Source organism: Pollicipes pollicipes, unplaced genomic scaffold, assembly GCF_011947565.3.
Source record: "Pollicipes pollicipes isolate AB1234 unplaced genomic scaffold, Ppol_2.1 Scaffold_4295;HRSCAF=5057_pilon_pilon_pilon, whole genome shotgun sequence".
NCBI classification, from domain to species: domain Eukaryota; kingdom Metazoa; phylum Arthropoda; class Thecostraca; order Pollicipedomorpha; family Pollicipedidae; genus Pollicipes; species Pollicipes pollicipes.
This window is the reverse complement of record NW_023596461.1, coordinates 12,118,422-12,237,626: the sequence shown is the minus strand read 5'-3', so window position 1 is coordinate 12,237,626 and position 119,205 is coordinate 12,118,422. Positions and strand designations below refer to the sequence as shown.

General features: G+C 49.3%; 7 protein-coding genes across 16 annotated transcripts; 3 read left to right on the top strand and 4 right to left on the bottom strand.

The window, feature by feature from the left end:
• Positions 1–4,513: 4,513 nt before the first annotated feature.
• Positions 4,514–5,979, bottom strand: LOC119097166 (cell wall protein DAN4-like). The gene is made up of 2 exons (XM_037220225.1): positions 5,034–5,979; positions 4,514–4,769 (listed from the first exon to the last, which is right to left on the bottom strand). Exons 1-2 carry the CDS (start codon positions 5,792–5,794, stop codon positions 4,514–4,516), a joined length of 1,017 nt encoding a protein of 338 aa, XP_037076120.1. The 5' UTR covers positions 5,795–5,979.
• A 24,351-nt stretch (positions 5,980–30,330) lies between these two features.
• On the bottom strand, positions 30,331–39,668 carry LOC119096807 (longitudinals lacking protein-like). 2 transcript variants are annotated; one of them, XM_037219751.1, is made up of 4 exons: positions 39,569–39,668; positions 34,429–34,523; positions 31,447–31,643; positions 30,331–31,125 (listed from the first exon to the last, which is right to left on the bottom strand). In XM_037219751.1, exons 3-4 carry the CDS (start codon positions 31,627–31,629, stop codon positions 30,946–30,948), a joined length of 363 nt encoding a protein of 120 aa, XP_037075646.1. In that variant the 5' UTR covers positions 31,630–31,643; positions 34,429–34,523; positions 39,569–39,668; the 3' UTR covers positions 30,331–30,945. The 2 variants fall into 2 exon arrangements, with proteins under 2 accessions (XP_037075646.1, XP_037075647.1); XM_037219752.1 differs by lacking the exon at positions 34,429–34,523 and having other exon boundaries at positions 39,569–39,662.
• An 11,038-nt stretch (positions 39,669–50,706) lies between these two features.
• Pex14 (peroxisomal biogenesis factor 14) lies at positions 50,707–58,095 on the bottom strand. Of its 6 annotated transcripts, none has more exons than XM_037219682.1 (5): positions 57,991–58,095; positions 55,671–55,900; positions 55,183–55,305; positions 53,688–53,944; positions 50,707–51,468 (listed from the first exon to the last, which is right to left on the bottom strand). In XM_037219682.1, the coding sequence occupies exons 2-5, from the start codon at positions 55,878–55,880 to the stop codon at positions 51,291–51,293; spliced, it is 768 nt and encodes a 255-aa protein (XP_037075577.1). In that variant the 5' UTR covers positions 55,881–55,900; positions 57,991–58,095; the 3' UTR covers positions 50,707–51,290. The 6 variants fall into 6 exon arrangements, with proteins under 6 accessions (XP_037075577.1, XP_037075581.1, XP_037075576.1 ...); XM_037219686.1 differs by having other exon boundaries at positions 58,031–58,065; XM_037219681.1 differs by having other exon boundaries at positions 57,897–58,064.
• Positions 58,096–58,129: 34 nt separating this feature from the next.
• Scox (Synthesis of cytochrome c oxidase) lies at positions 58,130–62,785 on the top strand. Of its 4 annotated transcripts, XM_037219676.1 has the most exons (8): positions 58,150–58,221; positions 58,619–59,107; positions 59,551–59,692; positions 60,026–60,176; positions 60,511–60,708; positions 61,114–61,250; positions 61,596–61,667; positions 62,054–62,785. In XM_037219676.1, the coding sequence occupies exons 2-8, from the start codon at positions 59,052–59,054 to the stop codon at positions 62,201–62,203; spliced, it is 906 nt and encodes a 301-aa protein (XP_037075571.1). In that variant the 5' UTR covers positions 58,150–58,221; positions 58,619–59,051; the 3' UTR covers positions 62,204–62,785. The 4 variants fall into 4 exon arrangements, with proteins under 4 accessions (XP_037075572.1, XP_037075571.1, XP_037075574.1 ...); XM_037219677.1 differs by lacking the exon at positions 58,619–59,107 and having other exon boundaries at positions 58,130–58,221; XM_037219679.1 differs by lacking the exon at positions 58,619–59,107 and having other exon boundaries at positions 58,161–58,187.
• Positions 62,786–66,803: 4,018 nt separating this feature from the next.
• LOC119097165 (sphingomyelin phosphodiesterase 5) lies at positions 66,804–76,299 on the top strand. Its single transcript, XM_037220224.1, has 8 exons — positions 66,804–67,655; positions 68,179–68,291; positions 68,571–68,663; positions 71,245–71,362; positions 75,097–75,186; positions 75,493–75,611; positions 75,963–75,996; positions 76,292–76,299. The coding sequence occupies exons 1-8, from the start codon at positions 66,971–66,973 to the stop codon at positions 76,297–76,299; spliced, it is 1,260 nt and encodes a 419-aa protein (XP_037076119.1). The 5' UTR covers positions 66,804–66,970.
• Positions 76,300–88,504: 12,205 nt separating this feature from the next.
• On the top strand, positions 88,505–98,556 carry LOC119097641 (F-box only protein 21-like). The gene is made up of 11 exons (XM_037220681.1): positions 88,505–88,819; positions 91,026–91,295; positions 91,948–92,142; positions 92,649–92,880; positions 93,371–93,519; positions 94,183–94,318; positions 94,626–94,817; positions 95,247–95,384; positions 95,902–96,033; positions 96,656–96,761; positions 97,179–98,556. Exons 1-11 carry the CDS (start codon positions 88,602–88,604, stop codon positions 97,523–97,525), a joined length of 2,115 nt encoding a protein of 704 aa, XP_037076576.1. The 5' UTR covers positions 88,505–88,601; the 3' UTR covers positions 97,526–98,556.
• A 5,949-nt stretch (positions 98,557–104,505) lies between these two features.
• On the bottom strand, positions 104,506–115,109 carry LOC119097164 (F-box only protein 21). Its single transcript, XM_037220223.1, has 11 exons — positions 114,807–115,109; positions 111,646–111,915; positions 111,045–111,239; positions 110,351–110,582; positions 109,605–109,753; positions 108,753–108,888; positions 107,399–107,590; positions 106,591–106,728; positions 105,681–105,812; positions 105,255–105,360; positions 104,506–104,624 (listed from the first exon to the last, which is right to left on the bottom strand). Exons 1-11 carry the CDS (start codon positions 115,022–115,024, stop codon positions 104,506–104,508), a joined length of 1,887 nt encoding a protein of 628 aa, XP_037076118.1. The 5' UTR covers positions 115,025–115,109.
• Between the last annotated feature and the right edge of the window lie 4,096 nt (positions 115,110–119,205).

The window sequence follows — 119,205 nt, the reverse complement described above, 5'->3', positions numbered from 1 at the left end:
CGCGGGAGGTGTCGGGCATCATCATTTTGTGCGGTCTTGGTGAACGAAACCAGGTTCCGGTATTCGACGTAAGATCCATGTGGTGCGCTTTTTGACGTAATGGCCCATGCATGGCTTCGGGAACAAGGAGTGTAACATGTGCGACCGTCAAGGGATGCCATGAAAACTTCCGGCAGTTTGCCGCAAGGCGGGCTTCTGCCTGCAACGTGGCATAAGCGATAGGCGTGTTCGAAGCGCCTAGTGTTGTTTTGGTGACCATTGTTAAACGCTTAAAGTTATCGGTGCAGACCCGTGGAGTCGATCGCCTGTTTTTCGAAATCGTTTCATTGAATATTCACGTCGAAGTCGGCATATTTAAGAGATTCTTCCGAACATAGTGGTAAGTAAATTGGTTACATTTCTGGGTGCTAATATTCGATCGGTTTGTTTTAATTCTCCGATAGCGCGTCGTGGCATAGTATCACAGCGAACGCAGCTCATTGCAGCCTAAAGAATATGCAACATCGTTGAATAATGCCAAAATACTTGGCATTAACACAAGGCTTTGGCAGAGTAAACAAGACATATGAATTGTGCAGTTCAAACATGCAGAATGCAGCCGTAGCAGAAAATGCTCCAGTAACCACGGTACGAACGCGGTGTTCCAGCAGGTTGACATGCTCCGAGAGCTGTACCGAACTAAAACTGACATCGCGGTTTGTACTTGCCCTGTTCCTTTGACCAGTGAAAGTGTTATTAGAGGCCTTTAAAAGTGATATAATGTCTATCTCTCACTTTTTGCGTTATGCATGCTCACACTTGGGCTACATGGGTTGGTGGGGTGGCGGGGGCAAACCCACCACTGGGCGGGCCAAACTGAGCTGGAGGGGGACGGGGCAGCGGTTCACCCAAAATAATACTACTCGACACCCGTGCGTGAAGAGGTGTCGAGTTCATACCGAAGGACATCATTCTGAGCTGTAATGAAGCAGGCATACCATCACATGTACGTGTAGGTAATGACAACGTTGATTATGCCACTGTTCATATCACCGTTTACGGTTCATATCACAGTGCACCATTCATACATTCATATCACCGTGCACCGTTCAGATCACCGTGCACCGTTCAGATCACCGTGCACCCTTCTCCAAACGCTGCCTGAGATCGGCGTTTTGACCAAAACTAACTGATATCAAACGTTCTCAAAAAAATTTCCGTGCATGATGGAATATGTCGAGTTTTACACTAGACATGTATTCTCCTGCCACCATGATGAAGCGCCCTGTGGCGTCGACCAAGCGCGGCAGCTGTGTACGACGGGGATGTCGGCACCTCTTGAACCGCTCCTATCTGACTGAGTGGTGCTGTACGTGTGTATGGGCGTGGAGTTGTGGGTGTGGGTGCGGGAGCAGGTGTGGGTGAGAGTGCGGGTGTGGGTGCGGATTTGGGTGCTGGTGTGGATGTGGGTTCCGGTGTGAGCTTCATTGGGAATGCTATGGTCTGGTCTTATCACTTCCGAAATAATGGCCACGCCATGCCCTATACACAACCAGTGGCTTGTCACTAATACCTTGGGTCTAGCAGGATTGCGAGCGACTTGGGGTTTGCCTGGCATCCGCCACAGTAGTGCGATAAGCTGGCTGGATAATGTTACGTGGCCTTACCTTCATTCTGCAAGTACAGGGCAAGTGAGGGTCGGTTGGCCCTAAAGATTAGAAAGGACTGGGGCTTGTCACATCCGTGTATGCAATATCGGGCCGTGACAAAGAGTCTAGAACTGCATGCGATTTTCATTTCAAATCAGTTCTTTCATAAGCCTAGCTTCTGCAATCTGACTAAAAAATTTAGTTGGAAAATGTGTTCGGCCGTTTCTGATAACGCATTTCCTCGAAAGTGATGACGAAATATGTTATTATGGTGATTTCGGCCCCTGAGCACCGATTCATGCGCACAACATAAACGCAACATAGAGGGAGCCAAGTGTACTGAGAAGGCGACCCGCGCATAGAACCGCAAACAACCACAAAATAACGCTGAAAAAATAGGCTAAAGTAAATGTTCATCTTTACCTGTATTTAGAGACAGATTTAAGCTTCTTCCCATTTGGTTCTGGTTGCTTGCATCCACTACCCCAGAGTTTGGTGCCAATGTGAGTGCAAGCGAATTACATACGTTATGGTAGCTGTCTATGGCCATAAAATATGGCAACTTTTGTTGCTGGAGTGCCGTGTAGCTTGTCTGGGAAGCAAATCATCTCAAAAGAATGCAATGTACAAGAACTATGAGAATTAACGATGCAAAAACAAACTATAATCTATTATTTGTATTCTGCTTCTCCGATGTCACACCCCCAACATGTTCTGCAGGTGACAGACTTGCGATATGATGCTTGTAGAACAGAGCTACCCCAATCGTGTTAGCACAGGTGGCACTTAGTTTTCACACCAGTTCTGGATGCGTGCGCATTTCATTGCTGGAAACACATCCTCTAACAGTTCGTAAAGCTCCCAACACTAGGCCACCTGGAACTCACAGAGACCGGCTTATCAATTCTCACAGATTAGTGCCGTCACTGGCTGCCACGATCACATTCTGCTGATGACACCGAACACTGAGTGATTGGTCGACAGCAACTGTGCAGTGCATGACACGAGCGGTGTGAAACGAAGTGGACACGTCTTGAAAACAGGGCGCTAGTGCGCGTCAGTGCCTCCTGTTATGCTCCATATTACTAAGATTCGACATAAAAAACTCGAGACGGGTAGACGAGACCAAATTTGACGTGGTAACGCAGGATCTTGATTACGCTGATTACATAGAACTAGTATTCAATAAATGAGTCTCATGCAGCGCCTTCAGGATCGTGCCATGGTGTCACTGAACGATTTTTGACACCATTTGAACATAGAAGCAACAAATTGAAATGCAAAGTGGCGAAATCTGTCAGCTCTTTCCCGCTACCGGCGAGAGGAAGGCACAAGTTGGCGTCTTGTTGCGCAGCCCGAGTTTTCTCTGCCGCGCCTGGTGTGCCGCTGCCCGCGGCCCAAAAAGCCTCACCTTACCCGTGGCGCTCGAACCGCAACCGACAGCTGCCATCGGGGTCAGCCAACAGGTCATTATCACAGCAACCGGGGTCAGCCGACGGGGACTTTCTCACGGGCTTGGTACGCAGTTTCGTGCGTGAGAGCCACCATCCCTTCCAAAGCTTGGGGACAGCCGTCTACACCGCCGTCTACACCGACGAACGCCGTCTACACCGCCCGCGGCAAGGTGGCGCGTTTGTGTGGTCCGCTCAATGCCTGGCGGCATGAAGAGGCAATGTTTGCCAACATGCCACAGTGTCACAGCCCGGCCGGCGACCAGCCCAGTTGCTGAAGCTCCGGTGAGGCTCGCACCCCAGCGGCGACAAGTCCGCGCACAGGTGGCACCAACAGCGGCTGCTCCACCGGCGATGTGGGTTCGGGGCGAATTGCTCGGCGCCGCCGCCGACTGCACTCACTAGCACTCGGTGTAATTGTCGTCGCTGCGGCTGACCCCGGCGTCGGCATGCTCGCGGATGGGCGCGAACGGCTCTGTCTGCCCGGCAGCCGTCGGGAGGAGAGAGAAGCGCCAACGCTGGAAGTCGCGCACCACGCCGCCCCACACACGGCTCCAGGTGTTGACGAGTCGCGCGCGCGGGATGAACCGCGGCACTGGCTCGTCGCGCAGGGCCGGCTCCGAGGCGCGGTGTCGCAGCACTACCTCGTCGTTAATCACGTCGTGAAGCACTGGCTCGTTCAGCGCCGGCTGCGGGCCCCGCCGTTGCAACGCCGGCTCGCCGGGCCGGCTCGGCCGCTGCCGCAGCTCGACGTCGTCGTCCAGCGACGGCTCATAGCCGGCGTTGTGGCGTCCGGCGGAAGAGGTGCGACGGTGGTGCGCGCCTCTGCTGGCGCCGGCTGGCCGCCGCACGGCGCGGTGCGCCACGACTGCCGCCCCGACCAACAACGTCACGGCCAGCAAGCAGCTGACCACGATCAGGATGATCATAAATGGCGAGCTGAGTTGCACGCCGTCTGAAGGGCCGCTCGGATTGACCACGTTGTCGATGATGTCCTCAGCCGGGGTGATGTGATTTTGCGCCTGACTAACAAGAGACTGCAAGTTCTCCTTCTCGTCTTCAGTCAGATTCAACATGTCGTTTCTCGCACAGTACACGGCATTATTCAATTCACCATTGCTCAACTTCAGAGCTTGGAGAGTGTTCTCGTCAAATATCTTGGACGAAACCATTCCTAATGCCACAACTGACTCAACCAGAATTTGTGTCATATTGTTCTGCACTTGTGTGCAAATCGGATTGCTTGATGGAATAATCGGAGACTGCCGCGCAGCCTGAGCTCCTGAATTGCGCAATTCCATCGCAGCATAGTTCTTGCCATTGCTGGTCGATGTGCCGCCAAGCGATCCCTCGGCCGGTGTTGTGTCCGTCGTTGTGGTGTCGGTAGATGTGGCCGTCGATGTGGTGACCGTCGATGTCACAGTTGGTGTGGTGTCAGTCGGTGTTGTGTCCGTCGTTGTGGTGTCGGTAGATGTGGCTGTCGGTGTGGTGACCGTCGATGGTCGCAGTTGGTGTGGTGTCAGTCGGTGTTGTGTCCGTCGTTGTGGTGTCGGTAGATGTGGCTGTCGGTGTGGTGACCGTCGATGTCACGGTTGGTGTGGTGTCAGTCGGTGTTGTATCCGTCATTGTGGTGTCGGTAGATGTGGCCGTCAGTGTGGTGACCGTCGATGTCACGGTTGGTGTGGTGTCAGTCGGTGTTGTGTCCGTCATTGTGGTGTCGGTAGATGTGGCCGTCGGTGTGGTGACCGACGATGTCACGGTTGGTGTGGTGTCAGTCGGTGTTGTGTCCGTCGTTGTGGTGTCGGTAGATGTGGCTGTCGGTGTGGTGACCGATGTCACGGTTGGTGTGGTGTCAGTCGGTGTTGTGTCCGTCGTTGTGGTGTCGGTAGATGTGGCCGTCGATGTGGTGACTGTCGATGTCACAGTTGGTGTGGTGTCAGTTGGTGTTGTGTCCGTCGTTGTGGTGTCGGTAGATGTGGCTGTCGGTGTGGTGACCGTCGATGTCACGGTTGGTGTGGTGTCAGTCGGTGTTGTATCCGTCATTGTGGTGTCGGTAGATGTGGCCGTCGGTGTGGTGACCGTCGATGTCACTGTTGGTGTGGTGTCAGTCGGTGTTGTGTCCGTCGTTGTGGTGTCGGTAGATGTGGCCGTCGATGTGGTGACCGTCGATGTCACAGTTGGTGTGGTGTCAGTCGGTGTTGTGTCCGTCGTTGTGGTGTCGGTAGATGTGGCCGTCGGTGTGGTGACCGTCGATGTCACGGTTGGTGTGGTGTCAGTCGGAGTTGTGTCCGTCATTGTGGTGTCGGTAGATGTGGCCGTCGGTGTGGTGACCGACGATGTCACGGTTGGTGTGGTGTCAGTCGGAGTTGTGTCCGTCATTGTGGTGTCGGTAGATGTGGCCGTCGGTGTGGTGACCGACGATGTCACGGTTGGTGTGGTGTCAGTCGGTGTTGTGTCCGTCGTTGTGGTGTCGGTAGATGTGGCCGTCGGTGTGGTGACCGTCGATGTCGCAGTTGGTGTGGTGTCAGTCGGTGTTGTGTCCGTCGTTGTGGTGTCGGTAGATGTGGCTGTCGGTGTGGTGAGCGTCGATGTCACGGTTGGTGTGGTGTCAGTCGGTGTTGTGTCCGTCGTTGTGGTGTCGGTAGATGTGGCTGTCGGTGTGGTGACCGTCGATGTCACGGTTGGTGTGGTGTCAGTCGGTGTTGTATCCGTCATTGTGGTGTCGGTAGATGTGGCCGTCGGTGTGGTGACCGTCGATGTCACGGTTGGTGTGGTGTCAGTCGGTGTTGTGTCCGTCGTTGTGGTGTCGGTAGATGTGGCCGTCGATGTGGTGACCGTCGATGTCACAGTTGGTGTGGTGTCAGTCGGTGTTGTGTCCGTCGTTGTGGTGTCGGTAGATGTGGCCCGTCGGTGTGGTGACCGTCGATGTCACGGTTGGTGTGGTGTCAGTCGGTGTTGTGTCCGTCATTGTGGTGTCGGTAGATGTGGCCGTCGGTGTGGTGACCGACGATGTCACGGTTGGTGTGGTGTCAGTCGGTGTTGTGTCCGTCGTTGTGTCCGTAGATGTGGCCGTCGGTGTGGTGACCGTCGATGTCGCAGTTGGTGTCGTGTCAGTCGGTGTTGTGTCCGTCGTTGTGGTTTCGGTAGATGTGGCCGGTCGGTGTGGTGACCGTCGATGTCGCAGTTGGTGTGGTGTCAGTCGGTGTTGTGTCCGTCGTTGTGGTGTCGGTAGATGTGGCTGTCGGTGTGGTGGTGACCGTCGATGTCACGGTTGGTGTGGTGTCAGTCGGTGTTGTGTCCGTCGTTGTGGTGTCGGTAGATGTGGCTGTCGGTGTGGTGACCGTCGATGTCACGGTTGGTGTGGTGTCGGTCGGTGTTGTGTCCGTCGGAGTGGTGTCGGTCGGTGTGGTGTCGGTCGGTGTGGTGGCGGTGGAAGTAGTTGTGGCGGGTGCAACTGTTGTGATCTTGTCCAACGCCTTTGAGAGATCATCCATATGCTGTTTCATTGCATGCACTTGTGCTTGAATTTCTAGAATGATATCAGATGCTCCCAGTTTTTGCTGCGATGCCTTGGACTTCAAGGATGCCCCGTTGGCTGCAAAAGAGACAAATTCATGTTGCTCGGCGTGGTAGTGGTATCAGACCATTTTGCCGCATCCGTGGCCTTAGGAAAGTTATTTTTGTAGCCCGGTGGGTGATGATGACCGTGAAGAATGATGTCCTCCGCAATTTTCTCCATGCGTGTAATGCTTGAAACAATCTGACAGTGTCAGTGATATCCAGCGCATGGGTGCATGTGGATGATTACTAGCTGTCTTAGAACTAGCTGAGAGTTGGTTGCAATGGAAGGAAAAGGGGCCTGATCTTCGCCCCTACCGTCTCAGATTGGAGGAAATGATTTTCTGGTGTTTTTTCCATTGACTTCGGTCAATTAGTCTTTAGTTGGAGCCAATTAATGTGTGATCGCGCGAGTGTTGGAGTCTCCAATGTTCTCCGTGTACGGATTTGGCGCCAGGTTTCCATGTTCTAAACATGCAGATGATTTTCATCAGGGGTTCTGTTGTGGTGTCCACGCCAGGTTCTCTATGTCTGTGAACCGTGTACATCTTGCATATGTGTCAATTGAAGGTATTGCGCGTATTGAAGTATCAAAAAACACGCTGCAGGTAGGACCAAGACGTGCCATCAACGACGGAGAGATATGCCGTCACGCACGCACGCACGCGCGCAAAAGTACACACACACACACACACACACACACACACACACACACACACACACACACACACACACACACACACACACACACACACACACACACACACGCACACACACACACATACACACACACACGCGCACACACACACACACACACACACACACACGCACACACACACACACACACACACACACACACACACACACACACACACACACACACACACACACACACACACACACACACACGCACGCACGCACGCACGCACGCTTCACGCACGCATGCACGCACGCATGCACGCACGCACGCACGCACGCACGCACGCAGCCGGGGACAGCGTTCAGCCCGTTGTCAACTGACAGTTGTCAGCCGAGGACAGCGGGCAGCCGGGTATAGCGATCAGCCGCGGACAGTGGTCAGCCGGAGACAACGGTCAGTCGAGGACAGCAGTCAGCCGAGGACAGTTGTCAGCCGAGGACAGTTGTCAACTGAGGACAGCGGGCAGCCGGAGACAACGGTCAGCTGAAAACAGTTGTAAGCCGAGGACAGCGGGCAGCCCGAGACAGCGGTCAGTCAAGGACAGTCGACGCGCCCGAAAACACCAATGAACAGTCGAGGACAGTGGTCAGCCGAGAACAGTTGCCAGCCGAGGACAGCGGTCAGTCGAGGACAGCAGTCAGCTGAGGACAGTTGTCAACCGAGGACAGCGGGCAGCCGGAGACAGCGGTCAGCCGAGAACAGTTGTCAGCCGAGGACAGCGGGCAGCCGGAGACAGCGGTCAGCCGAGAACAGTTGTCAGCCGAGGACAGCGGGCAGCCGGAGACAGCGGGCAGTCGAGGACAGCGGTCATTTGAGGACAGTTGTCAGCCGAGGATAGCGGGCAGCCGGAGACAGCGGTCAGCCGAGAACAGTTGTCAGCCGAGGACAGCTGGCAGCTGGAGACAGCGGTCAGTCGAGGACAGTTATCAGCCGAGGATAGCGGGCAGCCGGAGACAGCGGCCAGCCTAGAACAGTTGTCAGCCGAGGACAGCGGGCAGCCGGATACAGCGGCCAGCCGAGAACAGTTGTCAGCCGAGGACAGCGGGCAGCCGGAGGCAGCGGTCAGTCGAGGACAGCGGGCAGACGGAGACAGCGTCAGTCGAGGACAGCGGTCAGCCGAAGACAGTCGTCAACAGAGGATAGCGGGCAGCCGGAGACAGCAGTCAGCCGAGAACAGTTGTCAGCCGAGGACAGCGGGCAGCCGGAGGCAGCGGTCAGTCGAGGACAGCGGTCAGCCGAGGACAGTTGTCAAACCGAGGACAGCGGGCAGCCGGAGACAGCGGTCAGCTGAAAACAGTTGTAAGCCGAGGACAGCGGGCAGCCCGGGACAGCGGTCAGTCAAGGACAGTCGACGCGCCCGAAAACACCAATGAACAGTCGAGGACAGTGGTCAGCCGAGAACAGTTGCCAGCCGAGGACAGAGGGCAGCCGGAGGGGAGCGGTCAGCCGGAGACAGCGGCCAGCCGAGGGCGCCGGGCAGCTGAGGACAGCAGGCAATTCTGGCGTTGAAAACGAAATACGACATTTGACAAGATACTCTGAGTGTTAGGAGAAACAGTTATGAGTGTTTCTTATATGTATCAGAGTGAAAATAGGATTATGTCTTGCTTCAATTAGATATGCTTCATTTATGTTCTCGGTAACAAAACATGTTTTCCAACAGGAGTGCACAATTTTGTATCCTTTAAAACTCAAAACTTAGTTCTTGAGCCATTTAGTCTTCTCCGACGATGAAATAGTATCTCGAAACGTTAGAATGTAAGAAGCGATGAATATATCAGTACTTTTGTGCGAGTCATCTTTGATCTAAGCGATGATGTCATGTCAAAGACCCGGAAACTAGAACGATGCGTCAAAAAGCTTGTCGATGCTAAGTCAGCAGTTACTTTTAATCAAACATATATATATATATATATATATATATATATATATATATACATATGTATAGGAATATAAGCGCAACTGCCGCTTCTCGTCGTTTATCTCGATGAATCCAGAATGAGTCACCCAGGCGAATGGAGTAGACAGTTGCAGAGGACGGGCAGCTCCAGAAGGCGGGCAGCCGCGGACAGCGGGCAGCCGAGGATCGGTTTCAGCTGAGGACAGCAGTCAGCCGGGGACAGCGGTCAGCCAAGGACAGCGGTAAGCCGAGGACAGCGGGCAGCCAAGGACAGCTGTCAGCTTAGGACAGCGGTCAGCCGAGGACAGCGAGCAGCCAAGGACAACTGTCAGCTTAGGACAGCGGTCAGCCGAGGACAGCGAGCAGCCGAGGACGGCGGACAGCCGAAGACAGCGGGCAGGCGAGGACAGCGGGCAGCCACAGCGGGCAGACAGCGCTGCTCGACGCGCCCGACAGCCCCGCTTGGCCTCAGCAGTTGCCCTGGTCACCCACCTGACGGCGTGGCGAGGAGATAGATCAAAGTCAGAGCCACCCGGCGGCGGCGCGCCTCGCGCATGGCAGCCGCGGCCTGACCTAGCATGACCCGGCGCGACTGGGTGGCGTTGGCAGAAGCAGCGGACTGCGGCCCGTCCGACGTACACCGCGTCGGCTACTCGTTATCGGCGTGGGGTGGCAGCGGCGGCGGCGGCGGCGGCGGCGGTGTATCGTGACCAGCACGCGCCCGAGGGGGATACTTGAGAGCTTTTATCTGCCACCGGGCTGAACATAGCTGCTGGCGATCTAAAACTGTAGGTCTTGCATCGGTTGCACGGTTTTGGACCTGTCATTTGATTGTTTTGGCTATACACCGATGTAATTTGTGTGAATTCAGCTCTGGTGACGCGCTGGTTATGGTATCGTTGCGTTTCCCATCCGTCCATATATATTTTGTCTTCGCCATTATATACAGCCGCTTTAGATATTGGTATCAATGTTCGAACAAAGAGGAACTTTGTTTTCCTATATCGACGCCTTCACTGATGTGCTCTCAATTACGGACTGCAGGCCTGCTGCTGGGGCATCCTTGGATGAGTCTCCAGTGTTGCGAAAACCAGCGCACCGACGTTCTTTGCCATTTTGTGGATGCTACCATTGTCATTGCCGCCCTCCTAACACGTGGCGTCGGGATGTGACCTGCGCAGGCGAACAGTGAAGAACCCGCCAACAATCTCCGCAAGCAAGACTTTCAGCTGGAGCTGATCCACGGAAACAATGACCAGGTGAGGCCACGCCGCGGACTCACCGATCCCTTCGGCGACGTCGTCGCTGCTTTGGACAGCCTGTAACGTTATGAAGCTCCTGATGGTGACATGACCCACATTCGGGGAACGGCTGTTTGTGTTCGTGTTAAAGAATAACGACCTCCATAGGAGCTTTAATTGGTGGCTACAGTTATGGCCCGGACCACTTCAACAATCTGGCAATGTTCCTCTTCACCACCACCTGACTGCCGGTGTGGTGTCATGGTGCTGGTGCGGTGACTCCGGGTGACATCACCATCTGCCTGCTGGTGTGGTGTCATGGTGCTGGTGCGTTCACCCAGGTGACGTCACCACCTGCCTTTTGGTGATGGCGGCCCAGGCGGTACGGTGCTCAGTCATCACGGTCTGGGACCGAGAGGCCGCCACCCGCGCCGCTCTGGCATGACCTAATGTGCCTCGAAATGGCCTGGGCTGAGCTCAACTAACCTGACCCAAGCTGACAGACCTGACCTGACCTGGACTAACCTGGCCGCATCCGACCTTGGCTTAGCTGAGCTGAGCTAAGCTGAGCTGAATGAACGGGACGGGTGCTCACTCTGGAGGTACCGACGCGAAACTCACTCCGAAAGCATACTGACTCCTCGCAGGTTGGGGCCCATGACCTTCAGGACTAGCCTTGGCTCTTGTTTATAGCCACAGCGTGGCAGGGGTGGGAAAAGTGCCTTTTCTGTCACCAACGGAACCGTTTTAATTGTCACCTGGAGCCGAATCTTTCATCAACCGTTACCATATAACTATAAATGCAATACACCACAAAACGAATACAAGTTAATGCAATGCGGCATAATCATGAAATTGTGTTGTTTCGGGAGTTCATTTACACTCAAGTACCATTTGTTGGCCATCAAGCACTGAACGATGGTAGAGACTCAATTAACAAAACTATCACATAAACGCATACTGAACATAACCAGCTTGTAAGCGTGTAGTTTCCTATTCAGATAGGGGGGAGGGGGGGGGATCGTGCCTCCTGACCATGGATGTAATTGCCTATTTTCATTCATCATTTTAAGCATTATTCTTTATTGATCGCAATTCCATCGTTTAGCCCCCCAAACCAATGTCGAGAAATTACCCCTCATCCCAACTGTGAGAAGAAAGTGCGTCAAATCTGTGAAGAAAACTTTTTTGAGTGCATTTTGGAGGCAGATTCAGTCATTTTTCCCTTTCCCACCCCCTCCCCACCTTCTCCCCCCTCCATCCCTCAATCCTACGTATATAGCAAAACCGCACCCTGTAGCCCTATATTTACCGACAACATGGTTCTACAAGCGCCTGACATCATCTCGGGTTTTGTGACGTCATCGTACAATCAGTTGAGCGCGCAGGCGACCCTCACTATCTTTGCACCATTACCGGTGCAGAACTCACTTCCTTACATGATCCCAATCATTTAGAACCACACGCAATACTGGTATCAACAGATGCAAGCGACATTTTTGAACTCCTCTACCACCTTCATTCAGATTTACATGCAATATAATGAAAATGAAAAGCGTTCTATCTCACGCCTGTCCACCGATCAGCATGCTGAGTCAGAGGTGCAACGGGCAATGCGACAGGTATAAAATGGTGATGCTCAGTCTCTTATCGCAAAGCCGCTGTTACTGTCAGCAGCTAAAAACCCCGGATGAATCTTTGACATGCGTCGCTCCAACGTCCTCCGTTTAACTCTGGAGCAACAGCTCAGGTATCCACAAACAACCATCTTCCTAGTTTGGCGGGGCCATTTAACGCTATTGCATTAAAAATCTGACGGTTAGCTAAGTTCTTCTAGCCAGCCAGCTTCTCACGACATAAACACGACTAGCATCAGCCCACAACCTTGCACCGAATCCAACGCACCACCGCGTGGCGCGTGCCCGAGCCCATTTGTCGTGACACGAGGCTCCAAAACGCCACGCAGCAAACTGATCACGTTCGTCGCAAGATGCCGCGGCCAACCATGATCCCTACGACTAGTAATTAGCCTAGTTATTTGGTATTTTGTACCGTTAAGTGGGTGAAATAAATTTTGGCCGAAAAAATATGTGAAAAGCCATGATCTGAGGGGCGTTGGAAAAGCACCGTGTCATTGCTGATTTGTGACGTCAGCACTTATATAGTATAGGTTGTAGTATATTTTTGGCGCCTGCTTAGAGCTCCATTGATTAAAGCCGCCGTGTTTGGCAGCATCTTATGGTTCAATTTGCTCATACAGCGAAACCTCGACGTTTCGACATGTGTTCTACACATGCTCACGCTGCAAGTGTTAACGAGCACAGACCAACAGTGAGCTTTGAGTTCAGTTTGGTTGGGATAGTAAGTTGTAGCATGGTCTGGTCTATTGACATTCGGTCGCATTTGTGCAATTTTGGCACCAATTGGTTCGCAAGTGTCCGTTTTCGTCACCGATCATATCCTGTAAACCAGATGCCTTTTCACCCCAGCGGCGTGGCTCCGCTTGGCGGGAGACTTGATTCGCTTGAACTCGAAGGGAGTGTTAGATGGAGTGAGTGAGATTCCTGTGGTGAAAGATGCAGGCAAGTAAGCGCACGCCTTGCTTGAAAACAAGTTTGTGGTGGTACTTTTGATGGCTCCAGGGTGTTGCAGTGCAGCAAGAGGCACTTTACAGCTTCCCCGTGTGTTTGGGGCAATGCCCCCGACTTGCAAGTCCTTACCTCTCTTTCTGCCGCTGGTTCCCCAGAAGCGTCGTGTTCATGTCATCTGCAGCAAAGTTTTCAGCGCCAAGATGACCTGCTCGTTGAGTCAGGTTCGGTCCTGGCACCATTCTACCAGGGTAGCAAGAATTTGGCCAAAAAGACGTCGACTTATGCTATATTTTCATCGAAGGGAAGCTTGATTTGGCTGTCCTGGCTCTAGATCTGGCCGTTGCAAGCTTGTAGGAGGTGGTCGGTAAATTGGTCTATTGATTTGTCGCTGCTGAGTGCACGCATGCTAGTAGTTGGATGCTTGTCGAAAATGTGTTCGTTGCTACTCGTCACACTGTAATGTATGTAGCACCGCGGATAAACAGTCGCGTAAGAACGTCTTTTTGAAGCATTCCTCACCCTGTCTTTGTTGGCTCCACTTAAGAACATATAAGTATGCTTTGATGAGGTTCAACTGGATGTTATATCCTTTTTTCCATCCGTTTTCTCGCAGCTGGCAGATACCTAATTGATTGACACGCAGCAACGGCTGTTCTTCGTTGGATTTGAATGACGTTATTATGACGTCATGAATGTCTATATGACCTTGAAACAGTCTCCCCGGGATAATCCCCATATCTTCACGGGCGTGTTGGAGAGGTTTGGGCGTTAAGAAGGAAAGGGCTGCGAGCTGCACCGAATGATCTTCAACATACATGTTTCAGTTCGAAACCCCATACAGATGCGGAGCATTCCATGTGGGTTTCAAATGGCGCGGAAGTGGCCATCTATAACGCTAACCCAGTCAAGTTCACTTGCGCCTTGGCGCGCATGTTGGTTTAATCTTGACCAAAGGATAACGTCAACTTTCCTTTTACCGCGCTAATTAAGAACATGGAAAATTCTCCCTTGGCAAATGGCAAGGGGGGGGGCGTTTACCCCTTGCATCTCTGGTGGTTCTACTGCCACTGGGCGTCTCCGTAAGGCTGATGTTCGCAGGTTCTGCGCGACCAGAAAAGGAACGCTATGAGCTTGAAAAGGAGGAGGAAATTAATAAAAGGGTCTGTTCATGTTACGTGAATGATGTATTACGACACAGTGAACTTAAAACAACATGCTCTTAAGTTGTACACTTCCATGCGTAGTATGGGTTAAGAACCCAAGCTAGACCGATGGGGACATTTGTGACCCCCATAGAAATAGTCAGTGCAATGTGACAATGGAACAATGCAATGCCCACGAAATGTTCAATATCATTTCCTTAGACACGTAGGCAAAATATATCTGGCGAGTCCTCAAGGGTGTGGTCGTTGTAGTCTTAGTAGCATCATACTAGGATTTGGAGTAATGTGAACCTACTGGTGCGAGGAAATTTTACGATGGTGTAAATCGGGAATACGGCCAATTAGTGAAAACCTGTGCGAAGAACAAATTTTGTCTTGCGAGAAGGGGGTTATCATAGGGGATACTGTCCCCACTTATCCGACGATAGAAGGGCACGCGTCCCCGTCCCCCACCCCACCCCACCCCCGTCCCCCGATGACGCCGGCTCTGTGTGTGAGCATATTGACTCTGATGCGTGAGCGTAACTCGTTCAACTGTATTGGACTAGCAAGCAGATGTGGATCCGGCGCAGAGAAAGCTGAGGTCGAGCCATCACCTCCTTACGCATCTTTCACTCACTCACTGACGCTAGCACGGTGCGTTGTAGATGAAGGCGGTGCAGGCTGGATCAACGATGGATTAGACGGTGAGCATCTACTCTAGGACAAATCCGTCCGAAAGAGGACGCCACCTGTCATATGTCTTATCAACGTTCACCGTGCAACGAGTCAAGTAGTGCTGCATATGGTAAAATTGCACAGTTGTATCTTATCTGATCGGCTAACCTCGACACGATGCGAAAAGCATGCGGTATTTGCCCGCGGCCGCGTCAGGTGCAGACGCCACACAGCGTTTGTATTCTGATAGTGACATCCTGATTATCATTGCTCAACCACTTCCAACAACCGCCGTACGCCACGGCCGCTCCGCCGAAGGTTCAGCACCATGCGAGGTGATTTAATGAAAGGCTCTATTCTACTTTTCATGGCCATCCTCCTGCTCAAATCCACGTTAACAGCCGCCCATCTGCGAGTGCCCAGGTCAGCCAGAGCCCAAGGGCCAGGGACAGCAATGTGACGTGTTGTCGACAATGGACGGTGGCGGAAGCCCGATGCATTTCTAATATGCATATATTGCCTCTTTTAGATGCCTCATAACGCAGGAAGTGATGACACTTTAGTCATGCCATAGACCCAGATTCGTGCTGATCCCTGTAGCTCCGAACAGGTCAGCTACACCCATGAAACTTGTGCCGGCGGAACGTCCCGTGACGGCGACGATTGTGGCTAGCCTCCGGCAATATGATACGGCACCAGAGGCAAAGAGGCTTGTCAACTTTTCCCGTCGGACTTTGACGATAAGGTGTGGCTCGCGCTTCCTCGAACTGACTTGATCCTTGTTCGCGGAGTGTAACCGTCTGCAGCAAGGCTTATCGGAGGCGAGCTGACACAGCACCACCGTTGCTCACCAGCAATGAACGCTCTATAACATGAGTCCATGTCGACGGCCTGGCCGGTCTGGGGTGGACATGGCGGCCAGCGAAGGGCCGGCCGGTCTGGGGCGGACATACGGCTCGTGAAGGGCCGGTCGGTCTGGGGCGGACATACGGCTAGTGAAGGGCCGGCCGGTCTGGGGTGGACATGGTGGCCAGCGAAGGGCCGGCCGGTCTGGGGCGGACATACGGCTCGTGAAGGGCCGGTCGGTCTGGGGCGGACATACGGAAATGGCGGAAATTACAATGATTGGAAAAGTAAACAATTAATGCATGGTAATATACAACTTATCACAAACGTGGCATACAATTCAGAAGCACGTTACATGAAATACATGATTGGATAGTCACGCTTTGTACACTGGTACGTTGTTGCTATTTTGTTTTATCGTAAAACACTCGGTAAGGTTCAGTTATAAAGACCGCTGAAAGGCACAGCAAAGTGCACCGAAATGCATGCATGCGTAACTAGACGCGGGGGGATTTTTTTCGATGAAACAAGAACAGTTATGTCTTACAGCTGCAACACGTTTCTGAAATAGTATTTGCTCTCTTCTACTTAATGATATAAAGCCCTTTTACTACGGGCACTAGAAGCCTCGATACCGTACTAAATCCAAAATTACAGAAACTGTATGGCATTTATATCATGTCGGTGCCGATCTCTTGCGGTTGAAAAAGGCAGCTGGTTGTGGTCTTGTTCATGATGGGCTTGATGTCACGGATAGAAGCAGTCGCTCGACCATGCCCCAGACGGTACCTTCAGAACGACGTCATAAGCAAAGTGAGTGTCAATGCAGTCTGAATCAACAGCCTTGACATCCTTGGCTGACATCCTTCCATGATGTCCTTGGTTAACGTCCTCACTTGACGTCCTTGGTTAACGTCTTTCCTTGACTCCTTGGTTGACATCCTTCCTTGAGGTCCTTGTCTCACGTCCTTCCTAGATGTCCTTGGTTGACATCCTTCCTGAACTACGCCCCTTCACTTCTATCGCACGAGGGGGCCCTTCTTCGATCCAAAGCTGGTACCCAGCCGTTGTTCCTTTCGCGCAGTCAAAGAACCGATGCACGTTTTATTCGACTGGCTGAATGGGGCGGACTTCATCTCTTCTTCTCCTCTCTTAGCCCTCCCCGCAAACACCTGACCAGAGGCGCTCGGTGTGTTCTGAAACTCTGTTAAATCCAGAGAAGTGACTTTTATAGCCTGTTCTACCCTAGCCCATTACACGTTTGTTCTTTTTTCTTCTTCTTATTTGGCTTTTTGCTCTGCCTTTTTTATTTTTGACCATGACCCATTTGACGTTTTGCCCATTTGACTTTTTGCTTTTTATTTCATCGTCTTGACTTTCATTTCTTTGGACTTTTTGGCTATTTCACTTTGTGAATGCTTGGTCTTTTACATTCAATTGTTTCCGTTTTGACTTTTTGCCATTTGACTTTTTGACCTCTTGACTTTCCGACTTTTTGCCTCGTTGACATAAGACTTTTATCCTGCTTGACTTTTTGCCATCTGACTTTTTCGTCGTTTGACTTTTTGTCCTTTGACTTTTGTCTTAGGCTTTTGTCTTTTACCCATCAATGCCGTCATCAGAGAGGGGTACTGCACTGGCCTCTGAAAACTGAAGAACAGTTCGAACGAAAATACGCAATGGCTTTCTTGGCATTCGCCTATAAGTAATTTCATCTTACCGTTGTAATGTGGCCAACACGTTACCGGCGGCCTCTGGCCACGGTTGTCAATGCACCGTCGTAACGCACAAAAGGTCATTTGGTCCGGTCGGCGATTTATTTTGGCGACTGATTATCTCCCCATGCCGACATTGTTGGGGCATAGCTGCAATCATCTCCCACGCAAAAAAAAAATCTGGTTGACTTCAGTGTCTTTAGACAAGGCTGGATCGCCGGCACCAGCTGCATACGCCATTTGGGCATTGAACGTCAGACATCAATGACGTCATCAAAGAAAGCTACTGCACTGGCACCCGATGGCTGAAGAACAGCGCCTACATAATGGTTACCTTGGCGTGCGCGTAGAAGTAGTTTTGCCCGGCACCGTGACCTGACCAACATGCTAGCGGCTGGCTCTGGGCACATAAGGCAATGCACCGTTATAATGCGGAAAAAGTCATGTCGTCTGAAAGGCGACTTATCCTGTCTTCTGATAGTACTACCACAGCGACCTTGTTTGAGCGTGGTCGCATCCACCGTGCACGCACAAAGATTGCCTTCCGTAACCCTAGAAATAGCCGGCTCGCCAGCGCTGAGCGCTTACGCCTTTTGGTCAACTACCGGCAAATATCAATGACATCAAAGACAACTGCTGCCCTGGCAGCTGACGGCTGTGGTGAACAGCGCTAACGAATGTACAGTGTGGTTGTCTTGGCGTGCGCCCATAAGTCATTTTGCCCAGTCACCGTAATCTGGCTGTCACACTAACGGCCAGTGTCTTTGGGAGAGCATGACCAGAAGCTAATATAAATCGCCGATCGAACGACGTGACCTTTTTGCATTATGACAATACATCGCCGGCTGTGGCCAGAGCTGACCGGTAGGGTGATGGCCAGGGTGCAGGACAAAAAATGAAAAGCTGAGAAGTCTAAAAGACAAAAAGTCAAATGGGATAAAGTGAAATGACAAATAGCCAAACAGGATAAATGTCGAGTGCCAAAAAGGCAAAGGCCAAAAAGTCAACAGGACAAAAAGTCGAATGGCAAAAAGCCAAAAAGTGGAAATCAAACGCAAGAAGCCAAACAGGCAAAACATACAAATGAATTGAAGTTAAACGGCAAAAGTCGACAGGAAAACAAGCCAAATAAACAAGTCAGATCCAGAGAAGTCAAAAGATAAAAGGCAAATGTCAAAAGTCGAAATACAAAAGATCAATAAAAGGCTTCCCATTTGTCTGTCATTTCCCTTGAAACCTTCAGCACTATTATCCAAAACGGAAAAAGACGAGTCTAAGAAATCCCAGTCAAAATGCGCGGGGTGTCCGGGAACCCTGAAGCAAGCAAGCTAGCCAAACTCTCGGCCATTGTGCGGTGAATTTTCCGCTCAAATCCCGGAAACCCCATTACCTCTGCACAGCCACGCAGGCTGCTTCCCTCATTGACGTTCAGGCTGGGCCCCCAATATGTCAGCGTGGCCTCTTGCACACCTGCAGGAACCATTTCGTTGACGGTGTAGTCAGTGGCGGCGTAGCAGGGAGGGAGAAAGGGGGCAGTTAGCCAACCCCATAATTGAGCTAGTAGATTCAAATAAGTGTGTCTGGCCCTTTCCGCATTAAATCGTAAATTTTACTGAAGCAACTTCACCTTAGATGTCTACTTACAGAGTCCATGGGAAACCACGTATCTAAACCCATCTCAGTATCTGTTCATACAATTGTAAAAGCCTTATCACTTTATCAGAGAGCTTGATAAAGCCAGCCGAACACCTTTAACAGTGCCTGCTGCTTTTTACGACTTAAACTTGTTAAGGTCACAAAAGCTGCTGCTAACAAGCAACAACGTGCGTTTACAGATTTCTGAAGGCACCTTGTGCCCCCAGCTGTTTTTTTTTCTTTCAGTGGTCTCAGTAACCCAACAAATGGGATTACCTAAGTCTTTCCAGAACCGGAAATGACCGAGCAACGTGACATACACTTTTCCAAGTCAGAAAGCTGTGGTACAATTCTGAGAAGTTGGAAAGAGAATGCTGATAACGTTGCTGTGCGGGTGTTCTTGTTTTTTCCCGCCAGAACTCAAGAGAAACACGGGAGAGCCTCGCCCAGGAGAGTTCTCTACGAGACTGCATTTTGTCTAGAAGACCCGAAACCGCCTGAATGGTTCTTCACTAGCTCAAAATCCGCGGCGCCGCTCGTGAGGTCTTTTATGGCCATAGTTTTCTATGGTTGAAGGGACCTGAAACAGATAAGCTAAGCGACATCACATCGCGAATAATCATCGTGAGTTAAGACACTTACCCAGGATTCTGGTTTCTAATTCAGTTGGGGGAGAGGGCTCCAGCCCTCCCCCTCCCACTTCGGTTTCAGTCCCCAAACTTTGGGAAGAAAGTAGGCTAAAGATGGGGAAAAGCCGGCGGCTATGCATTGGGGAAGAATGAGTCATTGTTAACTGCTGAGCCCCCCAACCATTTGAGTCATTGTGAACACGCGCCTGGTTGGCCTGGTACATACCCTTCGCTCGGGTGTGGCGGTGGGTGGGTGGGGTCCATTTGACACCCATGGGATCTCGGGAACTAAGAAAACTAGAGACACCAAAGTTACAGGGTGTGTTGATCTGCACGTGAACTCACTTAGGTCCAAGTTTGGGATTTCTGGATTGTGACCTTCAGGTCAAATAAGGGCAAACAAGGTCAAATTCCAGATCGGTTTCCAAAGTGCCCCAGAACCTAGATAACTGTTTCTAAGCAAAAGGTCACATGATCATTTAAGGTAGTGACTGTGTTCTGGTTGAAGGTTATGGTTGAAGGTTATGGTTATGTGCATGCTGCTCCACCTCCTCCGCTTGATCACTCGTCTGCCCGATAGATCAGCGGTGTCAGTGAGGCATCCGCGCGTGGGTGAGGTCGATTGCTGCTTTTTCGTGTATGTTCTGTTTTGTATCGTTGTCCTCCCTTTACTCAAGTTTTTTTTCCTTTTTTCTCTTGCCTCGCTGTTCAGTAGATTCGTGGTCTAGCTCCACTCAGCGCACGCGCTGCACGGTTTCCCTCAGCGAGCGCGTATATTGCCCGTCTTCTACCTTCCTCTCCGTTTCGCTAGGTCTGGATTGTCCTCTGACCGAGCGATGTACGGGGTTCATGTTTGGTTGGCGAAGGCCCATCTCGTCGGAGAGGGATCCGATACGGACGCCGGAGGCTCGGTGTGGGGGAGAACGGCGTCGAATTTTCCGAACCGGATAGAATCCCGGGATGTTGGCTAGAGGTCGAAGGGAGACCGCCTGCCGGGGCGTTGAGGCATAGCGGTGAGGTGCGCCGAGCCCGCTACATCTCGAGTGATCGCCCGCAGTTCTGCGAGACCAGGGAAGGTGACTCGCGGGGCGTCGCCCGGGACCGCGTTCGGAAGGAGACACGGATGCCATCTGTCAGCCGACATGGGCAATCGCGGCAGAGGGCAGCACCCGGCGGTGGGCGATGGCGGCGCGGGCACCCGCGACCCGCCGGCAGATGGCAGCATCTTGCGGCGTGGATGGACGGAGCGGTCCAGTGCTCGCGGCCCGCCGGCTAGTGAGCAGCCCGGCGTGGCTACGACGAAGACGAGGAGCCAGACGACCGTAGCCCTGCTTTTACGCAGATAAGCGTTCGTGGGTAGCGCGGCTCACGACATAGTTTCGCTCTGTCTTCGGAGACGGCTGACTCGTTTTATTGTTTCCCACTTGACCCCAGGCGTGACGGCATAAAAAGGCATTGGTCATGATGTGACCCAGGACCCGTGGGGGCCGCCCGGGACGCTTGATTGTGCAGGGCGGTAGCGGAGTCTATCCGTGGTGTCTCCGCCTTGGGAGAGGACAGGAGTCAGCCTGCTCTCTTCCGACGTGGTGGACGCCGGGCCTTATGAGCGATTGGTGACGGGATGCATCAGAACGGATAGAGATACCACCATCGACGCTCATAGGGAGGGCGACGAGGAACCAAGTTGCCCGACGGGCCGGTCAGGCCGAATCTCCAGAACGTGCCGGCCTAGGGGGCCGTAAGGCGTGGACGCAAGTCTCGCCGGGCGTTCGTTGTCTGCCAAGGGGCTCCACCGTCCTATAGAGCGCGCTGTCTACCACCAGGCCTCTGAGGGGCGTGCCGTGGGGCGGTGCCTTGCAAAGCCTGCTCCGGTGGGCGGGAGACGAGGGCGCAGAAGTGCCGCAAGCGACGCCTCCGTGCTGGACGAGGCGCTGCCTAAGGCGTATGCGCAGCAGCGGGAAGCTGCGAGCGGTGGGCGTGACCGTGCGGATGGTGGGCCGCCCACCGTGGACGGAACGCGGGGAGCGTCGTCAAAACAGGGAGCCGTCACCCTGGAGGTCAGGCGGGGGAACGAGTCGCCGTTCAGCTCCGGACACCCGCTGTCGGCCCATCAGCTGCGTCGGTGCCAAGCTGGCAAATTAACGTGATGCACTTTAAACAAGGCTTAAACGTGACTATATGGCAAGATCGAAATGTGATAGATTAATTTGACTTAACCCAACGAGGACCCACGCCCACGAGCCAATTATAATGCCAAGGCGCAGGAAGTAAGGGGGGGGGGGGCCACCCGTCTGCGAGCCAAGGATGAATGGGATGATGTGGGCGCCAGCGGATGTGAATGCTTGGAGTGAGTGTGGTGGGGCGTTGAGTGCACGGTGTCTGCGAGGATTAGTTAGGGCCGGGGAGACTCCCAGGGCCATTATCCAGTGGGCTCTTGTCAAGATAATTCGCCAGTGCGTGGGACCCTTGCCAGTTGGGCATATGAGTCTGCATGCGGTTCCGTTTTTGTCCCATTTAAATATCATCGCAAGCTTAAGGTTGGAGGTGGGGTGCCGTGGCTAAAGGCGCACAGGCATGGGCGGGGAGACAGCCGTTCATGGTTCTTGACCGGACCCACCATCCTGCCAATGCCCCGGTCACCCGCCTCATCCTAGCTCTGTGGCCCACATAAGCGTGCGTTGATGTCGGGTGTACCGGAGCCACAACTTGCCGAGTCGTGTGTTAACATCATCTGGCTCGTATGCTGACCAATGGGCTCCTCATTATAAATTCGCTCTTGTGGGGAGCCATCACAGCGGCAGCCGGCGGCGCACAACATCCAGCGGCGGCCAGGCAGCCGCGCACGACGCCCCCCGCAGACCCCCCCCCCCCCCCCCCCCCCCTGCACACACTTATTTAATTGCAAAACTCAGAGCAGCCTTGATTGATGATTGATTGATTTGATTGGTTTTGATTGATTTGATGATTGATTTGACTATGATTTCGTTCGGGATGACGTTCAAAAGATCAAACAAGGTCACTAAATTAAATGAACAATTGACCTTTTGCTTACAAACAGTTATATGGGCTCTGGGGGCATCTTGGAGACCAATCTGGAATTTGACCTTGTTTGACTTTATTTGACCTAAAGGTCATGACCTAGAAATCTCAAAATTTGACCTAAGTGAGTTCACGTACAGGTCAATACACCTTGTAAATTTGGTGTCTCTAGCTTTCTTAGTTCCCGAGATCTCACGGGGGCCAAATGGACCCCACCCCTACCCTCACCCGAGCGAAGGGTATGTAGCCGGCCGCCCAGGCGCGTGTTAACAATGGCTCAAATGGTTGAGGAGCTCAGGAGTAAACAATGACTCATTCTTCCCCAAAACATAGCCGCTGGCTTTTCCCCATCTTTAGCCCACTTTCTTCCCAAAGTTTGGGGGACTGAAACCGAAGTGGGAGAGGGGGAGGACTGAAGCCCTCTCCTCCAACTGAATTAGAAACCAGAACCCTGGGTAAGTGTCTTAACTCACGATGATTGTTTGCGAAGTGATGACTTGTAGGAAATGAATGAAGAACTACACCCCTGGGTAAGTGCCTTAACTCGCGATGATTATTCGCGATGTGATGTCGCTTAGCTTATCTGTTTCAGGTCCCTTCAACCATAGAAAACTATGGTCATAAAAGACCTCACGAGCGGCGCCGCGGATTTTGAGCTAGTGAAGAACCATTCAGGCGGTTTCGGGTCTTCTAAACAAAATGCAGTCTCATCGTAGAGAACTCTCCTGGGCGAGGCTCTCCCGTGGGTCTCTTGAGCTTTGGCGGGGAAAAAACAAGAACACCCGCACAGCAACGTTATCATCACTGTCTTTCCAACTCCTCAGAATTGCACCACAGCTTTCTGATTTGGAAAAGTGTATGTCACGTTGCTCGGTCATTTCCGGTTCTGGAAAGACATAGGTAATCCCATTTGTTGGGTTACTGAGACCACTGAAAGAAACAAAACAAAAAACAGCTGGGGGCACAAGGTGCCTTCAGAAATTTGTAAACGCACGTTGTTGCTTGTTAGCAGCAGCTTTTGTGATCTAACAGGTTTAAGTCTTAAAATGCAGCACGCACTGTTAAAGGTGTTCGGCTGGTTTTAGCAAGCTCTGTGATAAAGTGATAAAGCTTTTACAATTGTATGAACAGATACTGAGATGGGTTTAGGTGCGTGGTTTTCCATGGACTCTGTAAGTAGACATCTTAGGTGAAGGCGCTTCAGTACAATTCACGATTTGATGAGCAAAGGACCAGAAACAGTTATTTGAATCTACTAGCTCAATTATGGGGCTGGGTAACTGCCCCTTTCTCCCTCCCTGCTGCGCCGCCACCGACTACACCGTCAATGAAATGGTTCCTGCAGGTGTGCAAGAGGCCACGCTGACATATTGGGGGCCCAGCCTGAACGTAAATGAGGCGAGCAGCCTTCGTGGCTGTGCAGATGTAATGGAGTTCCTGGGATTTGAACGGAAAATTCGCCGCACAATGGCCGAGAGTTTGGCTAGCTTGCTTGCTTCAGGGCTCCCGGGCACCTCGCTCATTTTGACTGGGATTTCTTAGATTCGTCTTTTTTCGTTTTTGATAACAGTGCTGAAGGTTTCAAGGGAAATGGCAGACAAATGGGAAGCCTTTTATTGACGCAATCGTGATCCCTTTTGGCTTTTACCACTGTGATCTTACACCGTTGATCTTTTGTATTTCGACTTTTCACATTTGGTTTTTGTCTTTTGACTTCTTTGGATCTGACTTGTTTATTTGGCTTGTTTTCCTGTCGACTTTTGCCGTTTAACTTCAATTCATTTGTATGTTTTGCCTGTTTCGCTTGTTGCGTTCGACTTCAACTTTTTAGCTTTTTGCCATTCGACTTCTTGTCCTGTTGACTTTTTGGCCTTTGCCTTTTTGGCACTCGACCTTTATCCTGTTTGGCTATTTGTCATTTCACTTTATCCCATTTGACTTTTTGTCCTTTAGACTTCTTAGCTTTTCATTTTCTGTCCCGCACCCTGGCCATCACCCTACCGGTCAGCTCTGGCCACAGCCGGCGATGTATTGTCATAATGCAAAAAGGTCACGTCGTTCGATCGGCGATTTATATTAGCTTCTGGTCATGCTCTCCCAAAGACACTGGCCGTTAGTGTGACAGCCAGATTACGGTGACTGGGCAAAATGACTTATGGGCGCACGCCAAGACAACCACACTGTACATTCGTTAGCACTGTTCACCTCAGCCATCAGCTGCCAGTGCAGCAGTTGTCTTTGATGTCATTGATATTTGCCGGTAGTTGACCAAAAGGCGTAAGCGCTCAGCGCTGGCGAGCCGGCTATTTCTAGGGTTACGGAAGGCAATCTTTGTGCGTGCACGGTGGATGCGACCACGCTCAAACAAGGTCGTTGTGGTAGTACTATCAGAAGCCAGGATAAGTCACCTTTCAGACGACATAACTACTTCCGTATTATGACGGTGCATTGCCCAACGCGCTCAAAGCCAGCCGGTAGCGTGTTGGTCAGGTTACGGTGCCGGGCAAAACTACATCTACGCGCACGCCAAGAAAACCAGTGTGTATTTTCGTAAGCACTTTTCTTCAGCTATCAGGTGCCAGTGCAATAACTTTCTTTGATGACGTTATTGTCTGACGTTCAATGCCCCAATGGCGTATGCAGCTGGTGCCGGCGATCCAGCCTTGTCTAAAGATACTGAAGTGAATCTGAAATACTTTTTTTGCGTGGGCGGTGATTGCAGCTATGCCCCAACAATGTCTGTATGGGGAGATAATCAGTCGCCAAAATAAATCGCCGACCGGACCAAATGACCTTTTGTGCGTTACGACGGTGCATTGACAACTGTGGCCAGAGGCCGCCGGTAACGTGTTGGCCACATTACGACGGTAAGACGAAATTACTTATAGGCGAATGCCAAGAAAGCCATTGCGTGTTTTCGTTCGCACTGTTCTTCAGTTTTCAGGGACCAGTGCAGCACCTCTCTCTGATGACGTCATTGATGGGTACAGGACAAAAGCCTAAGACAAAAGTCAAAGGACAAAAAGTCAAACGACGAAAAAGTCAGATGGCAAAAAGTCAAGCAGGATAAAAGTCGGATGTCAACGAGGCAAAAAGTCAGAAAGTCAAGAGGTCAAAAAGTCAAAACGGAAAAAACTGAGTGTAAAAGACCAAGCAGCCACAAAGTCAAATAGCCAAAAGGTCCAAAGTAATGCAAGTGAAAACGATAAAATAAAAAGCAAAAAGTCAAATGGGCAAAACGTCAAATGGATGAAGGTCAAAAATAAAAAAGGCAGAGCAAAAAGCCAAATAAGAAGAAGAAAAAAGAATAAACGTGTAATGGGCTACGGTAGAACAAGCTATTAAAAGTCACTTCTCTGGATTTAACAGAGTTTCAAAACACACCGAGCGCCTCTGGCCAGGTGTTTGCGGGAGGGCTAAGAGGGGAGGAGAAGAGGAGATGAAGTCCGCCCCATTCAGCCAGTCGAATAAAACATTGATCGGTTCTTTGACTGCGCGAAAGGAACAACGGCTGGGTACCAGCTTTGGATCGAAGAATGGCCCCTCGCGCGCCAGAAGTGAAGGAGCGTAGTTTCTAAAGTCGGGGGACTGCAGTCCAAGTTGAGTGGAGGCTGAATCCCCCTTCCTCAACTAAATTGGAAACTGCACCCCTGGGTAAGTGTCTTAACTCACAATGATTTTTCGCGACGTGATGTGTTGTAGCAGCTGAATAGGAAACCACTCCCCTGACGAAATGTCTGAACTCACGACGATTTTTCGCGACGTGACGTCTTTTAGTTTATTTTATTTAGATCCTTCAACAAGAGAAAACCAAGACCATAAAAGGGCATTTTTCCGACAAGCGGTGCCACGGATTTTGGGCTGGAAGTAACTGGTGGCTTTGGGCCCTCTAGACAAAATGGGGTCTACTCGCAGAGGAATGTCATGGTTGAGGCCTTCTAATTGGTTTCCTGAGCTTTGGCGGAAAGAAGACAAGGGAACCCACACAACCTTATTATCATTCTCTGTTCTAGCACCTTAGATATATGCCATGCCTTTGTAATTTGGAGGAAGTGGTATGCCACATCCCTCGGTTATTTCGGACTGTGGAGGAGGGGGAGGGGGGGGGGGACTAGGTAACACCATTTATTGGGTTACTAAGACCATTGAAAGAAGCAAAAGCAATTTAAGACATAGAGTGCTTACTAAAACTTGTAAACGCTTCCTTGTTGGTTGTTAGGCAGCCACTTTTGTGCTTGAGCAGGTTTAAGCCGTAAAAACCAACAGTTTCTGTTAAAAGTGTTCGGCTGGTTGTTAGTTACTGTGTGACTAAATTTTGCATCAAGTTGTTCGACAAAGTTAGAGTATTCGCACTTGTTTAAGTAAATATTGGCAAGAAATCAGTGACGTAGCTTTCCATGGCCTCTGTAGGCAGCCACATTTAGCGCAGAGGCCTCAGTGTGTTTTAAGGTAAGCCTCTAAATATTTGAGTCGTCTGGCTCACGCCGGTCTTGATTCTTGGAGAGAGACGAGTCCATTGGTGTGCCAACTCCTAAGTATCTGGCGTGCATTTTGCAAAACTGATTAACGATAAACCTTGTCTGACCTATTGATTAGTCATAAGTATCTTCAATAACGGAGCTCCTATTCCCACGCATTCCGTGAGAAACAGTGTTAATCCGTCTTGCTTACCTCATTGGCCATTGGGGGAAAGGGCTGTGAAAAAAGTGTGAAGTGTGGGAAGTGTGGGAAGTGTAGGACAAGTGGAAAGGCTATTATTTATGCCATCTTTATCCCTTTTGGCTTTCATCCCTGCAATATTGTACATTTGACCTTTATTTGACTACAGCTCACTTTTATGTTTAACTTTCTAGCATTTGCCTTTTTGCTATTTGACTTGTGTCCTGTCTTCTTTTGCTATTTGGCTTTTATCCATTTGACTTTTATTCCTTTTAACTTTTTGCCTGTTTGACTTTTTGCATTTTAATCTTATATTTTTGGCTTTTGCCGTTTGACTTTTTGTCCTTTTGAGTTTTTGGCTTTTGCATTTTTTTGCATTTGCTGTTTGTCCTGTTTGACTTTTTGCCATCTGACTTTATCTCATTTGAATTTTTGTCCTTTGACTTCTTGTTTTTTTTACTTTTTGTCCGGGTACCGGTCTTGTGGGACTTTCCGAGCCACTCATACACGGCTTCTGACATCTCGGGACTCATTGCCGATACAGGAGATGCTGTTAAATACCATGGGCCACCCACCGACATCCTCATCGTCTCAGGGCCCTCGACCAATGTGAATCGCGGGCCCGGCCTTACTTATGCTTGAGAAATGAGCCCCCAGGGTTCAAACCGACGCGAAGCCAATTGTTTTTGGTGGTTTCTGGACGACATAGACGCCCGCATTGTCTCAGGGGTTCTCAGTCGGTGCAAGAGGACCCTCGGGCTGTTATGGAAGGCTACGGCCCTACGGGGCGGGATTCTTGATGTGACCTACGGAACCATGTGGAGACCACTGCACTGGAACCACTACAGCGTGATGTGACCACTTCAGACGTGACCGACAGCCCTTCAGGGCCTCCTGCCCCCCAGTCAGGCTATCGATCGTCGGTTTCGGTGCCCTGGGCACCTCTTCGGGCTTCATTGAGGACTGCCCTTTGTGAACTCTGGGTCCCTTGCCAACACAAGACTCCATGTTAGGCACTGTGGGCCCTGGCAGATGCAGGACCCTCTACCAGTGTAAAGCACTGGCCCCGACTTTACCGCTGCTTGGGAAGTAGGCCCCCAACCTCATACCAACACGGAGCTGGCTGTGCGGTACTGGTGAAGCCTGACCCCCATATAGGCCCTCATCGACTCAGGGTGTCCCCGATCGGCGCAAAGGACCCTTTGACTGTCATCTGGGGGCTCGTTCCCACAGGCCGGGGCCCGGAAGAAAAGTCGGCCAGCCCTCCGTGCCCCAAGGCCATCCTGTCGGGCCCTTGATCGTCGGTCCCGGTGGACTCTCTAGGGTCTCTTCGGGTCTCCTCGAGGACTGCCTCTGGCCAACTCGGGGCCCGTTACCAAGCCAGGGCCGCTGACAAACGCCGGTGCCTCAACCCTCATTAGGTCCTTATCGACCCAGGGCCCCACATCGGCGCAAAGGGCCCCCTGGCTGTAATTAAAGTGCTCCTTCTGCGGATCGGGGCCCCGAATACGCCCTCCGGCCGGCCTTTCGGGCCCTTAATTGTCGGTTCCAAGGGGTCCTTTGGCCTCCTCGAAACCAAAGGGGAGACATAGGGGGCATGTGCACAGGAGGTACATGCCCTTGTACCCCCCCCCCCCCTCCCCATCCCTTTCTGCCTGCGCCGCTGTAAGTCCAATTGGGCAGATAGAAATCAGCGGTGGTCTGGCCACCTGGGCAAGTGGATAAATGCGGTGGTTTATTATGCCCCACTACTAAAGGCCCAGGTATGAGAGACTGGTGTTTTAGTTAAATTTGACCTTACCAAAGGTCGCCGCCGCGCGCTCGATTCCCTCTCTACTTACGATGTGATAGGCGTGTGTTAGGAGCATACCTACCTCGGCTCGCTTGGCGAGTGAACTCAAACCAGCGGCCCGGCATGTAGGGCCGGCATCACCGGCGAAGCACGTCCCCAACGATCTGGAAATTTAGTATAAAACCTGTGACGCTGTAATGTAAAGATGGACCCGAAGTACCATTTCCCAAAGACGTCAGGCCACGCTGCCGTCCTGGTCAGCAAGGTCACACTTGAACTGTATTGCAATGCTAGTATGGGAAATGATCGTACACGAAATGCCGTGTGACAAGATATTGTGAGACCCCGTGCAGTCAAGACAAAGCGCAATATTGCCGTTCTTTATTGCCGTAATTGCCGTTCTTTAACCAAAATGCATCGGTTTGTGACAGCTCCGCAGCCGTCAACCTTTTCAGGGTGGCTGGGCGAGTCCGGCAGCGCCCCTCCTCCTCCTCCTCCTCCGGCGACAGGTGTGACTCCCGCGCCACTCGCAGCACTCTGACAAGCCCGCCGCCACAGATACCTGATGGCGGACAGGTGCTCGCGACTGAGGGTCGGGACCAGAGCGTATCACCGCCTTCCGAGCACAGCGTCACGGAAGCAAGCCCGGAATACCTCCTTCGTGCCCCAGCACATCACGGAATCATGCAGTACCGCCACGCTGCCCCAGCACGTCGTTGTTGTATTGGGATCAGAGTACCGCACCGCTGGCCCAGCGCAGCGCCACGACAAAGCTGGTCACCACGCTGCAGACGGCCGCTGCCGCCTCAGTTGCGGTTGACGTGTACTGGCGCATTCGGAGCGCGCTGGGGCATTCCGGCATGCCATGGGAAGCCGTGTCCGCTCTTCGGCAGGGCTGCCGCTTCTACGACGGGATGCGTCCACGTGACGAGAGGGAACCTCGGCCCAGGACCCGTCCCCGAGGACGTCCCGTCAGGATGGGGGGGGGGGGGGGGGGGCAGAGAGCGCTCGCGCGCAGCAGAGCGTCAGGTGAAAGCCAACCCGGTACCTGTCGTTGACGTCTGCTTAGTTCGCAACGTAAGGCAGAGGGCTAGTTACTGCACGGCATACGATCAGCTTTATGGCATAGACTGCGAGTGAACGTGTATTACAAACGAACTAAAAACATTGACATTTATTCATATCACCTCACAACAAACGCCGGATGAAAACCACTGCGCCAACCGAAGAAAGCTAAATATGACCTAACGCAAGGTGGACGCGTATAAAAAATCCAGGAGACACGATGACAAAATAGCATGAGGCACGATCGAAATGTGACATTAACAATCGCACAACCGATGAGACAATATCATACACCGTCCTCCAGCGCACCACGCCCGATTCCACCCGCACCAACAACTGACGCCACTCCGCGCCAGCACTGTCCCTCCCCTCCCGGCTCCTCGTCGCCTACGACGCTGCGCAGGCGCCGGCACGTCCGTCCGCGAGCGGCGGCCTCTCACATGCTCGCCGGCACGCGCGGCACCTCACTGCTGACGGCGCGGGCACCTCTCACTGCTCTCGCCGCGGTCTCTCACCGCTCCACGACGTGGCGGGCGAGGCCCCGCCGACGTCCCACGCGCCGGGTCGTCCCGCCGCCGCCCCGGCAGCGCGGCTATCACGTCCGGCGGGCGGCCCGCAACCGCCGCGTCTCTCAGCTGCCAGCCTCGGCGACCGACCGGCCGCTCCGCCGGCCGCCTCACATCTTGTTGACGTCGATCAGTCCCTTGACCTTGAGCTTCTCGGCCGTCTTGAGCAGGTCGGGCAGCTGATCCTGGCCCACGTTCACCTCGCCGGCGTACATGAACTCGAGGATCGCCTGCAGATGGCCGAACGGCACGTCCTTGAGGATGATGATCGGATGCTTCGACGGGTTCTCCTGCGGATGACAGGCGGCCTTACGGCACCGTCGACGGCACCCGGTGATCGCGGTAGTGCCGACGGACTGATGTTCAAACTGATGCTGGGATATGCAACATCGCACCACTTTGCGGCCTTCTGTGCCAACAAACCTCGAGGGACAATTGCAAGCGGACCAGAACGATGCAACGCGCCGGAATTTCATTCAAAAATGGAAATGGCACGCCAGCTTTGTAGGATACAATTAGCTAGCAGCGCACCTTCCCAAGATACACACAAAGATGTGCTCACAGTATATTGCATCTCACACATACCTCGGCCCAATGGGGCACACTCTCACCTCTAGCAGCGTCTTGAAATACGGTGAACAGGCAGAGAGTACCATCTTGTGCGCCTTACACGTCTGACCTTCGCAGGCCAGCGTTACGTCCAGGAAATTTTTCTCGCTGCGCAGGTGTTTAAAGGAAGAGACCATGTTCGACTGAAAGTCGTTCCATCGCAAGCAGTACTGCTGGCCCGCCATTTTGAAGCACCAATCTGACAACATGATTAAGAGGGTGGTAATTGCATCAGCAGAGTGGAATGACCAAAGCAGTTCTGAGATTAAGGTTGATACAAGCGAGGTCTCGTTTCAGGTCTTGGTCTTGAATTCAGAGGTCTCGAGTTCCGGAGTAGCGGGATTATGTGTCAAGGGTTCTTCTAATAACAAGTACCCTTACCATATCTGGTCACATGGGTTGAACAACGTTATCAAGCAAGTATTGTCTTTATTGATAACAGATGAATGGCTTACGAGTCCTGCAACACAATCCGCGGGAAGTTACCTCGAACCTGCCAGGCAGTCCGGGGTTAAAATCGATTAAAGCTAGAAGGCCTGGCTCAGTGAAGGGATCGGATGAGTGGCACTGAACCCCGCGCCTTATCTGCTCTTTTCATGGCATGGCTTTTTCTTGGATGATAGCAGCTCTAACGCTTAAAGGATGGCACACAAAGTCCTCATGACACCGTGCAGTACCAATAGAGCAATCCATGGACAGTCTACTTCCACCTGCTACCCAAGACGTTGGTAAGCAGAGGCTGGTGAAAATAAAAAGCGGTGTCGCAAGCATACTGCGTCCCAACTTGGGCTCCCATTGTAACGGTCCTCAAAATCTGGCTTACTATACCAACGCATATAATGACGTACTTAATGCTCAATGCCATAAACACGCAGTAAATCTTCCAAATTCGAGCATTTGTGAATAAAACAATGCCACTTTGAGGCAGGAGAGCGGATCTGGTGGCTTCTTTGTGTCTTGGTTGCCTCAGGGTGATAAAAGACGAGGAGAGAGAGCGAGAGAGAGAGAGAGAGAGAGAGCGAGAGCGAGAGAGAGAGAGAGAGAGAGAGAGAGAGAGAGAGAGAGAGAGAGAGAGAGAGAGAGAGAGAGAGAGAGAGAGAGAGAGAGAGAGAGAGAGAGAGAGAGTGAGAGAGAGAGAGAAGAGAGAGAGAGAGATAGAGAGAGAAGAGAGAGAGGAGAGGAGAGAGAGAGAGAGAGAGAGAGGAGAGGAGAGAGAGAGAGAGAGAGAGAGAGAGCTGACTGAGAAATAAATAACTTGAAATGTATGTACAGTGCATTTTTCTAACACCATCTGTTTCGTCGGAGCCTTAACTATGCCTGGCTTCCGTAACGCGATTCGGTATTTCCTTTACAAACTCGCCTTCAGCGCCTTACCACCTGCCACCTGCATCAGACTGCTCTGAGGTCGCAAGGTGATTTCCTACTTTTTTATTGGCTTAGCTGAACATCGTGACATGTCGTACCTGCTTCTCATTGGTAAACTATCGCAAAATTTCTAGACCATGTGACCATGAATCATTTCCGACGCGCGTGGCATATAAGCCGTACCATTGGTGGCCATGTATGCTCTTTCCCTCTCACTGGGCCCGAAGAAATAGAACCGCTGTTGGTTGTGTCGGTAAACGTTGTGGTGTGAGTGTTTCCGTGTGTTACTGATCAGAAAATAGAGGCTGTGTTTGACAAGATCTCTCTTTGGCGGACTCACGAGAAAGACTGGCACGGGCGAGGTCTTCACAAGCATAACTTTCACGCACGCAGTCAGAAATCTGCTGCACTGGCTCATGGTGATTACACTGGCATTACACTTACTACACTGGCAGCTGTGATTAACTGCCTTCATGTTACAATGGGACTTTATGGGCTATGCCACCAACAAACGCAAATGGCCATGCCCATATAAGCGACATAGGATACGGACACTCCTCTCTGAGCGAGGTCGAAGGAAATTCCCATGTCAAAAGAACTTCTGAGTGAGGGTGAGTAGAGTGTAATGACTTCTTCAAAACTTGATGTCAGCAGGTGTTGGAGTTGAGTCCAATTCCAGTAAATTGATCACTTGATTGAGATGAGTCAACGCCAGTGACTCAGCTCACCAGTTGACTCACCCAGGGGTAGCGCCACCAAATGTTCACACGGGGGAGGCGGTGGCAAATCCATCACGGCACTTGAATACAAAGGGGCTAGGAAATCATGGGTTTAACGACTGGCTCTCGTAAATGATCCTTGCCATGCAAATTACTCATGTGTCTGAAGTTGCGCTAATGTAAGGCATGAGGGCGCTGCGACCAGAGATGGGCCGACGACAAAGACACGGGCACGCAAAAACCACCGATGGGGCAACGACTGACACCACAGCTTCCTGTAACTTTAACATTAGCCCTATGGGCATGGACTGAAAAAAATGGTCATCATATCTTAGCCCTCTCGACGTGGGCGTCGCTCCATGCCGACCGAAAAACACCATCGCAGTGTCGCAGCTTCTTCTCAACACGTTGGATATTATCTTCCACACCAGTTGAATAATGCATAACTCTATAAGCGTATGTAGGCATGGTGGCAGGTCTCACAGGGTGATATTTCATGCATTTTTACCCCGCAGCTACACTTTCCCCGACGCCCGATTTCAAACGTATAAAACGTATCCAAGACTTAACATACCCAAAATTAACGTACGAAACTGTTAGCCTGACCAAGAACATCAGGTACCAACAGGACACTACTTTATGACAGACTAAACTGATACTTATAGTATCATGCTGGTTCATCCCAGCGTTCTTTCTTTGCTTATGCGCATTAAGGTGGTTCAGAAGAGCATTGGGGCTCATGTCTCCCGAAAGCAAAAAAGGTGACGCCCCTGTGTCAGGGTCATGATAATAAATCATGTTAGACGACTTCCGGCACGGTTCTGGCGAGTCGTGGCTCACATTACCGTGAACGGACAGGGGGAGAGGGGACAGTACGCCAAGGACCTAGATGTGTAGTACCGTTGATAAATGGGAAAGCGCGATTCCCCTTGCCGCTCTGGTAGCGCTGCACCTGGGCGTCTCTGTACGGCTGGTGTACGCAGCTTCTGCGCGACCTGGAATCAGAATTATATAATACGAGTTTAAACGAAAGAAAAGAATGAGCGAAATCGGGTCTCTTTCAGATCAAATGAGTAGCATTATGTAAGTTGTTACGTGCATTCGCGAGGACCATTGCATATGTAGATAAAACAGTAGTAACAGCCTTATTGCTCGTAGAAAAAAAAACAGGAGAATGGGCAGCCAGATGCGTTGATATTTCAGCAACATACTTTTATCAATATGAATATCAGTAGTGAATTCAAAATTGCCTGCCGATGCCACCAGATTTCTGAATTCTCTTTTCTTTTATTTATTTTTATTTTTTAAAGAGACACAATTTTTTTAAGTCACCAACACGCAGGGGACTCACCCAGAAGCAATCGCTAGCCATCTCTATGACACAGTGCATGTCTAACCAAGCATTCAAGAGTACGCGAAAATGACGTACACATGGGGACGAATTAAAGTGACACGAGGTATCACGCATGGCGTTTGATACAAACATGCACGCGATTTCAAATAAACAGGCATCACGCATCACGCATCAACTACACATTTAAACGATTTCAATTAAACAGGCATCGCGCATCACGCGTCAGGCACGACTCACACCTGTAAACAATTTTAAGCTGGGACGCATCACTCATCGAGGCGCTTACCGCATCCATATATTCGGCAATGATAAGCCCTGAACGTTGAGGTCTGGTCGCTGACTTTGTATACGAATAGATTCACTTATTTTTCTGTCTGGATTGTCCTGTGCTCTGTAATGACTTTTAGTTCAAGGAGGGGTGCAGGGTCCATACCTCCCTGGATTTCAGCCTGCGCGTGTTTCGCCAAAAACTAGCCACCCACAGGGCGGGGCTAGCCAACCAAAACCCGTTTTTATATCTCAAACAAATAGAGCGCATGGATATCCGGACATAGATTAAGCCCCTCCCATATTTTTCACACCGCTTACACTTAATTTTGTGAACCAGTTTTTTGCGAGCGAACCCCTTGAAACACAGCCTTGCATAAATTATATATATTGCCCCTAGGCACTTGGACTTCTAGATACACGATCTCACCAGCCTTTTTAAGCTTTTTGTTATTCTTTCAAGCTCTTGGTACGTGTCGTTTCGAGTTCCTGACGATATGCTTGATTTTCCAAAGCAAATGTTCATTTATGTAATGTAGTGCTAAGAATCCGTCGTCCGAAAGGACGTGTCTCCCACCACCCATCCCACCAGCGCTCTCCATTGTTTTTTTTTTTATCTCTTCCAACATTCTACCTAATGGTCGCGGAGAATATCTGTTGCCCAACAATAAAGCAAATATTTTCATTGCACGTTTCCTTAACTTTTCAATACTAGATCAGTTGTTTAGAGCCCTATGGAACATGCTAGGAATTATGATATGCTTAGTGGAGGTTGGATGTGCAGATTCACAGTGCAGAATTATACCAGAGTTGGTGGGCTCGATAAAGAGCTCCGTTTCTAACGTTGTGCGGTTGTTCCTTCTCTCCACCGTCACTTGCGCATACAAATACGGGACCCCCTCTCCGTTCCCTGCATGCTCCACCGCACTGGCTAAATTTCGACGCTGATTGTTCATGAACTCTAAAAATTATTCAAGGAAACGCTGTCCGTGCGTCCATGCTCCAGCATAGCCATCGATATATCTAGTTAAATAGAAGTTGGTTTTACGGGGCTGGCGGCCAGGGCCTCCGCTTCAAATTGGTCTAAAAACATTATCGCCAGGGAAGGAGCGCATCGGTTCCTCATTGCTATGGCAAATTTCTGAAATAGTAGTCATGTTCTAGGATCAGCAGGCAATTTTGAATTTACTACTGATATTCGTTCCGATACGGCCATGTTGCCGAAGTATCCACGCATCTATCCTTCCAGTCTCCTGGCTTTTCTACTAGAAATAAGGATATAACTACCGTCTTATGTATATGCATAATGTTCCCCCCAAATGCGCTTAACAACTTACGTAATTTTGAACCGAACAGTAGCCGCCAGAAAGTGCTAGCTAAAACTCTCAAGCAACCAGAAAATCCAGCTAAAACTCTGCTACGCATTCCATTCTTAATTGCCTGCTGGCGGAAAAGCTTTACTCCGCCGTTGCTTGAAGTTGTACTGAGGTCTCTGGAGCATTATTTCTCCATTAATGCTGAGGTGTTAACTCATTCTGCTAACTTTGCTAGAGTTTGATTTAGCGAGGCAATCAGGGACATCTTTCGGAAAAGTTATATTTAAAACGACAACGCTCGCGTTTATTTGAATCAATCTCATGTTGTTTGGAGTACAAAGGGCACACTTACATATGGGCGACGTGTGCACGACTTTTCCACATAATTATTCGCTCCCCGCTCCGCTCCCGCTCCCGCTCCCGCTCCCGCTCCCGCTCCCGCTCCCGCTCCCGCTCCCGCTCCCGCTCCCGCTCCCGCTCCCGCTCCCGCTCCCGCTCCCGCTCCCGCTCCCGCTCCCGCTCCCGCTCCCGCTCCCGCTCCCGCTCCGCTCCCGCTCCCGCTCCCGCTCCCGCTCCCGCTCCCGCTCCCGCTCCCGCTCCCGCTCCCGCTCCCGCTCCCGCTCCCTCTCTCTCTCTCTCTCTCTCTCTCTCTCTCTCTCTCTCTCTCTCTCTCTCTCTCTCTCTCTCTCTCTCTCTCTCTCTCTCTCTCTCTCTCCTTAACGTAACGGAGCTCGACTTGCATCCAACTGAGTAGGAAACTGAAACACTACTGTAATACATTCCCTCGCTTTGCCTCGGAGACGGATGTTGAAGTTGGGCATCATTATCCTATTTGTTTGGCTCGATCGTCGAAACCTGGTTTCGGTAATCGACGCACAGTCCATTGTGTGATTATGTGACTTCAGACAGGCCGCCCAGTCTGGTGCACACGTAGCACGCGTGCATGTATGTGTTGATAGCAGGACTGTAACGATAGACTCATCGCTCTCGGGTTAATCCTCACGCATTGGGAGGCGGCACATCGGCTGAATTGCTCACGTCCAGCAGGGGACCTCCCTTTAGGTTAAGTCTCAGACCGACTAAAACGACGCAAACATGGCACGTGTGCAGGCATGCGACACACGGAAACGTGTGTTGACCATGTTATCGCATTCACAGTGAAGATGCCACTGTACAAGCGGCCTGGACGGCCGGCGGGCGGACGGTCGAAAATTGTGAAGTCCAACGAGGGCCTTCCAGCAAATTAGGCGCAAGACAACCAAAACTTTTACAAACGTAGCACAAGTACACCTGCCGTCGCGTACCTGAACTGTAACGACCGTCGCATTGGTTTCGGTTCCATTCTCACGCATTAGGAGGCGCCGCTTTGCTTGGATTGCTCAAAGTTCAGTAAGAGACACTCCACAGTAAGGTAGGACACAGTGAGGATACCGTAAGGGACGCTCCAAGACCGATATGGGACTCCCTGCAGGCGAGGAGCCAAAACACCCAAAACGGCACAAACATGGCATGTGTGCACGCATGTGACAAATGGAGACATGTGTCAACTCTTCTATCGCCTTGGGGATTGAAGATGTCATTGCAGAAGCAGTCCCAATGGCTGGTGGCCTGCCAAAAATTGCTACGTGCAACAAGGGACCTCCTGGTGAGTTACATGCAAGACCTCTCAATCTGGTGCAAACATAGTATGCACACATGTATGCTTAAACAGCAGGGCTGCAAAGACCATCTCATTGCTTTCAGGTCCATTCTCACAAATCAGGAGGTGCCACTTTGGCTAGATTGCTCCAAGTCCATTCAAGGAGCTCCCTGTAGGATGGATGCAACACCGGCCAAAGTGGCACAAATGTGGCATGTGCAATATGGAGGCAGGTATCAGCCACTGACATCTTTAGTGACTGAGAAATTTGTTCAACCCAAACAAACAGTGCAAACCATGTTCTCCCTGAATTTGACCAAATTTCTCCCAAAAGTTAGGGGATGAGCCAGGCTTATTCCTATCCAAATGAAAATGAAACTATGCTCCTGGTCCCAAATTAAGCATATATAGGTCGTTGGAAGCCCAGGTGGGTATCGCATCGCCTCAGCATCTGTCCCTTATGTGAGACCAATTGTACCTTGGGTGGCAGGGGTAGCTGCACCAACTACTATGTCCTACATGTACATTTTTATGTTATAGTGACTTGCATGACACTCCAATCATAAATTTTTCATGTGCTCTGGGAAATTATGCACAAAGTGCACATAATTCCAAGCATCAGTCCCTATCAAGCTTGAGACTCACAGGTTTAAAATAGAATTGTCAAAATAAACATTTTTTCTATTACTTCCACATCTTTAAAAAGTACAGCAGGTGTGAGCATACTCTTAGGAAAGAAGCACTTACCTAGGAAGCTCAAAAACTTAAGAATTGCAAGCAGCCAGTCTCCAATGGTCATTGGCAATCACTGAGGCATGCTGGTGCATGGCATTCAGTCAACTACTGCTAAAAATGTCCTACATCACTGGTTGTGTACAGTGTAAATTCATCTGAGATTTTGTTCTCACTGCAAGCCATGATTTAAGAACTTTTTTATCTTGCTGCCCCCCCCCCCCCCTAAGAGCCAAAACCAAATTTCAGATATGCCACATGATACAACCAGGATTTATTTAAGTTCACCCACAAGAATACATTTGGCAGTAGATATTTCACATTTCTAAAATGCTACTACACTCTAACATATTTAAATTATATTGAGTTTTATGCCTGCCTGGTTTCCAGCGCATTTGGATGTGTGCAGCTTACACGCAATGTTTTGATCAGCACAGCCGCTTAAAATGAGTGCCCAATGCACTGCTAACCGCAGGTCATCACATCATACAGAAAGAAACTGATTCTTAACGCCAAATATTTCATAGACCGGTATTTTCTTCGTACACCTCAAGCCACTGGCCCTCAAACAACCTAAGGAATTCAAGATGGACGAAATTGGCGCAGTTAGCAACGCTCCACGGATACAAAAGACCTAATTCAAATACTTATAATTACAAGGTTCACTGTGGAGGACGCATCCGTTAAACTATGGGTATAAACGGGTTTTTACCAAGCACCGAGCGTACCCACCTGACCTGCACCACAGCAACCGTCCCTTGTCGGGTGCCAGACGACCCCCAGCCAATGTCGCCGTGTGTATCTCAAATAGTCAACGCGAATATTTGGGCGACGGTAAAAGGGTCTGGCGAAAAGGACGGTAAAAGGCTGGAGAAATATCGCACCGAGATATTTTCAGAAAAGCCGCGAATGTTGGCAGCCACCGCATGCCCCAATGCTGTCTCTCGGGCTTCGAAAATGTGAGCGCGATGCCTAGAAAAACCGTGGGCGCGATCACGGTCGTTGTAGAACGGGTTTGAAGGGTACTGCTGCTATCCGGCCTCGGAAAATGCTAAAGGAATTCCGTTATCCCGAGCGCGCGATCAAGGCCATGAATGTCACTTGCCGAATCAAAACGTTGAACTGAGAATTCAAGACAAGTTATTGGTGCTCCATAATTCCGGTATGTTCTCCGTTGGGCTGCGGAACGGTTTAAGACCGGCGGGGTCGAGACCCCGCGACCAGGGACACCGAACCCGCCTAATGCTGGGTCGAGAAGCGTGCGTGCCGCCCAACCCGTCAGAAGGATGTGGTGGATGGACACCAACCAATACGCCACCAACACAACTCGGCGCCAAGCGACTCTGCACAGTCTGAGAACACGCGTTGACAAAAATCGGTTACTAGGTCACTAATCCGTCATTCACCAAAGAGCAAGAGTTTGCCACCCAGCCCCAGTTTACCGCGTTGACTATAGGTTAGACGTATATCTGACCTCACCTTCAGGCTTGTGCATTGAAATATGAATGTTGCCAAACATCTTTGAGACCTTACACATTTATTCAATATGTATATATATATATATATATATATATATATATATATATATATATATATATGTGTGTGTGTGTGTGTGTGTGTGTGTGTGTGTATACGCAAGTTTTGATATACGCAAGGTCAAATGTACATTTGATCAGAAGTACAGAGGCACCTTTCCGCTGCCCAAGCGGAAAACTACCGCCAAGTAAATGGTGTCGCAATGGAGACACCGCTCGGATGCCTGTTTGTAAATGTGTACATTTGCTGGCTAGAGGACCGTGTCCTAAAATCCTTAACAGTACAATTTTATAGTAAGTTTATATAGTAATTATATTAAATCGTAATTATATAAATATATTATAATTATATAAATATATTATATAGTAATTATATTAAAATAAAAATATAAATATAGAATTATAGTAAATCCTTAACAACAGTAACTGTGCATGTACCGCAGATATGCCGATGATATATTTGCTGATGTCAGAGACGAGGTCCATCTCCACCAACTGCAGGCCACCTTGCAGCGGCAATCGTCATTGCGATTCACAGCTGACCTGAGTGTCGACAGCCATCGAACTTTTTTGACATCGACATGGATGCGATCAGCGGATCTTTCGTCGCAACAGTGCACCGTTAAACCACTGATGCTGGTAAATGTATGAACGTGACTAGCGAATGCCCAGAGCGTTACCGCAAGGCCGTCATTCGTGCGCTTGTACGACATGCCCCAAAATATTGCTCCAGCTGGTCCACCACGCACCACGAGCTTGAACGGTGTAAGCAATTACTCGTTAATAATGGCTGTTCGAACAGAGCCATTGACGAAGAGATTAAGTCCACCTTAAATCGACGAAACCAGAAACCTAAAACCAGAAACCAGAAACCACTCGACAAGAAACCGGCCGATAAACTTTGCTCTCGAAATCAGATGTCTCCATGACATAAGATAGATGGAACAGTATTGTCTAACATGACCAAGAAAAATATCCCACCGACTGACGAAAACACTGATATAACACTTACCATCTATTCCAAGAGAAGAACAACTAGCAGCCCTTTAATGAAAAACAGCCTGGTAGCGAGCCAAAACCGACTAAAGCGCACCACTGTAGTTTATGAGTTTAAATGTCCTTATGGAGACTGCCGGCTTCGCAATTCTACCTACATTGGTATGACCACAACAGCCCTATCACGACGCATGACTACGTACCTGCAGGAGGGAGCGCCAGACCAACATATGCCCAAAACCCACAACCAAAAACTCCTTTGCTCTGACCTGACTGAAAACACACGGATTCTAACAACATGTCCGAACAAACGCCGTCTGCAAGTTCATGAAGCCATCCTGATCAGAGTGAAAAATGCCTGACATAAACAAACAACTTAGGTCATGCATTACTTTCGACCTGCTCACGCACCCAATGACAGCAGGGTGTTCGATGCCTTTACCCTTCCATGGTCTGAAACGGGCTGGAAAAGTGATATGCGTCTGTTTGTATGTGTTTTGTAAGTTTTATATTCGGCTGCGTAACCAGTTAACTGATGGTTCACCAATGATTATGTCTCGTAGAGCACGCCCCTTTTTTGCCACATTCAAATGTTTTCCGTCCAACCGTCGTACATTGCTTTGAGAATAGGAATGAGTGTCCTTGAACCATTAGCTAGTTCAAACTAATATATATGACCACAGGCGAGTTGATTTCTAACTAAGCGAAACAGCCAAAGATTTATTTTGAGCAATCGAACGAACTCACAAGAAACTGATTACATGTACATTTACCCCTGCCAGCTGCCCTAAAAAAACTTGTATTAATGAAAGCATGCTATTTAAGTACACGAACATATATATATATATATATATATATATATATATATATATATATATATATATATATATATATATATATATATATATATATATGTTTGAAGTGTGCAGACACTTGCCACAAGCATATCAATATCTCAGACGCTTACCACGGTATGGCTCTTAGTCAAAATGTTGAATTAAACACGGGTGTTGATTTTTTTTGTAAGGGCCTTGCCCCCATCTTAGCTTGTCCCCCATGTTGACCTGGCCCCCGAAACTTTTGGATCGAATGCTGCAAAAAGCGTAGATAAAAGATGGCTATCGCACAATGACTGTCTGCGTGGTCTATCTTTCTCCTTTGGTCTTACTGCGTAGTGTCTGCATGGAAGATGCAGCGGCATTTCCTCCAGTAATGGATAACTTGAATAGTGGAGATCAAGGCTTTTTATAGATGACGTGTATTTTTTGCCCGTCCAAACATAACCTCGGACGCTCATTTCCGCAAACTTAACATGATACTCACGCCACTGATTCACTTGTCTCATGGAAACTTTTATGCCAAACGTCATTTTGTCAGCTGTCCATGAAAGGCTCCGAACCGAACATTATGTTTCACTTGAAATCCAATTTCCTGTACTGTCTGGTTTTATTAGGATGAAGGAAAAAGGCGGGTAACAGAGTGCTATTTTTCAGCTACATGCTATATGTTGTATGCTCTCAGCTATATAGTCTAGCTATAACATGAGTATACAATACATACAACAGAGAACAAAAAATTTGCTGGGACAGATTTTGAATCGAGTTCCTTGCTGAAAATAATAACTTGCTTACACTCCGAATAACATCTCATCATTGTAACAAGGACGTAACAGACCCATTCTGCCTCGGTCTCCTATCAAAAAAGCACAAAAAGACTTCCACTGTGCCGTGCAGTTGCATGACTCTCGGCGCCCTGTGACTAGGCTGACGCTGTCAAGTCAGCAGCCAAATGGCCCTCTCCGGCGAGCCATGCACGAACGCTTGTTTAGCAAGGCGAGTCCCCCACCATGCGTTTCGCCACATCACGAATGTGGTCAGCATAACTTCAGCTGATCTCAGCCCTACCAAATTTGGGCTTCGGCAATGCCGATTAGTGTTTGTTCGCAGCAACACAGTTCTTTGCGAGCATTTTCCGCGCTGTCGGCAAAGGGCTCGTAGAAAGGCAAAGCCTGTTAGCCGTCACATCACTAACTTGTTTTCCCAACCATATCACCTGTGACCTAGAAATTAGTCATAAACAGCTGAACCGGAATAAACGCATGTCACCGTTAATAATAACGTTTGTTTGTTGTTATTTATATTTACACCTGCATTTGCCCTATACTCTTTGTGGCAAAAATACAGGAAATTATCGTTTCATCTGGAATCATGTGGTTATTACATTTTGAAATTTGTAGCTGCATTCTTTTACGATTCCTAGCAAATTCAAAGCTTTGGGTTTAAACGAAGCTTTCAGACCGCAAAGCAGATGCGCATCGCCGTGCGAAGAAAAAAAAGTTATTTAATAATGTGCAATCGTACATATTTTAGTGAGACCTATTTCGTAGGATGATCTGTTACTTCACTGATGCTGAGAGAGAGAGAGAGAGAGAGAGAGAGAGAGAGAGAGAAAGAGAGAGAGAGAGAGAGAGAGAGAGAGAGAGAGAAGAGAGAGAGAAGTATAGAGAGATAGAGAGATAGAGAGAGAGAGATAGGGAGAAGAGAGAGAGAGAGAGAGAGAGAGAGAGAGAGAGAGAGAGAGAGAGGAGCGAGAGAGAGAGAGAGAGAGAGAGAGAGGGAGGGAGGGAGGGAGGGAGGGAGAGAGAGCCCACTTTAACTTAAAGTGTCTCACAAAATATGTCATGCATCGATTTCATGAGCATTTACGCACGCCTCATTTAACACACGCACAGATGGCCGTTTCATTGTGACGCGCACGGAAGGGGAAGGGGTCAGTTTGACTCCTGAGATAAAAAGCAGGAGAACCAGAAACCCTAAATTCAAACGTAAAGAAAGGCCTATATCAACTCACTTGTGTCAAATTTTGAGACATGAGCTCCAGATCGGTATCCTAAGCACCTCCAGACCTTCTTAGGCAACCGCTGTAAACCCCAGATACCTGTTCTAAGCCAAATCTCACTCGTGTTCATTTCAGGTCACACCGGTCAAAAAAGTTCATATGGGTCATTTTACGTCAGTGACCTCTTGTGGCCTGCAATAAGTCTAGATAAGACGTCTGTTGACGTCCCTGTAAATCAAGAGATTCGAAATGGGCATCAAAAACTACCCCTCAAAGTACATTATTCAGCGAAAAAGCAGTTTGGTTTTGCTCTCAGTTGGACCTTTACGCTGACCCAAGTTCGTTGGAATTGGTCATAATCCTAACCTCAAATGGATAAGTGTCTAAGAACGTATTTCAGAGATGTATCGCTTCGAGGAGGTGGAGGCACCAAAACTTCTGGGAAGCACAACAATGTTGTGCCTTCCAACCCGAACAAAATCCTGGAGCAGTTCCTTAGGCAAGGTGCAACAAAACCTTTATTTCGAGGCACTATAACCTTTACCTTAAAGGGTGGTTTCTGTGCGGTACACAATGACAAAGTTTCTGACTAGCCCGTTCTTCGACGTTCGGCAAAGTGGCACCAGTATATTTTTCCTTTTGGGGAGTCATAACTTTTATTTTCCAGATACGCCTTACTCCAGGGAGCACCTCAGGGTGTCACAAAATGCTCAATTTTAATAGACATTGAACTTCGGGGAAATTGAACTACTTGCGGCGCTCCATTAACGAAATCATAGATCGGCCCATTCGGCGGGGAACACCAAAACATTTATTTCACAGCACCAAAACGTTTATTTACTACGTGAAACAAGCCCAAGTGGGCCATTGCAAGCGTAACGAAACCTTCATTTTAAGGGACATCACGTATCGCGCTTTCTTTGCCTTCCATCCTGGCCAAATTCTGGATCGAATCCTTCCGCACAAGGGCATCACAGGGGCTACTACAGATCTGTTTTTCGGAGCATCATAAATATCATTTAAGGAGGTACCCAATTCCAGGGATATCACAATGGGTCCCAAAACATTTAATTTCAAGAAACAACTAAGTTCAGGGACACCACAATGTTCGTACCTCCTCATGGGGGACATCCTGGATCAGTCCATTCGGCGATGGATCATCAAAACTTTGGTTTGGGGCACCACATTTATTTGTGGTAGGCACCAATCTAAAACGAGTCATTGCAGGAGCCCCAACATCTTTAATTTCGAAGGACACCAAAATCAGTGGGTACCCAACTTCCGTGCCTGCCATCATGACGATACGCTAAGTAGGATCTCTCGTCGTAAAGATACCCGACACGTTCATTTCGCGCATCACGATCTGTATTTTGGGAGATACCTGTTTCTGGGGAGGCGCCACGAAGGCCTTCTAAGTTTTTAATTTCAAGTGGTGTCAAACTCCAGGGGGCACAGAAATTCCTCCATGTGTTACATTTTTACGAGGGGACCGATGGCGCTACTATCGGTGGGACAGGAGAGCACTCGTAACCTATCTTAGGTCTCTACGTCCTGAGGTTCCGAAGAGCCCTTTGGGCCCGAGGGAGCGACGATCAAGGGTCCGATCGAAGGGCCCAAAGGGCAAACCGGGGGGATGAAGAGACATCAGCCAGTTGGCAACACCGAACACTCCGGCCCGCGCCGGCCTGGGCCCCTTGGGCCTCTTTCCCAAGTCGGGCAGGGCTGGGCCTGCAAGTGTTAATACGGAAGATCGTTCATGGGTCTGGTTCCTGTGCTGATCAGGGGCTCACAGTGCCCAACAAGTGGCTCCGTGTCGGCAATAGGTCAAAGTCGGCCATGCGCACATTCGCTGAATAGGGACAGGAGCGGGGTGTCGAGCGTCAAAAGGCCTCTTGCGTTGGTCAGGGCCCTCTTGACAATGACAGGAGATATGAGAAATGATGATGCAACGATTTGTACTCACAATCAGCCAGTGACCTGTGCCGGTCAGAGGGCGCGGGACCGAACGAGGGGCCCTCCGCACCGTTTCAACCAGGAGGCAGGCGTCGATCAGTCGAATTGGTGCCTCTGTGCCAATTAGGCATTGGACTCCCTGTGCCGGTTATGGATCCTCTCGCGTCAGTGACGTGTCTCTGGGTTGATCCTGTGTCAGATGCCCAGGTCTGAGGGCCTGTCGCATCAGGGATGGAACTGGTGCATGATGTACCCCTCTGAAGTCCCCCGGATTGGCCGGAGCACCCTGGTCCCCGTATCGCCAGAACAGCAGTTTCTAGGTACCCCGGGCTGGGACCAAAGGGCCCTTCAGCTCCTCACCAGGAGGGTTCACGTAGACGATTTCGAGGCAGATTCTCAAAACGGAATAAGCAGTTACAGTACCACCAGCAACTAAGATTATGCCATCTCGTCATGAGTCTGTGGTACTGCTGTACATGCTAAAACAAAATGAAAATGCGTAGGCGGCAAATGCGTGCGAAATACGCACGCATTGCATATTGCGTGTTGTGTATGCTACGCGTAACAAGACATACTTCTTTTGCGAGTTATCACTGTTTTATGCTACAAATATCTTAAATTTGGAGTGGAAGACGACTTACGTTCCGGGTACGCATTACACCTAATATTATTTTTAAAATATGGCACTGATGTTTATGCATCGCCCGTGTCATATTCCTTAACAAAAATGCAAGAAATTTGCGTACCCCTTGAAAGCACTGACAACATGTAGCACAATATTTGGAGGTTTTCTTGTTAAGAACACAAACCACGCTACTCACATTCCAGGGAACTGACCGCATGATTTACTTCGAGAAAGAATACCGCGTCAAAAGTCTACGAATTGCAATAGCTTCGCCGCTTTCGGCTACCACCACCAGCATTTCAATAGTCACTTCATGACGTCACTAGATTGGCATTACGAATTAGATAATGTGTACAAGTTATTGCTTTTAGGTTTACTCAGTCACCGTAGGGTTTGACTACCCGCGGTGTCCGCCCTTCCTGCCAGGATGAGAGATAGGTGTCGCCATATAGTTCCAGAAGTGTCATGAAGTCCCGATGACGCACAAATATTCACTGTGAGGTAAGCGACTTGCAAAATGCAGTCTTTCGCGTGTTTCGCTTTGCGTAAGTTATTAGGTATTATTTTAAGTAAGTGCCTTTCTTTTACACTAAACTGTAAGTCCCTACAAAATCTTACATTATCTTTACTTCAAAGAACTGACAGGAGCATCGGGAGCCAGACTCCGCATTATGAAGGCCAAACAAAATATACTGTGGGCCAGCCAAATATTGGGCTGGGGAGGGGGCAGCCCAACATTGAGCGGCCCAGTCCAACATTGGGGGTCATGGTAAGTCAACATTGGAGGGCCACGCCCCCCCCCCATTCAAAGAGATACAAAGCTCCACCCCTGACAGGTGGTCATGTCTCGGCTAGTAGCCCCTAGTCGACCACGGACTTTGTTTGAGGAGGATCAGATCAAGGGCTCGATCGGACTCGAACCCGCCCCTCCCCCCCCCCCTCACCCGTCATGTCACGATCTGAGCTGTCAGTCGGACTTCTACTAGGTTCCTCTTATTAAGGTTCTCCATTCCCATTAAACAGGGCTTGACACGGAACGAAACAGTCGGCTCATGTCCGTCTGAGCTCTTGAGGCCCGTTTCCCGATTCGGCCAGGAATGCAGTTTGAAGGGTCCGAAAAGAGGCCGAATGGTCTCTTGAGATCAAAGATCAACGGCCCGGTTAGAAGACTAAACGGCCCAAAGGGCTGTGGCTGTGGGTCACATTAAGGACCCCACCCGTAGGGCCGTGATCTCAAATATCATTTAGAGACCCTCTTGCACCGATTGGGAAACTCTGAGGGAGCGTATTCCTCTGTTTCGACCAGAGATCACCAGCACCAAACGGCCGGCCCCGTGTCGGTCTGAGCTCTGGGGGCCCATTTCCCAAGTAGGGACACGGCCGGGCCCGCAATTTGCATTGGTCAGGACTCTTGTGACAATGCGGGGCTCCTAGGAAGATGTGCTCAATAGGGACGGGGACGAGACCCTGAATGACAGGCGCCTCTTGTGTTGGTCGGGGCCCTCTAATAATGAAAGGGAATGTGACAGGTTATGGTGATTGTCACATTGAGGCAATGGAAGAGTCCTTTGCCAGTCAGGGTCCCAGTAGCGAACGTTTGGCCCTCCAGCCCAACTCCAATATGGGCCCTTTACGCCGAAGTGGGGTACATGTGCCAATTATTGGACCATCTGCGGCGATCAGAAATGTTGTTGCGTCAATGAGGGTTCCTGTGTCGATCCAGGGTCAACTGCGGTCTGCGCGGGTCAGAAGGCCTCCCGCGTCAGGGAGGAGACCAATGTGATATGATGTATCCCTCCAACGGCCTCCAGATCGGCCAGGTGATCCCGTCCCATGTCGCCAGAATAGCAGCCAAAAGACATCCCGAGGTGCAACGGAACGACCCTTCAGGCCTTAACCAGAACCAGTAGTGTACTCACTGGTATTCTTATCAAGGGGGGGGGCATCCCCGGCAAGAAACAAGGGGCCTAATCAATGTTAAGAAGAGTGGATCGAAATGAGTTCGAAAACGAAGAGGCCATCCCATGTTTACCCAATAACGTTTATCCTTTTGCAGAATCGACCAGAGAAACAAATTATCAAAAGGTTTGAGACTGCGCGCCCGCAATAGCCGAAGCAAGGATAGGGATAGCCTAGGTTGCAGTTTCCGTAAAACCGAACGGCGCTTGTCACTGCAAATACCAGCAGGCGGCGGGTGCAGTGCGCTGGAGAGCGAACGTCGTGGAATAATACTCCCGAATGTCTTAAAAAATAATCCGTAACCATAGAGGTCCTACCTTTACTCATCTAGTTGTACCGCCACGTTCCAACAGCGCTTTTTGGTGCTGTTAAGGCGGCCGTTCAATTAGCGATCTAAAAAACGCGCAGATGAAATATATGCCTGGCTACCTCCTCCTATGTACGGTTTGGTGTCGTACAGCGTACAAGTGCTTCTGCCCAATGTATCATCATCTTAATCCGCCCGGCGACCACAACTGTGTTAGCCGCCAAACTGGCGCCGAGCGGCCTAGGGAGACTGCAACGCCTGGCGTCAAGATTTTTTGTTGCAAGATTTGCGAGCGCGCGTGCTTTTTTGCGCGCGCGTTACGTAATTGGTATCACTAACCAATTCTAGCCGAATGTTGAACATGTCAAGACAAGCATGGCTTGGCCATGATAAAACAAATCGTTGACCCATTTCGATCTACGTTCGCAGAGTTCTTAATATCCGTGTACAGCCCAGGCAAGATTCTAACGAAGCTTCTGAGTTTTATCGGTTTAGAAAACTCCACTGGACGATTGTGAAACGAGAGGTACTGATCACTGATTTCGTGCAGTTGTTAAACGCATGATTTCTTCCGTTGATCGACTATAAGATTCAAACAGAATTGATCTTGCGGTAGCTTTTGGGTTCTATTCCAGTTATGCCAGGTAAAAATGAAAACAAAAAACACGATCTCGAAAAAATGCATTATATTCGGGTTTTGTTTTGTTTCGGGGGGGCTTCTCACTATCTGGGGGCCCTTTGTGAACCCTGAGCCCCTCCCTTGCCAAGGCCCTGGCCGCGCACCTGTTCTGAGATATAGGGGCCCGTCGGTTGGGGGGGGGGCCTTCGTTAAGTCTTTGCTCTCCCCCGACTAGAAGTTGGATAGGCCGCCCCTGGATTCCGGATCAAGGACCGAAGCCTGGCGTAGTCCTGGCTGTTTCATTGCGCTCAAGACTGCGGAATCCTCGCACAGGTCAAGCGCACTGTGTCCAGTGATCCATCCCTTTCGACGCGTACGACGGCTTTTCGATGAGCAGTCGCACCACGCGTCGACATATGTCGAATGACACCGACACACGTTCCTGTTACCGGCATACGTGAAGCTGTTCCCCGACATACATCGGAGAACAGCTTCACCAAACTCCCACTTGTTTGCGTGCTGTGCCCACTGTCCTCGCTGCTGCCAAGCCTGCGCCCAGTGGTTCGTCGCGGATGGGCTACCCTGGCGGTCTGCCTGCCAGATGAGACTGTGACGTGAGGGACTCACTGATGTCTGTGCTGGTCCGACTGGGCTGCAACGGGCGTCGGTGTCATTCTCCCACGCAGCACCGCCCGATTATCATTCAGTTTGCCCCGAGCTAATCTCTGACAGCATTGCCATCAGAAGATAAACCTTGATCTAATCCAAACAAAATACTTTGCTTACCTAATACAGGATGCCTGCCCAAGACTAATTGTGTAAGAGTACTGCCTGCCGGCCTCGGAGAGCAAATCCGAGTGCCTTGGCTTTCAGTTTGGGCTTCGGTAGGCTGCCTCCCGCTCAGACACTGCATAGGTAACAAGCAGAATCGATCTGATGTTCAAATAATGGACAGGTATCTCAGGGTGACCGTTTTGTTCATCTGTGCGCCCCCCCCCCCCCCCCCCCCCTCCCCGCCGACGCTTCAGCTGAGTTCGTTAGTTTTGCCTACAAGTCGCTTCTAAAAAAATCGTATTCATCACCCCACGCGACCAGTATCCTTCTTCCGATCGATTACAAACACATGCTTGTACCCAGCAGCATGCAGTTTCTTCTCATTAAACAAGCAAAATACGGAGTAGCAGCCATCATTAAAAATGCAATATTCAGGCTGTACATCTACATCCACTTCCAGAAATGCTACAGCCGACTGAACTCCCCAAAAAACACACATTATGATTAATTTACCCGACTTAAATTGACTTTAACATGCCCAAGGAATGCCACCCCTCCCCCATACGCACCCATCTCCATGGTGTGGTTTACTTTCCACTGAACTGTCCATTGAACGTTGTTTAAGATACCAGGTACCAACTGACCTCACAAGATAACCTCCAACCCACCAGCATCTGGTGATGCCACAAACCTAACACAATCAGAACAAAGAGTGACGAGTTGCCCTCGCCCCCACAGTACGTCTCCGGTCCCACAACGGAGAACGGCCTTGCCACAACGGCCTTGCCAACAACGGCCTTGCCAACGCCAATCGTGACCAGCTTAAGCTCAAGTACTGAACGCCAACACTAGCTATCACTGTGCTGATCCGAGTTGTCGCTGTTGTTGCCGCTCACGATGACGATCTCGCCCGAGCTGGAGCTGTCCGCCTTGCCCTTGTCGACGGCTTCGGGCGGCGGCGTCTTGACCATCTGCCAGGCGGGGATGGACGGCGCGGGGGGCGACGGCGCCGCAGGAAACTGCTGTCTGCAATGGCGGTCTCCCATCAGTGCTCCGCGAAGCGAGGCTCGAGAAAGGAGACTGAAACGTCGTCATTTTAGTCTTCTACAAACACCGTCACAGCCAAGATCAGCTGCCAAGATCCCCAGCAGCCATATTCTTTAAAAACATGAGCACGCCACCACCACAAGATGCAGTACACAAAGTCGCCAAGTGGCCAAACGCGCGCACGCACGCACGCACGCACGCACGCGCATGCACGCACGCACCTGCCCGGCCGCCCGCCCCGCCCGCATATCTTAGAAACAAAAAACTCGACATCAGGCGTTGCAGCCTCCTCAGGCCGCACAGCGTCGGCCCGGTGGCTTACGCTTGGCCGTGGCCAACAGGTGGACGAAAATAGCGATTCATCTGAAAGAAGCGCATTTGAACGCTTTTGAATCGTGTAATGAGATATATTCCGGGCGTATATTTCGCCTCCGTGGTTTTTAGATTAATGACAATAACGTATTGATCTTAACGACACCGCGAAGTGGTGCTAAAATGTGGTTGTAGAACTGGAAGAGAAAAGGTAAAATTTATATTTGCCATGCTGCTGCCGGAAATAAATAAGGGACCTCATTAGTGCCAAATGGAATGGGTCGAACAGTTCGACCCATTCCATTTGGCACTAATGAGGTCCCTTATTTATTTCCGGTAAAGGGGCCGCTTGAGTACAACACCACGGGACACACTGTCATTGCCGGGCAAGAGCTGAAGGGCCAATCTATCCCACCGCGGTGTGTTTTCTGGCCGTCACTCTAGCGACACGGGGCGGCATCCCCTGGCCGATCCGGAGGCCCTCAGGGGATACACCATATCACATTGGTCCGCTCCCTGAGGCGAAAGGCCTCCTGCCCAGCGCGGTTGACCCCGAATCGACGCATAAACCGTCATTAACGCAACGACATTTCTGCGTACCGCAGATGGTCAAATTGTTGGCATACAGACTTCAGTTGGGCTTAACGGGCCCATGCTGAAAAAGGGCTGGAGGGCCCAGTGTTCGGGAGTGGAGGCCCTGACTGGCACCGGACTCTTCCATTGCCTCAATGTGAGCACTCATCATGAGTTCTTGTTTCCTTCAATTATCAAAGGGCCCCGACCAGCGGAGACCCTCTGCCATTCGAGCTCCCGTCCCCGTCCCTGCTGGACAAATCTTCCCCTGACCGATTCGAGGCCCCTGGTTGACACAGAGCGTCCTGTTAGGCACTGTGGGCCCCTGAACGATACAGGAGCCCGACAGATGGCAATCGCGGGCCTGGCCTTGTCCCTCCCGGCATGCTAACATATAGGGTCAGGCCAGAGCACGGGATCCATCGATGCAAAGTGGAATAATCCCAGACCAGTGTACATGAATTAATGCCCCTGTATGATCAAGAGTGCCCGCGCAGGTTAACAGAGGGTTCTGACAAATGAAGCGTCCTCAGCACATAAGCTCGAAGGGAAAGAGTTCCTCCAAGCGAAGGGAAAGAACCCGATACCAATTTGGAGGGCCCCTGAGTAACCGAACGTATCCCGGCATATGGAGCCCCGACAGCAGCGGGGGGCGGAAGAGCCCGCCTGCCTCGCGGACGCAGCGGTTCCGGCCGAGGCTGCGCCGCCCCCCCCCCCCCCTTTCCCACCCCCCAACGTCTCTGGCCGAGGCGCCGCCCGGAGCGCCTGCGCCCAGTTCGCCGGTGAGCCCCGGGGCGCGCCCAGACCGGCCGCGGCCGCCAGGCGTCTAGGTGAGCTATAGTAACCATGCTCTACTGTACGCATCACGTGATCATCAGTGGAATGACAGGTTGACTGTGCCATCTGTTGACAAAAGAGGGAAACAGCGGCAGGGGGCAAAAATGCTTCTGCAGTGTCATCTAGCGGCAGGAACCCAAACTGACCTGAGTGTCTGGGACACCAGACATGATGAACGCTAGATTTCACAACTCTGGAATTTGCGACTCTGGACGCTGCGCGCCCGGGCCTTGTAAACGCCCCTACTGGGCATGGAATTGGACGCATGTTGGACGTTATGAACGCAGGCCGTTGGACGTTATGAACGATATGAGCGCAGGCCGCTGCAATCTTGGGCGTTTTGATGGTCACACACACGCGCATACACGCGCACGTGCACATACACACACACACACGGAACACACAACCGGCGGAGGACACAAGGCCCACCTGAGTGAGGGGGGGGGGGCGGGGTTGCAGCCATCGTCGCATCCCACCTGTTGAGCAGCAGACCCTTGACGGAGGTGATCTCGGTGCGCAGCTGCGTCAGTTCGCGGCGCAGCTGGGCAGTGTCGTCGGCCGGCCGGCCCAGCTGAAGCAGCGTCCGCTGCTGTTCGGCGACCTGGCTCTGAATCACCTGCAGCGAGGCGGCCAGCGAGCGCACCGACTCGTCCAGGCTGCTCTGCAGCGCGGCCAGCCGCTGTTCGCCGGACCGGGGCCGCCGCCCGCCAGTCAGCCACGGCAGCACGTACGTCTGCCGGCCGACATAAGGCTGTCAGTCATGGCAGCACGTGCGTCTGCCGACTGGAATGAGGCGGCCCGCCACGACAGCACGCACGTCCCCAGCCGAGAAAATACAGGTGACAGCGTGGACCAAAGTTGGCTATCGCGCACCCTTCTGCTTAAGACACCGGACTCCGCAGCCAGACACGCCAACGCGCCAAGAAAATACACTCAGCAGAGGGGGAATGCGTGTTCGAGGGCATACAAAACGGCCAGCCACAGAAGATAACACGTCCAGCCACAGTGCATGACATGACGACCCAGAGTAGATAACATGGCCAGCCACAGAAAATAAACAGCAAACCGCAGTAGATAACGCAGCGACCCACTGTGCACAACATAGCCACAGTAGATAACATGGCATGGCATGGCATGGATAACATGGTCGGCCACAGCAGCTAACACAGCCAGCCTAAGTGGAGAACATGACCAGCCACATTAGACAACATGGCCAATCACAGCAGATAACACGTCCAGCCACAGAAGACAGCATGCCCAGCCACAGTGGACAACACGGCCGGACAAGTGAACGAAGGCCGAGTTTATACCGTCAGCCACGAAATAATACAACACAGTCAGGCAGCACACCGGTACTGCGTGCGGATGCACAACATGCCAACACAGCGCGATGATCCACTCCCCAATCCTGCGTGAACGCTACGAGACGTGTCGCGAATACAAACTTAAAGGGAATGTTTCACATATCCACGTCCATATTCAAGTACGCATCAGATACGTTGAAATAAGCTCACTTATACATGTTGTCATACTTTTAGGGATAAAAGACTACTCTAGACAACATAATTTCTCTCTTTCTCTCTTAAGTAAACATGTCCCTCGATACGTCGTTGTTTGATTACGTCATCGTACCTTACACGACATTGATTGAGAGCCAATGGACGGCCGTCATGCCTGGAATTGTGTTACCAACGCCAGAAACGAACAGCTCGACCATTATATTCTCTCGGCTTTAATCGCCGTATGACTTATGGAATGGCAGGATTTGAATGATGTTGTCATGGCGTCATCAACGCTCAGACGACTTTAAATTAGTCTCCCCGAACTGCTCTGCCCCCTTTAGGTTCCAAGGGGCTCTTCGGGCCCCTCGGAACCTAAAGGGGGCACATACCCCTTGTGCCTTCCCTGCCTGCACTACTGCTCTGAAGAGATGTGGCAGCACATCCTGGTCATTGTCGGGGAAGAGTTCACCTTCACAATGTAATATATGATGTAGCCTCCCCCGAAGAATACCACGATGACGTGGCAGACTGCCTGCAGCGGTCCAATAAAGCGGGAGCTCTGCCTGGTGCTAAGAAAGGCACACGTCTGGGTCTGTGGAAAACACAAGCTCAAGTAAATCACAGATTTTGAGCACATAATGTCATTCATCTTGCAAACTTTGGGAATTTCTTTGACAAACTGGCATGCACACAGACAACATGAAAACATGTGTGAAGAATAGGGAGAGAAACCACAGTGAGAGATCACCTGCACTTAGTGGACAAACAAAGTTTTCAGACTGATTGTAATGCTTGTAAGTTAAGATAAATTTAGATAGTTTGATGTCTTTATTGTTGGTGTAGCACATGTGATCTCAGACTAGAATCACTCAAGACCAATTAATGGAGGATGGAGTGAATGGCAGATCGGAAAGTGTTATCAATAGTTTCCATTCAAGTTTCTGTTTGAACATGTACCTGTTCCACACTGTAGGCGACAGATGCGCTCCTGAGGAAGGCTTCATTAATCTCTTCATCATTAAGTCCCTTTTGCTTCAGGAATATTATCTTCTGCTCATCACTGCTGCCTGCTACCTTTGGATTTCCAAGAAACCTCACAGCTGCTGTGATCATGTGCTCTCGTGGAGCAGTAGAAAGGGGAGAGCTTTGATCTTGTAAGTCACCCATGAAAGTGACACAAGTCTTATCTGTAAAAACAAATAATGGTCTGGTTAATTTATAGTATTTACTGCATCAGAGCTTATGATGCCAAACCCAACCAGCCCAACTTGTTAGAAACATATGTTCTGCAAACTCAGATACTTGGAAAGTCCAAAAACCAAACAGCTTTTGTTTTACCAAGTGCTAAGGCCCTCAGTATTGTTTCTTTGGTGATGTGTGCAGGTAGCCATTCATTTATTACCTGACTCAAGGATCTCTAGAGGCCATGGTCACCTTCTACATAATACAAGAAAATCAGTTAATATTAAAAGCACTCATGGTTTTCAAACATGAAGCACAGTCTACATGTTCTATACCACAAATGTCATCTGAAAGAGGGCAATTTTGGCTGGCTACACTACCCCATTGAGACTAAATGTCCACTGGCTACATAGCATCATTCTGAGCCATGGGATGGAGCCCATGGGCAAGGGCAGAGCACATAAGGACATTTGAACACTGTCAGGAGAGAGCTGCAAGTGTTCATTGATGTTCAATTAGATATCCTAACAACCTGATCTCACATTAAAATTCTGTATTAAAACCATGGTATTTAATGAGGAGAGTAAACTATGACTAATGTCTTCCTCCTAGCAGTTTGCATCTTAATGCAATGCCCTCACATGTAAAAGGAGTTATGTATCCAAAATGATGATGATCAGAATTTGAGATATTGCAGCATGTTCAGTGGTCATGCAGTGTCATGTGCTTCAAATGCAACAAAAAACATGTCAACAAGGCACTCAAATGTTTGTGTACATAAGCATGAAATTCTGAATGTTAACAAGTTAGCATAACAGATATAGATACATGAAAACATCAGACTACCAAAGAGCCACAAATACCCATCTGCATTGACCTACCATAGGTTCAGCACCCATCCTTGACACTAACCTCACTAGCTGACCTGCCCCAACTTAGCTGTAAATGAGATCCTTATACCAATAGGACTGGTCCAAATGATTTATAAATGTTGCCAGAGAGGGTCTTCCTACCACTTTGTTTGGCAGTCCATTCCAATGATTTACTACTTTTTGACTGTATGATATCTGCCTCCTCATAATTTTACTGCTACCTTTTGCTAAGCACAATTGTTTTCCTCAACCCTCAGCCTGATTTCCAGTGCCCATTGTAGATCAATATTGTCTACCCCTTTCAAAATCTTGAAAACCTGTGTCAGATCCCCTCTAAGTCTATGATATTTTAGTGAATACAAGCATAAGGCCTTGCGCATATCCCTATCTTTTAAGTTGGCAATCATATTTATCATCCTAGTTCCTGTCTGCTGTACTCTTCCAGCCTATCTATGTATTTTTTGAAGCATGAGGACCAAATCTGTATAAAATACTCGAGATGTTGCCTGACTATCAAAGTACAACTTTTTGACAGCATTCCTTCTCCTATAATGGACATTCCTGCTACTAAACCTACACATTTGAAATACCTTGCCATTAGCAGCCTCAAATTGCCTTTCAGTCTTAAAATCCTTGGAAATTATGACTGTAAAGTCCTTTTTAACTTTGATCTGGTTCAACTCCCAGCCTCTCATTATATAGCTAATACTCCCACTACCAAAAGTACCCGCATACATCAACTTACCTCCATCATATTTCAATAATGTCTGCTACTGAGTCCCGGTTCACTTGTTTCTCAAGTCAAGCCTCACCTGGTATGCGTTTTTTGTCATCCCACCACTTAAAATGTCAAAAATAAGCACCTCATCCCCTAGTCCTATGTCAATATTATTCACAACACTAAGGAGCAAAGGGCCCAATACCAACCCCTACGAAACCCCACTATTCCTTATCTCCCACCGAGACTTACTTTCAATGAGCACTAGCCTTTGTTTACTGTACTGTGGCGAAGCCCTTACCCATCCAAGATTTTTTCACTCAATGCCATGCAATTGTACGTCATATAAGAGATGCTGATGTAGCGCTCCATGCTCCATGAGCTGCCGAAGATTTCCCCAACAAGACCTACCAGGAAGGAAACCGCGCCGACGATTTTTCAGCTGACCCCTATCGAAGTTTGACTGAATGCTAGCCTTAATGAATTTCTCTAAGTTTTTACATACCAGCAAGGTAAAACTGACAGGCCAGTGGTTGCTGACTTGCCGATTTTTTATTCCCGAGGACGTGTTGATGGTCGGAGAAGAAGCAGGGGTTGCAGTTTTAGCGCAGAGAAGACAAATATCGGCGCTGCCGCTAAAAAAGATCCGTACATGTTTGCGCCATATAGCCTTGGGTGCATTGCATCACGATTATTCCGCAGGTGGCAGGGAAGTCGGACGTACTCCGGGGATTCGGTAATGGTGTTGAGTTTTGCACATCTCCTTGCCCTGGCTGCCTGATGACGGGCGTGGCTGTTTGTCACTTCAGCAGCATTACAGCCCTTGCCATCAGAAGACGACGCCAGTTTTAATCGCGTTCCATGAATTTTCCGGGAAGTTACATAAGCTTCAACATTGTAAGCGGTGCTTGAAACCTCCTTATGTCTCTTAACATTTTTACTGAGAAGCAAGGTGCTTCAGGGGTATGACTGGGTCAAAAGAAAATTGTGTCACTCCAAGACAAACTTGTTGAACTCTTGTGTACATTCATGGCTGTGCTGTGTTGGCATTGTTCCCTGTGCTGTTCCATCGCCTGTTGAACCTTTTTCTTAGTCACGTGCCTGGGATGTTCTGACACCCAGCTGGTTTTCAGGCTATAGCATTGGTTTATGACTTATCACTTTTTGTACCAACAAGAGAACTGGAGGAATAATAACATTCACAATGGGCAGGGTACCAGGTGCAAACTTGTAAAGTAGAGAAAGCATGCAGTGAAAAACCAGGGGTACATCAACACCCATACAAAAGCAAGGAAAAGACTGACACTGATAACTATGGCACTTCTACATAGAAGGCCTAACCATCAGCAGCAATAATAATGACCTGTAACAGCTGTTGTCAAACACACTTCATTCCAGCTAGTCCTGGATGAAATGTATGAGACCTTACATGTTTGGGTAGATTTGGGTCCTCACACAGGAGAAAATATCTCTCTCCAAACCCTAAGCCCCTGCTTTTTTATACTGCCAACTGGACATGTGGTGGTGATGCACCCTTGGATATATGGCTTTTTCTGAGTGTCAGTTATGTGGGTGCCCTTAGCTGCCTTCCTGACCAGCTTCCATGTCCATCAGCTAAGCAGGTGTGATCCTAGGTTGTGTTTTATTGTGTCATTTTGATTCTACATTTTACAACATGCTCAACTGCTGAGGATATATGATACCACCTGTCCCTCACCCTGGCAAGAAGGCCAATGTCCCAGGTTGTGTCTGTGCTCCTCTGGAATCAATAACTGGAATGTGCTGCTAAAATATGCCATCTGCTCTCCAGCCACCATTGTGCTAAAAATGGCCAGTACGTTTATGTGCCACTCGCCAAGCTTTCTGGTGGATGCACCAACATCATACACATAATTATGGACCACATGCTAGACTGATGCCACAGGACTAAATATGTTTCAAGTATTCAAATGTACATGGTCTTGTGGTTATGGAGAGTTCATACAAGGGAATACAGTGGATCTAAGGGTGTATTTTCATTTGACAAAGCAAAGCTGGACCAACATCTGCATTGGTTCCTTTTCAGCCATAGTTTTGTTAAGTACCACTTAACAGGAAAGATGAGCAGCTTCCACATATCTCGGGGCCTGCTGGTGGCCTTCAAGCAGACAGTTAAGACTTCAAGCGGCTTAGCTCCACCCAGACTTCAACAGTCCGTCCTGACACCCGTAAGGAAAGCCTCACTGCTTAAAAAGCCATAAGGGCTCTTGCTTATGACAGGGTAATATGACATACAGTTTTAGGGTAAGTTGTGTGTGCTGCCTTGGTCTTTAATACACTGCTTGTGCTACTCTAAGCAAGTTGTGAATCTGTGTTCTGTGTAGCCTGTGGTATGAGTATGCTCACCTTCTCCTAGTTTGGGTATGATCAAGTATAATGGAAATCTAAGCAAGTCATATTTTATGAAGCATGGGTTTACATTTGCCTGCTTTATCTCCCCTCCAAACTCACAGTAAATGCTGTTTCTGACAAGGGTTACACATCATGTGCACCACTTGCAGCGATGCATCCAGCGGCGGTGGGCCAATACGCGGCCCAAGGACCCGCGCCGCAGCAAGGAGCCCATGTCCTGGAAGACCCTGGCCGGCACTGCTGTCTTGGGCTCTGGGCTGCTCGGCTTCATGTACTACCTGAAGCGAAAGAAGGAATTTGGTGAGCCATGATGTTGTGAGGTGTTTTGTTCATTGCAATTAGCCGGATTCGCAGCATCCCTCAGTGGTTGCCGTTGGCGCATCAAACCTCCGTAAAATGCTTCAGCCTGAGTCACAAAATGTTGTCTTCTGTTTGTTGTTATTTTGTTTGTTTTTTAAATGTTGTTTTTTCCTTATTGTGATTCATACCTGACGTATCTCCGCCGCGTGGCTGCTCCTATCCCTGTCGGCCAGTGTCCGACCAAGCCAGTCCGCGCATGCCACGGCGCCCTCCCCGGGCGGACCTTGTGCCTCGTACAGCAGTGGTATGCCTTTCACGATCCCTATTCTGGCAGCCATTGACCAGGAGCGCCGCCGAGCGGTCGGCAAAGCGTCGCTGGGTGGCCGCTTCGAGCTGGTCGACCAGAACGGACGGCCGTGCACCAGCGACGACTTGCTGGGCCAGTGGTTGCTGCTGTACTTCGGCTTCACGCATTGTCCCGACATCTGTCCGGACGAGCTGGAGAAGATGGCCGCCGCCGTCGACGTCGTTGGTGAGTAGACTGGCCGCGGCCGTCGGCGGCGCGCGTGCGGTCCCGCCGCAGAGAGGCGGGATGGTGCCCTGAGATGTGCTGGGATTAGGGGACAGCAAGGGTGGTAAGTGCAGTGCACGGCATCTGCCGTGGGCTGAAGGCTCCTCAGCGTGGGCTGAAAACCGAGACAAAGGTAGTCTCACGTAGTCTGGTTTCATTGATATTGCATTGTTTTATTTTAGCCAGTGAATTATGTGTCCGGCAGTGCAGCGCTGTGTTCTAGAGCAGAATGTGTGTGTGTGGGGGGGGGGGGGGGGGGGGGGCACACGCCTTTCTTATTCCACTGTATCGATTCCACGCACTATCAGCTCCTTCGCACCACCGCGGCATCATCCCGGCGGAGGTCAGTGACGATGCCCTTTGCAGCGGGCACGCCCAACATGCCGCGCGTGCAGCCCGTCTTCATCACAGTCGATCCGCTGCGGGATGGCGTGGAGGCCGTGCGGAAGTACGTCAAGGAGTTCCACCCGCAGCTGCTGGGCCTCACCGGCACGGTGGAGCAGGTACGGCCGGCGTCCGTCCGGGCCGGGACGAGTCGCCGCCGGCGCTGCCGGGTGTAGGCGAGGGGGGGGGGGGGGCTGGTAGATGTGCTTGCCGATGTTCACTGCTGCATCCGCCGGCGGCGAAGCGGTTCACGTCTTGGCCGCGTCGTGTTTGTTTTTGTGTTGTGTGGTATACGCTGACGTATCAGGTCACTTGTTGATATAGTTGTCGTAGTGGGTTATTGCAGCAGATCCGTCTTAGATGGTCCGCAGATCTGCAGTATGTGGGTCTATATGCATGTGGGTCCATGCACCAATGTGGCCTTTGTACCTTCAATGACCATTTGCCATTATCTCATGTTCCAGGTTAAGCAGGCGTGCAAGGCGTATAGAGTTTACTTCAGCGAGGGGCCCAAAGACGACGACAATGATTATATTGTGAGTGAGATTGGTTCAGTTACGTCGTCTTTCCAGCAGTGCACTCCGATAGGCGCCTAAGAAAGTTATACAAATATCAGCTGTGAACTGAGCATTATAAAAGCCTGTTTTTGTGCGCGATTCGGGCGTAACTGATTTTGTACACGTTGTAACTGTCGTTATTGTTGGTTTATAATATTGTCACATGGTTTCAGTCAGAGTGAATGGGTGCCTATTGTACTGGCTTTTACTGCCTATGTCCTTACGCCCACGCATCCGCCCTCAATACGAAGACATACGTCCTATTGCGTCCTTCCCTGGAGTCAGAGTCCTCGCCATTGCCGAACCAATCGTTGCTCGATTCTGGCGTATTCAGAGCACAGACTGGCGCCGAACTGTGCCGCCAGGTGGACCACACGATCATCATGTACCTGATCGACCCCGAGGGACAATTCGTCGACTACTACGGTCAGACCAAGACGGCCGACGAGGTGGCCGCCAGCGTACTGGTCAACATGGCCAAGTACAACAAGCTGAAGAAGGGCTCCTTCTGGTAGCCACAGGTGTAAAGTGTAGTGCGTGTGTGTGTATGTGTGTGTGTGACTCGCTCTGCGCGGAGCCATCCCGCGAGTTGGGGTTATCACGTGACTTTCCTTTTTATCACTCAGGTGTATTTTGCGGAGGCCAGATGGCTTGATTGTTGTCGGTCCCTGCTCGACAGGAAATGTGATATATACGTCCTGCGCGTGTCCGCGGAGCTTTGCGTCGCCAGTTGTGCACGTTTCGTTTCCGGTACGATTCCTGTACAGTTGGGCAGAGACATGACAATACAGGTGACCTCCTGGACGAGATAATTGCATCGGCTTAGCCCTTACGATGGGTTTATATCACCGGTATCCCCCTTCTGGGTTCTCGTTCGGACCTTTCGGTTGATGTGGATGCTCTTCGGCCAACATCGCGCCAACTCAAGTTTAGTCTGTAGCGATTTGTGGATCCACGGAGTCCGCACGTCGTCACCCAGCGCCGGAGCAACAAACGACGACTCTGTCTGGAGCCACTGCTGCCGGATGCTGGAACGCAGAGACCGGCTCTGTTGCCAACAGCATGTGATTCCCAGAAATACACGAAACTAAAGATCCTTTCGGGAAATCATGTCCGTGATGTTTCAAAAGAGAACGACAGCAGAAACAAATGATGAGAAATTTTAATGGTAATACCTTTCAGTGTAGAAAGGCACCCGTGAATTACAGCACTACAAATCTGGTGGAAGATGAAAAGGTATGTTGAAACCTTATGTGCGTTTTAACGCGAAGGTTAAGTTACGCAAGCACGTAGCCAACATTTTCCTCGGAGGTACGCAGATATCAAATTTTCTCACTTAAAACCCTGCGAAGTTGGGATCAAATTCCTGCGAAATAGCGCAGTATGTAGTGTTAACATCATGGCTCTGGGAGACGGGGAGGGAGAGGGTACGGCCCCGTTGGCATTTTTGGGCCTGCATCCCTGATGCTACCTAACAGTAAATGACGCACGCGTATGCAAGGCGATATACATCAGGTGGAACCGTCCCGGTAACACACTTCCCAACAAAGACCCCTACTTGAGGTCACCGAGGGAGAAGGACCCCTACGTGAAGTCACCGCGGGAGAAAGACCCCTACGTGAGGTCCCTTTAACGCTGGGACGACCGCACACGTGGTAACGGGTATGAGAGATCGCATGTATCACAGCGCACTTGATAGATGGAAAGCTTTGTAAGAACTGAATGAAAGAACTGTGCGCTAGGCCTAATTTCAAAGGAGATTCAAGAACCGAGGTGGCAATGTGGGACTTACGAAGCGAGCCATTCGAAGGCATTTCGCCGCGCTTCACGCCTGAGAAACGCTCGGCGTATGGACTTATTTATGACATCGGAAAATGGAATCAGAACCGCATAAAACCATAAAACCAGATGGAATCAGAACTGCATAAAACCATAAAACCAGATGGAATCAGAACTGCGTCCCTCGGCTGCCAGTTTATTTTATGCATCACAGCTGCTGCCCTCCGGGGAACTTGCCCCAAGCTAATCCATGGAACTTCTGGCTGCCAGTTGGCGTCTGGATTGGACCCCGGTTTGATAGATCACCCGACGGAACACAATGGTTGCATCGATGTAGCCTATGACGGTGTGCCGGAGCGAGTGCGGTCGGATCTTCCACCTCCCTGGCTGAGATATATTTGGAGTGCGGTCGGGTATAGCAGCGCAAAAAGCTTATAAGATGCCCCAAGCTCCTCAGCAGGGGCTCCCGACCCGGAACTGGCCAGACACTGCTTGACTTGCTTGATCCTAAAACCAAATGCAGTCTAAGAGTCCATCCCAAGCCGGGTTCATAAGCTTTTGGCTATTCATATTGAGTGCAGCAGATGAATTAGCAACGATGTTCCTCATTTGACAACAGGCTTTAGTTATACGACTGCCGACCGTGCATTGTCGTCCCGCTAACACAGAAGCAGGATCAGATGCAATTCAGCGAGTCCATGGTCATGGTCCACCGCCGGCTGCAGCACCCCGAGTGCCGCATGGATGATGCCAGCATCGAGCTGGGACTTAGAAGCCACGCATCCACCTTGAAAGCGTACTGTTTGAAGGCAGGGTATGTTCATGACATGCTGGGCGAATACATAAGTCTTCCGGCTGATAGAGTGTGGTACGACAGTATTGGCGACATCCAGTGCCTCATCGACCCTTGGCCAGTCGACGCTGGCTGAGTTGCTAAGTTGAGTGAATGAGTTGCTGCTGGCTGAAGATGCCATCGGTCTGGACGTGCTGCAGGTCCCAAGTATTTCTCAATAGCTGGCATACCTGGCGCAGTGGGCGAGCGATCACCGAAGCCAGTTCAGACGGTTAGTTTGGTGCTGGGCATGCGACTTCATCCGCCGAAAGTCAGACGGGATTGCTCGCGTCCCGGTAGTAGATTTAGGCCTGAGGATGACAGTAGCTCCAACAGTAAAACAAAACAAAACAAAAAAACAGCGCGGGATTCCGGGCTGTTAGTGACCCAAACAGCATGCAGCTTTTTCCATCTGCCGTATCTTTTACTTGTTAAATACCCAGCGCATGCACCAGAGGCGTGGCCAAACCCTTCCTCTTTCAATGCGGACTCATCCGGCCACGTTATGTTTTTAGAACTGAACTGGCACAGATTGAGGCCAAGTGCTCAAACGCTAGCATGAACAGCTTTTAATCAAGCTATTAAAGTACCCCTATTTCGTGGGGTGTTATAACGAAGCTTGCAGAGCGCTGACATGTGACTACGGGTGAACCTTCAAGAACATCTAAACCTACTGAGCCGGCTCAAGATGAGACCAAGTGGAAGCTGAAGTCACATCATGCTGTTGCCCCAACCAACGTAAAAGGCCTCCTGGCATTCGGGGTACCCTCACTATCCCTGTTCAGTAAGTGCTCCCCCGGGCTACATGGGATCCCTTGTCGACACAAGACCCCCTGTTTGGCACTGCGGGTACCTGACAGGCACTTTCATTATTTCAGGGACACCAACCAGTGTAAATCGTGGTTCCGGTCTCGCTCGTGCTTGGAAAATGGACCGTCAGATCTCAGAACGACTTGGAGCGAACTGTTCGGTGTTGATGGTCTCCGGTCGAAAAAGAGGCCCTAACTGTCCCACGGATCCCCAATAGATGCAGAGGCTTTCTGACTGGCATTTGTGGTCATGGCCCAACGGTTGGAGCATGCTTGTTGTGACCCATGGCCAGTCCTTCCGACCCTTCTGTCTCCTCAGTCTTCCGATCGGGCCCTGGATTTTTGATCCCGAGGGGCTCTTCGGTCCTTCTCCGGGACTGCTCAGATAAAACACGTGACAGACTGGGGACCACTTGCTGACACGTGGACCCTTGTTAGGCACCGTGAACCCATGACCGAAACAGAGGCCTAATCATTGTTTCAGGGACCCAGATCAATGCAAATCGTGGGCCCTGGCCGTGCCCTTGCTTGGAAATCGGATCTCAGGGTTCAGACCAACTCGGAGCCAGCTGTTCGGTGTTGGTGGTTTCTGACCAGCATAGACGTCTGCAATGTCTCAGGAGGTCCTCAGTCGGTATCAGGAGCATTCCGGTATTACAGCTCACAGCCCTACGGACCGCGATCTTTCGTGTAGAATGCAACCAGCTATCCGGGCCCTTATGCCCTTCAAGCAGGTTCTTGATCGTCGGTTTCGGAGGGCCCCGGTCCCGTCTTCGGACCTCATTGAACACTGTTCTTGTTCGATTCGGGGCCCCTTGACAACACAGGACCTTCTGCTAGGCGCTATTGGCCCCTGATAGATGCGGTGCCCCCGACCAGCGTGCATCGCTGGCCCCAGTTTGGTCGTCGCTCTGAAAGTGGGCCCTCAGCTCCCTCCCCAACACGGAGCCGACTGTACGGTACTGGTGGTGCAAGCCCGTCATATACGCCCTTATCGACTCAAGGATCCCCGAAAGGCGCAAAGGAGCCTCTGAGTTTTGAAACGTTATGTCCCGTCCCTTTCAAAATTCCCCGCCCGTCCAAACCACCAACCGGGAGCCGGAACATTGGTGGTTCTTCCTGCGGGTGGCGGATTACAGGGGCAGGCCCTCCCCTCCAACTTTAGGCAATATTGAACACTGACTCTATGACGGCGTATGGAGAGGAACGAGGTACAAATCATTACACAAATCACGGGTACGAATCGATTCAAACCTCCCCTCCCCTCCCCGCTCCATACATGTTCCACCCGCACTGCTTCTTTCCGAGACAAAGATCGCACTACACCCGCAAAAGACTGCACAATACATACCACCCTTTGCCACGATGAAATGATTGACAATTCGAAATAGCATGTTTTCAATACTTTACGCAATTTGTACTCACTATTCAGCTCTCAGCCGTCTTTGCCTCCGCCTACCAAGATTTTACCAAGTGGTTTTCGCCCACGTATACGCGATAAATATTGATCTTGAATGACGGTCCTTGTTGATCATATTTTTCGTGTTGCCTAGTCAATCACAGCGAGATTTCATCAGTGTGGTTTTCTCCGCTCTTCTCTTGGCGAATGAGGTGAGCTGAAGCCCTGGGCTGAAGCCACTAAAAAAAAAATGCCCCTTGAGTTTGCGATAAGCCGGTGGTGCTCTTATGTGGGTTTGTTTAATGCGGCTTGTAGAGAATATTTGATCTGTGGATGTAGCTGTGTGGTTTTAGGGTGCCACTGTGAAAAGACTTCGAGAATACCGCCGGGTGCCAGGAGACCTCACGCCGGTTGCAAATCATCGCAGGAAGAGCTGGGTGGAGCGTGATATTGAGGCCTGAAGATGACGCTTGGAGCTGGGCGTTACCAGTCGTCCTTGCCAGGGCTCTTGGACAACATCGCATTTGTCCTCACTTACCCATGGCTTACCATCGCAAGCTTGTTCCTGTCCTGTTACCAATCGACCCCTTGGGAAGTTCAGCATCCCCAGTCAAAACTGACTCATTATTTTGTGTATGGGCCGGTGCTGGGACTGCTTGCCCTAGCATTTGCGCCACTCGGCCTTTTGGGCTGCATCCTACATATTTTCCTTTGCCATGCATTTGTTTGCAACAAATACATTCATATGACAGTGCCTAAAAAACTGGAGGCAAATGGCTTTGATGTGGGTGGTCCTGATACAGGTCTAGCAAATTTATTGCCATCTAGAAAGTTCACATTTTGTTCTGCAAACCTCCTGCTTGCACCAGAATGTGTGGGGAGATTTAACAAAAATAAATTTGTGTACACTCGTGGCCCGGAGGTGGCTAGGAGGTTGCTCTGGCAGCAATCACTCTGTGAAAACAGTGCAAGTTTGAGTAAAGAGGATCATGTCTCTGTAGTATTCCCTGAAGTGGATTTCTTCTGCCTGCAAGAGGTTTGGGAAAGAGTTTGGGCACTATTTCTCATCAAGGAACTGATGCAGAAATATCCACACTTCCTGTATGACATAGGAGAAAACAAACTTGGTGTCAATGGATGCATGGCAGGTATGCATTTTGCATTGGATTTCTCAGAAGCATATATATATATATATATATATATATATATATATATATATATATATATATATATATATATATATATATTTATGAGGGTGCACCCACTGCATGTTATCCCTGCTATAGGTTAGCAATGTTTAGCCTCTCTTTGATAATGATAACTCAATTCTTAATTGTGTGAAATGAAAGTAAAATATTATTAGCTCATTTCCTATTCAAATGAGATTCATGTGAGTAAGCTTGACTATTTGAAATGTTCCAATTCCCAGCGGCTGTATATGCTATTGTGGAATAAGTGACCACCATCAAAAGCATTTATTTCATTCAGCACTGCTATGTAATGTGTTATATTGTTCATGTGCATGAACAGCATGCAACCTCCAGTACCTTGCACCATGTCAAACATACCCCATATTCTTGGATGGTTTCAGGCGTCATAACATTTCTGGAATGTTAAGCAAGCCCTTTGCCACAGGTTTTTTCCATGAGTCTATTGCCATTTTTGTTGCAGGAAGTGGTCTCTTCTTTGCCAGCAAGTATCCAATCCTGAAAGCTACATTTGAAACTTTCAACTGCAGGAAAGGATGGGCAAAATGCATATCATATGGAGTTCTCTGTGTTAAGGTATTGCTTGCTACCTTTTGCAGGTTTCTGGTTTGCTTAAGGCTTGTACAGATTGAGGTGATTGACTAGTTTATGGAAGCAAAATCTCATTCATTCATTTGTCACAGTCTCACTCATTTGTGGGAATTGAATCAATTAGTAAGCTTTCAGTAAACTCAAGTTGCTTGAGTGGCATGATCCATTTGGTGTGTCAAATGTGGAATTTGCTGTTTTTTGATGCTGTAACTTGTAGAAAATGCAGCTGCAATACTGTGGAACACTGCATCATCTGTTTTACAGGTTGATGTGGGAGCACCAAGGCAAAACAGAGTTGGGTACATTGCAAACCTGCATACTCAGGCATACCAAGATCAAGAACCCATCATCTATCAGGTACTAGATGTCTGTGTGTGTTTTCTGGCCACTGTTCAGTCCTCAAATGGGATTAGTCAGCTTTTGTTTATAGGTGTACATTTTTAAAAAGCAGCAAGTAATCATCAGGATGAATCATGCAAATAGTTTATGTTACAAGACAGTGTTTATGATCGCGAGTGACCACCACATTGGCTCAGTCGGCTAGGGTGCGTGTTTGAGTTGGGTTTCACTGGTTAGTGAGAAGTCTTTGGTTCAGGTCTGGCACATGGCAGACTTTTCTTTGATTGGCTCCCAGCCCAGGTGTTGTCAGCAACTGGGGAGTGTTCTCCCTGTCGCGGGTTTGACACTTTACCGACCAGCGCCCGCGGCCGGGGGACGCGTGTGGGATCTGCCTTTAAATAGATTCTGCCTTTAAATAGATCTTTGGTTCGGTGGCATGTTCAGAGGGTATGCACTGGACCAGTCCTCAGATTCACCAGGTCTGCAGAAGCTCTCACCCTCATTCTCGCTCTCTCGCTCTCTCGCTCTCTCGCTCTCTCGCTCTCTCGCTCTCTCGCTCTCTCGCTCTCTCGCTCTCTCGCTCTCTCCTCTCGCTCTCTCGCTTCTCTCGGCTCTCGTCGGCTCTCTCGCTCTCTCGCTCTCTCAGCTCTGCTCGTCTCTCTCATCTCGCTCTCTCGCTCTCTCGCTTCTCTCTCCTCTCGCTCTCTCGCTATCTCGCTCTCTCGCTCTCTCGCTCTCTCGCTCTCTCGCTCTCTCCCTCTCGCTCTCCTCGCTCTTCGCTCTCTCGCTCTTCGCTCTCGCGCTCTCTCGCTCTCTCGCTCTCTCTCGCTCTCCGCTCGCCTCGCTTCTCGCTCTCTCGCTTTCTCGCTCTCTCGCTCTCTCGCCTTCTCGCTCTCTCGCTTCTCTCTCGCTCTCTCGCTCTCTCGCTCTCGCTCTCTCGCTCTCTCGCTCTCTCGCTCTCTCGCTCTCTCGCTCTCTCGCTCTCTCTCGCTCTCTCTCGCTCTCTCTCTCTCTCTCTCTCTCTCTCTCTCTCTCGCTCTCTCGCTCTCTCGCTCTCTCGCTCTCTCGCTCTCTCTCGCTCTCTCGCTCTCTCGCTCTCTCGCTCTCTCTCTCTCTCTCCTCTCTCTCTCTCGCTCTCTCGCTCTCTCTCTCTCTCTCTCTCTCTCTCTCTCGCTCTCTCGCTCTCTCGCTCTCTCTCTCTCTCTCTCCGCTCTCTCGCTCTCTCGCTCTCTCTCTCTCTCTCTCTCTCTCTCTCTCTCTCTCTCTCTCGCTCTCTCGCTCTCTCTCTCTCTCTCTCTCTCTCTCTCTCTCTCTCTCTCTCTCTCTCTCTCTCTCTCTCTCTCTCTCTCTCTCTCTCTCTCTCTCTCTCTCTCTCTCTCTCTCTCTCTCTCTCTCTCTCTCTCTCTCTCTCTCTCTCTCTCTCTCTCTCTCTCTCTCTCTCTCTCTCTCTCTCTCTCTCTCTCTCTCTCTCTCTCTCTCTCTCTCTCTCTCTCTCTCTCTCTCTCTCTCTCTCTCTCTCTCTCTCTCTCTCTCTCTCTTCGCCCATGAAAACGAGACCTTGGATCCCAGTCTCATCTGATCCTTTCATGAACAGCAGTGTCTTGTTCCTGGATTCCGCGGGTTCCTTGTAAAGAACGGGGCTGGGTTACAGGTTCAGACTTGTTCTCACAAACAAAACGTATAGGCTCCTGGTCCCCTGTTTCCTTCACGAAACGAGGATCTTACTTGTGGCTACTATCAGTTCCTCACAAACACCTGAGCGTAATTCCTGCTTTCTCATTGTTGCACTCTTAAAACACCTGATTCTATTTCCTGCTTCTCATCGACCCATTTCTAAACACCAGCTTTGGTTGCCATCTGACATTACTAGTTTGTTAAAGATGTGTTGTCTGAATTAAACGTTATCATGCACACGTTCCGTAATATTTACTGGTACAACGTGCATGGTAAAACTACCGTGTGAATACGCACTGCTTCCCGCCAAAAATTTCAGGCAAGGGCGGCGATTTCGCTGGTTCCCCTGGCTTCATATTGTGCTTTGTGTTCTGCTGCATCTCAGCACTATCAGCGTAATTATAGGCTGGGACTAGGTTCTTTCGGGATGCCTGTGTTTATTTTAAAGCAAGATCTTCCTGGATTGTTCCCGGATCCCTCGGCCTACTGGCAGGCTGGATCCTGTTTGATGATGGCTCAGTCGGCACAATTCAGCGCTGGATCGTGGTTCTCGCTGGATCTTTTGGATGGATGGATCTGGATGGATTCTGGATGGGTCTTTGGCTTGAAACCAAACGTTCCCGGACTCTTCGTGACTCCTGCATCAGGGCTCTGCTGCTAGCTCCCGAGATTTTGTTTCGGGAACTAGGCGTATTTCGACCGAAGATAGGATATGATTTCAGAAAAAATTGTCATACCGCAAAGCCGCATGCTTCAGTGTCTGTCAGTGTATACATGATATTTTATATAATGTTTACAAGGTAGTATCATGTATGCGTGACGTCTTTGTCTTGTGTACAAAATGTCTGCGTAATACATGCATGCTATTTGTGTCATATGTGCCCGGTATTTGAGTGATGGGCCTCTGACCGTGTATTTCCTGCAGGAGTTGCAGCAAGCCCACACGGCGTTTGAACGTTTCCGCCAAGAAACACTGGGCTCAGATGAAGAGTCAGTGTTCCAGATGATGTGTGGCGACTTCAACTACGACAATATGTCACCAGGTACCGAACTCGACAGTCGTATTGTCGAACTCGGCAGGTCGTATTCTCGTACTCGACAATCGTAACAGCGTCACCCTGAGTGAGAGTGCATGAATCGCGGGGGGGGGGGGAGGTGGGAGGTGGGAGGGGGGCACTGGCAGCGCCTCCCCCAAATTTGACTCTCGGTATTACCATCAAGCTATGGGGCAAAGATCATGGCGTGTGATTAGAACGTCTTCTGCATCATGTCGGTTTTTACAGGTCATCAACATTCGGGGGATTAAACGAGGAGCAACTGTCAGCCATTGGTACAATAAAGTGTATCTAACTAAGAATAAGAATACGCGAAAAAATGCATGTTCATCCAAACATATTAAAGTAAACAGGCATCACGCTTTATTCAAACATGCAAGCGATCTCAAGGAAACAGGTATTACGTACCACGCATCAATTATTCAGGCAAACGATTTCAATTAAACAGGCATTATGCGTCATGCGTCAGGCATCTCTAGTGCACGTAAACGATTGTAAGCTAACATACATTACACATCAAGCCACATATGTTCGCATAATTGGCCATGATGAGCTCTGTACGTGAAGGTGTGATTGCGGACTTTTTATACGAAAAGATTCGCCTATTTTCCAGTCTAGAGGGTCCTGTGCTCCGTAGATGACTTGGAGTTGGAAAAGGGGTAGAGGGCCCATACCTCCGTGGATTTCAGCCTGAACGTGTTTGCCAAAAATGGTCACCGAAAGGGGTATTCCCTGTTTGGTTTTAGCGTCTCGTAGGTGTTTATTATCTATCAAATGAAGATGGTGCATGGACTCCCGGACATAGACTGTATCCCTCCCATGTTTTTTTTTTTTACACAATTTAAGCGTAACTTGGTGAACCACTTTTTTGCGCACAAACCCCTTGAAACCCGGCCTTGTATAAATGACACCTATTGTCACCCGGGCACCGAAGCCTCGACATGGAAGACTTCATTAGAGCCTTTTGTAGTTTATTTACGTTCTTCCAAGCTATGTGTACGCGCACGTTTGGTTTTACATCGATATGTTATATTTTCCAAAGCAAGTGGTTATCAATGTAATGTGGTGTTAAAAATCCGTCGTCCGACAGGACGCCTTCCCGCCTCCTACCACTTATGCTCCCATTCGTTCTAGATTTGTTTTACCTTTTCCAACATTCTACTTAAAAGTGGGGCAGAACTTCCATTGCCCAACAGCAAAGTCCATATGTTGTGTGTGCTCTTTCTTTCCCTTTCAGTACTTGATGGGTTGTTTTGAGGCGGATGAAACATGCTGCGAATTATGTGGTGTTTAGTGAAAGCTGGATGCGTTGATTCGCGGTGCACAATTATACCAGAGTTGGTGGGCTTTATAAATAATTTCCGTTTCTGACGTGCGATCGGTCCACTTTTACACCATCATTAGAGTATCCAGATATGGGACCACCTTTCCGTCCCCTGTATGCTCCATCGCAAAGGCTAAATTTGTATGCCGGTTGTTCATGAACTCTATCAATTCTTCGAGGGTACGTTGTCCGTCGTCGTCAATGGTACGTTGTCATGATCATCGATGTATCTAGCTAAGAAAGTTGGATTTACTGGGCAGGTGGTTAGGGCCTTTGTTTTAGAATGTATTAAGAATATTGTCGCCAGAGGAGGAGCGCATGTGTTCCCCATCGCTATCCCCAATTGCTGTCGATAGAAGCCATTTCCGAACGAGAAAACAGTATCCTGGATACACCGCTCTAAAAGACCGCAAATATATTTTTTGATAGACCGAAAGCGATAGTTTTGGATAAAGCATGGTGCCGAGGTCAACACATTATCTCTCTATCCTCCTTGTTTTTTTTTTACGAGGATTAAGGGTATTCCTGCTACATAATGTATATGCACAATATTCCTCGCAAATGTACGTACCAACTTACATAATTTTGAACTGAACAGTAGCCGTCAGAAAGTGCAAGTTAAAACTGCCAAGAACCCACATAAACTAGCTAACTTCTGCGACTGCGACTAACTTCTGCGAACTTTGGTAAGGTTTTACTGGACGAGGCAGGCATGACAACTTTTCGAAAGAAGACCTATTTAGAACGACAATGCTCACGCTTGTTTGAACCAATCTCATCTATCCTGGAGCACAAGAGATACGCTTACATATGGGCGATGTGTGAACGAGTTTTTGACGATTCGCTCAAACATCGTGCGGACTTATTTTTGACTTCTTTGACACCGCTCGCGAGAGTAGACCAAGACTTGTTAAAAAGTTCACGCAGCTTCAAGCTAAGCGCCAGGTGAACCCTTGCTATGAAGAACTGGTTGACAGTCAAACAAGTCAAAAGAGAGTGAATGATTTATCGTCCGTAGACTTTAACTCCGCGTGATACAATCTTCTAGCCAAAGGCCCGAATTTTGCGCAGACGCAGTCAGCATCTGAGAACATTTTACTTGAAGTAGAAAAAGTAGTTGAGCGTTTTTGCTCATGGGAAACGGTGGAAGGACTTCGTCTCAGAGTTGCGTGATGGCAGAAACACATCTAGTACTGCGACTGCGCCGGGTCAAGATCGACCAGCTTCAACAGACGGCGCAGCAGCACCATCAAGACCGGCAAACGCACTTTGTGGCGGCCTCCTTGGGACAGGCGCAGAAAATCGCAGCAAATGCCAGTCTCATCGGGGTCGCATCTCGAATCTGTCGTTTAGATTTCCAGATATCGGTAAGAACTTTTCGGAACCTTCTAGTCCCGATCTGGAAGTCAGCGTACATAAATTAAAGGACAACGAACTGCGCACGTTCAAAAACCATAAAGTAGGCTATGTAAATGTGTCTGCAAATCAGCGGAACGTTATGAGGGACCTTAGCAAAATTGGTGACAGAATAGTTAAACAGAACGACAAGTGTAAGGGCCTTGCAATCTTAGATAAGCTAACTCATGTGAACAAGACTCAGGCTATACTTAACGACGGAGATAGGTTTGATAAACTATGAAAAGCAAAGTTAGCGGAAACCTTTCGTACAAAACCATCAGAAATCTAACACATAGACACAGTGGAACGCCTATGTTCTATGGGCTTCCTAAGGATCACAAACCTGCAGTGCCCCGTAGACCCGACATATCTGCGTGCGGTGATATTGCAGAAAAAACTTTGTGTCTAGACTAGCAGCAGTTGCTGCTAGTCTAGCAGCAGTTGACAGAAAGACTAGCAGTTGCCCCTTGCCTAATTCCCTGGATGTTGGTGACCTGTAAAAACTGTGCCTAGCTATTTTTTTTTTTTAATGAAAAATCTAGTAGAATCACCGGCAGGCGATGGAGTTAGTACTGCTCTTTGTTTCGATAAAGACATGCTGCCGAAATATTTACGCATCTACATCTCTTTTCTTGTTTGTTTGTCTTTCTACGAGAAATAAGGCTATAACTATTGTCTCGTCTGTAAACAAGTAGTCTCGCAGAACACGTGCGATAGTTCATGGCAATCTGAGCACAACTCTTATTGAAGTAGGTCTTGCGAGCCAACACGACGGACAAGTAGCCTTTCCGAACACAAGTATTGGTGAGCTGGGCAGTCTGAACGTATTGAACGCAGGATTTCAGAACATAGGCCAGAACGTAGCCTTTGAACGTAGACTCGGGAGCGTATATATTTCAAGTGTTGGCCCTCTCAAACCAGGCCTTCTGTGTCCAACCCAGATGTGGACTCCTTCAAAACACATCTTGCTGGTCGTTGTGTTCACTGGTTTGCATTGCAGGCGATGCCATGAACCAAAGTCATCCGATGTTTGAGGATTACGAGGACTTCTGCCGAGTCGGGCCCGGCACGGACAAGCCATGGACTGTTGGTGAGAGGACTCGGTCGGAGAGCGCCGAATCTTACTGCCAGCAGTCGGCGGTGCAGGGAAGCTAACGTGTTGTGGGGACATGGGCGAACCTTACTACTTTATTTTTACAACCCTTTTGTGTGGCGAGTCGTCGCCAAAAAATGATACGAATATGGTGGGCTTGTCTCTTTCGTCCAATTACTAGCTATGCTCTTGATTCGTTTTTACGGCCAGCTCTGATACGCTCCATGACAGCTTACTCCGAAAGTCGCTGAACTTTCCGAAGCCCAAACGGCGTTTTACCCGGCGCTGTGTTGTGTGCGCCAGGCACGGAGATGCGTCAAGTAATGATGTTCGACGACCGTCTGAACAGCCCGCGCAGCTTCCGACGCATCCTCATCGACGACGTGGAGCGGCGTCGCTTTGTGCTGGACGCCGACGTGGTGGTAAGTTAGCCCCGCTGAAGAGCAGGTGGAGGTTGGTATTTCGATCGCTGGTGCCGACACTCCGGCTGCTTTTCTGGTCACCTGTGCCGGTCGGTCCGGCCGCTGTTTCCGCTGCGATGCCGTGACTGACCTTTAACTGTGGGGTAACTTTAGCGTCAAGGTCATGAAAACTGTTAGAAGAGTTTGCTCACCTCTTAACACTCGTTGGATGCACCGGGCACGACGCAAAATGTGGCGGGCGTCTGACGCTTGTGCCGTTGACTGCGTCGACTCGTGAGTGATCCGTTGCCTGCCGACTCCGGCCTTCGCACGCGCTCAGCGCGCGACCTCTGACGCCGCCCGCCGCCGCAGAGCCAGACGCTGGAGCTGGCGCGCTCGCCGCCGCCGCTGGACGCTGCAGGTCAGCTGGTGGCGTCTCCGGTCGGCGGTCGGCGCCGCATCGACCACATCCTGCACCGGCGGCGGCCGGCCGTGCGCGTGGGCGACTACACGTTCGTGGCGGCGCTGGGCGGCCTCACCGACCACGTGCCCGTCTGCATGACGATCGAGACGGCGTGAGCGGCGCCACGCGCCAAGTGACGGCAGGACGGCCTGTGACGCGCGGCGGACCAGACGTAGAGAGGCGAGCGTGGTGGCGCAGCGGCGCTGGAAGACCCGACGGAGCCCGCTGTTCTGCGCAGCCGCGTGATGGGTGGTCCACGAACTAGCCGGCTGGGGCCCGCCGAGGGAGAGCTGGTGGAGTTCGCTGGCCGACCGGACACGCGGGCTCAATGCAATGTTTAAAAGTGCGTGTTAATGAATAGGTAGAAGTTGACGCATCTGAACAGTTGCCTGCTATGAAATAGGTAGTGATGGACAGCGGAACAGCAACAAAGGCCGGACATTCGGCGTTTTGCTTTGCTTTGGTAGGTTTGCATGTTCAGCGTGTTCTAGGCTCTCACAGTTCACAAAACGGCATGTGGCTGGTATGAGTAGCGATTGTAAATATCACCGGCGTTTGTGGTATGACAGCATTTTCCAGATGACGTGTTCTAACAGGCTTCATTTATATCCACAGAATAATTGTGGAAGGAAGAGCGGGGGGGGGGGGTGTTGTGTTGCCACCAAATGAAATGATGCGCTGTTCACGCCGCAGAAATTTGTAAATGGGTAGAAATGCGGATTCGTAACATTTAAAACTAGTTCTAGTCATACTTATGCGTAGTACCTCGTTGTGTACCCATCAGGGTTTGATTCTGTGATAACTATTTCAGCCAAAGGTATGCCATCTGTTTTGCACCCTCTGCGACGATCCTCATTCCACGCGACTTACGCTGGACCTTACGCTCGCATGACACGTTTATGCTTCGATGTAATAACGGGTTTGTTTATTCACGATCGCGTACGTCTTATATGCTCCGGGGAATGTTTTGGTTCGCATGTTCGCAGGAGCTCAATCGTTCTCACTGTGTCACGGTGTTACTGGCATGCATGTGGTCTTTGTGATCTCGTTCCCGCAATACACCAGTAATGGGCCTTGTGCGGCGTGGTACGAGCTGAACAATAACAGACGTGGAACTCCAGTCGTTATAGAGATTATAGGTGATGCCAAAAAACAGTAAACCAAGCAATTATGTAGCTTCTCACAAATAGGATTGGTTGAAAATTGACTGGCGGTGGGACCTTTTGGATCGACCAAGTTACAGCGATAAATCTAAGCGACTATAAAAACGATTGTGAACAGCGGAAATACTTTTGGGACGGATGTTGGTTGTAATCGTTGTTATTGGTTGTAATGACAGTAACGGTGAATGTTATTGGTTGTAATGATGTCCACGCTTGCAATTAATAGGACTACGCGTGTAATTTTAACGGCCCAATCGTCGGTGTAGGGAATGTCGTTCCTGCCTGGTCTACTGCTGGACGGCTAATAAGCTGAATAGTGTTGACGTTTTCGGTGTTCTGGCTGGTATATTGGTCTACACTGACATCTAATGTCTTAAACGTGCCGTCCGCTTGCGATGCGGAGGTTATAGTGACTGCTGTTTTTCCAAGTGCGTTTCCAAATTGTTAAAGGTTTGTGCATTAAAACTTGACAACTTACCTACAAATTTGTTTCACATCATATTTCAGATTTAGGGGGCGGGGAGCACGCCACGACGAATCACTGTGCGTTCGACGCGAATGTCTGATGGTTCTTTACGTCCAGTGACACAGTCAGGACTTCGTCCGGGCGCACGGAACCCGTTCAACCAAGTGGCCTCGCTTACTATAGGACCCTGTTAGGTACTCGGGGACCTCCTAGGATCGTGGTGGTATTTTGATGCATCGCTGACCCGGTGTCCCGTTTTGGAAGCTCCTCGTAAACGCAGTTTTTAGGCGCCTTAAGCAGCCAAAAAGCATTTCTACCCTCTGTCCCGGCTTGCCATCTCCAGCTGGTGGGGTGGAGCATAGCCCCCCCCCCCCCCCCCTCCCACTCCCATGATCACGCCACCGGCTATATTCTGTGACCGACACAGGAGCCTCCCGTTCTATCACTGACCTCAAACATTGCAAATCACGGGTCTCAGCCTTGTTCCTGCTTGAGAAATGGGTCTCCGAGGTTCAGACCGACACAGAGCCGACTGCTTAGCTGCGTTTTTAGGTCGTGTAGAATAGGAAAAGAGGACCCTAATAGGAGGGACCTTAGCGAGGCCCTCTGTGACCGACACAGGGGGCATGTCCCCCCCCCCCCCTGTGTCGGTCACTTACATTTCAGGTCACGGTACTGCGGGCAGAGGGTCAGGCATGGGTCCAATCGGTCACCACGGGTCGGACCGGCACAGAGACGGCTGTTCGGTGTTCGTGTCTCTGGCCGAAATACAGGCCCACACTGTTCCAGTGGTCCCCAGTCGGTGCAAGAGACCCTTTGACTGATATTTCATGACACGGCGCTACGGGCTGGGATCCTTCATGTGAAGCACAGCGAGCCCTTCGGGTCTGTACGCCCCGTGATCGGGCCCTTGATCGTCGGTTCCTGTGGCGGGTTCCGGTAGTTCCGGTCATGACTGCCCTCGGGGTCACCTTGCGGCCTCTGCGAACATTGCTCTTTATCGGGACGGGGCCTCTTGCCAACATACGACTCTTGTAGGCGCAGTGTGGGCCTCTGACAGACAAAGACGTCTAGACCAACGTAAATCGTGGCCCGGCTCTGTCGTTTCTAGGGAAGTGGGCCTTCAGGCCCATACCGACACGGAGCCGACTGCACGGTACATTGGTAGAGCCTGACCGACACACCGGCCCTTGTATCGACCCAGAGGTCCCCGATCGGCGCAAAAGGCCATCTGACTGTCATTTCATGGCCCAACCCCGCTGAAGCGGACAGCTCCGATCAGCCCCCCGTATTCTTGGGCCCACCGATCTGGCCCTCGACCACTGTTTCCGGTGTGCGCTGCACTCTTTTCGGGCCTCCTCGAGCTCTGCCTCTGGTCGACTCAGGCTCCTTGTCAACACGGGCTTTCATAGCGCGCACACATAGTGTTAAGCACTATGTGTGCGCCTGACAAATGTTGGGAACTCGATCAATTTAAACCGCTGGCCCCAGCTGTGTCGCTCGCTGGCCTCGGCTTTGTCCCTGCTTGGGAAATGAGCCCCGAGGCCAATGCCAACACGGAGATGACAGCACAGTAGCGGTGGTGTCCGACTAACATACTGACCCTTATCCACTCGGCGGCCCGCGATCAGCGCCAAGGGCCCTCTCCCAGCTTGAACCCCTCCCTGGGGTCCAGGGGCCCACCACCCTTGGACCCCAGGATCCCAAAATTTCCGGTTTTCCGGGACTCGGGGACCGTACCCCCGACCCACACAGTATCTCCAGCCCTAGGAGATACCATAGCAGGGACAAAGCCAAGAGGGTACCCCTTTACGTTCACATTTTTCGCTGTAAATATCTCACAACAAGAGCAGTTCAAAAACCGGCGTGATGCCTATACCGAACTCCTCCCTACCTTCATGAAATCATGGTTGGTCGCCTTGATCTTTTAAAAAAAGGGTCACTGACCTTGAATGAAAGCATCACCTTTTGCTTAGAACAGGCATGTAGGTTCACGGTAGTTGCGCTAAAAGGTCGGGGTCGCTCTGGACACCAATCTGAGGCTTGACCTCGTCTGACCTTATTTGACCCCAAGGGCATGACCTAGGAACCTCAAATTTGGGCATAAGTGAGTTCACATGCGGCCAACCCGCTCCGTGAATTTGGTTTGTCTAGCTATCTTATCGAGATCTCAGGAGGGGGAGGGGTCAAACTGACCCTCCACCCGAGCGAAGGGTATTCAACCGGCAACTCGGGCGCGTGTTGAACGAAGAGTGAGACCGTCAATGCAGATAACTCTTCTGGATAATGCGCACTGGCAACCTCCCATGATTCGACACGTATACGACGCAAGAATTGGAACAAACGCATCGTGGCGACGAACGCGATCTCATCCCGGAGGTGCCCACTCCGATCCTCCGGACCAAAATGTAGGGAAGACAGGGCAAAATAAGGCACCCTGATAAAACGGGCACCCCGCGATTTCGGCTGTTAGAGGTGGCACTATCAGAAATAAATGGTTTAAACTAAACCTTCTCTGACAGGGGACGGAAGTGACGTGCACCGGGTCTTTCTGTCGGCGGCCGTCGTTGGAGGAGGACGTGAGTTTTCGCCTTCCATTTTTTGTTATTATTTTTATGGTGATTTGAACGTTGTTTATTCTACGAGTATAATGAATGGTGAATTCAAAGTTGCTGCGCTTTGGTGGTGTGTGCATGCAGATTCCTTGTGAGCAATTGTGAATTTTTCGGGCCAGTTTTAGTTGCGTGCCGAATCATGTTGTGTTGTTGGCGTCCATGGGGCAGAATGGTTGGGGCAAAATGGGCAGTCGGGGGAAAATAGGACATAAGGGGTCCCGTTTTGCCCCACCTGAAATATGACTATCGCAAGGAAGGTTTGGCTTAAATAAGCCCTGCGCACAATGTTTCAATGGTAGTAGCAGGCACATGAGTAGAGCCCGAAACAACTGAATCGATACTGTTTCAGTTCTATGATTGAATAGTGTTCGAACTACTGCGCCAAATTGGGAATGTGCGGCCCTGCGATTTGTCGCTTGTAATTTATTGAAGGTGCGCATGTGACAGCTCTGTATCCATCGTTCCTTTTAGACCTAATTTATTGCAGTTATGTTGTTTAACAAAGCTTATTTGTGAACTTAAAAATTGTAAGTACTTACCTGTGATGACTTCCTTCAGTATCACGCATTTGCCCATCTCTTTGATAACCTCTATAACTTACTTGTTAGCAAACGAGAAACGACTTCCGGCCGACCCGTGATGAAAAAAGTATCTTAAAAAGTAACTTAGGCTATGAAAAAGGCGAAGAGTTAATACATTTTTGGTCATTATCGCTTAAAACTCACAGTACATTTCGTAATTTTCCGTACATTTAAAGGACGTATTTCTCTGCATACACAACCACTGGCGTAAGTACTAACGCATAGGTATTGTGTCTGACAGAACTGGCGTAAAAAATAAGTTTAGTTTTCTTTTCTCTGCTTATGAGCAAGACCCAGCAGATTGTAGTAAGTTTTAATGTTTATTTATCATGTTGTGGCCAGAAACGCTGCTAACTGCAGTGAAGTGGGAAAAAGCCTTACATTCCCTTTTAACATATGCGATTCAACGTTTTGTTTTTAAATTATTAAATAGTTCAACGGTTTCTTGTTCCGTAAACATTAGGGCTGACTCATTGTATAGTACTACATAGAAGGTGTTTTATGATATCGTCCTTATTATTAAACGCAACTAATTTAACACAAGAAATGAAATGCCCCATTTCCAACTAGTTATAGGCATGCAATTAGGTATTTCGCTTTGATAATTGCATTTAATTTTTCATAGCAGGTAAACGCTTTCCTAGCTTATAAAAAGGAATATAGGTACACTGACGGGTCCGGGGGGGGGGGGGGTGGGAAGAGGGAGGGGGGGGGGGGGCTTAAGGGGCAAATGACCCTCCCAAATCCGTTCAACATTCACGCTGACGTTCCTTTTTACACAGGAACTACTTAGCCAGACGGACAATGGTTCGCAATTACAAGAGAAAAACCGATCGGCAATCCTGGAAGCAGGATACGGTGGCAAAGGCCATCAAAGCAGCCATGGTGGGAAAAATGTCCACCAAAGAAGCGGCACGCCGCTTTCTGGTCCCGAAGTCGACTCTCGACAGACAGCTGAAAAAAGCACGGGCAATGTCAATAACAGAGGCCACAGGGGAGGTCCTGGGTTGACACAAACCTGCTTTCACGGAAGCTCAGGAGCGAGATTTGGTACAGCACATAATGGAGCTCCAAAGCCGGATGTTCGGAATAACGTTGACTGACCTCAAGCAGCTCGCATATCAGTTCGCAGAAAGAAAAAATCACTCACCCATTTAACACGGTGACAAAGATGGCAGGGGAGGCGTGGATACGGTGCTTCCGCAAGAGGAACCCCACGGTCTCACTAAGGACACCAGAGGCCACAAACGTTGCTCGCGCCGCGGCGTTCAACTCAGTCAATGTCAACGCGTTATTCGACAACCTTGAGTCGCAGATGGATTCTGCCCGGTTCGGTCCCACACGCATCTACAACATGGATGAAACGGGATTCAACACGGTCGCAACAAAACAAGAGAAGGTGCTGGCGAGGAAAGGGTGCAAGCAGGTCGGCCAACTGACATTTGCGGAACGAAGCACGCTGGTTACTGGGGTGATGTGTATCAACGCTGCGGGGAGCTACATACCTCCAGGTGTGATATTCCCAAGAAAGAGGGCCAACCAGCAGTTGGAAAAGGGTCTTCTCCCATGTAGCCTGGTGCTGTACCATGAGTCTGGTTGGATGCAGAAGGAGCTGTTCGTGAAATGGCTTGACCATTTCATACAGCACGCGAAGCCCTCGAAACAGGATCCAGTCCTTCTCATACTAGATGGACATGCCAGCCACACCAAAAGCCTCGCAGTCATCCTGCTGTGCAGGGAGGCAGGTGTGGTGATGCTCACCATTCCCCCGCACACCTCACACCTCCTTCAACCATTGGACCGGACGTTCATGCTTCCCGTCAGCACCCTCTTCTTCCAAGGTCAGAGAACGCGGCTCCGAAACAACCCTGGTAAAGTCCTCACACTGTATGAGATGGGGGAGCTGATCGGGTCAGCCTACGTGCAGGCGGCAACAGTGAAGACGGCGTTGAAGGGCTTCGAAGTCACGAGGATCTTTCCCACAAACCGCTATGTGTTTGGTGAAGAAGACTTCGCAGTGGCAGAAGCAACGAGCATCCCGCTGACCGGCACCGCAGACGCACCAGTGGGTCTCAACTCAGCAGCAGCTCCTCTGCCCATGTCTGGGCCCTCTGACGCTGATGTCTCGGTGAGCACGAACGTTCGGGAGTCCTCGGAAACTGTCGCCGGAGACTCAACGCAGGCTGGAATATCGGAGCAGAGAAGCTCGACTAATGCCGAACCTCCGGCGAAGTTGCTCACCGCTGGGGTTCTGCCAAATGATTTCTCAAGCTCTAGCGATGGCGAAGATGACGTTCCAGAAGTGTCTTGCTCATCTGGACCGAGCCATGCTTCCCAAGGTCAAAATGACACACCCGCAAGCTCCTATGTGTCTCCCCGCGAAATTCTCCCTGCGCCAAAAGTGCACTCAAGGGAGGAGAGAGGTAAAGGACGAAAGAAAGGTAAACCATGTGTCTTGACCGGCACACCATACGAGGAGGAACTCGGGAAGAGACTCAAAGGAAAAGAAGGTAGACAGGGAGGAAAGAAAATGACAGACGTCAGTATAAAGGAAGACAAAGGAGGAGTGCAGAAACTCAGAAACCGCAGCGCAAACAAAAGAAGCGTACGCCGCGGAAGCTTAGCTTTGAGGAGATCTCGGACGAAGAAGATCTAGGTTGTCTGTACTGCGGGTTCTTCTTCTCCATGTCCAAATCGAGCGAGTCTTGGTCGCGATGTGCTTTCTGCGATAAATGGGCGCACGATGCCTGTGCAGGGATCGATAAAGAGGACGAGTGCGTGTTCGTGTGCGAACTGTGCCGGGATGACTAGGCAGGCTGATGTCTTGTCTAGTTTTGCCATTGGTCGTACCTGCTGACGGGTCCACCAGGCCGTGCTCTTTTCGTGTTTTGCGTTCACAGTGACTAAGAAGTGGATTGATGAGAAGAACGAGTGAGTGTTCCTGAGCGAACTTTGCTTGATGACTTGTGTGTTTGAGACTCGATCGTCGTCGTCTCATTGTGTAACGACCAGGCTGTGTTAATCTAGTTCTGTGTCTAAGCCATGCAGCAATGGCTGTCGCTTCATTCGAAGCTGTAATACACATTTGCTGGCCATTATAACTTTTATTCGTGGGATCATACTGAGGAGACGAGTATGGAGTGGGATGGTTCGAACAAAATATGAGAGCCCAAACATAAGAAATATAGCTATTGGGTGCACAGATAAATACCTACTCACCGAGCAATGCATTTATTGATGCGTTTTCATTAAAAAATGATGACTGAAAATACTGATTTCGCTTATTCAATCTCATTACTTGTCCGTTTTGCCCCGAGTACTGCTTCGTTTTGCCCCAAGCCCGGGACAAAATGAGGAAAAAACATTGCCTGATATTACGGAGGATCACATTTTAACATAAAGAGATAACAAACCAGCGCTTCTTTAAGAGATAGACAATTGATCAGCCTTCAATATCCGCCTGCTAAAAACTTTCTGGACAGACTTATGAACTTCCCATATTAAAAAACCGTTAATGTGTCCGTCTTGCCCCGCTTTCCCCCACATGAACATCACTGACATGAAATGAAAACATCTCGCCAAGCCCTGCGCACGCCGGTGGACCGCTTCTCAACTTGATGCAACATAACCCTACCTCTGGAGTGGACAGCTAAGTAAGGACTAGAGAACCGGCCTAAGGCTGATGCGCATTCGGCGAGTTCGGCTGGGGGGAACTCAAGGATTAGGGGAAGTGGATGGAAATGTGAGGAGAAGGAGAGGAAAGAGGAAAAAAGGTGACGTAGGTGACAGGGCAATTCCCAAACACCAAATTGATATATGTTTCAGTCCACAAAGTCATCTGCATCACCTTGGTTTTGCTGTTTGAAATCGCGTATGTCACTGGCAGGCATCGGACCCTGTCGCGGCCGGCGATTTCAACGGAGTTCCCCGGCTAAGGCCACTAACTGAATTCGAGTTTGTTTTTTGTTCGCGGGTGGGTACGGGGCGGGCTTTGTGCTCGCTGACGGCAGCTGGCATGTGATGCTGCGCCGGCAACAGAGAAGGCCGCAGGGCGAGTCTGCGGCGACACAACCCTATGCAAGCGAGACGATGCTGGCGGTCCCGCCCTTCGACAACTGCAATGAACGCTCCTCCCGTTGCAGGTGTTGCATACACGACTACACATCAACCCTGCACACGATTCATTTACAGGATAGGCATTTAGCCATAGCTCCCAACGCAGTTGTGACTGAAGTCGACCTGGCGTTATTGCATGACTTTGGTCTAGACTGATTTTAGTGACCGGAGAGAATCTCTACATTATATTTAAACTGTTATGTAGAGGGCATGCTGCCATCATTATCGACGTGATGGCAACGCTTCGCAAATTGTAAAGTGCATTTGTGAGGAACATTATGCATATAGATAATACAGCATTAATAGCTTAATTCCTCAAAGAACAAAGAGGAAAATGAAGAGAAAGGCGTGATATTTCGGCTACATGCGTTTATCGAAAGGAATAACGGTAGCAAATTCAAATTTTTCTGCCGATTCTACTCGACGTGTCAATTTTTTCCTTAGAAACAGCTAGCCACAGTTTTTACAGACCACCAACATGCAGGGGATTAAACAAGGAGCAATTGCCAGTTATTCTCGATACGGTGCACATCTAACTGAGAATTAAAATACGCGAAAAATACGTGTATATGCAAATGAATTCAAGTTAACAGGCCTCACGCATAACACATCATATACTTCCGCACGTCATTTCAAATAAACAGGCATCTAGCATCACGCATCATTTTTACATGTAAACCATTTCAATTAAGCAGACATCGTGTAGCAAGCGTCAAGCAACAGTGATACAACAATGAATAACAGGTGTGTCGGTAGATCAACCGACACCCACGTAAGGGGCCCCTGAGCAACCGAGAATACCCCGGCAGGTTAAGGTATGGGACTCTGGCTACCGCTCACAGAGCCTGTCTGGCGAATGGAAATAATCCGTGGAAGAGTCCGTGATTGACAAGAGTTCTCCGGCACGCTAACAGGAAAGGCCCTAACAACAGCGCAGGGCCCTCTGAGCAAATGCAAAGAAATGAAGGACAACGTGAAATGCTCCTAAACGACCGAAATAAACCTCCAAGGGGCATGTAGGTCCCCCGGAAACAGCATTAGGTTCTAGACGGTGTAATGGAACTTGAAATTTTCAGTTCACAACTTCTCCAATCATGGAGTAATTTTTTGACTCCTCATGGGCACTTCACTTTCGCTTACAACTGTTATTGGTGGCCTGAAAGTCAAGAGATGCCCAGTTTTGTTGTGTTTTGTGTGAAAAAACTGCACCTGTTCGGCCAGTTATGGGCCCCCCGGAGCCAATGAGCCCCTTTGGGGCCCAAGGGGGGGGGGCATGCCCCGTGGTCCCCCTTTCTGGATTCGCCCCTGCTTGATACCGTGCTTTTTTTGGAGGGATGCTTTTGTTATTTTCCACTTCCCCTCCCCCCCCTCGAACTCAGTTTTGCCCTTGATGTCGGACTGTTGTGGGGAGAAAGTGATTGATCCTAAGCCTGAAGTGTCACTCAGGTGATCGCGACGAAATCTCAAATGGGAGCACCGTAAATCCGATATGGGACCCGAAGGGCTGGCTAAAGGTAATTGAGGGGGCGCGGGTCGGACCCTCAAATACCAGCCAGAGGGCCCGTTGCACCGATTAGGCCCCGGCCTGGGCCTGGAAGCACATTTCCCAAGCAGGGACAAGGTCGTGACCCGCGGTTTGCACTGGTCAGTTGGGCGCAAAATGACCATTGCAGTCGACGCGCCCGAAAACGCCAATCAACAACAACATTGGTCAGTGCACCCCGAGCCAATGAGGGGCCCCTGTGTTGGCCAGGGGCACACAGCGCCTAACCGGAGGACCGGTGTTGAAAAGGCCCCCCCCCCCCCCCGAGTTGGTCAGGGAGTGTACGGGGTTGCCTGAAGAGGGACTGATGTGCCCTTCAAGACTGACGATAAACGGGCCGAGGGGAATGCTGAATGACCGTAAGGGTCGAAAGGCCGCAGGTCATCCTGGCCCGTATGGCTGTGATCCCAGATGTCAGCCAGTATGCCTCTTTCGCCGATTGTGGACCCCTAGGACAGTGCGGGCACCTATCTCGGCCGGAGACCACTACACCGAATAGCTGACTCTGTCTTGTTCTGAGCCCTGGGGCCCCATTTCTCTAGCAGGAACGAGACCGAGGCCCGCGATTTGCATTGGTCGGAGTCCCTACAACAATGAGTGGTCTTTTGGCGGTCAGGCCCCCAGAGTGTCCAACAGGAGGTCCTGTGACGGAAGGAGTCCTGAGTCGATCGAGATCGAGATCTTTAAGCAATTGCCCGGAAGGGTCGTGTGCACCTAACTTTTCGCTAATGTTTACACATTTTACACATCACATTACACATAATGTTTACACATAACACATTTTCAATCAATGTTTACACAAGTTGCTGGCCTCATTTAGATTTACGGTCGACCTTCACGGGATCTTCAATACCTCTGTACGGTGTGGACTCCCTCCTCCTAGAGGGACGGAGTCCTCTTTATCTTTAGTCCTCCCTCTGGCATTAGAAACTACGCTGCTGCCCGGTATGAAAATCCCAAAGTAGAATTCATTCCGCTTAGAAGTGAAGCGAGTTGGCATCATCATGCCACACCGATAGACCATGAAGCCACCCACTTAACAGCGGCGGTCGCCGAGATTCGAACCTGAGCTTACGGCGTGCGAGACCAGCATGCCAACCATCCATCACTTGGAGATGCGGGCCCGGTGGCCGAAAATTTGTTCAGAATAGGACTGGTTCAGAGTAAGTTGATGGATTTTGTGATCGTTTGATGCCTATCACGCATAGAGCCGACCTTTCGCACGGGATTCTGCGTAATTGCACTTGCTTCCCTCTAAGGCTGGTAATCCGCGTATGCTTGACATGCACAACCATCTGAAAGACTTTTGGAGGGTGTATAAGCCCGGTGCGTAACCGCCCTCCGTTTTGGAGGGCGTATACGCGCAGCCTTAGCTTTTAGTAAGGCCACTTGCGATTTTCAAAGCTACCACCTTTTGGAGATAGCTGTTCTTGATCAAAACCCCAACGGTATTATTTCAAAAACTTGTCAAACATTTGCCGGGTGGCTCAAAATACGAAGTGGTTAGCAAGACATTAGGTACCCAGACGAAGATGAGTGGTGTAGGATATATATGATCGTAATAGTGATGCGTTTAGGGAACTGCAACATGCACCAATTAGACAAGATAGCTGTTTATTTGTATTTGACCAAGTATTCCTCTTTGCTCTTTGGAATTCCAAGGCTGAGAGGAGTATTGTGAGGAGAGATGGGGGTCATGTCAATATTAGTTGCCTCGGGCATTCCAAAAGTATATAATAAGTGACATCCCTGGCTGCAATATTTTCTCCCTCTTTGTCCTAACTAAGAAATGCGACTTTCACTGATGTTACGGCGCTCACGAGCATTTGCATCCGGTTCGGCTACACAGCACTAGTTTCAAATCCCCCCTTCTCATTGGAAGGTTTGAACGGCCTCGCCCGCAACGCACAGCAGTTCGCGAACCGTCAACCGCCGCATTTGACTTCCGCTTCCATTCCGGCGCTCCGACTCGTGTGTGTTCTCATCCATGCGAAGCTGAATTTGCTGTGCTTGTAATCTACTCTCGATATTTGAGACGGCGCACGTGGTTGTTGAACGCTGCTGATGGATGCTACGGAGTTTTCGAATGAGAAGAAAGTGATGCATTGGCTCAGTGGAGAGCAGAATGCGGAGACATCTCTGCTTTCCCTGCCAACGGAAATTTTGGAACATATCTTGTGTTTCCTGAGCGTAGAAGATCTTGCTTCTGTGTCACAAGTGAGCAAGAGGCTTAATGATGTCCATACTTCAGAGAAAGTATGGAGATTTGGATTTAAGTCCAGGTGAGTTTCTACTCTTAAGTTGTCAGATTGCTGAAAATGTGAATTTTGCTGCTTGCTGTAAACTCCCAGTCTTTTGCTACAGCTTACAAAAAATTATTGCAAGATGGAATGCAGTCAGACAAATTCTGTATATGTACATATATTTGAGATTTCTGTATGTGCCCATGGATGCATATTTCCAGCCTAGACAGTGCCAACTACTGTAGTAATTCAGCCTGCAGTTGCAAAGAGTATCCTCATTGCGCTCAGCTGACTGGTGATGTGATGCGTCTACTGATAAATGTGTGTTAACTTTCATACCTTTTTTGTACTTCTGCTGTGCACTGATTTCTAAGTTGTTTCTGGAGAGTGCTGGGCCATTTGAGAAGAAATTGAATACCAGGCCATAGGCCAATCAAAGTGATCTAAAGTCTCATCTATAATATGTTATTCTTCACATGACCCATCAATACCTATAGTGTTGGACTGGGATGATGATTTCCTGAAAGCAAATGATAATATCAGGGAGAAATATGTTTTGCCCTTACTAACTGCAAAGCTCACATACAGCATGAAATTTGGCTGTAGCACATACTGTTTGTTAAGAGCTGTGCATATTTTGAATTTGGTGTCTGGAAATACAATGCAGCTGATAAGTATGTGGTAAAGTCCATTTATCAAATGACAAAGAAGGACAGACAGCTGATCAAAGCTTTCATTGCAAATCATCCTCATGAACTTCATTTGGAGCATCTTTTGTTGAATTTTACCTGGCAGTGTCATGTTATGCTTAGATGGGAAGGGTTTCCTGATAATTTTTGATGCAAATACATTTTGTGCTAAATTACTTCAATAAGCAAAACCTGAACTTTACACAACCAGTGCCAGTACCAGGTATGACATTTTGAACAGAGCATAAAGAATGTTGGTTATGGCTTTGGTAAATGATGCTCTACCTAATAAATTTGTTAGTGGCTTGTCACTGCTACTGTGTTCTATAAGGCTCTTATGCTGTCTTTTCCATTCAACCATGTTCAGGTCATGCAAGGTGTTGATAAATGTGATTTGTTGCTCTGAAATCTTGACTAAGGGATGTGAGGTGTTCTTCTAATTTATTGTAGCGCCAAACCATGCCCTGGGACATTTTATGCAAGCTAGTTTAAATAATGTTCACAAACCAGTGCTGCAGGAGACAGAGGCTAGTACCAGAAAAGAGTCAGCTGTTCACTAATTCAATGATGGCAGTATAGCATCTTGTAAACCATATAGTGATGTACTTTATGGTGGTAAATGCAAAGAACTGAGGTGCTCTAGGTCAGTGGTTCATGGACAACCAACAGTTGTTATTTGATCTCCATTTTGTTGATCCACAGAATTTTCCACCAATCCTTTATTTCCATCTCTCAAATGGATATCAGCATATTTAACAAACTTAGCATTGGTCTTGTATCAAAGGCACATCATAAAGAAACTGATGCATGACACCAGTAGTGGAGAGCTGCACTACAAAAAACTCAGTTTTATTGGGTATCATTATTGAAACTCATAAAAAATTGCCCACCTTTTTCACATCACGACCCAAAGTGGAGTTCCTATGCTTCAAACAACTGTTGATTTATGTGCGTCTACTTTATTCAGCCTTATCCAAGTGGAAACAAATCAAAATGTTGATCATCTCGCTAATAATGAGTTGCAGTGATGATTGGTGGGGAGATGAGGGCTCCACATACATCGTCCCTGTAGTCGCAAAGACGAAACACGTGACCTATTTGACTTCTTGTGAGGCGCCCTGTCGAGTGATCTAGATGACTAATGCTGGACTACCCCTGGCTGAAACAACCAATATTATGGAGAAGTAACATTAGCATTGCTTGGCTAGCCGGATTTCAACCTGTTGCATGCATGCTTGCGTACCACTCAGTACGTTTCAAAATTACAATCTTTCGCAATGTCCGGCCTTGTCAGGTTCCTGAGTTTTCACATATTCTCAGAGTGCTCGATGGCGAACAAACAGGTGGTTGGCGGTAATTGGAGTAATATTTGGTGGTGTGTGTGTCACGTTTGTTTCTTATGCGGACTGAAGATGTCATTGATTGAATCACCCTCGTTGTGCTGAATGTTTCGACCAAGATTTCTGAGTTAAGCATATTTAGGCACGTCTTCCACCCAAGAGACCTCCCATCGTGCCGATTTGCGTCAGTCGTGACATTGTGTTCTTGTTTCGCAGGTACCCGCGCTTGTTGCAGCCCTCGTGCCGACCTGCCCTGCTGCGCGTGTTTGAGCGGTGCGGCCGCAGCTGGCGGCGTACTGCGAGGTTCCGCGCCTCGGCTGGCCACCACCTGCGCACGGCTCTAGCCAAGATGGCCGACAGATGCTACTCAGTCGACTACCTGCCGGACCCCGCTATGGAGGAGTTCCGCAAGCTGGTGCCCGTCCATGGTACCCTGTTTTATCGGGATGCGCTACTGGAGGTCATCTATCCCCGCCAACACTGCCCGTAAGTTGGATCACATTGTCCAGGTGGTCTGGTGTCATGCAGTTTGTTCAGCTGAATGCAATTTGTCAACCATAAATTCTTAGTCACATAGGCACTGCACGTGTTATGTACTTTGCATAATCCTTCACGTGCCCTTATCCAGAGTCTGAAGTATTCATTGTTCTAATTTTTTGGTCTTAAACTACGGAGCTTCTCATACTTCTGACAGTTGGGCCATATTCAACAACGGTGGCCATTTCTCAAGGAGCGTGCTAGTTTCTCTTGTCGCTCTGTCCCGCTTTCCTCTTAGTTTGGAATGACAATCTTATCCCTGACATTTTGTGGGACAGAACCAAAACTGGATCAGTTGCTCACTCCAGTGTCACTACCCTGTCTTCCTCTAGGCTTACCTTCTGTTATCGCATCCCAACAGCTTGCCGGCATTGTTCGTATCAGGCTGCTCGGCCCAGTACCTTGGTTTATTCCCCGCCACTACCTTCATGCTCTTTTCATATACTCTGTTATCACCTAAGTAATCTGCAGACCGAACCAGACTATTCGCTCGAGAAATTTTACTCATTGACTTATATGTAAGCCTCCGACATCACAACTGGTCTGCGCAGTGGACAGTTGCTGTGTTAGGCATGTGTGTAATTCGAGCCTTTTTTGGCAGGGATGATGACCTGTCTCTGCGCTACTATGCGCGGATGCTGTTCCGCGAGATCCAGCGAGACGTCGTGCTGCTGCCCATGTTCCGGGAGTACATGCAGCGCCCAGCGCAGCATGTGAACGTGCCCGAAGCCTTTTATCTGATGAGCCTCTGGATGGTCCCGGAGCAAACCAACAACCGAGAGTCCAGTCTTAAGACGTGAGTCTCTCATCTCCTTAGCAAATACTCGATCTGCATGCGGAAGTTCAAGGTTTGGCGCGAACACGTTCTGCCAGCTGGACTGTGTTCCTAATGTATATGGAGTTCGTCCTGATGGGCACAAGTATGCAACCAATCTCACATCCCCTTTCTGTGTCTATTTGTGCCGATAATAGCTGACTGTAGGCGTTTGTTACGTACGGTTATGGCTTTTTCAATGTTGTCGCTCTCCACCCATATGCCGCACTGCGCTGTGCTTTTATTACAGGGACATCAACAGAACTTGACGCATGGTGTAACAAATAGCTAGGTCAAAATTAGTATACCAATGTGATCGTCGTTCTCGCCAGAGGAACGGTATACAAGGCACTTATCTCACATCTTGATGAAGTCTTAGCTTTGCAACATTCGTCTCCATCCTCCCCCCCCCCCCCCACCCCACCCCCGTGAACAAAGACGACCTTTCACGTGTACTTGCGAGCGTTGACATGGCGTGGTTTTTACAGCTGCTACATCAAGATCGCCGGCCTGGTTTTGGACGAGCTGCGTCGGAAGCTCCCGGAACATCCGGCCGCCGCCTGGGATACGTGCAAAAAGAACCCGTTCGGACCTACGCTGTGGACGGATGACCAGACACTGATGCTCCTGGACGTGCTGAACATCGTGCTGTATGATCAGCTTGCCCTGATGAAGGATGGAGAGCCGGAGGACGCACCGGCTGCCGGGCTGAGCACACTGGTTAGTGTAACGCATTAAGTATTCATCACTGTTTCGTGGATGTTTGAGCAGGTGAAAGCACGCACAGGACATACAGAGGCTTCTCCTTCTGACCTGGTTTTCCTGATACTGTTTTCCATGCAGGGCTGTGAATTGCGAAGCATACTGTCGGTCACGCGTTTCTGCGGGTTCGTCGTAAGGCACATTATCAGGCTCCTCTCAGATGGCTTAACACCGAGCACGCTGTTGCGATGTCTGTACAGTCTAGAAGCCAGAGTCTCTGTGAAAATTGTTGACTGGCGATTGACCACGGTAGTCATGATAAAATGCTCACCAGTGTGGTCGTTACTAACAGGTGATGTTTGATTTCAGTAAGTGTGATTTCCGTTTTGTAATCTATTGCTGGCTCGGTGACTGAATGGTGTGATGGGCTGTTTGCTCTCGTTGTGTGGAGGTTACTGCTGTTGCCTGCAGCACAATGCATTAAATGGCTTACTATTTCCTTTTTCAGGTGCTCTACCTTCGTCGCCACCTCCACTGTGCCGGCTCCGGGACGCAGACTGTAATGGGGACGGTCTACTCCTCGGTAGCTGGCATGCTGGGTGTCAACCTCCACAACGTGCAGTTCCCGCATAGCTCGATGATCTGCTGGCACCAAACGTAAGCATTGTCGGAAGGGTCATGGGGAATGGGTCTTCTGGCACCATTGACGCTATATAGACAGATTTCGGCTGCTCAAGTCACGTCTTTTTGGGTGGTCCTGTTTTCACGGCGTGCATGTATTCACCAGTTGTTGTATTCACTTGATGCCAAAGGATTTGATGCATTTTTCGCTATTGGTGGTGCATTTTGATATGTTTGCGTCTTTCAACAAAGCCATTTGTTTCTTGAAATCAGCTCTGGTAAGCGCATCACCTTTTTTCCTTAAAAAGATCCAAATTCTTTGGAGCAATTGGTCACTGCGATACGGAGGAAGCAAACCAAAGTAATGACGTGGTGTTACGGATGATTTGTGGGTAATGACATTGATCATTTGCTTAACACTGAATATTCATTTTCTAAATGTAACATCCATATTAAATCAAGCCAATCGCATTGATGCACGATGTGTTGTCATTTTGTGTAAATGCAACAATTGTGAACCGACTGTATTTGTCTTGTGTAGTCTTTTCTTGTTTGCCTTTTTATGAATGTTCTTGTGTGCCTGTTTCTTTGTGACTGAAGCTGTCTGTTGTACAGTGATGTATTGCAATTTACGTGACACATGTATAAATGCATGCAGTTCATTGTGCACGATGTCTTGACGTGCTGCTCCTCACGCAGGGACAGTGAAGAGTACCTGTTCATCGACGTTGTCCGTCGCGGCATGCAGCTATCCAGAGAGCAGGTGTTGGAGGAGTTGAATGCTGTACATCCGGACATGGACCTTCAGATGCTGGAACCCTTTCCCAGAGCAGGGGTACGTGATGCATCTGATGTTGCAAATTCTTGGACAACAGGCCCTGTTATGTAGGGTACGTGGATTTTTTATTGAAAAATCTGCCGTTTTGTTTAACGAGTAGTTGTATGCATGCCTTTTGCAAAGGTCCTTTGCAAAGAAAGCACCAGAGTCTGAGGTCTGGGGTGCTGTGTTCTTATATGAATATGTGAGCACCATCAGCCCCACTACAACTTGTGATAAGTCCTGCTGTGTGTACATTTTTCAGTGTGTTGTGGTGCCAGTATGATGTCCCTCTTTGTCTCACGTGATGCATTGTTTTTGGCAGCTGCTGGGCCGCCTGATCAATGGCGCCACCCATCCGGATGGCCGCCGGCCAGGAACTGGCTTCGACCTGGCCTCGTTTGAGACACTGGCCTGCTGGGCTCGCAGCGACTGCCGCCTGGACATGGCTGCGCTCGACGACCTGATGTCCGCCCTGGCTCGTACCAGACCCATGTACACACGCCGCCTGCTGCAGGTCAGTGGTGTTTAATGATGCTAAACCTGAACAACCCAGCATGTGTGCTATCTATAATTTTCTACAAAGCCTCGGCCTCGGCCAATCGTCTTTGTCGATTCCATTCATCGTGCGGTGCTGAGGTGGGTAGCGATAGCACAGCGGCGTCGCGCGCCTTTTTTTCGTGGCGTTTGGCAGTTGTTTTCAACCATTATTGGAAATATACGTCTGGTTCGCTTTTATGCGCCTGATGATTGTGTATGATGTAGATGTGAATGGAAGTCTGGAAGGTGACTTTGTGGTCTCATCTTTGGTTCACAGAAGTATCGAATTCGTACATGGCCCGCAATCGAAGGCTGTGCGTTGCGTCCAAACATGTGTCATAAAAAAACGCGGCGATATAATGAGGGAGTCTGATGTGACCTTATTTTCACTGCCTTCTATCTGCAGCAATTCGTCCAGGCTAACGGCATGTTACTGGCGGAGAACGAGAGGCGTGGCTTGGAAGTACTCATGAAGCACTTCAAGAGGATGTACAAACGGCTGGCGCGCTCCCTGGATGAACAAGAGGCCAAAGTCCAGGAACTGGTAATAATAATAAACTGGATTTGATGAAATTGCCAATGAGTGAAGTTACTCCTGTAGCTTCTCACCAACGTAATGCGAAAGCGTGCTTGTGCGTATGCGTGTGGGTGGTGTAGTTGGTGTTCCGTTGTGTTACTGTGTGTCATATTATGTTATGCATGCATGTTGGTAAGTTAAGTGTACGTCTGCAAACGCACGTTAATGCTGAATGACAAATGCCGCTGGCTAAATGCCGCTGTATAACATGTTTAATCCCATGTCTAAGCATCATCAGCATGAAATTGTGATGCTGATATGCTAATGTTACATCGTTTTGCGCGTGTGAGCTTTTTGTTCCAAGGATTTGTGGATGCCCTTTTTCTTCTTATTATTGTTTCTGGTTTGGCTGATGCTCGGTACTGTCACTCAGCTCATTTGTTTTCAGTTATGTTTTGTGTCGCGCTAATCATGTTATACCATGCCGCTCAGTCATCTCCCGAGGTTGTCTGCAACGCCGTCAGTATTTTCATCGGCGTTGCAGGTGAGCCTCCGCGCGGCGGACCGAGTAGCGGGCGACTATCCGAGGCAGTTCGGCGTCGGTGACGTCGTCACGTACGGCGACGAGCGCCTGGCAGTGGTGTACGGGTGCTCACCATACTACGAGGCCTCACAGGTACGATCGGTTTAAATGGAGTTACAGGATCAGGCCAGTCCATGTCTGACCCCATTTGTACTGTTTTGTGAGAATTTGATCTAGTTAAGTGGCTGAGTCTGAGAAGTCAACTTGACTTTTTTGTTGTTTTGTTACTTCTTCCACAGCAAGGCAGTCGCTGAATGCCTTGTAAATATGTATTTGTGGGACTATTGCTGTCCTTATTTTACAAACAGTGATGTTTTTTTTTTGAAAGAGGGGATATGGAATGTCTTCAGCATGTTGGGGTTTAATGTATCTCATACGGTCAATTATGATTTTGTGATTTCCTGTCTGCCTTTCACATAATTCGTTTTCAATGCATGCCCTTGCTGTATCACAAATATTTCTTGCTGTTTCATACAGACATGTTGCATTTGTGCCATTCTTTCATTCATGGTGTTACCCCTGCTTGATGGGTAGTAGAAATCGGTGCATCAATGATGGGATGTAAGAGTACCAATTTGCTACGTATGTCACTTGATGCGTGAAAGTTCTTTACCAGCATTTACACGGAGCCTCACGGTTTCCCCTCGCTCTCATCTCGTACGACGGCCACGTGGTGTGAGCCAGTGTGTTGACTCGGGGTCGGTGGTGTTTGCAGGACTGGATAGCACACAGTCGCGTCTGCTCCGGACTTCAGCGGGGAGAAAAGCAACCTTTCTACAACTTGCTGATGGAGGGTGACCGTTTCGGATACATGGCTGAAGGTGAGCAGGCTCCCCGAATAAATGTTGTGCACTGATTCGGAGTACATTACACTGAGATCCCACCAGTATTTCAGTTGTCAGCAGAGCGCCGGCATATTTTGTTTGGGTGCATTGCACCAGCTTTATGTACACCACGAAGTTGCTATGTTGAGTTGACTATTGATGATGTCTGTTTGGCAGATTTTGGGATATCTTCTCTGATTCGCATTCATTGCTATTTCATAAGTTCAAATATTTCTACATAACACAGCCAAACTGGACATTGTGCTACGTAGTGCAGCTCACCCCCCTAGCTGCTGTTGAAAAATATTGCTAAGCTGTCTACAAATCACAGCAAATTGAGATATGTCTTGCACCCATTGTTGTGTAGAGCGCCTCTTCCGTCTACCTCTAACAGAAGTGGATGTATCATTGCAGAGGAGCTGCAACTGGCCCCAGATCCTCAGCCTATCGATCATCAGGAGGTGGGACGCTTCTTCACCCGATTCGACGGGGAGCGGTACGAGCCGATCGCTCCGCTGGCCATTCTCTTCCCGGAGCCTTGGAGTGAGCATGAGACAAAAACGAGCTTCGTCAAGTCTCGGATAGATGGCAGCGACAGCGACTGGGAAGACGACGTCGAGGATGCAGAGGAAGAATGGAGACCGGCACCTCCTACAGTGTGGATGGGCGTTTGGCCAGAGATCCTTCCCGAGGACTCAGATGATGAGGAGGACACTGATGGTGTTGCCGTGGCCGGTGACGGTGGCCCGGTGGGCCACTGATGGGTGCGTTGTGGCTGTGCGTAAAGTCACAGGGGTGTTCTGAATAGCTCAGTTGCCTCAGTTACTCTGTATGGCTGTACATATGTGTATATTCTTGTGCAGGTGTTTTGTTTGCATCTAATCAGTGGCATTTCTCCGTGATTTCTCACGCTGTATTGACGCCGTCTATCCTGGGCAGTCGGTACTCGCAGACATAGCTTCATGGTGCTTTTTCTCAGGTCCCTTCATTTGCAGGTGATAATTTTCTGTGTCATCGGTTGTTTACGTGATGCCAGCTTGAGAAATATGTGCATGTGCCACCTGTATGTTTGTTTGTATCATATGAGTGACATGTGACGAGTGATTTCGTACCTGGCATGCAGTTGTGGCTGTGCGAAAGCTCCGTGTTATTTAGCAACTTGTTAATGCATTAAAATGTGTCCATTGCTATGTTCATTGCTATGCTCAGGCATTGAAATGTGTTCATTGCTGGGTCATCATGGGCTATTGCTTACATACCTGTGATGTTTTCAAGTTTTGTGCCTTCACTCACGCCGATAATTATCTCGTGTTTGTCTACATGTATCGGCGGTAGGTAGGCACTCAATGGTTGCGGATGTAGCGTCATGATCCTGTTTCTCAGGCCCCTACATTTGTATGTACAGTTTTGTGCCTTCATTCACGCCGATAATTATCTCCTGTTTATCTACATGTATCGGCGGTAGGTAGGCACTCAATGGTTGCGGATGTAGCGTCATGATCCCGTTTCTCAGGCCCCTACATTTGTATGTGATAATTTTCTGTGCCATCGGTTTTGTATGTGATGCCAGCTTTAGAAGTGTGCGCATGTGTCATGTGTGCATTTATCTGTGTGATATGAGTGATATGTTACAAGTGATTTGATCCTTGGCTGTGGGAAAGCTCATCAGTGATGTGTAGTCAATTGCTCAGGCGTTGAAATGTGTTCATTGCTGTGCCTTAGGTCATCATGGACTATTGCATAGCTGTGATATGTTCGCAAGTCTTGTGCCTTCATTTTCGCGAGAATTGTATCCTGTATATATATATATATATATATATATATATATATATATATATATATATATATATATGTACATTTGTCGGTGGTAGGTACCACGTGCCGTTGGTAACGCAGTTTTACAAAGGAGCGACTTCGGGCTTTATGTTCGTGATATGGCACGACGCCTTGCAGTATTTGTAACCATGTGTATATGCATGCACAATATACTAATAAACTTATGTCATATTTCCTGAGATGGATGCAAGGCTGTTTTGAATATGGTGAAGGCCCGCTTTTATAAGCGATGAGACAGCGCCGACATTGTTCATGACCTATAATGCGGCGCGTCAGCATGGATTACTCTCCATTATTTTTTACATGAATTCCTGAAAGAACTGCGTCGGGCTTGGGTAATTTTCAACAAGCAGAAGTCGCGCATGGTGAAATTGTCTGCACGCGCGGGGCCTCACAACTCGCATTACGAGCGGTGGCGCAGGCCCGGTAAACTTCGCTGGCCAGAAAACACATGGCTTCAGCGCCTTTGGCGGCTAAGTATTTAGTTCATTTTCGACGTGCACATACCGATGCGACCAGCTATCCGAGCGAGAGGAAAAATGCGAAAAATTCAGAAGAAAATGGTAGGCTATCTCATGTTTGTGACATCGGAAAGTTTGGGCAATAGCAAATGGCATCAGGCTACCTGTGACCACCGCCCCAGTCGGATCGCATGCTGCCTGCTTCGTCCACCCGCTCGCTCCCCCTATACGCTGAGGGATTGACTGGCCGAGCCGAGTGAGAGTGTCCGTGACCCAGCACTAACTGGTAACTGACAACTGACTTCCATTAGGATAGAGAAGGCCATCAAGAGAGCGGTGAAGCAGGGTAGCCTGAATTCTGTCAATGAGCAGGTGACGGCGACCGTAGCCGAAGCTGTGGTCGATAGGGATGAACAGATCAAAGAGTAAGAGGCTGGAGGCGAAGGGAATAGGGAATTTCAGGTTCCTAAGTCATGACCTTCGGGTCAAAAAAGTGAAACAAAATCAAGTTTCAGGCTGGTCTTCAAAGTAATCACAGAACATACATAACCGTTTCTAGGCAAAGGGTCTTGTGCTCATTCTAGGTCAGTGACTGACCTTTTGAAGGTCAAGGTGACCAAAATAACACAAGATTGCCTTCAGTTTTGTATTTTACTAAGCGACAAGAATTAGGCTAAGCAGTATGTTCTCAAAACAAAATGTTGGCCTGGGTCATTTTAGGTCAGTGATCTATTCTGACCTCTAAGAAGTCCATGGAAGATGTCTAATGCGGTTCCTGCTATCAATAAACTCGAAAGGAGTATCAGAAACTATCTCATACAGCAAACCCTAAAGCAACAAAATAGGCTGGATTTGACCATGATGTGACCTTCATACCTGACTTTAGGTCAACGCTATTTGCCCATTCAACTGTTGTGTTGCCTAAGAAAGCAACTCAGAGATGTATGGCTATGTCTAACACTCCGTTGTTGGATCAGATTGAATGATTCCCTTGAAATTGCCTTCGCTGAAACTATGGCCTGATTTTGCCCTCCCATGGGTCAGCACTTACAGGGTATATCTAAATTTTTGATGCCAAACGATTTGCTATTCAATTGTCTACAGCTGAGCACAATTTGGCGCGGCTACGACGCGCCGTTCAGAAACCAATCTGGAGAGATCTTCGGGGGGAGTTCAATTTGACCGCCCACCCGAGCACGCGCTAATGTCAGTGGCATACCCGAGGGAGGCCATAAAGGTCAACAAACCAGATGATGATTGACGTAGACAGAATATCCGGTGTCGAGATCGCGTCAGGCAGCATCGACGTTTCCCACGGAGACTTGGCCCGCACCCCAGGGAAAAGCCGAACGATTTATGTTTGTTTCACGAACTTCGCCACGTGCCAACCTTGCAACGCAATGAAGGAGCTGAGGAAACCCCGCCCTTTTTCTGAAGCCCCAACGTGACAGTTCAGGTGGCCAACAGCGTGTTTATCTCCAACAACGTGATGCACGACAATGGGCCTATCGCCTCAGAAGCCTGGCAAATCATAAACAATAGCAAGGTCGTCGGAGAATGGTCAGATGCACGATAGCTCAACATTCGTGTGAGACGTGGGGTTCCGACACATAATATATTGTCCCTGGGGGATATGATGAAGCTGGTGGACCCAGAACCACCTGTGGCTTCCGCAGCAGCAGCGGGAACAGATGCAAACGGATTGCGAAGAATAACCAGGGAAAGAGGAGGTAGGGAATCAACATAGCAGGGTATTAGTAACGTTAGGATACGCCAGACACCGCCATTGCCGGAGACATTTCGGCTCTCCATGACCTCTGCTCGGGTATACCTGACACCACCATTGCCGGCGACATTTCGGCTCTCCGTGACCGCTGCTCGGGTGTACCTGACGCCGCCATTGCTGGCGACATTTCGGCTCTCCGTGACCGCTGCTCGGGTATACCTGACGCCGCCATTGCTCACTGGCCCCGCGCGACCCCGGCTTTACTGGGCTGACCTGGCATGCCTTGTTCGCACATGCCCTGCCTTGTTCACAGCTGACCCCGCGCGCCTGCAGCATGCCCACTATGCCCAGCTTTCTCGCGTGCCTGACTGGCACTCGATGCTTGCAGACATGCCGTCATGATTTTTCCCAATTGCATGCTTTTTACATGTGATAGCTGTGTTTGTTATCGGTTACGTATGCGATGCCAGCTTTCACAGTGTGTGCATGTGCTTTGTGCAGACTTGTGTTTGTCATATGATTGTTATGTGACAACTGATTTCGTACTTGACATGTGAGGTTGGCTGTGGGATAGCTGATTAGTGATATTAAGCCACGTGCTTAGGCATTGAAAACAATGTCATTGCTATGCCTTAGATTATCTTGGACTATGCTCACATTGCTGTGATGTATTTTCAAGCCGTGTGCCTGCCTAAACTCTGATGATTGTGTCCCGTGTATACACATTTATCGGTGGTAGGCACCATGTATCATTTTATATGCACCAGGTATTATTATATATTTTATAGTTGGTAGCACGGTTTTACAAAGCAACGACTTCAGGGATTCTTGTACGTCAGATGGCACCAAGCCTTGCAATAGTTGTAACAATATGTATGAACATTCACCGTATACTTGTAATTTTTACAATGTGTACTGGAAAGGCGGCTTTCAGTAGACTGAAGACCGCAGCATTCTAAGTAACAAGATAACACGGACACTCTGCCATTACCTACGCAACGTTGCTCTGTCATTGATTGCTGTCCACCTTTTTGGCAAAAATTATGGAGCGTATTACGGTGCGCTTCAAATAGTATTTAACAAATAGGTGCCCTCCCGCGTGGCGAAATTCTAACGCGCGTGGAGACTCACAACTCGCACTGGGAGTGGTGGTGCGGGTCCGATAAGCATCGCTGGCCAAAAATCGCATGGCTTTAGCGGATTGGCCGGTTTGGTGCGGCACTTTTTTGGACGACCACGTCTCCAAGTCCATAACAACCATGTACATAACCAGTCGTCTTACTGCCATGACGGTTACAGTGTCAGAGCGGTGGGGCAAATACATTGTGTCCCCTGTGCCTTTAGACATGCTGCTATGTGCAACGTCCCAACCAAGAACCGCTTTTTGCGCTTTGACAACATTCCCCAACGGACCCAATCCATGGACGGCGTCACCTGTTGGCGGCGTCACCTGTACGCGCCGGCACCACCGTAGGTGGCGTCATCTACAAATCAGTGCAATCCCTGACGAGCTACGTTAGCGGGCCAAGCGCACAAGCCAGTGCTGGGCTGAGGACGTTAGCACGACAGGAACATTCCATCAATTTCCTGGCACATAAATCACGCGCTGAAGTGATAATCCAGACCGAAGTCATTGGTGTGAAACAAAATAGCAGCACATGATTTATCAAGTGCAACTAAAGGAATCGTGATTGATGGAATATTGGCTCTTTAATTCGAGACAAACATGATGTGTAACGTTAGGAAAATCTGCGCTTAGCTTCCCCGCACTGGAGATCATTGGTTGGGAAAGTATTAGCTAACTATGGAACCACACATTCGTTTTGTTGCTTAACCAAGCGATTAAACGCGGGTAGGTTTACGCGTTTAACAGCTGCAGTGGTTATGACGGTGAGCATCTCGCTCTACCGAGAAAAAAACAACAATTTATCAAATAATCTCAACTATACCAGCTACAGGGAAGGTGCCAGATTTAAGGGTTTTGAAGCAAGCATCATATAGGATGCAATCAACTTGATGCAATCAGTGTACTTTAAGGCGGCAGTGCCTGATAAGGAGTTGCAAAGACCGGGCTAGATGAGAAAATTGTTGCATTTGGTAACTGTGCTTCTGAGTGCGTCATTCCCTGATTTCATCGTGGAACGTTTGTGCGACGTTGACATACTGCCAAACGACCCACGCGAAATTACCACTCGTAGTACCTCCAACTCGTTGAGAAATGGCAGCACGGGCGCATTTTTCAGTTTTTACGCAAATTAATATTAAGTTTCCCAAGTAAAGTTTGGGGAGATGCATTTGCGGCACTGTTGCTGGTTGGGAAAATGTCCTGCCCTATAAAAAATCAAATTTCTGGGAACGCTTCAAAAGGATTCCGAAAACAGTGTGCAACTTGATGCTGAAACCTACAAAGCAGTAGCTAAGTAGTCGAGAAATACAACCACATCCTAAGCGCGACAGGCCGGTTGGAGCCGTGTCGCTGAAACTTTAAAATCTTTGGACGATGACACTCGCACGGCCTGCGGACCGTTTGTATTAATCGTTCTTCACGGAGCTGATAACACCTGGATTCAACCAAATTCAATAAGCTAGCAGACATAGAATTGGTGGCTCTTACTATACCCTGACAAAGATCAAAGACCGGATCAAAAATGGACTGCGAGGCATTCCAAGCAACGGCAGCGGTGTGGATCAGTGCTTCTGCAACGTTTCAACCCTCAGAAAATAGAGGGCCTTCCGAACAATGGAAGCTTCTGTCGCCTTCACATAGGAACCACTGCAATTATTATATTATTTATTGTACCGGTTGATACATTTTTATCACAAACATTGATGATACTAGACGTACAAAAACTCTGCGGTTGCTCCTTTGTAAAACGGTTCTACACGTGATACCTACAATCGCCAAATGTACACACTGGAAAATCCTCATGCAGGTATATGTGGCATATGGACTGATGAGATTATCACAGCATTAATGCAATTTCCCTGATATCAGTAAATGACGATACTTCATGACCCATTGATACAATCGGACATATTTAAAACGCATGCAAAAGACACTACACAATACTGATCAGCTTTTGCAGACAAAATAGCCTGAGAAGAACAAAATCAATCAACACCACGCATATGACTCATATGCACACAAATGTACACGTTAAGCGTAAAACACTTCCATAGTTGGCATCACATGCACAGCCGGTGACACAGCACGTTATCACATAAAAAGACACCTGAAAATCAACGCCAAGACCGTGTGTCCGCAACCACCGAGTGCCAGAACTGATCAGCGTTATTCAGTGCACACAGCTCGACCAATCACGGAGAATGGCACATCGTTGAATGTGTACAGAGCAGCACACAGTTACATACACTCAGCTCAGCTGTACACATCAGGTACACACACAGCTACTATGCAATGCAGTCAATCAATGATATACAGAAAAATGAGGTATCCAGTTAAGCTGATGCGCTTTTCTTCACAGCTCCAACACAGCCATTAGTGGTTCACCGGGCCAACGTCAGCAGTCACGGCTCCACCATCAGCGTCCTCATCATCTGAGTCCTCGGGGAGGATCTCTGGCCAGACACCCGTCCAGACAGCGGGGGGCACCGGCCTCCATTCCTCCACCTCTGCATCGAGTGCTCCCAATCGCTGTCGCTGTCATCTTCTGGCGACTCGACGAAGCTCGTTTTCGCCTCACGCTCACGCCGCGGCTCAGGGAAGCGAATGGCCAGAGGAGTGATCGGCTGGTACCGCTCCCCGTCGAACCGGGTGAAGAAGCGACCACTCCTTGGTGATCAATAGGCTGGGATCTGGGGCCAGCTGGAGCTCCTCTGCAATGATGCATACACCTCTGTTAGAGGCAGACCCAAGAGGCACTCAACACCATGATGGGCAAAAGGCATCAAAGAACTCGCGATTCTTTGTGTACAGCTCAGTAACCTTTCCAAGGAGGGGCTAGTCTTTATGAATTATACTAAGAGATACAAAGTCCAACAGCATTATGACAATAACGGCTGAATATTTGAATGCATATATGTTTAAAGTCACAACACAGGACTGTCAAAGAAGCAGGAAGAATGAAGACACAACTGCTGTGTGTCACTGGGGCTTTACGACGCGCTCAGCTGCAGAGGCTATATGGCGTCGCCTGCCTCTCACCCTGGCAGGAAGAGCAGGCACCGCGGGGAATCGAACCCCGTACCTCTGGTTTCCCAGACGCGCAGCGGTTAGCGCAGATGCGTTAACCAATACATACCGGCACCGCTGTTTAGAGCTAAAAATACTGAACAAAACGTAGCGTGCTTGCTACGGCATCGATATTGCTCTCCTGTTACCAACCAGGACCGCGAAAAAAACAACTTGAATGCAGAAAAACTGCTGGATGCTGGGATGCTGTAAATGAATGTACGCGCTAAGATCTAGGCAAGAGTGCACACCACTTGTTAGATGAGCCTCCTCACCCTCGGCCACGTATCCGAACTGATCCACCTCCAGCAGTAGTCTGTAGAAGGGCTGGTTGGCTCCACGCTGTAGTCTGGAGTTGACGCGACGCTCCTCCATCCAGTCCTGCAAAAGGCACCGGACAGAGTCAACACAGCTCATGCAGCACAAATATCGTTGGAGGTGTAAGGTACAGAAGACTTGTAATGGTACTACAAAAGTTTGTAGTACCAATAGGCAATGGATACACTGTGGACAGAGCATAGCAAGTATTGAACTGAGCTAGTGCCTACCTAAAGCCCCACGGAACAGAGACGTTATCTGTGTTTCAGGTTGTAAGGTATGCCAGAGGCAAAGCCGCCAAGTGCTTTGAAAAAATAGGTCATCAGGCGACACAACAACCAGGGCCTGTCATGATCCAATAACTCCATTGGTACCGCTCATACCTGTGAGACCTCGTAGTGTGGTGAACAGCCGTACACCACAGCCAGGTGCCCGTCGCCGCGCGTGACGACGTCACCGACGCCGAACTGCCTCGGATAGTCGCCCACTGCTTGGCCTGCCGCGCGGAGGCTCACCTGAAACACCGATAACGAGGCTAAGGACAGTATACACAACATAAGGTAAGGGTTGTGCGACAGAATGAGGCCTTGACATGATGGGGTCTAGCGGGCCTGCAACATGACTAAAAGGCAGTAGGTGGATTGTCATGCAATGAAAATGGGACTGGATCAACTGGCCTCCGTGCCTAATCTTGTGAATAAATACAGCCAATATAATCAGATATCACGGATGCTACAAGAATAGAAAAAAATTGACTGGAAGAGTGAACAAATGGCACAGGGCAAAAGGGCGTAAAAGGATAGCACTGCATTATAGGTGAGTGAACACCCCAATATTATAATGTGGAAGGAATGTTAGATACGCGTCGGAGGCATGTTAAGACACGTCACAGACACGCATACACCGAGTACACATCATCAGGACCACAAGATTCAAAGCAAAATCAAATGATACAAGGACTGACGTTTGTCCCATAGGGCCCTTTGCAAACTGTACAGTAGTGCATGTCGTGCCTACGCATTAGGATTCTACGTCCGCATCATAAAACTTACAGCATCCATACACTAGACTGGATACTGTATAAAAGCATGTTGGCAAGTTACGCACTGGGCTAGAGTCAAACTTCAGCAAAGATAGACGCACATTCATACCAGAAGGCCCTACATACCCTGTGCACTTACCCCCACCACCTCCTGAATGCAGGAAAACAAATATCTGCCTTCAGGTCTATATGAAAAGGTTACAAGAATGATACTACTGGTGTAAATCTGATCAAATCCAGCTGATTCTTACCAGCTCCTGGACCTTGGTCTCTTGTTTCTCCAGGGAGAGCAACAATCGCTTGTACTTCCTCTTCAGGTCCTTCACGAGTACTTGCAAGCAACGCCTGTCGTCTTCCATCAGGTATGATGCATTAGCCTGGATGAATTGCTATGGGAAGAAACAAAACAAAACTATGCTCCCTGAGCAGGCTTGCCATTTCACCAAACATTTCCACTGACATTTCGAACTCAGGATAGAACACCAGATAAAGGTCAGCTACAAGCTGGATATATAAGGTGCCAGAACACAGAATTGCAGGCTTCACGCTATGACACATGTAAGCCACATATGCCCTTAGACATAAATGGTGCAACTCATAGTGACGCTTCCACACGTAGATGCACGTTTTCCCCAAAAACTGTAGAGAACGTGGTACTGGCTGTCATCATATTAGCATAGGCGCACGTCTCCTACAGCAACAGCATAAGCATTGCCAAATCCAGATCATTGGAGCGCATCAGCATAACTCACGGCGTTGACATAAAGGACGTCTACAGCGGATCTTCGTACTAGTGTTTGTGTAAGTGGGAGTCACACAATGGTGTGCAAATGTATGCACAAAGCGCAAAAATTTCCAACGCCATGAGCAGAGGGTGCGTGGCCCCGGTGGGGCCTTTGCTACCCACCTGCTTTAGATCGGAGGGGGCGAACGGCGAGGGCCGGAGGCTTCGGATGCATTACAGCGGAGATGACAAGCAACCTGGGTCAAGTGCCCAAAAGGGTTTGACTGACCGCACGTGCCGACCGTTCCGCCGGGGCGTCATGGGAGACCACTGACCTGCAGCAGGCGGCGTGTGTACATGGGTCTGGTACGAGCCAGGGCGGACATCAGGTCGACGAGCGCGGCCGTGTCCAGGCGGCAGTCGCTGCGGGCCCAGCAGGCCAGTGTCTCGACCGAGGCCAAGTCAAAGTCGGTCCCTGGCCGGCAGGGATCCGGCTGGGTGGCGCACTGGATCACGTACCTCAGCAACTGCCAAAACACAGTATACATGGTAAGATGGGGAAACAGGCACAGTGACATCGAAACACACTGAAGAACGTGCGTAGAGCAGGGATAGACACGGTGGGTCTGGCTCTATCGTGTGCCAGCCTGAGGTAAGGCATGAACTTAGCAATTGCAACCTAATTTGGCAATAACGACCTATCTGAACTCTTACTAAGTACGGCTACGAAAATGGCGTCAACTGGCAAATAATCAATTTGACAAATTTTGAGCAAAGTGGTACGTATTGCTTACGCCAATGACTTGATGAACAAAGGCTTCCAAGACGAACATCCCATTGGGCTTGCTCTGAAGCAACTCATCAGCTCGCTGAACTAACGCGTCGGCTTAAATATCACATTTCCAAACCAACGACTTCTGCATCAGTCATATTATTTCGTCGTCACTGGGGCTTTACAAAGTACACGGCTGAGACTTAATGTCGTCGTCTGCTTCTCACGCTGGCAGGAAGGACGGGCACTTTGACTTGATTCTGAACACCCGGAAAACTATGTCTGATGAAATGGTATGACCATAAAATAACACGACCTTCAGATGACATGACCCACGCGCAACCCTGAGCTGCGCAAGCAATGTCACATGGTTAAGGAGTTCAAGAGAACACAAGTCACTGTTTGTTAGATTCTTGTCATCGCGTTTCTATTCGTTGCTATCAGCTATACAGAAATGTAGCCACAATAATGGGTGTCATGGGCAATAAGCTTTACACAAAATTTGCAGTTCTTTTTACCCTTCTTGCGTCAGCTGTGGTGTCATGACTTAGGTTACAAAGCTAATGCAACAACTTCTGGGTGAGATTATGAGACCAATTGATTGTTGTTTGGCCATCTTCATAAAATTAGCAGATCTTGAAATATAAAAGTGGGCTTACTTCCAACCCTCCAGGCGAGGTGGCTAAATACACTTAACAGTACGGGTCTATGTTAGGCGACCTGGCTAATCCACCACAGGCATAAGCATTCGCCAAACGTGAGGTCATGAATGTGGGGGCAAATCACGAGAAATAACATATGCATCTCGCATACCGAAGTTGTGTAATCACTCCAACACCAAACACAAAGAGTACAACAGGGACATATCACATGTATAACACCGACAATGTTCTCAAACATTTGGCGATATGACCTACCCTCTCTCTGGGGACAGGTTCCAGCATCTGGAGGTCGACTCCCGGTTGGAGGGCATTCAGCTCCTCCAGCGCCTGCTCCCTGGACAGCTGCAAGCCGCGGCGCACAACGTCGATGAACAGGTACTGTTCACCGTCCCTGCCCATGGAACAGAACATTAGGCTATCAGGCACGGTGCACATCAAGGCCCTGTATGCATGCACACACATGGTGTGCAGGGACACGCTAGACACTGAATACAAATGGAAGCAGAGAGTGTGCTATTTCGTCCGGCGTTGCCTAACACGGACAATATAAGTTCAGGGGTGCTTTCACTTACAAAATTATGAGCCCTTCAGTATCCACGTCCATGAGCATTGCATTACCATGGAGCCCAATGCATAAACACGTGCTTTTGAAAAACCATCCAGGAATTCCGCAATCGATGTAAGCCTTGCAGTTATCATGAAATGTACAGTGGATGGGAAAAAATCATAGATTGCACCATTATGGAAACAACACAGCCTTCCACACACATAGCTAAGCAACTTTTCAACTACTCTTTATGTTAAAAAAATGTGATGTTGATCAGAGAAGCTCACTAGACAGACCTAACACCAAAGCTTGGGCAAAATAAAAATACCTCAAAGTTGGAAAGGAAACTTAATGAGGTGCACACACCACAATCCTTCTACCTACAGCTATGGCTAAATCAAAAAAGGTGGGACAAGGCCCTTACCCCATTCGGTATTGCAACAATATTTGAGCAAACAGCGACCCTCCAACCAACACGGACTAGATCAGCATCCTGCCCACTCAAGTGATTTGTGCCAGAGCAACAGATCTGATATCGATGCTCAGGCAAAAATGCTTACGTTTTGTGCCAGCAGATCATCCAGCTGTGCGGGAGCTGCACGTTGTGGAGGTTCACACCCAGCATGCCAGCCACAGAGCAGTAGACGGTGGCCATCACAGTCTGCACCCTCGAACCGGCACGGCGAAAGTGGCGATGGCGCACGAAGAGCTGTAAACAAAATGGTAGGTCATGATACAAATTCTGTTAGGAATGCTAAATAGCCTGCAAATACTAAAAGCAGCAAAAGAAATGGCGACCACTTAAATCCACTGATTTCATATACATGAAGTGACCTGCACACACTAGCAGTTGTAAAGTAAATAGTAATAGTTTTGATTTGTAGCAATCCAAAGTTCCAATACCTTTCATACACTGAGCAGGAGCAGCCTATCTATCCATCCATAGTTCAGGGATAGGTTGTAGAACCGAAGTCAGGTTTATGAAAGTCCATCATCAAAAAACATAACTAGCCATAAGGGTAGTCTGCTTTACAGACTGAAAGAACAAAATAGCTGCTTGCATGCACTCAAGCAAATACCAATATTGCATCCTCTTTCCATCAACAAGCATCGCTCACTATGCACACACCACAAGGCAGTACGCATGTTTAGGCAGCCATCCAGCAGTCAGGGGGTTCAGACCTGTGATAAATGGGTGGGTAGGGAGGTTTGCAGCACATTTGTGCTTAGCAGCACATCACCCAGAGGATCATGCCTTTTAATGTGCAAGACCCGACAACAACGTTTGAAAGCAATAAACACTCACAAGTGTGCTCAGCTCGGCGGCCGGTCCGTCCTTCGGTCCATCGTCCTCCATCAGGGCGAGCTGGTCATACAGCACGACGTTCAGCACGTCCAGCAGTTGCAGCGTCTGGTCGTCTGTCCACAGCGTGGGTCCGAACGGGTTCTGCTTGCACGTATCCCAGGCGGCGGCCGGGTGCTCCGGGAGCCGCTGACGCACCTCGCCCAAAACCAGGCTGGCGATCTTGATGTAGTAGCTGCGGCGAGGGCTCTGTGTAAAAATTCACGTGTGCGCATCATACGTCGTGACATTCGTTTACTGGCTGGCGAACAAGATGCATGCGTACACAAACCATTGCAAAGAAGGCTTGGTATCAATGGCAAATGGGACGACAGGGAAGGTCGCAATGGGGAGGACGAACTACTGTACGCCCCTCCGCGCGTTTTCCTTCAAGAGCACCCATTCATCGGCTGGTGCTTGTAAATTCAATCAGCCTGTACTATTGTTTCGCCTGCATAGCAGCCTACACCATTTGTTTCAGGGCTAGCGGCAATACACGTTATGGGCATGGCGATCGTCGGTCATGGATGGAGTGAAGCCAGCAACGAGAGTAAAGGAAGAAAATAAATGCCCCAAATAACTGATAACAATCAGGTGCTAGCCAGTGTAAAAAAACAGCCAAAGTACTCTGATTGCTTTCCCGAGACGAGAGACTCACGCCTGGAGCTCAGACTGCAGACTGTTGGTTTGCTCCGGAATCATCCAGAGGCTCATCAGATAGAAGGCTTCGGGAACGTTCAGATGTTGCACTGGCCGCTGCATGTACTCCCGGAACAGGGGCAGCAGCACGACGTCCCGCTGGATCTCGCGGAACAGCATCCGCGCATAGTAGCGCACAGACAGGTCATCATCCCTGTCGTAGAGCGGTTAGAGTTACACAAATGCGTCGCACGACATATTTCACCTCTCAGGCCTAAATGTCAGATGAAAGGATCATTTATCGGCAGTGACCCTAAGCACCAGCGAGAACAACAAAGATGTTTTTGTACAGAGGGGCCAAAGCCATGGTAAACCTACTGAATGTCTTTCAATGGAACGTGAGCGCCAAAACATGTGCAAAAGCGTTAAATTGTAGAATTACAATCCGCGGGACAAAGAAACTGAGAACCAGTCTTGGAGAGATGCTGTTACCTGCTGTAATACCTTACGCGTGCAGTTTACGCACACGCACCACATTTAGTGTCTGGCTTGCTCGATCTGAGCGAAATGAACCGGGTCAGAGCACTTAGTAAAGCATAGGAGCAGATGACCCAACTTACGGACAGTGTTGACGCGGGTAGATGATCTCCAGAAGGGCATCGCGATTAAACAGGGTACCATGGATGGGCACCAGCTGGCGGAACTCTTCCATAGCGGGGTCCGGCAGGCAGTCGACCGAGTAGCATCTGTCGGCCATCTTGGCTAGGGCCGCGCGCAGGTGGTGGCCAGCCGAGGTGCGAAACCTCGCAGTGCGACGCCAGCTGCGGCCGCATTGTTCGAACACACGCAGCAGGGCAGGCCGGCACGAGGGCTGCATCAGGCGAGGGTACCTATAAAAAGACGACGGTGCCGTGAGCGAATCGAACAGGTGACTGAGGTTCGCTAGGGGACCAACGAAGGCAAGGATGCACCGGAGGGTGCAATTAATGTAACGGGCGCCCTAAAAAAGAAGGAAATCCACGAAACTGGAGCATGTTGTACCGGAAAAAATAACAGCTAGGCACAAACCGCTCCTTAGAGTTGGTACCTGATGAGAAAATAAAGAACACCCGCCACGGAGACACCAGAGCCGCAATTACCAGCACACTGCACTAATTCATCTACCAGTATGGAAAAAGAGGATACGCTTATTCTGCTTCGAAAAATAAAATTGGGGTAAATGTGAATGTACGGACAATGAAACATACCCATTGCTTTTAATCTTTTTTCCGATAGAAATGACGGGACACAAAATAAGTCGCCGCCGACGCGCATCGAATTCACAAGTAACTAGCTGGATTACACTGGTACTATTCAAGTCAAAACTGCTGGTTCCATCACTGTCTCGTGTTAAACATTTCGTTTGACACCTAATGAGCAAGATCCTTCTGCAACCATAATGTAGCACAATCTACACACGACTAATCATATGAAATCCACCAAAATGCATCATAACTTGCGTCCTACAGGATCTTTGTAATGGAACATTATTGGCTGCAGTGCGACCTGCAAAGGTCCGTCCCCATACCGCAGTTCGTTGCAGTGCCCGCCTTGCTATCAGGCAACATGAGGAGGGACGGGTTTGAGTCAAGTTAAGCGCTCGCAGTTTGTCTTTAAGGACGATGGTCTGCGGAGGTGGCGGCGCACACGATAAACGTCAGATGAAGTCAGAGAGCGGGACGGAGCATACTGGGCGTTGGGGTACGTGACATTTTCGCTTCCAAATTATGCGTTGATGACACAATCGCATGGTAGAGACCAGGGCTATTGCAACCAGTACTGTTAAGCATTGGCTCGATCACTGAAACCCATCTATTCCAAAGATTTAAAGAAAATCTTACAAAAATGAATGCTCCAGCTAGATGCAGAGCAGTCCATCCTCTCCCCTGACGTTTTGAGACAGTGATGCTATGAAGAGCATGGATATCACATGTCTTTTCGGTCCTTTTTTAGAAAGAACAAAAACATATTCCCGTGTCAATCTGTTTGCCTTATTTGTGCTCGAAAAGTGCTTTCCTGTTCAATTCATTCGGCGCTTTCTTCAAATCGGGTGGTCCGAAACACGAGGAATACTGACGCTAATGTTCGGGGATGGCCGCATTTCAAATCTGTTCACACCCGGTAAATGCACCGCTAAAAACGAGGCATTAAGTTGCAAACGTGGCATTAAACACCGCAAACGTAGCATTAAGTTGAACGTCTGTCCTGTTTGAATGCAAGAATGAGAACTCCAAGTGATAAAACCATGGACTTCTGACTCATCTCACTTGTCTGGTTGGCTGGTTCTTCACCTGGTTCTGGACACAATACTTCACAATTCAAGACATTAGGGGGGCGAAGAGGTAGTGAAGGACGGGAACCTGATCCATATGATAGCTGGAAGGACAGAACAAAAAATAACCACATTTTATCTTCACCTAATCCCAGAGCATCTGCTCCCTATGTCTCAATGCACCACACTTGTGTACCGGGTGTTGTACTAACCGTACCTGGTATGTTAAGCCATTAGAGAGTGTTACAGGCATACAGAATTAGAGAACAAAATCCAACATGTTTTTAACCTTGACATTCAAGGAGCTGAACCAAACTGCATGCCAAATTTTAATTATATGAAGTCAGCTTTTGGCAGTCATTTGACCATCAGGGTGCCATACCTCACTTATCACAATTTAAGGTGTGAAGAGGAGGTAGTTTGAGTGTCATTAAAATGGTGATGTATTGAGAACTGAACATTGACTATTACCAGTGATACCCAGACTGCAGACATCTTGACAGTGAATTGTAACAAGACCCTGAATTCAAGGGTGTAGCTTTGTAATTTCAGTTTGGGTTCATACCAAATAGTATCCTGAAGGAATGTAACATTGTGTCATGCTAATTCCTTGCCATGTTAAGCTGGTGTGGAAGTGGTGATAAAAGTCTTAGATGGTAATGCCCAGGTTGGAAAAGTTATAAATATCTCAATGTGTGGCAGCTTTAAGAAGTACATGACAGCCTAACAAAAAGTTCTCATGTTTTCCCTAGTGGTGGCAAGTGTATTTGTCACATTATCATTGATGTTCTGGTGATATAAAGTGATCAGCAACGGAAGTGGTCATCAAGGGTCCCTTACTAATATTCAGTTCATTTGTTTTTTCTGTGAATCACATCTAATTCTATGCTTTTCACAAAAATGTAGGTGACACCTTTTTAAAACATTAGGTTAATTCCCCACAGAAAACTGTCCTTAGCAAAACAATGCAATAGATACAGTTTTTAAGTTTATTTTTGGCAAGTTCAACATCCAACCCAAAACTTTGAGTGTATGAAATCACACAAAAAACTTGGGTTTTGAGGGTACATTAGGTAAACATTTTCAGCTGAACCTGCCAAGCCTATGTTAGGGAGTGACATCACTGCATTGCCATAATAAGCACCACAAAAACTGGGGTTCATGCCCTGTATAAGTACAAAATGTTGAAAAATCTGCATGCTTTACATCTACATTATAAGAGCATGTTCTATGCAACTGCTGGTACAAATAACCAACATAGCTGACATGGCTTGCCACAAATATGTAAGTTTGTCATGCAAATATGCATGTTACAAACACAAAAAATATATGCACTTGTACAGGACTGCTCTGACCATATTTAACCCTTTAATAATGGCAACTTCACACCCTCATTATGTCAGCTGCAGCAGAGGCTTAAAGTTTGCATAGTTATCAGCAAAATGGTGTACCCTGACCCAGGAAACTTACCTGGACTCAAATCCAAACCTCCACACTCTCTCTGAAGTATGGATATCATGAAATCTCTTGCATACTTGTGATGCAGAAACAATATCTTCTACACTCAGGAAACACAAGATATGTTCCAAAATTTCCGTTGGCAGGGAAAGCAGGGATGTCTCAACATCTTTCCCTCCGCTGACGACACGCGTCACCTTCTTCTCATTCAAGAACTCCGCCGCATCCATCAGCGACGCTCAACAACCACATGCAATGTTTAAAATATATAAAAAGCAGATATCAAACTCAGCACATTCAATTTCTCACAGCTGAAATCACACACGCGTGGGAGCGCCGGAATGGAAACGGAAGTCAAATGCGGCGGTTGGCCGTTGGAGACCTGCGGCGCGTCCCAAGCCAGTTTCGCCGTTCCAATCTCCCAACAAGGAGCGGGGATTTTGAAATAGTGCGGCGTGGTTTGACCAGACGCAAAAGTTCATGCGCTTGATGTCACCGGCTGTCTTAGGGACGGGACGCCCTGGCCGATATAGAAACCCTGGGTGTAGAGGGATGCATTATACATTGGTCACCTGCCTGACGCCGGTGGCGTCGTGACCTGGCAATTCGTTACCACGTAGACGCAGGAGCCTTCATTGATGCAAAAGATCCCTCATCGTCGCAGGCGCCCAGTACACCAGTGTCGATTTGTATTCTTTTGTGAGGGCTCTGGCCCTCCCAATTTTGAGTTGAGCCCTCTTTATATTGGCTTGGCCGCCCTCAATGTTTTTGTCTGGAATATTACAAAAGCGTGGGTAAAAGATAATCATAACACAAAGACTTTCCTCTTTGATCTTTCCGCGAAGCGGCGTCTCGTACCACTCTCATAACAAAAAGTCATGGCTGCTCTCACCACAAGATACGAACCATAATAGCTGAGCGGATAAACGATGCAATAAACTTCACACGCCTATTGCCATAAGACACGCAATGGTTTGCTTGTGGGGCTAAAGTAGGGAGCTCTGGAGCATGTGGATAGGATAAGTGCTTCATAACTACAACTGCCACCGTCCCTAACAACCAAAATGTGTGCCGCCTTCCATAACCGCCATAGAAGAGCACAATCAGCGCCTAAAGATGGCCTCTAAGGGGGCGCCTTCACGTGCCGATCAGAAGAGACGCGCGCATCCTGTGCCTGCTCCCTGGATCCAATCCTGGATGACTTCTATACTGCTTAGATTAAAGACGTGTATAAATTCTATAAAGATCAAAAACATATATTGCGTTTAATCCACATAAGGTGGGCTAAGAAGTCCGATGACAGAGATGGGGGAGTAGGTTGTTGGGCCTTCGGTTCGGCCCCCCTCCCCCCCCGCCCGCCAATAATTTACAAAAATTAACTCCCCTGGTCTATTAATTGGCATATAGACTACAGCTCGGCATAACGAGCCCCCTGGCTGAAATGGGATGGAGAGCCCTCTGTGCGGCACCGGGGCCTTGCATAACTAAAGCTCTCCCGTTATTGTCATGTGGGCACTCATCGTACACTTTTATCACCATTTTTGTTTTCAGAGGTCCAAGACCAAAGCAAGAGGCCTCTTGCTCTCGGGGTCCCATCTCTGTCCCTGTCCAACAAATGGTGGCCTGCCGACTCGCGACTTCTTGCAAGCAGTGGGTATTAGCAGGCACTGTGAGTCTCTGACCAACAAAGAAGCCCTCATTTTTGGGATGGACCCGACGAATACAAAGCGCAGGTTTCGACCTTTGTCTTTGCTTGGAAAATGGGCCTCCAGGGCTGAGACCGACACGGAGCCAACTGTTTCCGTGTTGGTGGCTTGTGACTGCAATAGAGACCCGCACTGTCCCGGGGTGTCCCCAACCGGTGCAAGAGGCTCTCTGACTGACATTTGATGGCCCGGCTCTGCCTTCGTGCCTTCCAATCAGGCACTCATCGTCGGTCCTCAGGGACTTCGGCACCTCTCCGGACCCCCCGAACACTGTCCCGGGCCGACGCTGAACTCCTTGTCAATACTCGACTCTTGTTGGACACTGTAGTCCACTGACCGGCACAGGGGCCATTCACTGACTTCAGAGTCCCGACCGATGTAAATCGCGGATGTCAGTTCTGTCTGTTTGGTAAATGGGGCCCAAGTCCCAGACATGACCCTGTAGTATAATCTGGGTATAATGGGGACGAATCTTTCGCGTGTCACGGTCGTTGAGACTTTACCATAATAGTGAGTTTTGCAAAATGGGAGTGGTGAGGCCGAGTGGGATAAAAGCTAGCGCCAAATGTAATATAAAAACTGGTTACCCCCGGATTCGACATAACTCCCTCTCAGCGATGTTATTAAGCTAAATTTGCCTCCTTGAAACAAAATAGAAAAACACAGACCTGGTCACACGCGTTTGCTTGCTCTGTCTCGGCGAACGATGTTATGGCTGGGTAGCAACATAATTTTGTTTGGCGTCGGTCGTCGAAACCAGGTTTCAGTAATCGATGTAGAGTTGATGTTACGTGGCTTTAGAAGTTGTTGGACGCATGTGCCGCTTCGGGAGCAAAAAGTGTAAGTTGATTTGCCCGACAAATAATGTCGACCATGGAAATCCCCGCTGATTGCCGCACGGCAGGGTGCAGGTGCATCTCTCCCATTCGGTTCATTCGGCAGGCACGGTTCGACACGGCTTGTGTTGGTGGTCATGGTCGGACAATTAACGCCATCGGTTTAGTCAGCTGGTGTCGATTGCCAGGTTTTTGCAATTGTTTCATCTGATATTCATGCTGAAGTGAAGGTAGATATATTTCAATGGTTGCTCCGAATACAGACGGCTAATAACTTGATAACGTTTTGTTTTTATTTCCCGATTAAGCGTTTTAGCCAAAAAACAAAACTTGCTGCAGTCTGTATATCTTTAGCATCAAGGAATAATTCCATAACACTCTCACAATAGAACAAAACTGAACCATAGTCAACCATAGATATAAATTGCGCATTCAAAAGTATGCAGTATACCTAAAAACAGAAGAAAAATGTCAAGTCAACATGGAACGACCACGGAGCTTTTAAAGTGTGGCTTACTCAGTGCGGTGCACTAAACTGGACATAATATCGCAGTTTTCATTTTATCTGGTTGTTTTACCTGTGACAAAATTTGTACAAGCCTGCTTTAAATTTGATATAATTTCAAGCTTCTACTTGTAACGTCTTACCGGAGCTTGAGCTCCAGACGGCTGGGGGGGGGGGGGGGGCAAACTCGCCGTTGATGGGGGGGGGGGGGGGGGGGGGCAGATTGCACATGGGGGGGGGGGGGCGGGGGGCAGAATCCCAACCAAAAGAACACAAATCGATACCCGTGCATATGGGTGTCTATGTGTGTTAACATCGTGACGCCTCTGGACAACATGATGAGTTTGCCTGCACACGGGCTTTACTTCAGGTTTTGACTCTTCTTTATCGTCTGGAGGCTCAAAGGCGTCCAATTTTGTCGTGTTTTGTGTTTGAGAATTGCGTCCGTTTGCCTGGTCATGGGCCCCTCCGGAGCCTATGGATTCCCTCGGGGAACAAGGGAGGCACGGTTCCGTGCCCCTACCCCCTCTGGACCCGCCACTGGTCCGAGCAGCTTGGTAGGTTGGTCCCGACAGACTAGACGGCCATCTATTCAAATAAGAAGTACCCAAGACACGATATGAAGAGCCCAAGAATGATCAAGTGTGCTCGGGAAGGCCACCAGATAGGGCCCCGACAATAGAGTGGGACCTTCCATTCAAATAGGAAATACTCAAGACCCGTTGTGGATGACCTCCGAACGATCAAGTGTGCCAAAGTAGTTTATCAAAAGGGACCCGAACGAGAGCGTAGGGCCTTACCTTTAGATAAGAAATACCCGGACGGAGTGAAGACAGCCCCCCAATCCCCGAAGACCCCCGTAGAGGGCGTAAGGCCCTCCATTCAAATACGAAAACACCCAAGACCCAATATGCAGGACCCCCAAACAACCGAGTATGCCTGAGCGGGGTTAACAGATAAGGTCTGCGACAAGAGCGGTGGGGCCCTCTGTTCAAATAGAAAGCACCTAAGACCCCAATGAAGAGGGCCCCCAAACGGTCGAGTGTGCCCGAGCAGATTATCAAATCGCCCCGACAGGAACGCAGGGCCCTAATTCAAATGTCAAACCCAATGTGCAGGATCCCCGAACAATCCAGTGCACCCGAGCAGGCTAGCAGATAAGGCCCTGACAAGAGCATAGGGCCTCTATTCGAATAGGATATACCCAAGGCCCAATCTGGAGGGCCCTGAGCGACCGAGTGAGCCCAAGTAAGTTAACAGATGGGTCCCAGACAAGAGCGTAGGACCCTCAGTAATTGATGGAAAATTGGAAGGGCCCTGGATCATGTGGAGGCCCATGAGCATATAGTGAGAGTACCGGTACG

Bases quoted from the DNA above. Each gene is read 5' to 3' on its own strand.
- LOC119097166 (XM_037220225.1), bottom strand. From the start codon at position 5,794: ATGACGGATACAACACCGACTGACACCACACCAACCGTGACATCGACG. The intron at 4,770-5,033 runs GGACACAACACC...CACAACACCGAC, and splicing joins TCTACCGACACCACAACGAC to TGACACCACACCAACCGTGA.
- LOC119096807 (XM_037219751.1), bottom strand. From the start codon at position 31,629: ATGGCGGGCCAGCAGTACTGCTTGCGATGGAACGACTTTCAGTCGAAC. The intron at 31,126-31,446 runs GTGAGAGTGTGC...TGTCATCCGCAG, and splicing joins ATTTCAAGACGCTGCTAGAG to GAGAACCCGTCGAAGCATCC.
- Pex14 (XM_037219680.1), bottom strand. The intron at 55,306-55,670 runs GTACATGTTCAA...TGTTTTCCACAG, and splicing joins TCGCCTACAGTGTGGAACAG to ACCCAGACGTGTGCCTTTCT. The intron at 53,945-55,182 runs GTGAACTCTTCC...GTCGGCCGGCAG, and splicing joins TCATATATTACATTGTGAAG to ACGTACGTGCTGCCGTGGCT.
- Scox (XM_037219676.1), top strand. From the start codon at position 59,052: ATGTGGGTGCCCTTAGCTGCCTTCCTGACCAGCTTCCATGTCCATCAG. The intron at 59,693-60,025 runs GTAAGGAAAGCC...CACCACTTGCAG, and splicing joins AACAGTCCGTCCTGACACCC to CGATGCATCCAGCGGCGGTG. The intron at 61,251-61,595 runs GTACGGCCGGCG...CTCATGTTCCAG, and splicing joins TCACCGGCACGGTGGAGCAG to GTTAAGCAGGCGTGCAAGGC.
- LOC119097165 (XM_037220224.1), top strand. From the start codon at position 66,971: ATGACGCTTGGAGCTGGGCGTTACCAGTCGTCCTTGCCAGGGCTCTTG. The intron at 71,363-75,096 runs GTACCGAACTCG...TTTGCATTGCAG, and splicing joins CTACGACAATATGTCACCAG to GCGATGCCATGAACCAAAGT. The intron at 75,187-75,492 runs GTGAGAGGACTC...TGTGTGCGCCAG, and splicing joins GGACAAGCCATGGACTGTTG to GCACGGAGATGCGTCAAGTA.
- LOC119097641 (XM_037220681.1), top strand. From the start codon at position 88,602: ATGGATGCTACGGAGTTTTCGAATGAGAAGAAAGTGATGCATTGGCTC. The intron at 94,319-94,625 runs GTACGTGATGCA...TGTTTTTGGCAG, and splicing joins AACCCTTTCCCAGAGCAGGG to CTGCTGGGCCGCCTGATCAA. The intron at 96,034-96,655 runs GTACGATCGGTT...TGGTGTTTGCAG, and splicing joins CATACTACGAGGCCTCACAG to GACTGGATAGCACACAGTCG.
- LOC119097164 (XM_037220223.1), bottom strand. From the start codon at position 115,024: ATGGATGCGGCGGAGTTCTTGAATGAGAAGAAGGTGACGCGTGTCGTC. The intron at 111,240-111,645 runs GTAAGTTGGGTC...GCTCTACGACAG, and splicing joins TACCCGCGTCAACACTGTCC to GGATGATGACCTGTCTGTGC. The intron at 110,583-111,044 runs GTGAGTCTCTCG...CCCTCGCCGCAG, and splicing joins CTGCAGTCTGAGCTCCAGGC to CTACTACATCAAGATCGCCA.